This window comes from Pelobates fuscus, chromosome 6, assembly GCF_036172605.1.
Source record: "Pelobates fuscus isolate aPelFus1 chromosome 6, aPelFus1.pri, whole genome shotgun sequence".
Lineage (NCBI taxonomy): Eukaryota > Metazoa > Chordata > Amphibia > Anura > Pelobatidae > Pelobates > Pelobates fuscus.
In genome coordinates this window covers 272698311-272842489 of record NC_086322.1, presented here as the reverse complement: position 1 = coordinate 272842489, position 144179 = coordinate 272698311, and the positions used below count along the sequence as shown (strand labels likewise).

At 43.0% G+C, this 144179-nt stretch overlaps 2 protein-coding genes across 2 annotated transcripts; one reads left to right on the top strand and one right to left on the bottom strand.

Moving 5' to 3' along the window:
- The first annotated feature begins 56175 nt into the window (after nt 1-56175).
- Nucleotides 56176-114602, top strand: PLTP (phospholipid transfer protein). Its single transcript, XM_063459161.1, has 16 exons — nt 56176-56495; nt 92796-92915; nt 93268-93367; nt 93467-93595; nt 96371-96526; nt 98248-98311; nt 99137-99200; nt 104106-104197; nt 106938-107114; nt 108092-108151; nt 109354-109518; nt 111894-111961; nt 113624-113666; nt 113754-113817; nt 114037-114113; nt 114199-114602. Exons 2-16 carry the CDS (start codon nt 92804-92806, stop codon nt 114313-114315), a joined length of 1488 nt encoding a protein of 495 aa, XP_063315231.1. The 5' UTR covers nt 56176-56495; nt 92796-92803; the 3' UTR covers nt 114316-114602.
- Nucleotides 114603-114663: 61 nt separating this feature from the next.
- LOC134614905 (lysosomal protective protein-like) lies at nt 114664-136055 on the bottom strand. The gene is made up of 14 exons (XM_063459162.1): nt 135890-136055; nt 135700-135811; nt 135554-135604; nt 134264-134350; nt 131178-131333; nt 126654-126745; nt 124011-124095; nt 123838-123929; nt 122592-122664; nt 119962-120110; nt 119438-119510; nt 117942-118031; nt 116669-116770; nt 114664-114911 (listed from the first exon to the last, which is right to left on the bottom strand). Exons 1-14 carry the CDS (start codon nt 136051-136053, stop codon nt 114828-114830), a joined length of 1410 nt encoding a protein of 469 aa, XP_063315232.1. The 5' UTR covers nt 136054-136055; the 3' UTR covers nt 114664-114827.
- Nucleotides 136056-144179: the final 8124 nt, after the last annotated feature.

The window sequence follows — 144179 nt, the reverse complement described above, 5'->3', positions numbered from 1 at the left end:
CTACATTATCTATCTATCTACATTATCTACCTATCTAGCGATCCATCTATCTACATTATCTATCTATCTATCTATCTACATTGTCTATCTATCTATCTACATTATCTATCCATCTATCTACATTATCTATCTATCTACTTATCTATCTATCTATCTATCTTTCTATCTATCTATCTACATTATCTATCTATCTATCTATCTACATTATCTATCTATCTATCTACATTATCTATCTATCTATCTTTCTATCTACATTATCTATCTACATCATATATCTATCTATCTATCTACATTATCTATCTACATCATATATCTATCTATCTATCTACGTATCTATCTACATTATCTATGTATCGATCTATCTATCTACATTATCTATCTATCTATCTATCTATCTACATTATCTATCCATCGATCTACATTATCTATCTATCTATCTATCTATCTACATTATCTACATTATCTACCTATCTATTTATCTATCTATCTACATTATCTATCTATATTTCTACATTATCTATCTATCTATCTATCTATCTACATTATCTATCTACATCATATATCTATCTATCTATCTACGTATCTATCTACATTATCTATGTATCGATCTATCTATCTACATTATCTATCTATCTATCTATCTACATTATCTATCCATCTATCTACATTATCTATCTATCTACATTATCTATCTATCTATCATCTATCCATCTATCTATCTATCTACATTATCTATCTATCTATCTATCTATCTATCTATCTATCTACATTATCTATCTGTCTATCTATCTATATACGTATCTATCTATCTACATTATCTATCTATCTATCGATCTATCTAGCTATCTATCTACATTATCTATCTAGCGATCTATCTATCTACATTATCTATCTATCTATCTACATTCTCTATCTATCTATCTATCTATCTATCTACATTATCTATTTATCTACGCATATCTATTTATCATCTATCTATCTATCTATCTACATTATCTATCTATCTACATTATCTATCTAGCTATCGATCTATCTATCTACATTATCTATCTATCTATCGACATTATCTATATATCTATCTATCTATCTACATTGTCTATCTATCTATCTATCTATCTACATTATCTATCCATCTATCTACATTATCTATCTATCTATCTATCTATCTATCTATTTATCTAGCTATCTATCTATCTATCTATCTATCTACATTATCTATCTATCTATCTACATTATCTATCTTTCTATCTATCTATCTACATTATCTATGTATCTATCTATCTATCTATCTACCTACATTATCTATCTATCTATCTACATCATCTATCTATCTATCTATCTACATTATCTATCTATCTATCTATTGATCTATCTATCTACATTGTCTATCTGTCTATCTATCTATCTATCGATCGATCTATCTACATTATCTATCTACATTATCTATCCATCTATCTACATTATCTATCTATCTATCTATCTATCTTTCTATATATCTACATTATCTATCTATCTATCTATCTACATTATCTATCTATCTATCTACATTATCTATCTATCTATCTACATTATCTATCTATCTACTCATCTATCTATCTATCTATCTATCTATCTACATTATCTATCTATCTATCTATCTATCTACATTATCTATCTATCTATCTATCTATCTACATTATCTATCTACATTATCTATCTATCTATCTTTCTATCTATCTATCTACATTATCTATCTATCTATCTATCTACCTACCTACCTATCTATTTATCTATCTATCTACATTATCTATCTATATTTCTACATTATCTATCTATCTATCTATCTACATTATCTATCTACATCATATATCTATCTATCTACATTATCTATCTACATCATATATCTATCTATCTATCTACGTATCTATCTACATTATCTATGTATCGATCTATCTATCTACATTATCTATCTATCTATCTATCTACATTATCTATCCATCTATCTACATTATCTATCTATCTATCTACATTATCTATCTATCATCTATCCATCTATCTATCTATCTATCTATCTATCTACATTATCTATCTATCTATCTATCTACATTATCTATCTATCTATCTATCTACCTATCTATTTATCTATCTATCTACATTATCTATCTATATTTCTACATTATCTATCTATCTATCTATCTACATTATCTATCTACATCATATATCTATCTATCTATCTACGTATCTATCTACATTATCTATGTATCGATCTATCTATCTACATTATCTATCTATCTATCTATCTATCTACATTATCTATCCATCTATCTACATTATCTATCTATCTATCTACATTATCTATCTATCATCTATCCATCTATCTATCTATCTATCTACATTATCTATCTATCTATCTACATTATCTATCTGTCTATCTATCTATATACGTATCTATCTATCTACATTATCTATCTATCTATCGATCTATCTAGCTATCTATCTATCTACATTATCTATCTAGTGATCTATCTATCTACATTATCTATCTATCTATCTATCTATCTACATTCTCTATCTATCTATCTATCTATCTACATTATCTATTTATCTACGTATATCTATTTATCATCTATCTATCTATCTACATTATCTATCTATCTACATTATCTATCTATCTATCTATCTATCGATCTATCTATCTACATTATCTATCTATCTATCTATCTATCGACATTATCTATCTATCTATCTATCTATCTACATTGTCTATCTATCTATCTATCTACATTATCTATCCATCTATCTACATTATCTATCTATCTATCTATTTATCTATCTATCTATCTTTCCATCTATCTATCTACATTATCTATCTATCTATCTATCTACATTATCTATCTATCTATCTATCTACATTATCTATCTTTCTATCTATCTATCTACATTATCTATTTATCTATCTATCTATCTACATTATCTATCTATCTATCTACATTATCTATCTATCTATCTATTGATCTATCTATCTACATTGTCTATCTATCTATCGATCTATCTACATTATCTATCTACATTATCTATCCATCTATCTACATTATCTATCTATCTATCTATCTTTCTATATATCTACATTATCTATCTATCTATCTACATTATCTATCTATCTATCTACATTATCTATCTATCTATCTTTCTATCTATCTATCTACATTATCTATCTATCTATCTATCTATCTATCTACATTATCTATCTATCTATCTACATTATCTATCTATCTGTCTATCTTTCTTTCTATCTATCTATCTATCTTTCTATCTATCTATCTTTCTATCTATCTACATTATCTATCTATCTATCTATCTATCTACATTATCTATCTATCTATCTACATTATCTATCCATCTATCTACATTATCTATCTATCTATCTACATTATCTATCTATCATCTATCCATCTATCTATCTATCTATCTATCTACATTATCTATCTATCTGTCTATCTATCTATATACGTATCTATCTATCTACATTATCTATCTATCTATCGATCTATCTAGCTATCTATCTACATTATCTATCTAGCGATCTATCTATCTACATTATCTATCTATCTATCTATCTACATTATCTATCTATCTAGCGATCTATCTATCTACATTATCTATCTATCTATCTACATTATCTATCTATCTACGTATATCTATTTATCATCTATCTATCTATCTACATTATCTATCTATCTACATTATCTATCTATCTAGCGATCTATCTATCTACATTATCTATCTATCTATCTATCTACATTGTCTATCTATCTATCTATCTACATTATCTATCCATCTATCTACATTATCTATCTATCTATCTATTTATCTATCTATCTATCTTTCTATCTATCTATCTATCTACATTATCTATCTACATTATCTATCTATCTACATGATCTATCTATCTTTCTATCTATCTATCTACATTATCTATCTATCTATCTATCTATCTACATTATCTATCTATCTATCTACATTATCTATCTATCTTTCTATCTATCTATCTATCTATCTATCTATCTACATTATCTATCTATTGATCTATCTATGTACATTGTCTATCTATCTATCTATCTATCTATCGATCTATCTATCTATCTACATTATCTAGATATCTACATTATCTATCCATCTATCTACATTATCTATCTATCTATCTTTCTATATATCTACATTATCTATCTATCTATCTATCTATCTACATTATCTATCTATCTATCTACATTATCTATCTATCTAGCTTTCTATCTATCTATCTACATTATCTATCTATCTTTCTATCTATCTATCTATCTACATTATCTATCTATTGATCTATCTATCTACATTGTCTATCTATCTATCTATCTATCGATCTATCTATCTACATTATCTAGATATCTACATTATCTATCCATCTATCTACATTATCTATCTATCTATCTATCTACATTATCTATCTATCTATCTATCTATCTACATTATCTATCTATCTATCTACATTATCTATCTATCTAGCTTTCTATCTATCTATCTACATTATCTATCTATCTATCTACATTATCTATCTATCTGTCTATCTTTCTTTCTATCTATCTATCTATCTATCTTTCTATCTATCTACATTATCTATCTATCTATCTATCTATCTACATTATCTATCTATCTATCTATCTATCTACATTATCTATCTATCTATCTACATTATCTATCTATCTATCTAACCTAATTTGATAGTAATGTACATTTTTAGGACATTTGTATTTTGTATATACAGGAACCTGCACTAATAATACTGATAGCAATGTGCATTTTAAGACATTTGTATTTTGTATATACATAAGCCTGTTTCTTTAAATGGAATAATATTGATTTTCCTCTCTTTCTTCGTTTTTACCTAATTTAATTTTAAAGTATCTTTTAGGAAAAGGGAAGTTCCGATTTAACATGTATTCAAATAGTTAGATTACTATCTACTTGTGTTTTAATAATATTTATGTTAATATGTATCAAGTATGTGGCAGCAGGAAACTCCTTATTACAAATACTAAAGACTGATAAGTGAAGGGACCCTCCCTGTGTCATTTATGACGAACACGGAAGTAAACCGAAGGTTACTAAGGACGCTAGGATGCTTGATCTTCGCTACGTCAGAATGAAGGGGGGAGGAGCCTATCACCAGATGGAAGAAACGGCGCGAAAAAGCGCCTATTTAAACTGAGAACGGACTGAAATAGATTTACACTTTGAAAAAAGCTTTGGCTGAAACGCGTCAGTGTGGGGTGTGGAGAATAGGAAAGCTGAATTTTAATTTTAATTTTTGCTGCTGTTGTCTATATTTATGGAATAAATCTTTTACAAAGACCTTGCATCCTGTTTTTTTGCTAAAGAAAGAGGACAAGTGAGCAGTCAGCATCTGATTCCAGCTATCACCACATCATCTATTTCACGTTCTTAGTCTGAGCCAGCTTTAATTGTAGTGGCTCAGAAATATGTGAGTTTACACATTTATTTATAATTTAAAAATGTATTTATAATTTAAAATTGTTTGTACGTTATCACCCTATGTCTGTTTTTTCCTGATTTTATCTCTGCAGGATTTTAAATGAACATAGGGGTAACTATAATACGTATTGTACTTTGGGGGTGCTCTCACTACTTTTACCGTTTTATTTTATCTATCTATCTACATTATCTATCTATCTATCTATCTATCTATCTACATTATCTATCTGTCTGTCTGTCTGTCTGTCTATCTATCTATCTGTCTGTCTGTCTGTCTGTCTGTCTATCTATCTACATTATCTATCTATCTGTCTGTCTATCTATCTACATTATCTATCTATCTGTCTGTCTATCTATCTATCTACATTGTCTGTCTGTCTGTCTGTCTGTCTGTCTGCATTACATTGATATTCCAAACACAAGTGGTAAAACAATTTCATAAGACAAAGCAGGGGCTACTTTTTCTTATTTACGAGACAATTATTGTAAAAGCGGTGCTTCAAAGACTTTATGACTTGTCGCTTTCTATTACTTGTGATACATGATGGACAATGAGATGAGGAATCTTCATTTGAAGTTTTTTGAATATGAAGCAATATATTACCTTATCTTCCAAAACCCACATTCCCTTATAACTCGTCTGCCTTATAGCCCATCACATTCCTTCCTGCCCTTCCGTGCCCTTAACACCCTCTGCCCTCAGCCCCACAATCCCAGTCTAATTCCCCAAATCACATAATGCTCCATAATCCCCTCATCTTCCCAGCTCCACAATCAGTTAATCAAACCAATGACGTTACCACAGCCTCGTAGTCCACATCACATTCCCCCAAGCTCCATAATACTTTCATCATCCCAGCCCCATAATAACTTCATCACCCCAATCACACTACCACCAATCTAATAGTTCTCTGATTTCACCATGCCCATATTCCAAGGGGCAAATATGTTATTCCCAGCCTAAATTACATCAACCCCCGCCCATTACACCTCATCACCTCTAGCCTCAGTATCATTGTCCACCCCAAACTACATTATCCCCAGACTCATAATCCCCTCATCACCCCTACGCTTAATCACATTATGCAAGATCCCATAAACCCCTCATCAAGGAAGCGTAATTTACGTTACCTCTAGCTGCACTGCATCTCCCTCAGACTCACGTGATCCCAGCCCCATACTCTACTTATCACCCCAGCCTCAAAGACATTACACCACCTTAAAGGGACACTATAGTCACCCAGACCACTTCTGCTTAATGAAGTGGTCTGGGTGCCAGGTCCCTCAGGTTTTAACCCTTCAGATGCAAACACAGCAGTTTCAGAGAAACTGCTATGTTTACATTAGGGGTTAATCCAGCCTCTAGTGGCTATCTTCACCACGCAGAGCGTCCATAGGAAAGCATTGAGAAATGCTTTCCTATGGACACTTTGAATGCGCGCGTGGCACTTGCCACGCATGTGCATTCGGCTCCACTGACGTTGGACAGGGGAGCTGACGTCAGCGGGGAGGAGAGGTCATCAGCACCGAGGGAGCCCAGCGCTGGATTTAGGTAAGCTGCTGAAGGGGTTTTAACCCCTTCAGCGCCACGGTAGGGCGTTTTCCTGACACTATAGTGATCCTTTAATCTAACCCATACCTGGTTATCTGGTTATCAAGTGGCACTTTTGGAGTGAAGCACAGATCAGCTCACCTAGTTACCACCTGTGCTGTGTGCGCAGTTATGACTTAATATAACAGTGCACTCCTTATACAGTCCACCTATTTCATAAACATAGCACTGCAAGGAAGCAGTGACAGGCTGTGTGCCATAAAATAAACATACCTACACTCTGTCAGCTAGGATGGACACCTTGGAGGAGAAACATTGCCCCGAAGAATGCTGGAATAAGAGGTGTCTCTGAATTAAGGAACTTTCTAATTTTATCAGAAACCTTCTACGTTTTTATAACTTTTTAACGAGTAACAGAAAATAAAAGGAGAGGTACAGTCCACAGAAGACAACAGACGTTGTTACGATACATACTTACTATTATGATAGTACAGTTTATAATAGTATCAGATGCTTTATGATGAAAATTCTGTGTTTACATTTGTACTTAAAGGGACACTATAGTCACCTGAACAACTTTAGCTTAATCAAGCAGTTTTGGTGTATAGAACATGCCCCTGCAGCCTCACTGCTCAATCCTCTGCCATTTAGGAGTTAAATCCCTTTGTTTATGAACCCTAGTCACACCTCCTTGCATGTGACTTGCACAGCCTTCCATAAACACTTCCTGTAAAGAGAGCCCTATTTAGGCTTTCCTTATTGCAAGTTCTGTTTAATTAAGAGTTTCTTATCCCCTGCTATGTTAATAGCTTGCTAGACCCTGCAAGAGCCTCCTGTATGTGATTAAAGTTAAATTTAGAGATTGAGATACAATTATTTAAGGTAAATTACATCTGTTTGAAAGTGAAACCAGTTTGTTTTTTTCATGCAGGCTCTGTCAATCATAGCCAGGGAAGGTGTGGCTAGGGCTGCATAAACAGAAACAAAGTGATTTAACTCCTAAATGACAGTGAATTGAGCAGTGAAATTGCAGGGGAATGATCTATACACTAAAACTGCTTTATTGAGCTAAAGTAATTTAGGTGACTATAGTGTTCCTTTAAGGCCACCTCTAGTGCCTATCACTCAGATAGCCACTAGAGGCATTTCCTGTTGCAGTCCTGCAAACTTTCCAGAACCAACATTTCAACATCTTCACGCTCAGCATGTAAATGCTGAACACTCCCCATAGACATGCATTGATTTAATGCATCTCTATGAGGAGATGCTGATTGGTGCACTAGCCCCCAAATTCTATCCTATGGAGAAACATTGGGTTGGCTGAGATCATCGCCAATGATGATCGCAGCTGTGGCAGAGCAGTGGCCACACAAAGACTAGTATGCCAGGAGACTAAAGGTAGAGGGGGATCAATGGGGACCCAATAAGCTAAATATATAGATACTCTAACATCTGTATTCCTAATGTTAGAGTGTTCCTTTAACCCCTTAAGGACACATGACGTGTGTGACACGTCATGATTCCCTTTTATTCCAGAAGTTTGGTCCTTAAGGGGTTAAAGGGAAACTATATTGCCAGAAAAACAAAGTTTTTTTTTTCCTGGCACTATAACTGATTAAAAATTCCTTCTGTCACTTACCTGATTCCAGCGCCGATGTCCCCCAGTGCTGGTACGGGTTATTGGGTGGTTTTGGGTGACGCTGGATGTCCTCATACATAGCGTGAGGACATCCAGCATCAGTTAGGCAACCAAAAGTCACCTAATAACCTTGAAGCCCCTCTTGTGGCTGTCTGGTAGACAGCCACTAGAGATGGAGTTGACACTGAAATGTAATTATTGCAGTTTATAAGAAACTGCAATAATTAAGATTGCAGGGTTAAGGGGACAGGGACCTATTGCACTCTCCCAAGCTCACACGCATTGACAGTTGGTGGGGGCCCTAAGTAGTAAAGTGTGGGTGGGGTGGACCGATTGTACCACCAGCCCCCATATATTGGTGCAAATACAGTGGGATAGACCTATTTTCCTCCACCCAGCCCAAATGCATTGGTGGCTGCCCTAAATATTTAGAAGGGTAGACCTATTCCACCCCCCATAAAAATTACCCCACCTAGTGACTAGGGGTCCAAAGGCCCCTAATTACACCCGCCATACAAAAATACTCTACCTACCCTCTCGCCCTAATAATAGTGAGGGGGACCAATAAACTAAACACCTGTAAAATAAAAAAATGTATGCTTACCACTAGATGTTTTCTTTCTACGTCCATCTTCATTTCTTCAGCCCCCAAAAAGGCAAATAAGAATCTATAAACTCGCATCGCAACATAAAAAAAGGACCCAATTGCAAAAAATCCAAAACACCACACAGAAAAACATAAATCCAGATGGATAAATAAACCATCTTGCATACCATGCAATTTTACTCAGAGCAAGCTGATTGGGTGGCTTAAAGGGACACTCCACCGCCTAAATATAAAATAAATAAAAATCCTTGTCTAATGGGTATACCCTAAATGAAAACTTGCATGCATTTAATTACACATTTTTTTATTATGGGTATATATAAAAACAGCTTGCAAACCTGTAGTTCTCTTGTCTGCAGCCTTTGTAAGCCCTCCCTTTACATACATACCATACATGGTGGCACACAGAAACATACTAACATAGATACTGACACACACACATAAGGACATACAAACACTAGTGATGTCGCGAACATAACATTTTCGGTTCGCGAACGGCGAACGCGAACTTCCTCAAACGTTCGCGAACCGGCAAACCGGGCGAACCGCCATAGACTTCAATGGGCAGGCGAATTTTAAAACCCACAGGGACTCTTTCTGGCCACAATAGTGATGGAAAAGTTGTTTCAAGGGGACTAACACCTGGACTGTGGCATGCCGGAGGGGGATCCATGGCAAAACTCCCATGGAAAATTACACAGTTGATGCAGAGTCTGGTTTTAATCCATAAAGGGCATAAATCACCTAACATTCCTAAATCACAATGGATATGGATTGACACCTGACATATGACATATTGACACCTTGACATATGGATTGACACCTGTCCTCAGAGACCCTGATACACACTGACACAGAGCAGAATAGGGACTGTTCCCCCTACATAGGGTCACTTGGCAGATATGGATTGACACCTGTCCTCAGGGACCCTGATACACACTGACACAGAGCAGAATAGGGACTGTTCCCCCTACATAGGGTCACTTGGCAGATATGGATTGACACCTGTCCTCAGGGACCCTGATACACACTGACACAGAGCAGAATAGGGACTGTTCCTCCTACATTGGGTCACTTGGCAAATATGGATTGACACCTGTCCTCAGAGACCCTGATACACACTGACACAGAGCAGAATAGGGACTGTTCCTCCTACATAGGGTCACCATTTTTAGCCCAAGGCAGCTCATCTTATCAGGCCTTTTTAAGTTGAATGTATCGCCCACTGTCAGTCCCTTTGGAATCCATCCCTCATTCATCTTAATAAAGGTGAGGTAATCTAGACTTTTTTGACCAAGGCGACTTCTCTTCTCAGTGACAATACCTCCTGCTGCACTGAAGGTCCTTTCTGACAGGACACTTGAAGCGGGACAGGCCAGAAGTCCTATCGCAAATTGGGATAGCTCAGGCCACAGGTCAAGCCTGCACACCCAGTAGTCAAGGGGTTCATCGCTCCTCAGAGTGTCGATATCTGCAGTTAAGGCAAGGTAGTCTGCTACCTGTCGGTCGAGTCGTTCTCTGAGGGTGGATACCGAAGGGCTGTGGCGATGCGTAGGACTTAAGCCCTGCATGTCCTCCATCAACAATACGTCTTTAACCCCTTAAGGACCAAACTTCTGGAATAAAATGGAATCATGACGTGTCAGACATGTCATGTGTCCTTAAGGGGTTAAAGCGTCCTGTCCTTGCCGGCGTGGTCGTGGGAGGAGGAGGATTACTTTCACCTCTTCCCCTGTTAGATTCCCGTTGTGCTGTGACATCACCCTTATATGCTGTGTAAAGCATACTTTTTAATTTATTTTTCAAATGCTGCATCCTTTCCGACTTGTTGTAATTTGGTAACATTTCAGCCACTTTCTGCTTATACCGGGGGTCTAGTAGTGTGGACACCCAGTACAGGTCATTCTCCTTCAGCCTTTTTATACGAGGGTCCCTCAACAGGCACGACAGCATGAAAGACCCCATATGCACAAGGTTGGATGCCGAGCTACTCATTTCCCGTTCCCAGGGCCGGACTGGAACGAAAATTCAGCCCGGGCAGTTAATGAAAGAGCAGCCCACTGTGAGAGGCGGGGCCAAAAGGGTGTGTGTTAATTGTGTGTATATACGTATATAGAGTAGTGTGTGTGTGTGTGTATGAATGCAGGGCCGGACTGGCCCACTGGAATACCGGGAATTTTCCCGGTGGGCCGCGGCACCTGGGGGCTGCTCTGAGCAAGTATGTGCCACCGGGTGGCCAGTCCTGATGAAAGCTGTCCTGATGAAAGCTCCTGTGAGGAGCTGAAACGTTGATTCTTTTCTTCGAAATAAATGAAGATTTGATTTGCTGAAAATCCTTGAGTGCCGGTATTTTTCGTGTTTTATATATATATATATATATATATATATATATATATAATTATGCCTATTATATTTACACATATGTTAATGTACATTTATATATGCATAATACGAGAAATGTCATTAATATGTACCATATGTAATGAGCAGATATTGTCCGAGTCTTGTTGCTAGGTGCATACTCCAGCACAATAACATATTTAAAGTAAAGAGCGCACCCACAGGACTTCAAAATAAACAAGATAACGTCAATTTTTTACAGTTGTGCCCTACATACATTCACCATTTCAGTCCCATTACCAAGCTTTTCTTAATATGTCAAGGTAGTTGGACTGAAACATTGATTACATGCAAAGGCACGTCTGCTTAAAATAAATCAGCACTTTTGTTTATTTTGAAGCCTATGAGTGCTTTTTTTATGTTGGAGTAATCATTTTTAATTTTAAGTTCTCTTTTCTAACTCTGTACCTGCACACTATGCTGGCGCGACGCATTATGGGGCTGGTAAATATTTTTTTCCAGGGCTGCTTTTAATTCCCAGTCTGGCCCTGTATGAATGCATGGGGGTGTGGTGTGAATGAGGGATATAGAGGGTGTAGTGTGTATTTATAGAGGGTAAAGTGTGTGAGTGCAGGGGGTATAGTCAGTGGCGTACACACAACCCATGGGGCCCCGGTGCGAAAACTGATCCGTGGGCCCCCCCGCGCGCTTACTCTGTGCGGGCTGGGTCCGCAACACATGGCGGCGGGCACCGGGTCGCAGGGCTGCGACCTGTGTGACCGCGGTATGTACGCAAGTGCATGCATAAACACATACACTTAAAGGACCACTACAGACACCCAGATCACATCAGCTCAATGAAGTGGTCTGGGTGCCAGGTCTCTAGTTTTAAAACTGCAGCTGAAAACATAGCCGTTTCAGAGAAACGGCTATGTTTCACTGAGGGTTAATCCAGCCTCTAGCGGCTGTCTCATTGACAGCCGCTAGAGGATTTTCTGCGATTCTCACTGTGAGAATCACAGTGAGAAGACGCTGAACGTCCATAGGAAAGCATTGAATAATGCTTTCCTATGGGCGGTTTGAATGCGAGCGTGGCTCTTGCCACGCATGCGCATTCGGAGCTGAGAGGCGGATCGGGGCGGAGAGATTCCCAGCGCCAAGGGAGTCCGGCGCTGGAGAAAGGTAAGTGCTTAAGACACACACACTCTCATGAACAGACGCACACATTTACTGACAGACACACACTCAGTGACAGACATACATACACACTCACTAACAGATGCACACAAACATACTCAGTAACAGACACACACACTAACACACTCTAACACACACACACACTCTAAGACTAACACACTAACACACACACTAACACACACAATCTAACACTAACACACACTAACACTCACAAACACACTAACATACACTCACACACTAACATACACTCACACACTAACATACACTCACACACTAACATACACTCACACACTAACACACTCACACTATAACACACTCTAACACACTCACACACACTAACATACACTCACACACACTAACACTCACAAACACACACTAACATACAAACACACACTAACATACAAACACACACTAACATACACTCACACACACTCACACTCACAAACATACACTCACAAACACACACTCACACTCACAAACACACACTAACATACACTCACACACACTAACACACACACTCACACACACTAACACACACTCACACACACTAACATACACTCACACACACTAACATACACTCACACTCACAAACATACACTCACACTCACAAACATACACTCACACTCACAAACATACACTCACACTCACAAACACACACTCACACTCACAAACACACACTAACATACGCTCACTAACATACACTCACACACACTAACACACACTCACACACACTAACATACACTCACACTCACAAACATACACTCACACTCACAAACATACACTCACACTCACAAACACACACTCACACTCACAAACACACACACTCACTAACACTAACATACACTAACACTCACAAACACCTTTTTTTTAAATCCCCCCAGCCTCCTTACCTGTGGGAGAGCTGAGGGGATTCCCTGGGGTCCAGTGGTGCTGCTGGGCTCCTGGGGGCCGGTCACCCGGCGGGCAGTCAGGCTGGCCGGTCCTGCAGGCGCGCGAGGGAGCACTGTCTCCTGAGTGCTTCCTCTTCAGCTCCCTCGCGCGCCGCACTGATACCGGAGCCGGAAGATGACGTCATCTTCCGGCTCCGGTATCAGTGCGGTGCGCGAGGGAGCTGAAGAGGAAGCACCTAGGAGACAGTGCTCCCTCGCGCGCCTGCAGGACCGGCCAGCCGGCTCTTGGGCCCCCCAGGAGAAGAGGCTGGCCCAGTGACATACATACCGGGGTCGCAGGGCGGCCGGGCCCCCTGGTGGGCCGGGCCCGGTCGCAGCCGCGACCCCTGCGACCCCGGTATGTACGCCACTGGGTATAGTGTGTATTTATAGAGGGTATAGAGTGTGTGAGTGCGGATAGTGTATTGTATGTTTAGGGGGTATAGCGTTTGTGTACTGTGTGTATGTGAATGATGGGTGTGTGCATGTATAAGGGTTATAGAGTGTGTGTAATGTGTTTGTGTGTAAGTGCAGGAGATGTAATGTGTGTGTATTTAAAGGGGTATAGAATGTGCGTAGTGTGTGTGTGAGTGCAGGGGGTATATATAGTGTTTAAGTGCAGGGTGTGTAGTGTGTCAATAGGGGGCAGGATGGCAGAGTGTGTAGTGGATTAATATGGGATAAGATGGCAGGGGTTGTAGTGGGTTAATACAGGGTAAAATGACAGGGGGTTTAGTGGGTTAATAGTGTGTAAGATGGCAGGGGGTGTAGAGGGCTAATAGGGGTATGATGGCAGAGGGTGTAGTGGGTTAATAGGGGGTAAGATGGCAGGGGGTGTAGAGGGCTAATAGGGGTATGATGGCAGGGGGTGTAGTGGGTTAATAGGGGGTAAGATGGCAGGGGGTGTAGAGGGTTAATACGGGGTATGATGGCAGGGGGTGTAGTGGGTTAATAGTGTGTAAGATGGCAAGGGGTGTAGAGGGTTAATACGGGGTATGATGGCAGAGGGTGTAGTGGGTTAATAGTGGGTAAGATGGCAGGGGGTGTAGAGGGTTAATACGGGGTATGATGGCAGGGGGTGAAGTGGGTTAATAGGGGGTAAGATGGCAGGAGGTGTTGATACCGGAGAAACTGACGGAAGCCAAGCACAGAGAGATGGACACAGGTTTCTTCAGGAAGGAAGAGATTCTTTATTGGATCACCGATCGGGACTCAGAGGGACTAGCGTCACCAAAATACAGCAAAGTCTGAGTACTGAATACATAGAGTACATTCCTTATATAGCACTGTAGCTCCTCCCACAATTAACTACACCCACACATACCCTTAACCTATTTAATGAATAGAGTCTAAACTCATCCATCCGGTCTAACCACGTGGCTCATCTGATACAAAGGAGAGGGACGCGTAATTCCAGTTCTTACATTCCTGCACCTGGTCAGTACAGTGATGACAGTATCTTAGCTACGTGTTATTAACTAACTGATACTACAAACACATATACATACATATGCCTTGTGGCAATCTTAGCCTGCTAAACTTGTATTTTACTGGAATTACATCACATTCCCCCCTTTGATGCCTCTGATATTTCACAATTACTTGAGGCATCACTTAACCTTGGTTTGCATATACCTCAGGTTACCATGAACCAGACCAGACTTATCTTATGATGTGAATCTTCAACATTCATCTTCTTGCATTGGTTCTCCCTGATCTAGAGCCTTATACTTATATATCGCCATTATCTGTGCAGCAGCCTTCCTCTCTGCTATACTTCCTATCAGGCTTTGCACAGACCTAACTACTAAGGGTATAAGACACGGTAGGAGTAGACACAACAGTAAAATCAGTAGGACTCCACCTACCACTGCCTTAAGCCCTCCAAACCACTCATACCAGCTACCAAACCAACTACTTGGATTGTACCCTTTCCATACCTGAGTAGGCACATGCGCTAGTTTAACCATATGGCTAGTAAGCTCAGCTATTGCTTGCCCTTCGTCATCTATTTGAAGACAGCAATTACTTAGGTTAAACTTCCCACATACACCTCCCTCTACTGCCAAAAGGTAATCCAAGGCTAATCTATTTTGGTAGACTGCTGTCCTCATCCTGGTGTTATGCTTCGCTAGAAGATTGAGCGCTTGTGATGTCTCATTTGTGATAATCTCAACCACCGCCTGTAATCTTATAATACGGTTGAGCATATAAATAGGGGTTCTATAACCAAAGGTACCATCCTCAGCCCACGTGGCTGGCCCATAATAATCTATAATACGCTGGGGAGGCCATTCATTATCTTCCCAGGCGCCTATCTCTATGGGTCCCCTTTTCTTCCTATGATTCACATCATACACTTTAACACCTAAAGTCTCACCTGTTTCAATCGGTAACAAGAAGAAGGATGGTTTGAGCATACCCAACACACATGCCCCTTCCCAGTCCTGTGGCAACTCCGAATAGGCTTTCTTACCACAGATCCAGTACAAATTTGCTGGGGCTCTCCAGGTAGATGTGATGGATAGATCAAACCACACATCCTTTAAATTGGCATATCTAGCAAACGGGTTAGATGGTTCTGAGACATTTGAAGCCGACCACCAAGTTGTATTCTTTGTATCATCATCATAAGCTTTTTGGCCTAGACAAGTTAATTCTCCTACAGAAGTATTATACATCATTCCTTTCCTTGCTATGCAAACATAACCTATGATGGAGGTCTTTAATCTCCACTCAGATTTACCTCTAACACTCATATGATAATCGGCTTGTGTAGATATTAATTGGTCAACTGCCTCAGAACCGGACATTACCTCCTTTGCTTCCCAAGGCCATTGGTCTCCCATGTTAGTACCTCCACACACATAGCAGTTGGTAACATTAAGACTACTGGCAATACTTTCAGCTAAATCGATGAACAGGTTTTTAGCATTATGGGGGATCTTATTATCTATACTCATCTCTTCGTAAAAGGAATGGTATACTTGATGAGTCTGGGAGGATACCGTATCAGTCTCTATTCCTATAAACAATAATGTCCCAGGATCTAAACCCGTCCCGTATATTTGAAACCCAAATAAATTTCCATACTTATCTAAGAACTTGTCGGGGTTATTAATGAGTATATGGACTGGGTTGCATTCCATAGACTTACAATAAGGGCTAGTCGGCAACTTAGTCACTATCATGTCTTTGTCTACTGTCTGTCCCCAAGTTGCCCACCCCACACAAGACCAATATGGGCAAAAGTTATAATCTCTATTTGGGCATCTAGGACTTACATATTTATTTTTGCTACTGGGACAAATATATTTATCGTTAGACCCATACGTCCTCTCCCATCTAAGATCCCCACATACATTCCACGGCTTTCTACCACTCGATATCGCTTTACACGCATCAAATAGCAGAACACCCGAAGAATGTACGGATTCTAACACCGTTTTATTAATTAGGGTCCCCTGAGGATCTCCATTCCTGAGAGTCAACCAGATTGTACGAGGTTGATACTCCGGACTGAAGCACTTAGGTTCTCCTACTCCTAAATGGCACACACTATAATCTATATTTAAGTATCTACATCTCGATACATCTCCTTTACACTCGTATTGTGAATGCCAAATTAGGGTTTGGGAAATATGGTTACCTGTTCTCGTAGTCTTAATGCATACCTCACAGCTAGGAGTGTCGGTACCTCTACCTTCCTGAATATAAAAACACATGTAAATAAACACAATCAAAAGCACATCTTTCGCCGTCATCCTCAGTCTTCGTCCGTGCGATGGAACCTCAGCTTCCAGGATGTGAGGGCTGCAGGGAATGGAGTTCTGCTCGTCTTCACAGGTGTCCCTTCGAGACTTTCCTGGCTTATACACTATGTGATGGTAAGCGGACAGGCTTTATTATGGCCTTCTCACTCACACCTGTAACAATAAAATTTGTAATCCACAATAATTCCTCGTTACTCCGACTGAGTAGTGCGTTTTAACCGGATCTTGCAGGGATTCTCTGGATCTACTGTAACTTGCCAAGAATCGACTGCTGCTGGTTTAACCCTGGAGTGATGTATCCACGGAGTCACTTCTGCTACTTTTATTGCTGTAGGGGTAGACAAAAGAACAACATAAGGACCTCTCCACTTGGGCCCTAACGGTACATTATTCCACTCTTTAATCCACACTTGATCTCCTGGATGATAACTATGAACAGGGGGATAAATATTCACAGGTAATCTATCTTGTACCCATTTCTGTACCTCCTCCATAGTCTTACCCAACTCTACAACCTGCTGCCGGGTAATTCCTTCTCCCAACTGACTCAAGTCCCCCCTTAAGTTACCAAGTACGGGAGGTGGTCGCCCATACATGATTTCAAAAGGAGAGAGGCCCATCCTTCTGGTAGGGGTACTGCGGATTCGCAATAAAGCTATGGGTAAGAGAACGTTCCACTTAAGTTGGGTTTCCTGACACATTTTAGCCAACTGGTTCTTTATAGTTCTATTCATTCTCTCTACCTTACCAGAACTCTGGGGTCTATATGCAGTATGAAGCCTCCACTTTATACCAAGCATATGAGTCAGTTGTTGTAGGCACTGATGAACAAAAGCTGGACCATTGTCCGATCCTATAGAACAGGGTAGTCCATATCGGGGTATTATTTCTCGTAGCAGGAATCTCACAACTTCTCCTGCTTTCTCTGTACGAGTAGGACATGCTTCTACCCAGCCTGAATAGGTGCACACAATTACCAGCAGGTAACGATGTCCACCCGATTTAGGCATCACTGTAAAGTCTATTTGTAGATCGGACATGGGGAGTCCCCCCATAAACTGAACTCCTGGTGGCTTTACTGGTCCTTGTCTTGCATTATTCTTAGCACACGTTACACATCTGCGTACAATGGCCTGAGTCAAGTTGGACAATCTTGGTATGTAGAAATGTTTTCTAAGAGATTCTTCAGTACTGTCTCTCCCAGAATGTGTCCCGTTGTGATAATTTTGGACAATTTCTACCGCTAGCGATGCTGGTATAACTATTCTTCCATCTTCTAGCTGATACCACTTGTTCTCCAGATACTTTCCCGGTTCAGTCTTTAACCACTCCTCTTCTTGAGCTGTATAAACTGGAGTCCATTGGGACAGTGGAGTTGGTATAAGAGCAGCTATATGCCCCACATACTCCTGTCTTCCTGATTCAGCAGCACGCTTAGCTGCACTATCTGCCATCCGATTTCCCTTGGTTACATCACCATCACCTCTCAGATGTGCTCGACAATGAATAATACCGACTTCTTTCGGCTCCCACACTGCTTCCAATAGTTGTAGGATTTCAGCTGCGTACTTGATTTCTTTGCCCTCTGAATTCAGTAGTCCTCTTTCTTTATACAAAGCTCCGTGGGCATGAGTGGTTAAAAACGCATACTTAGAGTCCGTATAGATATTTACTCTTAAACCTTCAGCCAATTGTAACGCTCGTGTTAGTGCTATTAATTCTGCCTTTTGTGCTGATGTTCCTTTCGCCAGTGGCCGAGCTTCTATCACCTTGTCTATGGTTGTTACTGCATATCCTGCATAGCGGATCCCTTCTTTCACATAACTACTGCCGTCGGTGTAATATTGAACATCGGGGTTCTGGATGGGAAAATCACGAAGATCTGGTCTACTTGAGAATACTTCATCCATTACTTCTAAACAATCATGTTGACTTTCAGTAGGTTGTGGCAAAAGGGTAGCTGGATTTAAGGTGTTTACAGTCTCTAAATGCACTCTTGGGTTTTCACACAACATTGCTTGATACTTGGTCATACGGCTATTACTAAACCAATGATTTCCTTTGTAATCCAACAACGTCTGTACTGCATGTGGGACTCGTACATAAAGTTCTTGACCCAGAGTGAGTTTATCGGCTTCAGCTACTAGCAGGGCGGCTGCAGCTACGGCTCTTAGACAAGGTGGAAGTCCGCTGGCCACTGCATCCAGTTGCTTAGACATGTAGGCAACAGGTCTTTGCCATGATCCCAAGTACTGTGTCAATACTCCCACAGCCATTCTTCTTTGCTCGTGTACATATAAGTAGAATGGTCGTGTGTGATCAGGTAGACCTAATGCTGGGGCACTCATCAAAGCCTTCTTCACATCTTCAAATGCCGTTTGCTGTTCTTGGGTCCATAAGAAAGGGTCGTGCTCTGTACCTTTGATAGCTGCGTACAGAGGTTTTGCTAGTATCGCATAGCTGGGAATCCATATCCTACAGAAGCCTGCTGCCCCCAAGAATTCTCGCACTTGTCTTCTATTCTTGGGTATTGGTATTTGGCAGACAGCTTCTTTTCTCTCTGGCCCCATAATTCTTTGACCTTCAGAGATATGGAATCCTAGATACTTGACAGTTGGCAAACACAACTGAGCCTTCTTTCTAGACACCTTGTATCCTGCCTTCCAGAGAATGTGTAGTAGATCGTGCGTTGCTTGCTGACAGATTTCTTTTGTAACTGCTGCTATCAACAAGTCATCTACATATTGTAACAATACACACTCTCCTGGGATGGACTCGAAATCCAATAGATCTTGACTTAGGGCTGAACCAAATAGGGTAGGTGAATTTTTAAACCCTTGGGGCAGTCTTGTCCAAGTCATTTGGCGTTTTGAGCCCGTTACAGCGTTCTCCCACTGGAAAGCGAAAATACATTGACTTTCTGCGGCAATTCGGAGGCAAAAGAAGGCATCTTTGAGATCTAAGACTGTGAAGTAAGTAGCCCCGCCCGGAATTAAAGCAAGCAGGTTATATGGATTGGGTACAACTGGATGTATGCTAACAACCGCATCATTGACTGCTCTTAAGTCCTGCACAGGTCGATACTCATCTGTGCCGGGCTTTTGAACAGGCAGCAATGGGGTGTTCCAGGGGGAAGTACAGAATTTTAGGATACCATACCGTATGAACTTATCCAGATAGGATTGGATGTTCTTCTTAGCCTTCTGCGGAATGTGATATTGTCTTAGGCTCACTGGATAAACCCCATGTTTCAGTTCAATTTTTATTGGTGGAATATTGCGGGCCAGTCCTGGTGGGTTGTTCTCTGCCCAAACTCCTGGTATGTTAAACAATGTCTCATCACTCCTAGGGTTTTGGCTAGTCAACACTGTATAAAGTCGCCACTCTTCTTCCTTTGGTACGGATAAAGTCATAATACCTGAAGGTCCATTAAACTTTAAAGATGTTGTTCCATCTGGTAGGAACGTAATCTGCGCTTGTAATTTGGATAGCATATCACGTCCCAGCAATTGGACTGGACATTCAGGCATATAAAGGAATTGGTGTTTTACTACGTGGCCTCCCAATGTACAGAGTCGACTTTTAAGAACCGGTCTTTCAGCACTTCTTCCAGTTGCTCCTATCACAGTAATAGTCCTTCCAGATGGAGGAGCAACTAGATTAGTCACCACTGAATGTTCAGCACCAGTGTCGATCATGAACGCACTCCTTTTCCCCCCTATTGATACATCGACCATAGGCTCCGCTCGACCAAGGGGGATGGAGCCCGGTCGGTATCAATAGTCCTCCATGACCGTGTCAGCCAATCCTACGAAGTCCCTACCTTCTCTATCGCGGGACCTTTGCGCTGCTGGAATATATCTGTCTTCCCTAACACTTCCTCTGTTCCCATTACTCCCTCTATAACCATTACTCCCTCCGGGGCCTCCTCTACCTCTCGCTCTGCCTCTAAAGTTTCCGTAGCCTGCCCTGGGTAGGACCCTCTCGTACTGCTCTCTTTGCGGACATTCGTTCCTCCAATGCCCTTCTTCCTTGCAATACGCACACTGATCCCTACTCAAAGGCTCCCTACTCCATCTATTATTGCCTCTATCTGGGCCCCGTTTATCTACGCCTGCGATCGCTACCGCTAGCATATCAGCCTTTTTACGCATCTTGCGCTCCTCCTCTTTCTTGCTTTCTGTTTCCCTATTCATATACACCTTATTAGCTACCTCCATTAGTTGGGTGATTGACATACCTGCAAACCCTTCTAGCTTTTGTAGCTTGCGCTTAATATCTCCGTAAGCTTGGCTGACAAAGGCGGAGTTCACCATTCGGGAATTGTCTGCGTCTTCCGGATTAAAGGGGGTGTACAAGCGGTACGCCTCCAATAATCGGTCATAAAAGACACTGGGCGCTTCATCGCTTTTCTGGATCACCTCAACTGTCTTCGACATGTTAATGGCTTTCTTTCCTCCGGCTTTCATGCCAGCAATTATAGCGTCTCTATAGGCTCTGAGTTGAACCATATCAGCACCATTTACGTTCCAATCGGGATCAGTGTTGGGATAATGTGTTGCGGCCCATGCTGCTGGATTAGCTTGGTTCAAAGCACGGGCTCTATCTTCTAATGCTTTAATGGCTGCTTGATTTATTCTTGTCCTTTCCTCATTGTTAAATAAAGTCATTAGTAACTGCTGGCAATCAGCCCATGTCGGATTATGCGTCTGTACTATTGAGGTGAACAGATCAGTCATGGCTTGTGGTTTCTCAGTATACGAGGAATTATGGGTCTTCCAGTTTAAAAGGTCGGTAGTGGTGAAAGGGACATATACGAAGACAGGGTCAGCGTGTGCCATTTGACCTGCGGCATCGATATAAGCTGACCCGGGATTTAAGCGAAGAGGCATCTGATAGTGCTTTAATTGTTGGGCACCAGTCAACTGTCGGGTTTGGATGGGGCTACGTAGGGAAGCGTCAGTCATGGGTTCCGGTCGGGGAGAGATAGGGTATGGGGATGTGGGAGGTTGGTTTTGGGAAAAGGTAGTGAATAGAACACTTCGGGCCGAGCTAGATGAAGCTTGACCGGAAGTCTGAAGTGGCGCCAAATCAGGATATTCATTTTTAATGGAGGTTGGTCTATCTGGTTCCGGAAGGGGGGATTTAGTACGAGGGGGGGTGGATCCTGCACTGGAGGAGGAAGCGGAAGTGGATGGGGGTAGTGAGGGAAGGGTTACAGGACTTCCTGCGTTTGCGTCACTTCTTCTTAACGGAAAGTAAGGGGGCGGCAAAGGGATCTCGGACTCAGGGGGCGTGTCCAAAATGGGCCTAACACCAGCCCTAGTGGACGAACAAGTCCTAGCTACCATGAGGCGACACTGTTCCTCGTGGCATGTCCGGAGCCATTTTGGCGAGTCATTTACGGCCTGTCTCCAACAATCAATATAAGGAAACTGGCCGTAAAGTTCAGGCCTACCTGATACAGCCACGTGTAAGCGCTGTACCAGAGTTGGATCCAAACTGCCACGTGGCGGCCATGCCGCAACCAAAGTAGGCCACTCCCTAGTGCACAAAGTGACCAAACGTACAGGGGACATCTTAACCCCAAAATCACAAACTTTGAATCCCTTTTTAAAATTCTTAACCATACATCCTAAGGGATCCGGAATCGTTGACTGCGACGCACCCATATTTAACAGTGGAACGTTGTCGACAACGATTACTATACACGCGTACTATTCAACAGTCACACCCGTTTCCTCTGGCAACAGCACCACGTGGTACGGTTATCAAGTGAAACGTACACAATAACAATAAACACTCAGGGAATTCCCGTACACACACAGCTGCTACACCAGTCACTATATAATCAATATTATGCCCTTTGGCGTAACTACACAGTCACCCACGCTATAATTCTCTATATACGAATTACCCGTCTATAACACACCCCAGTAACATCGTCTTTTACAAATAGCGGTTACAGTACGGTTAGCATAGGTCAAAGCACAAGTTAAGGTCACAATACAATTATTAGTGGTTATGGTGTTAAACATGCAATGGACGACAATGATTAGTACTTATTATATAATGTCAGTAAATATACAGGGTTATGGTACCGTGCACTATAATACAGCAACACACTATTAACACTCTCGCTAGACGGCTGAGCTCGCGCTATCTAACAAGATATACACTTTACTAAACAATCGTTAACACATTTACAATTCCCAACTAAACTATTGGCCAGTACCTTGAATGGACTACCTAAAACTATATACACCCGTTTTGGTTAGCCACACTGCCCAATCACCACATATACATAGCGAGCTAGAGATCCGAATTTACACAGGCGCCTCTTAGTCGCACTATACAACGAGCTAGAGATCCGAATTTACACAGGCGCCTCTTAGTCGTACTATCAAAAGTCTAGTGGGTTCCAAATTTACACGCCTTCCCACTTAGCCCAGATAGGATGAGAACTAGCGAACCGAATTTACACAGGCGCCGCTTAGTCTCCCGGTCCCTCCGACCTAGCGAACGTAATATACACCCTAGAACGCTAGTCTAGACAAGACACCGGTGTCCGGCTAGGGCTATCTTACACCAGGACCCCGCCTGACTAACCAAATCAAACGGTCTGACTAAAGAGCGTTCGATCGAGCGGTGCGCCTTCGCTCCTTCCCTCCGACAGAGGGGGCAGATACAGATTCAAAAACCCCTTTGGGCCTACCGCACAATCGGTATACCCCTAGCGGGTCCTGCCGTCTAAAACAGCAGTTATCTTACCTCCTCGTTCCTGAACCTGAGTTCACACTCATCGACGGGGACACCCCAGCACTTCTCACGTAGAGGCCGATGATCTCCTGGACAACAGACCAGTGGCGCCGAGACGAAGGGAGGTCCACGCAGAAGTTCAGGGGTGCAGCCGTAGAGAACGTGGGCAAAGATAGACCGTCTCACGCCTCTGCCTCTCAGCTACCGTTGAACGATGAGCTTCCCGGCCAATGCACCAAATGATACCGGAGAAACTGACGGAAGCCAAGCACAGAGAGATGGACACAGGTTTCTTCAGGAAGGAAGAGATTCTTTATTGGATCACCGATCGGGACTCAGAGGGACTAGCGTCACCAAAATACAGCAAAGTCTGAGTACTGAATACATAGAGTACATTCCTTATATAGCACTGTAGCTCCTCCCACAATTAACTACACCCACACATACCCTTAACCTATTTAATGAATAGAGTCTAAACTCATCCATCCGGTCTAACCACGTGGCTCATCTGATACAAAGGAGAGGGACGCGTAATTCCAGTTCTTACATTCCTGCACCTGGTCAGTACAGTGATGACAGTATCTTAGCTACGTGTTATTAACTAACTGATACTACAAACACATATACATACATATGCCTTGTGGCAATCTTAGCCTGCTAAACTTGTATTTTACTGGAATTACATCACAGTGTAGTGGGTTAATAGGGGCTGTAGTGGGTTACTAGGAGGTGTAATGGCAGGGGGGTAGTGGATTAATACGGGGTAAGATGGCAGGGGGTGTAGAGGGCTAATAGGGGTATGATGGCAGGGAGTGTAATGGGTTAATACAGGGTAAAATGGCAGGGGCTGTAGTTGGTTAATAGGGGTTAAGATGGCAGGGGGTGTAGTGGGTTATCACAGGGTAAAATGGCAGGGGGTGTAGTGGGTTAATAGGAGCTAAGATACAATAACTAAATTACTTATAGCTAGTGTCCATAAATATATATGTCCCTTTAATTTTATATTTAGAATGCCATGCAGCTTGTCTCACGAGTGGTTGTCCTCAACACTCTAGACAACTATTTAGTAGACTATATATCTTAAACAGAAGCGTTATTAAATAAAAAAAAAAATAAAAAAAATAGGATAAAGGAGTCAAGACAAGGGTACTTACAAAGTGCCAATACCCCTACCTGTACTGTACTTGCAGATGCAGACAGTCATAGGGCAGTCTTGTCTGGGCTCAGCTCTGTCTTGCAGAGCGTTCTGCAGATCTGGCAAGATGCCACCGCTACGCGGCGCACTGTAGCCGGCCGCCACACATTTGCTACTCACATCCGGCTCATGTTGATGCTGCCACTCTTCGCAGGGCACGATCCAGGAAGAAAACAAATGGTATGATGTCGCTGATGGTGCCTTTGGTGCGACTGACTAGGTTTGTCACCTCCTCAAAAGGACGCATGAGCCTACAGGCATTGCGCATGAGCGTCCAGTAACGTGGCAAAAAAATTCCCAGCTCCCCAGAGGCTGTCCTAGCACCCCGGTCATACAAATATTCATTAACGGCTTTTTCTTGTTGAAACAGGCGGTCGAACATTAGGAGTTGAATTCCAACGTGTTGGGCTGTCGCAAATCAAGCGCCTCACTGGCATGTTGTTTTGCCGCTGGATATCTGCAAAGTGCGCCATGGCCTGCTTCAGGACGTCCTGTAAGCCTGTGTACTTATGCACAAAGCGTTGTACGATCAGATTACACACATGTGCCATGCACGGCACATGTGTCAACTTGCCCAACTTCAATGCCGCCAACAAATTTGTTCCGTTGTCACAAACCACTTTGCCGATATCCAGTTGCTGCGGAGTCAGCCACTTTTCCACCTGTGCGTTCAGGGCGGACAGGAGTGCTTGTCCGGTGTGACTCTCTGCTTTCAAGCAAGTCAAACCCAAGACGGCGTGACACTGCCGTATCCGGGATGTGGAATAGTACCTGGGGAGCTGGGGGGGTGCCGTTGATGTGGAGCAAGACGCAGCAGAAGAAGAGGACTCAGCCGAGGAGGTTATGGAAGAGGATGGAGTAGGAGGAGTAGAGGAGGTGGCAGCAGGCCTGCCTGCAAGTCGTGGCGGTGTCACCAACTCCTCTGCAGAGCCACGCATTCCATGCTTGGCAGCCGTCAGCAGCTTTACCCAATGTGCAGTGTGGGTGATATACCTGCCCTGACCATGCTTTGCAGACCAGATATCAGTGGTCAGATGGACCCTTGCCCCAACACTGTGTGCCAGACATGCCATTACTTCCTTTTGCACAATCGAGTACAGGTTGGGGATTGCCTTTTGTGCAAAGAAATTTCTTACCTTCCACTGCGGTATCCCAATAGCCACAAATTTTTTGAACGCCTCAGACTCCACCAGCTTGTATGGTAAAAGCTGGCAGGCTAATAGTTCAGACAAGCCAGCTGTCAGACGCTGGGCAAGGGGGTGACTTTCTGACACTGGCTTCTTACGCTCAAACATGTCCTTGACAGACACCTGACTGTGGGCAGATGAGCGGGAACTGCTCAAGGCGAGAGACGGAGTGGCGGATGGTTGAGAGGGGGCAAGGAAGACAGCAGTGGTTGACATGGCTGAAGATGCTGGACCAGGAGGAGGATGGCGGCTTTGAGTTTCTGTGCTGCTTGTACTCATGTGTTGATCCCATAGGTGTTTGTGATGTGCGATCATGTGCCTACGCAAAGCAGTTGTACCTAGGTGGGTGTTGGACTTCCAACGACTCAGTTTCTTTTGGCACAGGTTGCAAATGGCATCGCTGTTGTCAGAGGCAGACACACAAAAAAAATGCCACACTGCTGAGCTCTGCAATGATGGCATTCTGGTGGTGGACACAGCATGAGTTGATTGGCGTGCTATCGGGCTGACCCCGGGTGCCGATGCATGCTGTCTGACTGTGCCACTAGCTCCTTGCGACGAACTCCCCCTGCTTCCAACTCGTCTCCTCCTCCTCCTCTCTGTCTCCCCATCTGAACTTTCGCCCTGTTCTTCTTCTTGCCGAGCAGGCACCCACGTGACATCCATGGACGCATCATCATCATCAACGGGCTTCACTTGTATCTGACAACTCAGCAAAGGAAGCAGCAGCGGGTACAACATCATCATCATCATCACACCGTACGTCCATGTGTGTAATGCTGCCTGCCTGAGACATATCCCTGTTATCTACATCCTCTGGCAATAATGGTTGCGCATCACTCATTTCTTCAAACGGATGTGTAAATAACTCCTCTGACATACCAAGTAAAGCGGCTGTGGTGCTAGTGTTGGTGGTGGCGGCAGGCGGGTGAGTGGTATCTTGAGAGGTGCCCGAAGCTAAGCTGGAGGAGGATGGTGCGTCAAGGTTCCGAGAGGAAGCTGTAGAAGAATGGGTGTCCTGTGTACCAGTCAACTATGTCCTCAGAACTTTTCAAGTTCAGGGTACGTGGCCTCTGAAAACTGGGCATTATTCTAGGGCAAAAGGGAATCACAGCACCACGACCACGATGGCCCCTGCGGGGTGGCCTGCCTCTGCCTGTCATTTTTTTTTGGATTAGTGGTACTATGCGTGCAAGCTACTGTGAGACCAGATATGAGTGGCACTGTGCAGTGGCAGAGGTTGGCAGAGTACACACTGTAGGCCTGACACACCCGCTTGAAGACAAGTAACTGCTATTCAATCTATAACAGTGAAAAAAGTTTTTTGGTTTTAAATGCACGCTATTGTGACACCAGATATTAGTGGCAATGTGCACTGGCAGAGGTTGGCAGAGTACACGCTGTAGGCCTGACACACCCGCTTGAAGACAAGTAACTGCTATTCAATCTATAACAGTGAAAAAAGTTTTTTGGTTTTAAATGCACGCTATTGTGACAACAGATATGAGTGGCAATGTGCACTGGCAGAGGTTGGCAGAGTACACGCTGTTGGCCTGACACACAGACGCTTGCAGACAACTAACTGCTATTCAATCTATAACAGTGAAAAAAGTTTTTTGTTTTTAAATGCACACTATTGTGACACCAGATATGAGTGGCAATGTGCACTGGCAGAGGTTGTCAGAGTACACGCTGTTGGCCTGACACACCCGCTTGAAGACAAGTAACTGCTATTCAATCTGTAACAGTGAAAAAAGTTTTTTGTTTTTAAATGCACGCTATTGTGACACCAGATATGAGTGGTGGCACTGGGCAAGTGGGCACAGTATCCACTGTGAGCCTGACACACAGACGATTGCAGACAACTAACTGCTATTCAATCTATTACAGTGAAAAAAAAGTTTGTGGGTTTTTAAATGCACGCTATTGTGCCACCAGATATGAGTGGCACTGTGCACACTGGCAGAGTACACGCTGTTGGCCTGACACACAGACGCTTGCAAACAACTAACTGCTAATTAATCTATTACAGTGAAATTTGTTTTTGTTTTTAAATGCAAGCTATTGTGACACCAGATATGAGTGGTGGCACTGGGCAAGTGGGCACAGTATCCACTGTGAGCCTGACACAGAAGCTGGCAGGCAGGCAGGCAACTGCAATTAGATTACACACAAAAAAAAAGAAGATGGGGCGTGGCCTGGACACCGAGCGAAATGGCAGCATAGACGGTGAGCTCCCCACAGGCTTTGCTTTTACCCTCGCCGAGCTCAGTGTCGAGTGCAATAATGGGTAAATCTAACAGGGCATCACAGGCCGCCAAACCCGCCGACACCCCGAGGGGGTCCCCGGCCCCGTCTATCAGACACTACCTCACCACGCCGGCGGATCTCGCATCACAGGCCTCAAACGACTCTGAGGCCGCGGACCTCACCCAGACATCTACCGGGGGAGATGGTCCGGCCCCTTGGGGGACACCAACAATGCCTCCAGACTGGATGAAGATGATCAGCAACATCCCTACGAAGGCGGACTTGAAGGAGGCAAACCAGGCCCTGCAACGATCCATCACGGAGGAGCTGCACGCCATGAGGGAGGACCTGCAAGGCCTCAACCATAGAGTCTCGCAACTGGAGGCGGACTCCGACCACGTGCAGGCAGTGCAGGCGTCGACCTCGGACACCATTACCAAGCAAGCAAACCAGCTTAAGCAAATGGCACATCATATCGAAGACCTCGATAACAGAGGCAGAAGACAAAATATTAGAGTGCGGGGCGTCCCTGAGAGCGCCACAAACCCGGAACCAATACAAGAGATCCTGACTGGCCTCTTTAATAAAATCTTGGGGAGATCTGAGGCCTCTACAATAGAGTTCGTACGAGCACACAGGGCCCTACACCCTAAGGGGACGCCTGAAGACCCCCCCAGAGACATTGTTTGCTGTCTTGCTAACTACCCACTGAAGGAGGAGATTTTACAGCGAGCTAGGGAGATGGATCGAATACCGCTACACGGAGCCCTGATCCAGCTGTTCCCGGATCTCTCCCCGGCAACACTGGCCTATCGCAGGGCCATGCGCCCACTCACAAAGATCCTGCAGACCAACAAGCACCGCTACCGCTGGACCTTTTCCGACTGGCTTACAGGTCTTCACGCCGGCGGGCCCCTTCCTGGTACGAGAAGCAGGGGATCTGCCGGAGCTGACCCGGGAGCTACAGCTCCCACCGATCCAAATGTTATGGCCGGACCCGCTGGCTTTTTACCTGCCAGCCCCTGCGGCTCAACTACCCCAGCAGAGACCGCAGAGACAACGAAGGGGCCGCCAACAGGTGATGCGCCCGTCCGGGGCCTCCGCATGACTTTCAAGGTATGCCGCCCGACCCCTAGATGCCACGGCCCACTAGCACCCAACCACCAGGCCCCATGCTGCCCATAGTTCTTCAATGACTCTCCCGAAACCATCAGGGCACCAGACGAAGAGCCTGACCAGGCCGGGCCTACCTTCCCACACTGACACTATTGGCAGATCACCGGAGCCCCACTCTGCCATTTGGGGGCCACCCCGCAGGGGAGGGGTGGGACGCTGCACCAACATCCAAGCTTTTCCGGGGAACCGGGACTGAAGGGGCTGCGGAGCCACTTTTGGGGAGGGGTGCTCGGGGAACTGGGTGGGACCCGGGTGTTTTACAACAGGACGATGTACGGGGGTCTGTGCCCCCGGCCGGGCCTGGTCGGGGGGCCCCCCGCCCCGGCGCGTGATGACCCAGGCGGGCCTGGCCGGGGGGGGGCCCGGGCTCCCGGAGAGAGAAATACCGGTGAGCACAAAAAGCTGGCTCGGGCAGTGGGGGGGGGGGGCGGCGGGACCACGGGCACATGATGTCGGCCTGGAGTCGGGCCTGAGATGTGGCAAAGTTTACTTGCATGGTTTTTACAAGCAGCAAAAAGGTAGAATTGTTTGAAATGTGCACTGTAAAAGGCTCCATTTATCGAAATTAGGCGCCTCCATGTAGACTATATATGATTAGGTCTCTCTCCGACGTGCAATTGTAGTATAGCACCTCCCCAGTGACACAGTGTTACATTGAAATGGGGGGGCCGAGGCCGAGGTGATACGCAACATGGTGACAGACGGGGGTCCGTGCCTCTGGCCGGGGGGCGCGTAACGACCCGTGCAGGAGAGCACGCCTGGGGGGGGGGGGCGCCCGGCCTGGCTTGGGGGGGCTCGGGCCCCCGGGGAGGGAAATGTAAATGTTGATGTGAATTGTGCAATGTGAAATGCTCCATACATTGAAAATTGGCGCCTCCATTTAGATTGTGTATGACTGTATCGCCAACCGGTGTGCACTTGCGGTATTGCACCTCTTCAGTTGCATTATATTACATTAAACTGGGGGGGCCGGTGTGGTATGCAACCTGACGATGTACGGGGGTCTGTGCCTTTGGCCGGATTGGGCCGGGGGGTCCCCCATCCCTGGCGCGTGACGACCAGTGTAAGAGAGCGCGCCTGGGGGGGGGGCTGCCCGACCTGGCCTGGGGGGGGCCCGGGCCACCGGGGAGAGATATGTTGGTGGGCCCAAAAGGTTGATTTCGGCTATGGGGGGGAGGGATGGGGGGACATGGGCACATGGAGTCGGGCATGGGATATGGCAAAGTTTTCTTGTATATATACTTGTTTCATCTACTACGTTTTGTAGATTTAAAGGTTATCTGGTTACTGTGAAGGCACTTATACCAGCTACACATAGACCCATTAGAGACTCGACACGCAATAGAGCCACATGGTCTAGGGCCACGCTTTACGCAGCGAGGAACACACAGGTTACTACTACACACAACAAGCCGACCGGGGATGATATGGGAAGTGTACCCCAGGACCGAAGGGACTAGTCTCACGACAACCCACTCACCCGCAAGTGCTGTCACGTGACTCGTGACCTCCCTCGACCCCTATAAAGGAGGGGACTACCGAACCCGGGAAGGGGGCCACCTCACACCCCTGGTGGGTAGGCGCCTTGCCCTGCCCGGGCAACCCACATCCTAGACAGCGCTCAGACAGACGCTGTTTCACTTCTGACAGTTTACCCACCCTTTTCCCCACCCACCTTTTCTCCCTGGACGACCCTCACCAGACCGTCACCCTGGGGTCCCCTAACAGACCCACAGGGGCAATCCGCCAATCAGACCTCCGTATTGCCACTATAAACGCAAAGGGGCTTAACAAACCCGAGAAGCGCACAGGTGCACTAAGAGACTTCCACAGATCTAAGCTAGACGTGGTCTATATTCAGGAAACGCACTTTAAAGAGGGGCTACGGCCCAAACTGACTAACCATAGATATACCAAGGGATATTACAGCGACTATAAGGAAAACAAATCGAGAGGGGTAGCCACACTGATACATAAACGGATACCTTTCCGTGAAACCGAGACCATGACTGACCCGGACGGGATATACCAGTTCCTAAAGGGCACCATAGCTGAGACCACATATACATTCGCAAACATATATGCCCCTAATCAAAGGCACTACACGTTCCTCAAGCGCACGCTCCGCAAATTGCAATCCTTCACGGAGGGCATCCTGATCTTGGGCGGGGACTTTAACCTGACACTAGATCCCAAATGGGATTCGTCCTCCGGATCATCCAGGGTCCCAACGCAACACCTAGCACACATAAAAGCCTTATTAAAACGCTCGCAGCTGATCGATTGCTGGAGAGCACACCATCCGGACGAGAGGAACTATACTTTCCTATCTCAGCCTCATAACACATACTCGCGACTAGATTATTTTTTCACAACACACCATCACCTAGCCCTGGTGAAGACAACTGAGATAGGAACGGCGACATGGTCTGACCACGCACCGATTTACCTCACTCTTTCCTCTCCATTGTTTAGGCCAAAGGTGTCTAAATGGAGACTAAATGACTACTTACTCTCCCTGCCAGACGCCCGATCAGAGACTGAAGGGATCCTACAGGAGTACTTCGCGACTAACACCCCAGACCAAACGTCACCCACATACATATGGGAAGCGCACAAATGCGTGGTTAGGGGTCACTTTATGCACAAGGGGTCACAACTTAAGAAACAGAGAGAGGCTCGCCTCGCGTCCCTGATACAGGACATACAAGCAGCCGACGAGAGTAACAAAAGGGACAACCTCCCCACACACCGGGCTAAGCTACTTCAGCTGAGAAGGGAACTCTCCACAGTCCTGAATGCCAGCCACCATAGGGAAGCTGCCAGACAAAAAGCATTTTTCGAGGCACACAGTAACAAAAGTGGGACATTATTAGCAAGGATGCTGGCTAAGCGTAGGCAGCTGACGTATATAGACAGAATCAAAAACGGGAAGGGGATAACACACCGCCTGCCCGCTGACATACAGACATACACAGGATCATCCGCTCATACTACAAAGACCTCTACTCCCTACCGAGCCCACAAGACACACACTCTCGGGCCAACCTCATGACCCGGATAACTGAATTTCTACATGACAACACGCACACTAAATTAGAACAAGACATCGCGGACATTCTGGATGAACCCATTACTGTTGAGGAAATTGGGAGGGCAGTGCGGGCCTCCAAACTGGGCAAAAGCCCGGGTCCAGATGGCCTCCCACTGCGCTACTATAAAAGTTTCGCGGGGATCCTATATGCGCCAATGCTGTCCTCTTTTTTTGGTAAATTTTTGTTTATTCCATTATTCAAGTTATATATGCAATGTTAACTGTGGACACGCAGGTCCGCTGATAAAACTGTTCAGGGTATTTCCTGGAAATAAGGTACACATAAATGAAAGATAACAGTGGTGACGTGCAAGTCACCCAACATCTGTCTGCAAACATTTTAGGTAGGGCTCGCAGGTCCTGTAACATGGGTGAAGGCGGGCCTTGCCCCTTGACTAGTGGTCTCAAGAGCTATTCTGGGGACTCTACTGTAACGGGTGTTAGCCCTGACCTGTGACTTGGTACGTTAGTGGTATACGATACACTCCCCCAAGGCGTGTCAGTATGACGTCTCCGTCCTTCGGGTGCGGGCCTAAGGTCTACATTGTCGGTCGGTTTGGTCACTACCAGGCCAATCTGGGTGTTAGGTCTCAGGTCGTGCGGGGAACCCCTATTTCACGTCTCCCGTTATTTCGGGCACCCATCTGTCCAGGGTCTCTGCGTCTGCCTCCCCTTTCTGCTGTGTCGCCTCTCCGTTTTGGGTACCCCCGGGGAGAAAAAGAAGGGGGGGGGGCGGTGTGTGTTAAGAGGGAAAGGGGGAGGGGGCGTGGGCCAGTTTCCATATTGGGTTGGTTTGCTTTACCTGACCTGTTTGATAAAGCTTTCGTGTTCCGTGTTTGGTGGTGTGTCGTCAAGTCAGGCGTCTCAGTCCATCAGTAAGTCTCGGAAGTCTGCTCTAGTCGTTGTCAAGATCCAGTGTGTCCAGATTGTCATATACGCCTGTGTCCTCCCCTCTGCCAGCAGGGAGAGCTCCTCCAACGCCCTCAACTCCTCCATCCGTTGGAACCATGTGTCTAGAGGAGGTGCACATTGCTTTTTCCAGTAGAGAGGGATCAGGCTCTTGGCTACATTAAGTATCCGGATGGTCAGGGATTTTTTATAGGTGGACATTTTAGTTGTAGTGTGATTGATCAGGAATGTTGCGGGATCTAAGGGTAGCGTGGTATCTGAGAATCGTGTGATGATCTTGTGTATGGCCGTCCAGTATGGTCGGATGATCGGGCAGTCCCACCATATGTGGAGGTATGTACCCGTGTGTGTGGTGCAGCGCCAGCATGTGTCGTTTGTCGTGGGGTCATATAGGTGTGTTTGGAGTGGTGTGCGGTACCAGAGGGCTAGGATTTTGTATGCAGTTTCCTGCGTCCCGCTGGACGGTGCGCAGTGAAGTGAGAGGGTGCAGATTTTGTCCCACTGGTCAGGTGTGAATGTGGTACCTAACATTGTTTCCCATTTCCCCATGAAGCTTGGGGGTGGCAGCCGCCTCATCCTTATGATCATTTCATAGAGCGTTGACAGGCCCCTGGCCAAGGGAATGCTGTCCTCTTTTAACGCAATCCGGGAGGGACACCACCTACCCCCGCAATCTCTACGCGCACACGTCACACTCATTCCAAAAGAAGGGAAGGACAGCGATTACTGTAACAACTATAGGCCCATTTCCCTCATTAATAGCGACACAAAGCTCTTAGCGAAGATCCTGGCATCCCGCCTGCAGCCGCACGTGCCTGCCCTGGTGCACTCGGACCAGGCGGGGTTAATGCTGGGAAGGGAGGCCAGGGATAACACTATTCGGGCTCTGTCAATAGCCCACGGGAGGGCGGGGGGTGACGGGGGCCTTCTCCTGCTATCCACGGACGCGGAGAAGGCCTTCGACAGGATCGGGTGGACCTACCTGTTTCAGGTCCTCACGCACCTTGGCTTGGGAACACACATGAGAGGATGGATTGAGGCACTCTATAGGCAACCCACAGCCCAGATACTAGTAAACGGGATCCCCACAGATGACTTCACTATCCAAAACGGCACAAGGCAGGGCTGTCCCCTGTCACCAATCCTTTTCGCCCTAGCACTCGAACCTTTCCTACAAGCAGTTAGATCAAACCAGGACATCACAGGGATAAATAGGGGCACCACACAGCATAAGGTCGCGGCTTACGCCGACGACCTTCTCTTCTTTGTCACTAGGCCTGAAATCTCCCTCCCGAATATTGTTAAAGCCTTCCGGGATTACGGAGAGATTTCGAACATGAAAATCAATTTTACCAAATCATACATCCTTAACATATCCATACCTCACCGACGGGAAACACACCTCCGCCAGAGCTTCTCATTCCAATGGGCAGATTCTAAAATTAGATATCTGGGTATCTGGCTCACAAGACACAGCGCGGACCTTTTCTCAGCAAACTTTTCCCAGATGCTGGCCACACTTAAGAGAGACGCAGGGGAATGGTCATACCCCCACATCTCCTGGTTCGGCCGGGTCCAGGTTATCAAAATGAACTTCTTACCTAGGCTACTATACTTGATGCAGACAATACCCTTACGCATCCCTAGGACATACTTCACGACCCTACACAGGACCATGAGAGAATACGTATGGAATGGGAAGAAACCTAGGTTAAAATTCTCACAACTCACACAACCCAGGGACAAGGGAGGCATGGCACTACCAGATTTTCACTTATACTACATAGCTTGCCATCTCCTTAGAATAGTAGAATGGTCAAAACATAACGTCCACAAACAATGGAAATCAGTAGAGGAAGCAGACCTCCAGATCCCCATAGCATTGGCTCCATGGCTACCCAGAGGGAGACGAGGCCAGACACCCGCGTACATAGGGAACACCCTGCAAGTATGGCACAGCATAGCGGACAAAGCGAGCCTGACCCCATACCCATCGCCTCTACTCCCCCTGACACATAACACAGATTTTCCACCGGGACTAGACCCGCTGACCCTTAGGTGCATCCTCCCGGACCAACTACCCCGGCTCCACCACATCCATACGACGGCAGGCCGGAAGACCCTCACAGATCTCACGGGAGACCGGCCCCCGTCTTTCATTCAATCATTCACATACGCGCAACTGACAAGCTATCTCCAGACCCTACCCCAAGGTAGAGCCCTAAGGCGCACCCCCACGGAGTTCGAGCAGATATGCCTCGACCCAGAACCACTCACACACGGGATATCCAAACTATACTGCTTGCTACAAAGACAGATCCCGATAGAAACGCCTAGGTTTAAGGGAAAATGGGAAACGCCCCTGAACCAAACATTTAGCGAGGGGGAATGGGACAAAATCTGCACACTGACACACCACTGCGCGGTGTTCAGCAGGTACCAAGAGAGCGCATATAAATTGCTCACGCAGTGGTACCGCACCCCGGACGCCTTACACGACATATACCCAGACCATGACGCACAATGCTGGCGATGCGGGACAGGTACGGGGACACACATGCACATATGGTGGTCCTGCGAAAAGATACAACCCTTCTGGAGAGGGATACACAAGCTAACTCAGAGATTCACAGACCACCCTCCACCCTTTGAACCGCCAGCTATGCTCCTACACCACACTATGGTACCTAGCAACACCTACAAACGTTCAATGACCATAAGGATTTTAAATATTGCCAAGCAACTCATCCCCATGCACTGGAGGGATACCGAGCCCCCTACCCTCAGGGAATGGTTTGCGAAAATGGAGGACCTCAGGGTGAAGGAAGACTTACACCTGACGGCCACGGATAGGGCACAGCGATACCTAGACACCTGGACACACTGGATCCTGACGACGTCAGGAGCTAAATTCCTGGAAACACTAGACTAATAGCCCCAACGAAGTTCACATTAGGAAGCTAAACCTGACGACCGAACCCCGACAACTGACCCCCGGGGGATATCCCCCCCCTCCCTTCCTCTGACTCCCCCCCACCCACCCACCCCACCCTCCACCGACGGACACTTGACAGACGAATAAGTGGAGTCACACATGAACCTCCGCCCACCCTAGTGCCAAAAACACTGGAAGCTGTCAAATAATGGCTAGGGTACCAAGACATGGTTCTCCAACTACACAAAGCCTAAGGCACTGTACACGGCAAAAATATGTAACGCTACACTCACCTTTTGAACTGCCTCAGACTATGTCAATCTAGCGTAGCATATTTCTGGTTATCGTACATAACTGTTCACTTGTCATGCATAATTAGCCTCTGCGTAGGCAACTATGTGCTTTTCCACTGCAATGTTCTATGCTACATGTTACTATGTCAACAAAATAAATAAATCGAATTTAAAAAAAAAAAAAAAAAAGAAGCAGACTGATGTTCGAGTCCTAAAAAGGGCTTTTTGGGGTGCTGTCCTTACAGCAGAGATCAGATGAGTCCTTCAGGACTGTAGTGGACACTGAATACACTAGCCTAGCTATACATTCCCCTATCAAATGAGCAGCAGCTACACTTTCCCTCCTCTATCTAAGAATGCAGCTTCAGAATGAATCTAAAATGGATGCAGTACAGGAGGTGGGAGGGTCTGGAAGGGAGGGTCTGCTGCTGATTGGCTGGAATGTGTCTGGTGACTGTGAGGCACAGGGTCAAAGTTTAGTCAATGATGACGAATAGGGGCGGATCAAACCGCGCATGTGTTCGCCCGCCGTGGCGAACGCGAACACGCTATGTTCGCCAGGAACTATTCGCCAGCGAACAGTTCGGTGCATCACTAACAAACACATGTACATACTGACATACATACAGACATACTGACAGACAGACATATACATACACATACTGGCATACATACATACATACTAAAATACATACATACACATACATACAGATACATACATACTGACATACACATACATACAAACATACATACATACATACAATCACATACATACAGATAGATAAATTTATACAGATACATACATATATACACACAGACAGACATACATACACATAATGAGATACATACATACTGACATACATACAAATAGATATAGATATACATACATACTGACACACAGACAGACATACACACACACACACACACACACACACATGCACAAAGACAGATAGACATACATACACACAGACAGACAGATATACATACACATACACATACACATACACATACCTTTTCTTTGCAGGAGGGTGGCTAGGGCTGATGGGAGTTGGCGTTACTCTCCTGTCCTTGCGGTCTGTCTCTCACCCCTCACCCATGGAGGGAGCTGGGAGGAAGTGACCAGCTGTCACCTTCTCCTAGCACTACTTGTGCTGCCATATATAAAATGCCCGGTCGCGCTATTAAACGGCCGCAGCGCTGACTGAGCCCCTGAAGATATAGAGTCCACCGGGTGGCCCGATATGCCTGGGCCACCTGGTGGGCCCTATCAATGTGTGGGCACCGGTGCAGCTGCACCAGTGGCAGTTCCGCTGCTACACGTGAGGCCCGTGCCGCCGGCCCGTGACAACCGTCATGGTTGTCACCCCCTGATGGTGGCCCTGCTTTCTGTGGCTGTCCGATCACAAAGCCTTTTCATTTGCAAAATGAAAAGAAAAAGAGGACACAACCTTCATACATAAAGCTTTTCAGCAAGCTAAAGTGCTTTAGGGGTTTGGAGTGACCCTTTATGCCAGCCAATCAGAGTGCTTTCACAGGTATATCTTGATTCTAACCTGTCTCAAGATTTACCTATCAGGGCATTCTGATTAGTTGACTTAAGCTTAATATTCAGGGACCCCACCCACAGCCAGCAGAAGGGGACTATGGTTCGAACAATAAAACCGCCCGACTTTATTACTTAGGGCAACCTGCTGCCAATGGGTGGGGGCCAGGGGGCGACAATAGGTCCACTGCCACCATTTATTATTGGTAAAAACCTGCCGCCACTGAGGGGCCCTAAATAATAAAGGATCTGTGTCACCCCTGCCGAGAAACAGCTGTCTGCTGTTCCAAACCAGCCCATGATGCTGAGGGAAAAGAGGGAGAACTTGGCCTGTGCTTCCAGGTCAAATTCTCAACTCCTACTGTATTAGAGCGCTGCCACAGCTTATTGCAACAACGCTCTGGCACATTTCCCAGTGCCGTCTGGGGGTGCAGACATGCTGCCTTTTACCTCCGGACCACCAGCAATCAGGATTCTCCCCTCCCTTTCAACCAACTCCATATCTACCCCATTAAAGTTCCAAACCTCCCACTACATCCCCTAACCCCTCCCTACTTGCCCTTACCTCCACATCTGGTCCTAACCCACCAACTGCTCCCAACCCCTACTACTGGCCCTAACCCCTCCCTACAGGTCCTAACCCCACACTACTGCCCAGAACTCTCCTCTACTGCCCCTAAACCTTACTACAGTTCCTAACCCCTTATCTCAGACTCTATTTCCCCCTTAACTGTTCCTAACCTCACTACATCTACCCCCTACTACTGCCCTTATCCCCCTTCCCCCCAAAAATAATGACTGAATTCCACCTGAAAATGAACGAACAAATGGCCTCACCAGCCATCAACCTGCAGCTAATCCTTTTTCTCCAAAGGGGATAGAGACTGACCTAGTATGTTAGGAACAGAGACACTATAGTGTTAGGAATACAGGTTTGTATTCCTAAAGGTTTAGTGTTTCTTTAAGAACCCACCACTTTTAAAAAATTATCACAGAGTATACCTTAAACATGGTATGGCCTTATGGTGTGACTAAATCCCCATAAATGTATTATTATATGTGTTTTTAAAATAGCCTTAAATGATCATTTGTGTGTGTGTGTGCAGAGCCATATTGTTGTATAATGTATAAACCTTGGTCAATATAGGCTCTAGAACATGGGTGTCCAACCTTTTAGCTTCCCTAAGCCGCATATTGAGCGCAGAGGAATTGCCTTGAGCCGCACATAAAATCTACCACATAAATAATTTATATAATAAAATGTCAAAAGCCCTTTTCTTAAATTTGTTTATTAGATAACTCCCTTATCTGTTATCCTTATGTGGAATTGCCATATTTAAGGATACCAACTTAGGGAGCTATCTATTAAACAAATATATACATAATCACACACACACACACACACATTATCATAGACACACACACACATGTAATCACAGACCTATACACACAATCATAAATATACACACACACAATCGCAGACCTATACACACAGTCACATACATACACACACTGAGTATGTAGCTAGACTGTGATATTACTCAGTGGAGATGCGATATGTTAATATTCTTATATTCCACAACATACTCGTTACCTGTGAGTATAAGCTGAGCACGATACGGACTAAGTTAATAACAGTCACTCTACATGTCCCATAGCCCATGCTCTCTACAGTGAGGATGTCATTACATTCACCACTCAGCTAGTTGTCCTTGGCAAGGTCTCACCCATCTCAGGTCCAGATGAAGGTGTCATCTTCCCAGCAAACAGAACACTAAGAGATTTAATAAACCCTGAATTATTAAGACTGGAGCTAAGGCTGGTGATGGAGATGTTATCTGGGGAGATAGATAAGAGATGGAAATCAGAGGCAGTTAATGTGCATGTCTGATGGGTAGGTTATACTAAATCCAGTAACTTTTTGAACAGCCATTGTGACTTCTCCATTAACACTCGATAGAAAAAACAGTATTCGAAACCAAGGAATGGGGTAAGTTGCAGTATACAGATAGATGGGAATCGGATTTGGGAGAGGAACTGGAAGGGATTGAGTGGGAGGAAATATGGGAGGCGACCAAGAGCGCTTCCATATGCGTCACACAACAGGAACAGGCATGGAAAACCTTACTCAGGTGGTATACTACTCCAGTAACCTTATATCACATGCGTAAGATAGATTCGGACGATTGCTGGAGAGGCTGCGGATCGCGAGGCACTTACCTCCATATGTGGTGGGACTGCCCAAAAATCCGAGGATTTTGGAAATCTGTCGAAGGTCTTCTGACGCAGACGTTCGGGAGATCCCTGGCATTAGACCCATGGATCTACCTGTTAAACAGAACTATTGAAGGATGGACGAGGAGGGAGCAGAAACTAGTGCGGGTGATCACCTTAAGCGCGTGCAGGACGGTAGCAGCAGCGTGGCTCTCTCCTGAGGGCCCGGAGTTCAGGGGAGTGCTCTCTAGAGTGAGGGAGGGAAGAATTATGGAAGACCTGACAGCAAGAATAAGGGGAACGATAGCTAATTTCCAGAGGGTCTGGGAACCATGGGATATGAGCGTAGTGGGTTCCGGTAGAGGCTGAGGAGCCGGGTATATGGTCTGGTCGGCGTATTGGCACTGAGCAGGGTGGTCCCGAGTGGTATTAAGTTCGCCTCGTCCGCCCCTTCCCCCTCCCCCCCTACCTTCACCTTCCCCCCTGCTTATCTTGCCTATCTTCTTGCACCCAGTCTGTCTTTCCCCCTCTCCCTCTTTCCCTGCATTGTCTATCTTCTTTTCAGTCATACTTGCTATGACCCCGGTTTCCGGGGAGCTAATGCACTGACATTCAGGTGAATTGGAGGTCTCCGGTTCTTCTTTCTTATATTTTCCTTGGTTTTCTCTATTCTCTCTCTAATTATTCCCTTACTTCATCAGGCCTGATCATATTGGAGAAAATTGGGGGAGCCTTAATTTAAAGCTTGTGGTGTAAGAGTTTGGGCCCCCTCTTAGGTCATACGGCCTGGTCATAAAAAACAAAATCCTCGATAGGAGGCATATGTTCCAGATTCTAGGAAGTGGCTTGTTATAGGGGCCGATGGCATGTAGTATGAATGCACAACTGTTTCTCGGTAGGTGGACTCATGCGCAAGCCTCATGGTTGTGTTTTTCTTGCCTTACTTATCATGGGCAACTATATAGTATAAAATTCCTAGGTGGGAGGCAAGTGATGCAGAATTTCTAGCGAGGCTTGGCAAGTAGGCCGATGTTAAATGTTGGGCTTACGAAACTGGACTCTTGCAATTTGGCTTCTGCGTAAGCCTCACAGCTGTCTTGCTCTCGCTATGCATATCGTGTGTTTAAGCTTAGAATTTTAAAGGAACATATAATCCACGATGGGAGGCGAGTTCAGTAGAATTCAAGCTGAAGCATGTGATGATGGCTAATGTCTATTATTGTATCTACCTGACAGATTATTTGTATACCGGCTTCTGCGCAAGCCTACAAGTTGTACGGTTAATGCCTTACCTATCGTGTGCAAAAATAAAGAATTTAAAAAAACAAAAAACAAAAAAAAAAAACAGTATTCCGCATCTCTTTTCCATTATACAGGATAAGAAGCAAATAATGACACTGTGATAGAAGCTACCATGTCAGTGCCTTTTGGAGAGACTTAAAGGCCAGCCTTTTACCCACAGACTATGGACCTGGTCCAAGGAGTCCCTGAAAGAGGTGTGTGACAACAGCAATTAATGTACAAAATATTTATTACTTGAGAACTCTGGAGCACCCTCTGCTGGTTGAATGGAAGTGTGTGCATTTATATAAAGCAGGTATGCAAATGAGGGCAACCAAATATGTGGTTAAATGCATATATTGTTGCTTTTTGTTGTATTTGAAAATGTTATGTATATACTATAGTTAATGTATTAATTTGAATTGCTTGTTTGCTAATGTTCTATAATTTGTATTTTCAATGTTTGTCACCACATGCTTAAGGACTAGTCCTTGTCCAAAAATAATGAATGTTATCTCTTCTGTGTGGATTTTAGGAATCTCAGCAACAGAGTCTTCTAACTTGTTGGCTGGCTGCACGATACCTCTAGCCCTGGGGCAAATCGAAAAGCGAGCTAGGCCTGAGAGCCCCAGGTGTCTTTGTAAAGACAAGAGCAATCACTATAAGTAGAGCTGTTGATACCTGCTTGGGAAGGAAAGCTGCAGTTGAATAGGCAGTGGGGATGATACATGCCTGGAAGAAAAGAGCTGCAGTCAGATCAGGTAGAAGCGTTCCGGAGAGACCCCAGTCAAGCTTCGGCGAGGTACGCGGTCGGAGTACAGGAGGTTAGTCACAGACACTGTATCTGTTACACTTCTTTTTCCTATGGTAAAATAGTTCATAAATATGGTACAATCTTTCAAATATTAATACAAATGGGGTGATTGATATAGATTTTTGGAAAAAAGATAGGCTGGTATGAAATTACTTCCAGGGCTGTTTTTTATGCCCAGTCCGGCCCTGATCATTCCTTGCAGTGGCACAGGGACCCATCATGCATTCGATGTTTTTCCCCAGTGGAAAGTATATGAGTTAGCGATGTCATTATCAGGAAACCAAAAAAAAGTCTGAGTCTCATATCTGGACAGGTATGGCTCGAAAGAAGCATTAAACCAGTTTCCGATGAGGCTGTGTCACAGCGTGCATTACACAAACAGCTGCTAATATTTTCTATTTTTCCCCAAGGCAAGATAGGAATTATCTAATTCTAGGAAAATGTCCCTCAAAATATTTTTGAAATGTGCTAAATTGACCTAAATGTATCATATATGCTTGGCCTAAATACAAATCAGTTCTCTGTAACTAAACACATATCTTGAGTTGTTATAGTGTCTTTTCTTCTCTATTACATTCATTAACAGTGATAAAGTGTATAAATGATATCAAAATATCAGCAACCTTATAAAGAGTACCTTCATAAGGTACTGGAGGTGCTATAGTTGCACTGGGGCTTTTGAAATAGAAGAAAACAAAGACAGAGATATCCAATACAGAAGCAGGCTATAATTGTAGTCAGATGGTCCAGATATCACCAGGCAGCTAGAGAGTGAGATCAAGAGGGAAGTCAAGGTCAGAAGCCAGGAAGTCACAATACTGAAGGAAGTCAGGAACTAGGAGAGACAAAGTACAGTAACCATCAGGAGACTAGCTAAGCATATGAACAACCAAGCACTGATTGGGGAAAGTGCCTGGATTATATAGGCATGTTCAGCACACTCCTCAGTAGGCAGAGCCTCCAGAGATTATCCAATGCACTCTGCAACTTCATCTTGGCTACCTCACAGTCCTTGCACCACTTCTTGACCCACAGCTCCTCCAACTCCTCCCTGTATACAGGGCCGTTGTCCACATGGCAGACGCCATCTTGCTGTGGCAGCGCTACCATCACAGATCTCAGCGCCAGCAGAAAAGGTCGGTCCTGGGAGTTATGGAGTGCTGCAACCCCTGTAGATCTGCCACCTGGGCAACCTGGGACGGGCGAGTTCTGCTGGACAGTGTGACAGAGCCCCCTCTGCAGGCGCAAACTCAGGGCCCCAAACTGGGTTGGTCAACCTGGAATGCCTTTCGGTTGACCAGCTTGCAGGATCATTCCTCTGGGCCATACCCTTTCATATGTCCCCTACATTGTCTGGAGTCGAGAATTTTCTGTACTTATAACTCTTCAGAAACATTGATGACACCTGGCTCAGGAAAGATGTCCTGTGGTGGGAGAATGAATTTAGTTCCCATAGCCTCATGAGGGACAAATGAAACACAGGGTGGACCTGATAAGAGGGTTGATGATCTTGGTCTCTTCAAAGGGCTCTAAGTAGCATGCTCCTTGTTTCTTTGATGTACAGGACAAATGCATGTTCTTTGTGGACAGTCAAGCCTTGTATCCAGGTGCATAGGAGGGTGCCGGAGAGCTTTTGGTGTCTGCAAGTTCTTTGTGCCGTTGTTGCGCGATTACCAGAGTTTACCAAAGTACCCTATTTCACCACATAATGGTCGCAGATTTTATGCCCATTTCTTCCCCTTAAAAATGGGGGTGCGCTTCTTTTATTTTTTCCTTTTCTTTCATCTCTTAGTTCCTTAATCTTATTGTCCGACCGTACATAGTGGAAATACACGTGTGTGACAATAGAGACATGGGAGCAAACGTACGCTCGTATACTATTCCTAGTCGTTTTTTTTTTCTCTGCAAACACGTGTGCGGTTGTCATATATCATATGTTATCTGTTACATGTTTTATCTACTATTAAAACCCAGGCGGGATGTCTAAACATACATAGAGAACTACCTTGAAAATTAGAGACGTAAATACAACTAGTGGTCTCTAGTTATGGGATCTATGCGACATTAATTGTTCACCCATCTTGCTAATGTAAAAAGCCTTGATTACAGTGTACAGGCTTGTTTATGCATAATCCTATGTTGCTGTATATGTACTGCTTGTGATGTCTCGTCTTGAAATAAATAATATATAAAGATGAATGCTTGAAACAAAGCACAAAAAAAGAACATAGTGTATAGCTGTATAGTATTAAAAAATAGCTTTATTGTATGCACTTACAAAATGACAGTGGTAAAAGGGCTCTTCAAATCAAACTCAATGTCTTCCCACCAGGAACAGATATAACCATCATGATATGGAGATTTAGAAAGTCCACAATTAAAAATTAAATAGTAGAATAAAGCTTGCCACCCTACATGTTTCGTCTGAATGACTTTGTCAGGGGCTTGTGGCAACAATACAAATATAATACACACACATACACTTTAAATACCCCGCCAGAGAAAACTTCAATAAACATGTAACCAATCCTATACACACACACATATATATATATATATATATATATATATATATATATATATATATATATACACACACACACACACACACACATATACACACACACACACACATACAAAATATATACAGTAAATCAAAATAAGCACGAATTGTGCAGGCAACAAATACTGTAACAGTCCTTTGGTATAAGGGCAGGATTGTGCAGCTGCTACCAGTATCAGGTAGAGCACAGATCCAGAGTCACAAGACTTATATAGTGACATCAAGATCAAAAGTAGAATAAATGAACAAGTCTGCAGAGACTGAAGCCCATGGAACAGTGAAACAGGGGAGTGGGCCTTGACAAGGCCAGGAAGTAGGCAGGTGGAAAGTTATGGGATGTTTAGGGCGGGGCTAAGTAGGGGAGGAGGCAGGCAGTGTAAATAGGCGGCCATCTTAAGTGAGGAGCCAGTTAATCTGAATTGCACTGACCTGTCACTTGTGGCTGGTCGGCGGAGTTCTTTTTCTTTTCTCCCTCTGCAGGTAATGGCGTCCCTAGAGGAGATTCTGGACGGAGTTCGGGCGGCGGTTCGTGATAGAGGGCTGGCGTGGCTGCATGAACAGATCGGGGCTGCTGCCACCCACGCGGAGGGACCGGAGAGGAGGTCGGCGCGGAGGACCAGGCCGCCACAGAGGTTGAGCCCGGGGGAGGCCCCTGCGGCCCGGCGGCGGAGGAGCCCTTCAGCGGTCGGCGGGTCGGAGGCCGGACCGAGTACAGCGGCGGAGGAGGGAATGCGGCAGGCGCCTTCGGGCGGACCCGCCGGGCAGGCGACTGCGGGCGCAAAACGGAGGCCACGAGGTCAGAAGGCGCCCCGCGTAATGGCGGCCGGCGGGACGGCAGGAAACGGGACTGCTGCGACACCAGCGGACCATGCGGCTGCGGATGGCTTCACCCACGCGGCCAGTGGGCAACGGACTGAGCGTCCCGGTGAGTCAACCTCCAGCGGTATCATTGAGGGGCAAAGTGGGAATGCTAGTCGGGTTACTACAGCACCAGCGGTCCGCCAGGCAGTGCGGGGAGACCAGGCCAGCAAGGGATCTGAAGGGGCGGCCGGAGGGAGGGCCAGGACTGAAATCAGTGGACTAGGAGTAGAGGACAGCGGAGCAGGTCGGGCGGCTCAGAGGGTTTCTGGAGCTAGGAAGGCGACAGGCGGCTTATCCTTAGGGGCTAGGGCAGAGTCAGACGGGGCGGCCGGTGGGGGGCCAGGCGCAGCGGCTGTGGGAGAGCCTGTGGTTTCAGCACGATACCGGGGAGCAAGGGGCGGCAGTATAGAGCGGGGGGGCCCATCCGGCCGCCCTCAGGTACGGCCTAGTGACAAGGATGCGGCAGTAAAGGGCCAGGGCGGCCAGCGGCGCAGCAGCAGCGCCAGGTGCAGCAGTGACAGGAGCTGGTCGGGAGGACGGGACAGCAGGGACAGGAGCCATTCACGGCTAGGCCGCAGCGAGTCCAGGTTCAGCGTCAGGGAGAGGAGAAGGAGGTCCAGGTCAGAGGAAGGGAGGCGGAGCAGAAGGCACAGTGCATCGAGATCTTCAGAGAGGAGCTTCAGGGAGCAGCGACGGGGAGCGCTCAGCAAGGGAGGTCGGAAGGAGCAGTGGAGAGGATCCAGGGCAGTCGGAGAAGAGCGTAGGGAGGAAGGGCGGGTAGGGAGCTACTCGGGCAGACTACCCAGGATGTCTTCTCCTTACAGGTCGCGGAGTAACTCACCAGCGGTTCCGAGGCGGGACCAGGCGGACAGGAGTCGGCGTCTATTGGGAGCTCCAGTGTCAGAAATGGCGGATGGAGGGACAGCAACCCCGCGGCCTGCGGCGGCCAGGGGCATCAGCGGTGAGTCTTCCTCTACACCACACCCGGGGACATTCATACATTGTTTGAAGTCATTTATAGATTCATGGTCAGAGGATAGGGAGCCGCTTAGGTTCGATAGGGTTTGGTCAGCAGGTGAAGGCAGTGGATCGGGGTTGGTGGGGGTAACCTCAGGAGTGTCAGGTGGTACTAGGGAGGAAACGCGGCCCACTGATAAGCACGGATCATCGGAGGGGGACGGGGTACTCGATGTGACGGGGGGGGACATTACGGAAGCAGCACGTCAGAATGTACATGTGTCCTTCGCGGGGCCGTTAGGTTGCCATTTGAAAGGGGAGGTGAAGGAGAAGATTGCGAAAGGGGAATTCGTGGAAATATTTTCCCTTCTTCCCCTGGAGGAATTCTTAGATTTAAAAGAGGAGGACAAGAAGGACGCCAAGAAGGAAGAGGAGGAGAAAAGGCGGAGGTATCGCAAGATACCGAAGACCTTCGGCAACTGGCTGCGAGCTTTTTGCATTTTGGCCAGTGTTATTGGGGAGAAGCGGCCGGAGTGCTGCTCTCAGTTGTTTTGTTACTTGGACGGAATCGGGGACGCATACCGCACCTATGGAGGGTTGGCATGGTGGAGGTATGATGAGCAGTTCCGTCAGCGACTGGCGGCCAACCCTTCCATGCGCTGGGACCAAATGGACCTGCCGCTTTGGATGCGGTTAATGATGGCGCAAAAGAACGCGCCCTTTCCAGGGACTGCCGGCACCGCTCCCGGGGGGGCGGTGGCGGCAGGTCAAAAGAAAGGTACCTGCTGGGCCTTCAACGAAGGACAGTGTAAGTGGGGATCCGCTTGTAGATTCCGGCATGAATGCTCGGGGTGCGGCGGGAACCACGGGGTCAACAGGTGCTTCAAGAAAGGTAAGTCGGCAGCAGGGGGAGGAGCAACGGGAGCGGCCGCTCCCACAGCTCCCGCTGGGGGTGTCACCAGTGAAGGTAGGCGCGATGTTGCCTTGGCTAAGGCAATACGCTGATCAAGCCGTGGCAGAATTCCTTCGGGCGGGCTTTGCCGAGGGTTTCAAAATTCCCTTCAAAGCCACGGGGCCGGGGGCACCTTGTGAGAACCTCAGGTCGGTCAGGGAACACCCGGGGGTAGTGCGGGAGAAATTGGCCAAGGAGGTGCAAGCTGGGAGGATGGCGGGGCCATTTCCGGCCCCGCCCTTGGCGAATCTGAGGTTGTCACCATTGGGGGTGGTCCCCAAGAAGGAAGAGGGAAAGCTCCGTCTGATTCATCATTTATCGCACCCGAAAGGGTCTTCGGTGAATGATGACATCGACGCCGACCTATGCTCGGTCTCCTACACGTCATTCGACAAAGCCGTCGAGCTGGTTAGGAGAGCGGGGCGTGGGGCGCTGATGGCCAAGGTGGACGTGGAGGCGGCTTTTCGGCTGCTGCCCATACACCCGGACTGTCACCACCTGTTGGGGTGCCACTTTGAGGGTGCAATCTTCGTGGACTTGTGTCTGCCTATGGGTTGTTCCATCTCTTGTGCTTACTTCGAGAGGTTTAGTGCCTTCTTGGAATGGGTGGTGCGCAAGGAATCGGCCGGGGGTGCTGTGGTGCACTACTTGGATGATTTTCTGTGTGTCGGCCCACGGGACTCTGAGCGGTGTGCTCAGGTACTGAGGGTTTTTCAGCGGGTGGCGCATACCTTTGGGGTGCCGTTGGCGGGGGACAAGACGGTGGGCCCCACCACGTGCCTTAGCTTCTTGGGTCTCGAAATTGATTCGGAGCTCGGGGAATGCAGGCTGCCTAGGGATAAGCTGCGGCATCTGCGACAGCTAGTGGACGTGGTCAAGGGGGCAAAGAAGGTGACATTGCGGGGGCTCCAGTCCCTCGTGGGGAGCCTTAATTTTGCGTGCAGGGTGATCCCCATGGGGAGGATATTTTGCCGGAGGTTGGCGCAAGCAACAAGTGGGGTGCGGCGGCCGTCGCACTACATTCGGGTGTCGGCCGAGATGAAGGATGATTTGGGGGTTTGGGAACAGTTTTTGGGCAACTTTAACGGGACAGTGTTCTTTCGGGAACCGACGGTGTCGTCGACCGCGATGAAGTTGTTTATGGACGCTTCCGGCAGTATTGGTTTTGGGGCCTACTTGGCAGGTAAGTGGTGCGCGGAGGCGTGGCCGGAACCGTGGAAGGTGAGTCCTCTGATTAAGAACTTGGCGTTCTTGGAGTTGTTTCCCATCGTTGTAGCGGTGGTACTCTGGGGTACGGAGTTGGCTGACAAAAAGGTGGTATTCTACTCCGATAACATGGCGGTAGTGCAAGCGATTAATAGCTTGACCGCCTCGTCGCCCCCGGTAGTACGCCTGCTTCGACAATTAGTGCTTAGTTGTATGTCATTCAACATAGTGTTCAGGGCTAGGCACATCCCGGGGCTCCAGAACGTGGTGGCTGACTCACTGTCTCGTTTTCAGTGGGAACGCTTTCGGGAGGCTGCGCCGGACGCGCTGGCCCAGGGTCAGGAGTGCCCGGGTGTGATGTGGCAACTCGGGACGGCCTGCTTGGAGACTGTGTGAGGAGGTCACTGGCGCCGAGCACGTGGGCGTCCTACGTAAAGGTTTGGAAACTGTGGGACGAGACGGTGGCCCAGGTGAGTAGCGCCCCTACAGAGGGGCAACGCTTGGATGCACTTTTGTGGTTGCTCTGTCGATTGTTCGCGGCTCAGGCGTCGCCTGCCATGGTGGATAGACATCTCTCTGCCTTGGCTTTCCTGTTTAAGTTCAATGGCTGGGTTGATGATACCAAACACTTCATGGTCCGGCAGGCAGTGAAGGGATTCAAGAGGGGGAAGAAAACGGTAGACACGCGTAGACCAGTGTCCTTTGACTTGTTGCGGGAGCTGGTGGGGGTTCTACCGGGCCTTTGCAGCTCCACATTCGAGGTGTCGTTGTTCACGGTGGCATTTGTGTGGGCCTTTTTCGGGGCTTTTCGGATCGGGGAGTTGGTAAGCGCAAACAAGAGGGGCCTTGGGGGTCTTCAGCTCACGGATGTGGAGGTTCGCGAGGACAGGGTGCAAATTCAGTTGCGCCGTTCGAAGACGGACATTTTTGGTAAAGGTTGCACAGTCGTGCTGTTCGGGCTCCCCGGGTCAGGGGTGTGCCCAGTTGAAAAAGGATCGGAGTACCGGGCACTGCGCCCGGGGGGTGAGGGTTGCTTCTTGGTGCATCAGGACGGCTCGGCCCTGTCGCGCTTCCAGTTCGCGAGGGTGTTTCGGATGGGGGTAAGTAAGCTGGGCCTAGAGCCGGGGCAATTTGGGACTCACTCCTTTAGAATTGGGGCGGCAACCGAGGCCGCACGGCTGGGGCTGGGGGATGAGAGGATTAAACGCATAGGGAGGTGGGAATCCTTGCGTTTTCGATCATATGTTAGACCAGATAGGCTGGTGTGAGTAGGGCAGTGTTATGCTGTGATGGAAGTGTAATCCATCGGTTTGGTGTTAACGTGTTTTTCTTTGCAGGATGGAGAGTATGGATCTGGGGCCACTCGTATGTCTATTGGGCTCAGAAGAGGGCTGCTGTTCGGAGAAGTGGAGCACAGCTGGGTTTTACTCAAGGAGAAGTGTCGATTTCTTGGTTTGGCTTTAGGGGGTTTAGCTGGCAAAGCATCAGTAGTACGTTGTTTAGCAGGTTGGCCGGAGGGTCTGCACCAGACATAGTTTTATTACACGGGGGTGGGAATGATTTGGGTCTGATTCCGCAAAGGGAGTTGGTTAGACGGATGAAGAGAGACGTTGATCGGCTGTTGGACCTGGTCCCTGGCGTGGTGGTGGTGTGGTCGGAAATGGTACCCCGTTTCACGTGGCGGCACGCCAGGGATCCAGCTGCAGTGGCTCGATGCAGGGGTAAGGTTAACAGGGCAATGGCGAGTTTTGTGCGGCGAGTGGGGGGCATTGTAGTTCGGCATAGGGAACTGGAGGACATGCTGCCGGGCTATTTTAGGAGAGACGGGGTACACTTGTCAGACGTGGGTTGTGACTTGCTCAATCTAGGCTTCCAGGAAGGGATTAGCTTGGCCCTGCTTCAGGGTGGTGGGGGGCGCACATGTCCTTAAGGGATCAAGTCATGTGCTATGGCGGAGCAGGGCGTGTTAAAGCCAGGAGCTAGCTGGAATTGAGAATGGACAGGCCAAGGCCTAGGCTGGAGTAGGCCAGATGGATTAGAGTGTTGGTAGGTTCAAGCTCTTCGGTGGCTACGAACCTAGGGGGTAGGGGTGTCTGGGTACACCCCTACAGTTAACAGATGGTTTTGGGGCCTCTCTGGTAGGCCGTGTGTTACTGGTTATATGTTAAGTGAATGTTAATTATTGTTCAAAAGATAGGGTCATTGTCAGGGGTATTGTGCGGGGGGATAGTAATATAATGTTAGCTGGACAATGACCCTAAATTGTTAATTTATTTATTTATATATTTAATAATTAATAAAGCTGTGGACGTTATAATCCAACAGATAAATTCGGTGTCAGTGTTTTATTTAAGGTAAACTAAAATAGCACCTGCCGAATAACGACGGTGCATATGTCATGAAGCCCATGGAACAGTGAAACAGGGGAGTGGGCCTTGACAAGGCCAGGAAGTAGGCAGGTGGAAAGTTATGGGATGTTTAGGGTGGGGCTAAGTAGGGGAGGAGGCAGGCAGTGTAAATAGGCGGCCATCTTAAGTGAGGAGCCAGTTAATCTGAATTGCACTGACCTGTCACTTGTCCCACCCACCCTCCCTATAGTTGAGTTTTTGTTCCCGTTTGGTCACAGCGGCGGGAGCAGGGCGTGTTAAAGCCAGGAGTTAGCTGGAATTGAGAATGGACAGGCCAAGGCCTAGGCTGGAGTAGGCCAGATGGATTAGAGTGTTGGTAGGTTCAAGCTCTTCGGTGGCTACGAACCTAGGGGGTAGGGGTGTCTGGGTACACCCCTACAGTTAACAGATGGTTTTGGGGCCTCTCTGGTAGGCCGTGTGTTACTGGTTATATGTTAAGTGAATGTTAATTATTGTTCAAAAGATAGGGTCATTGTCAGGGGTATTGTGCGGGGGGATAGTAATATAATGTTAGCTGGACAATGACCCTAAATTGTTAATTTATTTATTTATATATTTAATAATTAATAAAGCTGTGGACGTTATAATCCAACAGATAAATTCGGTGTCAGTGTTTTATTTAAGGTAAACTAAAATAGCACCTGCCGAATAACGACGGTGCATATGTCAAGGATCACTGGTAGTAAAGCAGGGACCACAGAACCAGAACACAGGATCGGAGGACACAGCAACGAAGGACCAGGAGGACACAATAACGCAGGATCAGGAGGACACAGGATGAAGACCAGGAGACACAGGACACAGGACCAAGTCACAGTATGCAGGAGCCAGGAACACAGGAAACCAGGGAAACAGGAAACAAAAGGCAATGATCTGGCAAGTAGTGAGGTGAGAACCCAAACTAAATAGGTGCTAAACATGGACCAGGTGAAGTGCTTAACCCCTTAAGGACCAAACTTCTGGAATAAAAGGGAATCATGACATGTCAGACATGTCATGTGTCCTTAAGGGGTTAATGTAAAGAAATCAGGAACAGTGCCAAACAAAGATAGTGGTGACTGTGGGTACTGCACGAGGGCAATTCAACTAAGGAGTGTCGTGACACTACAAAATGTAGCAAGAAAGTTTTAAACATGGCGGTCATTTTTGCCGTTACTAGCTCCAGACTGCTGCTCCGCTGTATGGATGCCTTCCTTCTCTGTGTGACAGAGGGCTGGGGTATAACATGCATCCTGTCTCCGCTCCGTCCACACACGTTCAATCATACAGGAGAGACCAGCTCATTACAAAGTAGTGTTGGGAGGAGAAAAGTCTCTTAATAAAAATGAAACAAAAATGTACAATGATAATTCACATTACATGATGCAAAGCGTAAAAGTTTTGCAACAAAAATATTTGTATCTACAAAAAATCGGAAGACCTATTAGTGTGATCGCTCTGGTTTTGTCCATAAAGGAAGTATATAGAGATTGTCAAAAAATATGCACTTCTTCAATGATCTGTTTTTAAAGTACTTTGCCTATTGTTTGTGTAGATTTATTCTGCGCACCATAGTTGTGTTGTGGTATGTTTGATGTGTACTGGCTTCAAAAACTATAAAGTTTTTCACAGTTTTTTGTTTCTAATATATGAGTGATTATTTGGGGCGTATAAAATTTATTTACTAAATTAAGAATTGTGGAATATTTTAGAGACCAGAGAAAGTATGGTCATAATAAATCAAAATGGCAATTTAAAATGCAGCTATTTTTGTGTGAAATGTGCAAGTATCTTTATATTTTTTCGACAACTTCCAGTTTAAAGAATAACTCCCTATTAGTGATGTCCCGAACAGTTCGCCAGGAACCATTCGCCATGGAGGTGGGAGGGTCTGGGAGGGAGGGTCTGCTGCTGATTGGCTGGAATGTGTCTGCTGACTGTGAGGTACAGGGTCAAAGTTTACTCAATGATGACGAATAGGGGGCGGACCGAACATTGCGCGTGTTCGCGACTGCCACCACGCTATGTTCACCGGCGAACGGTTCCCGGCGAACTATTCGGGACATCACTACTACCTATATGTAGCATTGTAACAAATGGTAAACTACAAACAAAATAGATAAACCAGTGATATAAACTATTCTTCTCAATATGTAAATCTATAATATATGCAATATATCTCAGAACCTTGCAGAGAGTCTTGTGGGTTAGCCTGTTACCCAGAGGCTAAGGGCCCTCTGGGACACAAGCAGACTCAGTGGACATATAAGGGGTTAATACTGCTCGAAATCAAATGTTCTAAAATCTGTTTGTGATTTAGGTTGCAAATTTGTTTCGTTTGTATTTAATCTAATCAGTGTCGTCTTCCTCTTTGATTGAGTTAGTATTGCTGAGGCAGTCTGGCACCAGGGGTGGGTATAATTTAATTTGTTATTGGTTGTTATGTTTTATTCTATGTTTTTCCTATATGAACTGATTTCAATGAAACATTCATCATTCTTCCCTTTGCTAAAATCTTGTCTGTAGCTTGTGGGAGAGATGCAAAAGAGCTATTCAACACTCCCTGGTGGAAGAAGAAAGAAGTGTCAGAGGAACGCTAGAACGCTAGAGTCCTTGTAGACAGGTAGCAGGTTACTCTGAGCATAACTACTTAAAGGGATTCTCCAGTGCCAGGAAAGTTTTCCTGGCATTGCAGGACCCTGGAGTGCCCCTCTCCCTCCCACACCCCATCCCAAGTTGCTGAAGGGGTTAAAATCCCTTCAGTGACTTACCAGATGTCCCTCGGGGCTGGGTCGGGCTCCGCCTACTCTCCTCCAATGGCCTTGCACGCGCATTTGACCTCCCCATAGGAAAGCATTATTCCTATGGGGATTCCTATGGGGATTTCGGCAACGCTGGAGGTCCTCACACAGCGTGAGGACGTCCAGCATCACTGAAAACACTTTTTGTGTTCTATGAACACAGAAGTCTCTCTAGTGGCTGTCTAGTAGACAGCCACTAGAGGAGGACTTAACCCTGCAAGGTAATTATTGCAGTTTATGAAAACTGCAATAATTACACTTGCAGGGTTAAGGGTAGTGGGAGTTGGCACCCAGACCACTCCAATGGGCAGAAGTGGTCTTTAAGTGTTTTGCAGTGATTATGGTGCTTGGAGTCTGTATGTGCATATTTCTTTGCACACCAATTCATTCAGCCAAAAATGAGCGTCAGAATCGGCATTCCGGCTCTGCAGAAGCCAGATGCTGGTAGGTCACCATGCCAGTAGGCTCGCTGCCCGGAGGGACCCATGTAAGTGGCAAACCACTGCTAAACGGATTTGCTGCCTTGCCGGGAAACACCACCAGGATACTCCTAGCATCATAACCACTTTGACTTTAATAATCCAGAATGAATCTGTTAGATTATATTTTAAATTTTTTTTTTTTAAACAAAGCAGATTAAACACAAAACCGAAAAAATAAATCACTCTTTGTAGTGTAATGAGTGGTACGCAGTGTCCACACTTGAAGCAGTAACTCTAGTTTAAAACGGCGCAGACCAGATGCGAAGTACAAGCAGGTGACCGGGGAACTAAATGCAGGACACCAGAAACCGGCGTCAAGATGACGGGACACAGCCCACGAAATTGGGACTGTCCCGTTGAAAGCGAGACTGTTAGGAGCCCTGTTATGTTGCTAAAAGTGCCCCTTCAGTTGATTCCCCTCTATTTGCATTTTGATTCTACATAACCAGGCACAGACCTTACACCTGTCAACCTCTCATTCCGCTGATAACTTGTCTCTTTATCTGCCTCCTCCTAGATTGTAAAATCATACGAGCAGGGTTCTCCGCACCTCTGTTGACATTATGCCTGTTGCTTACTATTATATAACCCCACCATATTATTAAAATGCGCTGCAGAATATGTTGGCGCTATAAATATACTAATAAATAACAATATGTTTTTTCTACAAGAGCAAGGTTGATCGGCCAATTCTAATTTTCAGTGACTGCCACCATAAAGTGATGTCACCCATACGAGTGCGTGTGTGTGTGTTTCCCTTGCATGTTTGATCACTGTGTCTCTCCTCTGTGTGTTTGTGGCTCTCCAATTGCCTGTAATCATTGCTTTCCCTGTATATCTTAGTTCTCAGTAACATGCCATTGCCAAGCTTCAGCCTGAGGGTCTAATATAATCTGTGTCCAGCTGTGTGGTCCGAGGGGAGCAGGAGGAGGGGCCGTCTTGTGTGTGTATGTGTGTGGAGTATAAAGGAGCCTGCAGGCTGATTTCTCATATTGCTGTCAGTAGCTGCTTCTGCTATGAGTTGGATCTGAGCAGCATCTGAAGACTACTAGCCAACGCTTCTGTGTGTAATTGTGATTCAGCAAGGGTGAGTGAGCGCGCATGGAATACAATGTTAACCCCTTAAGGACCACATTCATAACCCCTTAAGGGTCATAATCTGGTCTATATTTTAGTATATATGATTACTTAGCATTTGCAGCTCTATACAGACCTACATACATTAACTGAGTTGGACTCTCCATTTGTATGTAGGATCTTTAAAGACTTGTTTGCTTTGATGCATGTTTACATCATTGACCCTTTAAGGGGGTAACAGGGCTAAAAGTGGGGAAGCCACATATGACGTGCTTACATAATGAATACGGGGGCATTGCTTTAGGAAGTGGGGGAGGCGTGACGTCATCACCTGGTGTTTTAGACACCGTTTTTGGAATATTATCTCCAGCCCCAGCAACCCACCCAAAATCTGTCACACAAACTAGGGTGAAGTTGATTACCAATTAAAGACGGACCCTCTCTCAAATTAAATTCAATTGATTAAATACTGACACCAATATTTAATGCTGACTCTTTCTGAATGGCTACTTACCTATTCTGCCTCTCATGCTCTAGGCCAGTGGCACTGACACCCAACCTGAGATCCTGTTTGTATTTACACCTCCTGTTATAAAACTTACTAAGAGACTCGGGCTCCAGATTCTTCCTAAGACTGACATCCAAAGCAGCTGTGTTCTTACGATGCAGGTTTCTAATGGACCATTAGATAGATGCAGGGGTAGGTAACCTTCGGCACTCCAGATGTTGTGGACTACATCTCCACTGATGCTTTGCCAGCTGTATTATGGCTGTAAGAGCATTATGGGAGATGTAGTCCACAACACCTGGGGTGCCGAACGTTGCCTACGTCTAAAAAAGAGCATGCATGAATCTCTTGGAATCAATGGAGGCATTTCCAAAGCATGCTGATAGCACTGACTGTGGAGGAATATTGACATTAAATCATTGGGAATAATTATATGTAATAATGACGTGGAGAGGCACTTACATTTAATAGAGCTGCAAATCAGCTCTAGAGTATTGAGATTGGGCAGAACAATCTCTGCCCTTTTGATATATAAGTATCTTCTTATGATCAATATAGATCCTCAATAAGACATGTAATAAAAAGCAGAACACAAGAGCAGTATATAGTGTACTGTATTGTGCACACTTGGATAATGATATATGTATATATAATATGCACTCACATGGTTCAGAGCCTCATGTGGCTCCAATAGAATTAGAAATAGAGTTAATATATAAGAAAAAAGAAAAGGGGATCCCAGACTCAGCAAGCGTGAGGGATTCCAAGCTGGTAGATAAATAGCCAATACTTAATAAACAGAGCTAACCAATATAGCTACAATAACTTGGTAGGATAACCCACCAAAAACATCCAGGGAACCTATTAAGCACAATGTATCCAAATGAGAAAATAAATGTATTGCTTTGCATAAAAATGAAAAAAAACTATACAATTGTTCTAAGATTCCCAGCTGCAAATGCATTTTGTCTACTCACATTATTAGCACTATGCACTCTATATCACTTTAATTTTCTAGTTTGAGGGTTTTGATGTTTAAGTCTTGGTAGGATTTGCAGAGAAGGACGGGTTGTTAATGTGGGTCAGCTTCCTAGCTTAGATCACCCCTGAAGGTGTTGTTTAGGAGCTGTAGCCCTATTTGGAATTGCAAGGTGGTTAGATAGCAGGATGTCTACACAAACTTTAGCATTGAACACCCATGAAGGTGTTTTCCTAGGGGCTGCAGACCATTGTACTATCTGATAGTGAAACTGTTGTGACATACCATTTTAGTTTCCAAACCCAGGTAGCTATATCCTAGGAGCTGCTTTGACTTACAAGCAACTAAGAGTTTTACATCTATTTGCACAGTAGTTGTGGACGCCAACAATCTGCTCCCTTTGGAGATTTCACTTTGCATGATCTCCAGACTTCTTCCACCTCTTAATCTAACCGCCCTCCACCTCCACTTTGTGCAGGTTGTTCTCTCTCATTGGATACTAGCCAGCGCACTGTTTAGCGAATAGCCCCCTGTGACAATTTTGTACCTGTTTAGGCAGAAATATCTTGATGCATTTAAGAGTATCCAGAAGATATACACTGTTCATGATAACAGTCAAGGGTTTATTATCCACATATTTTTAGAGGTAATTGCTCACCACTCCCCAGCTGGGAATCTTAGAACAATTGTATTGTTTTTTCATTTTTTATGCACAGCAATAAATTTATTTTCTCATTTGGATACATTGTGCTTAATAAGTTCCCTGGAGGATTTATGGTGGCTTACCAAGCTATTGTAGATATATTGGTTAGCTCTGATTATTAAGTATTGGCTATTTATCTACCAGTTTGGAATCCCTCACTCTTGCTGAGTCTGGGATCCCCTTCTCTTTTTTCTTATATATTGTTTCATTTCATTCCCAGGGTGGATCTGGTACCACCCACACTGACCTTACTGTCATAAGTCCAAGTTTATCCTGGACTCAGTGACAGTTCTCTTCTATCTGAATAATTAAAAATATAGTTAGTTTTAAAGTTATTAGTGGCAATATAATACAATTATGATCTTTTGTTTTCTATTTTGAAAATTCCTAAATCTAGAGTATTCAGTGTTTGGACAACAGTGTTCACTTTGGTGTATACAATCCAGATACCAAAAATATTGGTGATCTATAAAGGGAGAAAGAAAAAGTATACACGCAGTGTGATAAAACCATACTTATAGTGTAATTGTTGCACTTTAATTTTGGAGCATAGATTACTGAGCTTATCTGTACATGGTCATAGTTCATACTAGACTTAGGCATTCGTATTCAAACGAATGAGTTTTACGACGAAAATCAGCATTTTCGTCCATTCATACGAATACCGAATAAAGAATGGCTAGACAAACAAATGGGTATCCAGCGAAATTCTTCCTTAAGCCATTTGCTTGTTCGTTCATTTGGCCTTTTGTATTACCCTGTCTGTGTAATTAAAAAAGTTCAACTAGTAACCGAATGAACGAATGGCATATCCAATCGGAATTATACTTTCAAAATATCCTATGGTACCTTTGACAAACTCAGAAGGTGCTTCACCACCTGTTTAAATTAAGATGTTTAATATAACATTTTCACATATACCATTTTGCCATTAATTGGCCATGATGAATAAAAGATGAGATTATGGATTCTTGACCACAAAAGTGGCACACGTGCCATAGGTCAGTTACACCTCCCATCCAGCTATTTTGGCCATAAATTTAAAATTCACTTTGAATTCCTCACATTTCCCACTTTAGTGAATAACCCTATACATATTTTGATTGTGTAGCTTCAGTTTCACAAAAAAGGGAGTGTTTTTGACCACCAGAAACATTAGCGGTCCTTCACAGTAGAGGACTTGTGCATCACTTTGGTTTACCCTGGGACATTCCAGTTTATTGGCCATCAACAGGAGAATGGATTAAGTCTATTTATTGTGTGATATGTAACATTGCTCCAGATCTATTTAGGACATTCTGTTATACTAAATAGTGTGTGGTATTGCCTAAAGTCTTTATAATATATGGTATTGTCTGTACTTCAAAGAAGTTAGTTTTGGTCAACATAATTTGAAACCTCATAGTATCATATTGTTTGTATTTAAATACAGCCTTGCAGAATATAATGTTATGTTTTAGAAAGGTACCAATTTGCATGCACTTTTATGGGTTTTTTTTTGGCCAATGCCTTCTTGTAAGCAATTTTTCTTTGAGTATGCTTTAGTTTGCATTTTTATTTCATCAGCCATCCAAAGTTAATTCCATATTACAGGGCCGCAAAAAATACAACAGAATGAGAGTTTTTTTCATTTCTCTGTTTATTAAAACTCTTTGAAATTTAGTGAAATTTTAGGACTAGGGATGGCGATATAACATGATTGAATTGTTACTGTGGTTTTGAACCGTTGCTTATTTTTACCGTCATTCTCCTGTTCTGTAATGGATGGAATCCATTTATATTCTGTCCGGTGCTTTCAACATTAATAAAAAAAAAAACTAAAGTTAGAAAAAGAAAATTTCTGTGAAACTTAGAAGTAGGGAATGGAAAATTATAGAATAACTCTTCACCTTAGGTTGGTGCTTTCGTGAGCAGAGAAGACGAATGTCAGGGTTAAAACATGTCTCGTCATGCGTGAATTCCAGATCAATAAATACTTTAGAAAGCATACACATGAAAGTTTCGTAAATCTTTTTTCCACTTAACTCAGACCAGAGGTTGACCTTTTCGTTGGTTACATCAATTTCAACAACGCAAGGGAGATCGTGAAATTCTATTACATTGGAAGGTTGGGATCTGGACTGTTCCGTGTATAGATTCTTCGTACAATGCTGTCACATTACAAGTATTGAAAACAAAGAAAAGATACCACTAAGACACAGTGTAAACAAAAACACAAAAACCTCCTAAATAAAGTGTTTCGTTCCCTCAACATTACAAGTATTGGCTTAATAATATAACTCTGGGGAGAATATATGGGAACTTTTCCAAAAAACTGTACAATTCTAATTCACAATTATTTAAACCAACATATACAAATGAAAAAAAAAAAACAGAATATGCACTAACCATGATCTCATAACAAAATAGTGTTTAAAACTTATTCCCACATTTCGAATCTCCAGAAACAATTTATTTTTTAAATATACGTAAAAGATAATGATGCATTAATATGTTCTGCGTTTAACATGAATTGCCATAGTACTACCAATGATTATTTTTTTTATGTGCCTGCTATAAGTGAGCCCGTCTTTTGGCTAATTCAGATGCGTTTGTTTGTTTGTTTGTTTGTTTGTTTGTTTTTATAAAGAAGGAAGGGTAGGGAGATTTCTGCTCATCCAATAGCCTAAAATGCAAATGGAATATCCAGTATAAGAGAATTAGAACGTGCCATATGTTAGATAGTATAATAAATATCATATTTCTAGATCTATATTTATTTCTAATTGTACAGACATAGATATTTTATTAGGGGTCATTTCGATGGCTGTAAATCTCATGTAGTAGTATATAACTATATAAACCTTTTGTTATCTGACGGAACATTTTCTAGATCAGGCATAGGCAACCTTTGGCACTTCAGATGTTTTGGACTACACCTCCCATGGTGCTTTGCCAGCATTATGGGTGTCAGAGCATTATGGGGGATGTAGTCAGGGGCGGGCTGGGCTGGGGGGCAGGGAGGCAATTGCCCCCCAGGCCGCCCTAAATTCTTTTAAGACCGGCCGGTCCTAATGCTGCAGCTGTCTGAGCGCTCTGTAAAGAGCCTCAGGCGGCTGCAGTTGCTTCTCCCCTCCCCTTCCCTGTAGCGTGGCCGAGCTCCTCTCCGGTCCGCGGTGCCCGGCCGGAGTGATAGGAAGGTGCACACTTCCTGTCAGTCCGGCCGGTTACAGGAAACAGAAACTCCTGTTCCGCTCGGAGTTTCTGTTTCCTGTAACCGTCCGAACTGACAGGAAGTGCACACTCAGTGCGCACCTTCCTATCACTCCGGCCGGGCACCGCGGACGAGAGAGGAGCTCGGCCACGCTACAGGGGAGGGGGTAAGAAGAAGGAGGGGGGAGTAAGAAGAGGGGGGGAGTAAGAAGAGGGGGAGGGGGAGAATAGGGAGAGGGGGGGAGTAAGAAAAGGGGAGGGGGGAGTAAGAGGGGAGGGGGGTGTAAGAAGAGGGGAGGGGGGAGTAAGAGGGGAGGGGGTGTAAGAAGAGGGGAGGGGGGAGTAAGGGGAGGGGGGAGTAAGGGGAGGGGAGGAGGGAGTAAGGGGAGGGAGGGGGGAGTAAGGGGAGAGAGGGGGCGTAAGGGGATGGGGGAGTAAGAAGAGGGGAGGGGGGTAAGAAGAAGAAGAGTGGGGAGTAAGAAGAAGAAGAGGGGGGAGTAAGAAAAAGAAGGGGTAAGAAGAAGAAGAAGGGGGAGTAAGATGAAGAAGGGGGAGTAAGATGAAGAAGGGGGGAGTAAGAAGAAGAGGGGGTAAGAAGAAGGGGGAAGCAATAAGAAGGGGGGAGTAATAAGAAGAAGGGGGAAGCAATAAGAAGGGGGGAGTAATAAGAAGAAGGGGTAAGAAGAAGAAGGGGGAGTAAGATGAAGAAAGGGGGAGTAAGAAGAAGAGGGGGGTAAGAAGAAGGGGGAAGCAATAAGATGGGGGAGTAATAAGAAGAAGGGGGAGTAATAAGAAGAAGGCGGGGTAAGAAGAAGGGGGAGTAAGAAGAAGAAAGGGGGGAGTAAGAAGAACACAGGGAGGAGGGGGTAAGAAGAACACAGGCGGGGTGAGGAGAACACAGGGAGGGTGGGGGGGGTGAGAAGAGCACAGGGAGGGTGGGTGAGTGTGAGAAGAGACCGCTAGGGGAGGGTGGGGGAGAGGAGAGACCACTAAGGGGCAGGGGAGAGCTCTAAGGGACAGAAGGGACAGCTCTATAGGACAGGGGGCAAGACAGGGAGCTCTTTCACACTACGCGCGCACACACACACACAATGCATCCCTATACATTCACAGAAACACACAATGCATCCCTACACACAGAAACACAACATGCTTCCCTTACACACAGAGAAACACACAATGCATCCATTACACACACACACACACACACACACACACACACACACACAATGCAACCCTTACACACAAAGACAATGCATCCTTTGCACACATACACAGAAACAGACCATGCAAACCCTTACACACACATGCAAACACACCCACTGATTTTCTTACATACACACAGAAACACAATGCATCTCTTACACTCAATGCACACACATACAGACACACACCTTGCATCCCTTATGCATACAAACACAAATTCACACAATGCATCCCTTACACACAATACATCCCTTATACACAAATACACACTGCTTCCACTACACACAAACACACTGCATCACCTACACAAACTGGTATCCCTATACACTACATACTATAAGCACACATATTAGATCCTCTACAATAACACATAACACATCCCCTACACACACATCCCCTACACACTCCACTCCCTGTGAGCGAACTCATGAGTGGGTGGAACATATAAGTGGACTTATGAGTGGGCCTTATGGGCATACTCACCATCAGGCCCTGAGGCCCAGACCTTGAGCTGTGTAAGGGGCCCCAAAAAAATGGAACTGCTTCCAATTCTCCCAGAACATTGAATTTTGTGACCACAGTTACAAGCAGCCTCCAGAGATCCTGTTCTACACCAGACCAGTGGAGCCAAACTGCAGCCCATCATCATCCTCATCTGGTTGTAAGTAGGCAATCTAGTATATTATTAGTGACACTAATCTATAATTTACCTCACATTAAAGGGACACTATAGCTTAATGAAGTGGTTCTGGTGTCTATCGCTGGTCCCTGCAGGCTTTTTAATGTAAACACACACTGTGTGCAGTACTGGCGTTAGTTCATATGGCAGATCATATGGGTGGGGCATTGTGATGTCACATGGGGGGGCGGCAAGTTTTTATTTTGTCTAGGGTGGCAAAAATCCTTGCACCGGCTCTGATCCTGGGCAGGTGCACCAGTCTACTGGTGACCCACAGGAGGGGAGTGCACTGATTGCACTGCACTCTCCTCCTGCCTAGACCCGTCTTTACCGCAGTGCAAGTGCCCTCTGCCCCTAATTTACAGTGGCTCACACTCACAACAAGCAGTGCCTGGATCCCTTTGCAGAGACGGGAACAAAGAGGTTCTGCGGCAGCTGGCCGTCCTGCAAGCATTACATTAAACAGCTGTTCCCCATGCAGCCACAGGTGGTGCTGTGCTGGGAGAATGTGATTACTCTTCACTTCCTCCCAGCCTACAGAGCAGCGCATGGGGGAGAGAGGGGAGGAGGCATGATTTAATCTTACAATAAATCCTCTAAGCAAACCTTTATAAATTTGGGGGGATCAGCTCTGTTTCCACAGTTTATTGGTGTTTACTCTGATGCCTGTATTAATATTGAGGGATGTCTAAGTAGTAACATCAGTGTGTGTCAGCAGGGCCAGCCGTTGGGGTGTGCAAGCTGTGCAGTCACGCAGGGTGCCATGACAACAGAGGCACCCGGCAGCCAACACACCTCACAAGTTGGGTACACCAGCATATTCAATTTAAACGATTCGCTGGTGGTCCACTGGTGCGCACCAGCAGTAGGTGCAGTCAGATCATATGCTCTCCCTCGTGGTTCCGGCGCTCAGTTAGTGAGTCAGAGCACAGGTTCAGAGATTCTCAGCCTGCGCTCTGACAACATTGAAAGTCAGAGCCGTGAAGGAGCGGGTATGGCAAAGAGCTACTGATTAGCATAACATCAATATCCGTTATAAAACCAGTAAAAGGTGGGCATGGATGGTGAACTGATTTGGTAGTGCAATGGGCCACTTGACTGGTTTTGCCCCCCCAGGCCTAAGGCTGCCAGCCCTCCCTTGGATGTAGTTCACAACATCTGGAGTGCTGAAGGTTGCCTACCCCTGTTCTAGATTATTACTAACTGGAGAATACATAGTGAAACATCTGATTATTCTGTTTTCACGACTCAGCTGCACTTTAGTACCCTAATTTTTCCTATTTTGGGAATATGCTGTGTCAATATTTCCTGTTTAACGTAAAATCATTTTGTGACTGTTCTTTCAACTTGTAATTCCTTTCAGTTGCTTTGTATTGTATCAGAACCTTAATATATCGTTTATCCACGTTCACCTTTGTCCTTAGGAATACTATTGTTTATCTCTACGTGAATATTGAATACTGAAGCAGATTTCTCTTGCTGTAAATGGTTTCCTGTACAACGTGGTGATTCCTACAAAGTGCTGTATTAAATAGTTCTTAAGTAACCCCACATATTCATTAATTGTATTAGTGTCTGCTCCTTGCCAGTAGTAAATGATATGACCTATAAATCTAGATTGGTGGGTTTTTAAACATTCCACCATTTACAAGCAAAATTAGGATAATGATAAAAACACACAAGTATTAATATGGCGCTGAAATATTAAACAACAATAATTACTAATAAGCAGCACTATATACAGTGAAAAAGCTCTAACACCTATACTAAGACGATACAGAAATAAAGTGCACTGTGCCTTTAAGACCAAAATAATTTTTAAGCAGTGAAGACAATTAGTGCAATATTGTACAAATAAAGTGATTAAGTGCATCAGATGTGCAACACACTTACAAATATAAGTATACAAAATGTGCAAAAATCTTTTAGTGCAACAATGTTGTGCAATAAAAAAACAATACTTAACTTTAAAACTGGAATTTGCTTTAAAACGTCTGTCAGCAATCCAATATGTGTCTCAAAAAGAGTAAGGAAAATGCACAATCATAGGATAATATGTTAAAATATAAATATTTAAACCAAAACACTCACAAGGGTAGAGCAATCAAGTCTGCTCTAAACTTTGATGGCTTCTCATGCAATGATGCAGACTGGAAACTGTGGTGAAGTTGAAATCCTTTATTGACTCTTTTAAAAATCACTATATCTGCCAGATATAGCGATTTTTAAAAGAGTGTGACACTGTAACTGCATAATATAAAAAATAAATAAATAAATAATTTTTTAAAAAAAGGGTATTGGAGGGGTCCATGCCATCTCTAAACTGGCCCTTTAAATAAATACTAACATTTATTAAAGGATCACTATAGTGTCAGGAAAACAAAGCGTTTTTTCTTACATTATAGTGCCCTCAGGGTCCCCCTCCCGTGGCGCTGAAGGGGTTAGAACCCCTTCAGCGGCTTACCTTTATTAAGCACTGGTGACCTCTCCTCCCCGCCGATGTCAGCTCTCGAGTGGAGTGGCAAGTGCCGCGCACGCATTCAAACAGTCCATAGGAAAGCATTTTCTCAATGCTTTCCTATAGACGTTCTGCACGTTGGATGCGAATTTCGCATCCAGCGTCGCAGATGCGCCTCTAGCGGCTGTCAGGAAGACAGCCACTAGAGGCTGGATTAACCCCTAATGTAAACATAGCAGTTTCACTGAAACTGCTATGTTTACATCTGAAGGGTTAAAACCTGAGGGACCTGGCACCCAGACCACTTCATTGAGCTGAAGTGGTCTGGGTGACTATAGTGTCCCTTTAAAGTAAGCCATCAATGTGTTATAAAGCATAAAAAACATACACATACCCAATGTGGCAACACACACAGCATTGTGGGAAATAAGAAAAGAAAATAAGTCAACAAGCTTTGTTGCTTTTTTTAGATTTACTATGCATATTTAAATAATTCTCTTTTGTTACAAATTACTATTTTGAACAAACTTTTTTTTACATGAGAAATCAGTAGGGAATAGTTTTCACCACAAAGTATGAATATTTAGCTTTTTAGCTTGATGGTATCAGAAAGAATTATACGTTTCCAGCGCCATATTATATAGCCCCATAAAGGCAAATCTCAGTGGTTATTTGTTCACTGAAATGTGCTCCTGGATTAAAAATAGCAGGCTGTAAATTAGGGAAACAACAGAAATTGGAGGAGAAATAGAATTCGCATTCATTTACATATTATGCAAGGAATTCTGGGTGTGTCGTGATAACACATGCATAGTTCTTCACTAAAGAGAGAATTAAAAGTGAATTTCAAATTTTAAGGCCAGAGTTGATGAATTGAAAACATAGCTGATTTAGAGAATTTTTCTATTTTGACCTTAAACTTGAAATTCAAAATTCATTAAACTCTGATTATTTAAAGCTGTAGTATACTGGGCCGATACTTTTATGATTTGCATTTCAGGATATTAAAATATTGATGTAAACACCCACTAAGGTTCAAATGTGGTTCCAAATGTCAAAATTTGACTTTTAAAGTCAAGTTTAAAGATTAGTTCCCAAATTATAATTTAGAGCAATTTGTTGATTCCTAAAATGTAAAGAATTTGCAAATATAGAGTCAAATTCAGAGATATCGTCAGATCTTATTTTTGCAAGTGAAATAGCAGAATTACGCAACACAACTCAAACATTTGCATAAAATGACAGATGTAGTTAATGACTGCATTGCTTACTTGCCCAGGAGCTAGTCCTCGTGCATTTTTCCCCTCTCAAACTTCTGACTGAAGTATTGACCCTGAAGGATCTTAGATTCCCTGCTAGAGCGGGAGTTTCCTACCTCTACTCTAAGAATGTGATGGGTGTCCGTGTCAAAAAAACACTGGACTTTCAATGAGAGTACACATTTTAACTTTACTAAATTATGCTCCCGTCTCATGGTCTAGGTCAGTGTTTCCCAACCCAGTCCTCAAGGCACACCTACCAGTCCAGGATTTAAGGACTACCCAGTTTTGTCTAAGGTGTTTTTTCTTTTTTTTTCTAAAAACACCTTAGACAAAACTGGGTAATCATTAAATCCTGGACTGGTAGGTGTGCCTTGAGGACTGGGTTGGGAAACACTGGTCTAGGTCATTGGTTCCCAATCCAGTCCTCAAGAACCCTCTTACTGTCCAGGATTTAGGGATTACTCAGTTGTGTGTAATGTGTTTTTAGAAAGAAAGAAAGAAAAACACTTTAGACACAACAGTGTAATCCCTAAATCCTGGACTGTTAAGGGGTACTTGAGGACTGGGAAGGGAACCCCTGTTCTAAGTGCATCGTGACACAAAGGAATTCTGTTATTAATGCCGCCGAGTACAAAACAACCACATTCTGCCGCCATTTGTAAGATCAGCCAAAATGTATTCTAGCATTAATTAATTTTGGTCATATTTGAATAGTTGTAAAAAAAATATTATGTAATATGTTTCTTTGATTTTGTGAGTAAATAAAAAAAAATAAAAAAAAAATTTGCAGTTTAGGTAAATAAATGTATATGCTTTTGCAGAATTTAACTTTGATGGGATTATTCACTAAACCAAGAATTAAAAGTGAATTTAAAAAGGAATCTCAAATTTAAGGCCAAAGTATTTGAACTGTGATTATAACTGACTCAAATAATTTTTTCAAGTTGGCTGTTTGAACTTTAAATTTGAAATACATTTTAAATTCCCGCATTAGCGAATAACCTAACCATGTCAAAGTCAAATTCTACAAAAGCATTTACATTTTTACATAAATATTTACATAAACTACGCCGAAATTGTTAGTTTCTTAATCGTTACTCACAAAATCAAGGTTGTTTAAATAATAAAAACCAAAGAAAAACAAGTTACCTGCGCTCTCTCCTTAATCCCTATGTATTTTTAAACATATGGAGGTTTTTTAGTTACCTCCAATGGCCATGAGAGGATGAGCCCACCTGCCAACGTCAAGGCAGACGGTCCTAACTCTAACCATTCACCTTGCTTCCTTGAGCCTCTGGCAAAAATCTCTAATGAGACAGAAAGGGGTATTTTTTATATACACCCCTATACATTATTAACCCTTAATAGGGAACACATGGGATGGGCGGCTTTTTTTTTTTTTTGGTTTTTACTATATATTGGGGCTGATGTGTACTGTAGTCATTGCAGCCGCCCAGTGATGGGAGTAAGCGCAGGACTTATCTGTCTGTATTTGTATCCATTTTTTGTATCACTCAGCCTTGTTACAATGCAGCCACTCATCCCATGTGTTCCCTATTAAGGGTTAATAATGTATAGGGGTGTATATAAAAAATACCCCTTTCTGTCTCATTAGAGATTTTTGCCAGAGGCTCAAGGAAGCAAGGTGAATGGTTAGAGTTAGGACCCACCTAGGGGGGTCTGCCTTGATGTTGGCAGGTGGGCTCATCCTCTCATGGCCATTGGAGGTAACTAAAAAACCTCCATTTGTTTAAAAATACATAGGGATAAAGGAGAGAGCGCAAGTAACTTGTTTTTCTTTGGTTTTTTACTATATATTGGGGCTGATGTATACTGTAGTCATTGCAGCCGCCCAGTAGTGATGGGAGTGAGCGCAGGACTTTTCTTTCTGCATTTGTATCCATTTATTGTATTACTCAGCCTTGTTACAATGCAGCCGCCCATCCCATGTGTTCCCTATTAAGGGCTAATAATGTATAGGGGTGTATATAAAAAATACCCCTTTCTGTCTCAGTAGAGATTTTTGCCAGAGGCTCAAAGAAGCAAGGTGAATGGTTAGAGTTAGGACCCACCTAGGGGGGGTCTGCCTTGACGTTGTTTAAATAATGCTTTATAAAAAATAAATGAGTAAAATGTAATTGTATCCCTGTATCCTAATTGCATCCTTCCCAGGTACAATTAAATGTATGGATTAGTATTGATCCATGTGAGATAAAATATGTGTGCATCAGAAGAAGCCATATGCTTTTACTACCAGGGAGCAGGGATTATGAGTTGTATGCCAGCCAGCGATGAGAATGCCTTTACATTTTATCAGGAATCAAATAAAAGCCAAGTGTCTAAAGCCAAAAACACAGAACAACTAAGCAATGAAGGCTCAGCTGTTCTTGGTTTAAAACGGGTGCCTAAGGGTAGCCATGTCCAGTTGTCATTCCCCCTGAATGATATCAGTCCCCTTTGTATTGCCTTTGTTTCATAGAATTGCCATGGGGACCTTTATTAGGTGTAGTTGTGCCCACTGGGTAGCTTGTTCAGAGCGCGCATGTCTCCATAGTGCTTGTGGTTGCCCAGGAGATGTGATGGGGCTCTCGTTGATGGCCATGGCTCATCTCAGGCAGTCATGGAGACACACGCCTGGGAAGCCATAGACCTGGGGCCGAGAAGACACTGCCAAGGGAACGAGGATAGCCAGTGGCGAGTTGTGGCCCACAAAAAGCCTCATTCGCACACACTTAACCCCACAAGAAGCCTCACATGGGGTACCACTAGCATCCTCCACACAAACACAACCCTAAAAGCTGCATCTCTACAAACATGCTATACACTGTGCGAATACACAGTAATACAAGAAATAAACAAATACAAGGAGGATACGCACTAATTAATAGTGCAATAGATTACCTGTTGCAATCACTGAAAAAGGAAACTCCCTCAGTTACCATTTAGATAGATAACAGAAAACAATAAAAAATAATTAGGCGCATCCTGTTATTTACACAATAATACAAGTAGTCACACAAAATAACAAGCAGTGCCCCCATATACATGCACCCCCATAAACGGCGTCACTATGGAAATATAATACCACAAGTAATGTCACCACCCAGCACTACTCCCGTATATGCAACATCACAAGTAGTTTCCCTCAGTTCATACAACCTCAAACAGGATCCAAACACATACAACACCACATACAGCCACCACACACAACACCCACTTCCAGTTCTGTCTCTCTTTTGTCCTCTGGTATCCACAGAAATACTCTCCAACATTCATACACAGATGCACCACAGAAATACGTCCCAACATTCCCACACTGATTCTCAACTGAAAGTCTCTCCACATTTATAGTCCGCAGAAATACACCCTCACATTCATTCACCAACATGTCACAGAAATACACTCCCTCCCACATTCATACACCGACTTTCCACAGACTCTCCTCTTTGGCATCAATTCAACTCGCCGTGTTTGGAGGAGGAGAAATGCTGCCTATGACCCCAAGAACACCATTCCCACTGTCAAATATGGAAGTGGAAACATGCTTTGGGGGTGCTTTTCTGCTAAGGGGACAGGACAACTGCACTGCATCAAAGGGACGATGGATGGGGCCATGTACTGTCAAATCTTTTTGAGAACCTCCTTCCCTCAGCCAGGGCAATTGAAAATGGGTTGTGGATGGGTATTCCAGCATGACAATGACCCACAAGACAGAGCCAAGGGAAGGAGTGGCTCAAGAAGGAGCACATTAAGGTCCTGGAGTGGCCTAGCCAGTCTCCAGACCTTAATCCCATAGAACATTTGTGGAGGGAGCTGAAGGTTCAAGTTGCCAAATGTCAGCTTTGAAACTTTAATGACTTGGAGAGGATCTGCAAAGAGTAATGGGACAAAATCCCTCCTGAGATGTGTGCAAACTTGGTGGCCAACGTCTGACCTCTGTGATTGTCAACAAGGGCCACCAAGTACTAAGTCGAGGGGTCAAATACTCTTTTCCCTCATTGACATGCAAATAAATTTATAACTTTTTTGACATGCGTTTTTCTGGATTTTCTAAATCAGCAGGGGATCAAATACTTTTCCCCCTCACTGAATGGAATGTGTATGGAATTATAGGGATAATGTGATTGGGGTTGGAGATGATTATGGGGCTATGGATGAGATTGAAGTGCTTATGGGGCCAACAGACATCACATACAGATGATATTCACACCACACACATCCAAAATGTATATCATGCACATTACACACAGCCAACTTGCACATAATTATTATAGAGCTTCTAGTTTAAGCTTTGCATAAAGCTTCAAAAAGTTTAGAGCGGCCTCTGAATGCAACGATTCAAAAACTGGTTGATGACATATAAGCATAGGCAGAACTTTAATTCATCTTACCTTATGAATGCAGGGTATGGGTTAATAAGATATGTTCAGCCCTTGCATTGAAAACAATTGTTGGCTGACATGTATAAGCTATTTTATTGTTTAGGCTGAGATCACAGTAGGAATTTGCAAACAACGGGACATGGAGCAAATTCAAGAACTTCAAAGAAGGATTCATGGAACATATTCATGCCTCCCACTGAATGCAACGGGGCGCTATGACTGGCTGCAAGCACTGCAATATGTAGTAAATGAAAGAACTTCAAAGGTTTGTATTTTGTGTTTAAAGTGACACTATAGTCACCTGAACAACTGCATCTTAATGTAAGGGTTTTGGTGTCTATATCCTGTCTCTGCAGGCTTTTCAATATAAACACTGCCTTTTCAGGGAAAAGACAGTGTTTACCTTGCTGCCTAGTAACACTTCTAATGGCAGTCACTCTGCAGCGCTAGAGGTGCTTCCTGGGTCAGTGCTGCACAGTGTGCGGAACCTACATTCAGAAGCTCCCCACTCTGCATGGGCATGTTGAGCGTTCCTCATAGAGATACATTAATGAGTACCATTAAATTGGGCGAAAGTAAAATCCCCAGGACGTACTTAAAAACCTTAGAATATCTGAATGTATCTTTCCTGGTTAACTACATTGTTAATGTTATCTCTATGAGGAGATGATGCGAGGCGCAGCGTGGTGTTTTGCCATACATGCGCAATAGCCTCCCAATGCTTTCCTACGGGATAGCATTGGATTGGCTGAAATTATCAAGATTAACTATCTAAGCCATGGAGGTGGGGCAGTTGCATTAAGACCAGCGCGGCAAGGGAATTTTTATTTTTATTTTAAAACAATCTAAAATAGCCATTCCAGCTCTATAGCGCTAGGGATACATGTTAATATTCCCAACACTATAGTGTTCCTTTAAAGCTAGATTATCCATTTAGTTCAGCCAAGGACATTCCTTTTGTATTGTGTTTAACTGTAGAATGTTGACTACTTATTCCAAAAATCTCTTTGTTATAATACAACTAGAAACTATAAAAAAAACCCAAAAAAAAAACCAAACACCTCCTTTCAAATAATAGGCTTGCAGGAATCCTTCTTATAATAAGAACACAAATTCAATTAAACTAACATTTATTGTTGGTGCCCAGTAAATAAAGAATCTTTGTGTGTGATTTCCTGTAGAATTTAATGACAGATAACTAGTTAATACAATTTTAAAAAACATCAAATGTAAACTCGCAGGTTTTGGAGAAGTGGGGTTCCCGGTAATGGGGAAAAGTATAACTGCTTAGAAAAGTACCAATATATCAAAGTACTTTATCAATATATTTCGCAGCCCTTTACAACTACAACCTCGGATCAAGGTAGGTATGAATTTATGTGTATAATGGATGATGAGTCTATAGAGAGAAAAACAGGGGAAGCTGGAGAGGTCACAGGCCAAGACTGGAAACAAAGGATACGGCAGAAAATAGCTGTTACCCCCTAGGCAGAGACATACCTACGTTACTTGGCACCCATGGCAGAAATGTATTTTGAAACCCTCTTCTCCCCCCAAATTGTGGATTTTGTTTTGTGTGTGTGTGTGTGTGTGTGTGTGTCGTACTATGCACCCCAACCCCCTTTTTGTTAGTGAAATTACATCCACATAGTTAGATTCATAGACACACATACATTCATATACACGCACAGACACATACACACATTGATATATATACAGAGACTCATATGCTTACAGACAGACACATAGACACCCATAGACTCACACACAAGCACATATTCACAAAGACATACAGCCTCACACACTCATATACACACACTGATTGTTGCTGGAATCTATCTCCACTGATCGCACTGTTCCCTCCAGTGCAGTATTAAAGTCGGGGCTTGGGTAATGTCACATCCTGGTTCCCAGCATCAGTGCATGGTGTGCGAGGGAGCTGGACACTTATTACCTACCGCGCAACACACCCACCAGCATTTCACCAGTTGGGAGGTGCCTGTACTAGCCTTTGGGTGTTCTTCCCCTTCCTCCTCTCACACAGAGCAGACTGGCTTACTGTAAAAAATTCAAATAAAGTTGCATTCTCAACATATTCATCACCCCTCGCGGCCCCCCCTTTAGTGATGTAAAGGGTTTAAAACCCCTTATATTCACTATCCTTAGCGCTGGGTCATGCTTAATGTGCATGCGTGGTAAGTGCCACACGAACATTAGGTCTTCCTTATAGGAAAGGAATGCTTCAATGATTTCCTATGGAGTTTTTCTTGATGCTGAATGTCCTCGTGCAGAGTGTGAAACTCCAGGAAGCGCCTCTTGTGACTGTCTGGTCGTAAACATTGCAGTTGCAATAAAGGACTAAGGGGAACAGGGACACTGCACCCACACCACTTCAATGAGATGAAGTGGTCTGGGTGCCTATAGTGTCTCTTTGATGAGTGAACAAATCCAAGTGGGGGATCAAGCTGGAGTTAGGTTGTACACAAATGGGATGGGTGGGAAACTGCTAATAATTAGCCCTATTTGAGACCATACCATCAAACTATATTCCCTTTCTGATTTTTTTAATTTTTTTATAGATTTATGTTGATGCTGCTAGAACTAGAATAGAATAATAATAAAATAATACAGGTATATTAAAGCGGCACATCTTAGAAAACATTCACACGAACAACTGATGACACTATTAAGGGACCTACGAGATAAAACGAATACCTACTATCAACCTCCCTCATGACGGACATACAAACCATAACAAAGCGAATTAACGAGCTAAAATTACAAAAAACAACCTACTTTATGCACATATTTAAAATGAGAAACTATTCCGAAGGCAATAAAGCCGGTAAATTATTAGCAAACATGCTTCGCCACAAACAAGCACAGTCCAAAATACCGCACATTCTTAAAAATGACAATAAAAAACTCTTAAAACCACAGGACATAAATAATGAACTCGCATCATTTTATAGCAACCTGTATAATGAAAAAAAAAGACACCTCTACACACCAACCCACTAGATCGGACACATTCCTACATCTGATCTCACTGTCCAGTCTCACTACAGACCAAAGAAACACCTTCTGTCAAAAAATCACTGCTGATGAAATACATTCGGCAATTGCAAATCTTCCACCAGACAAATCACCAGGTCCCGACGAACTCACTAACAGGTATTATAAAGTGTTCTCCAATACACTAATTCCCCACTTACAAAAAGCATTTGCACACATCACCAAATCAGGAACTATGCCACCAGAAATGCTCTTAGCCCATGTGGCTACCCTCCCCAAGCCAGGGAAAACCCCAAACAAGGGACAAAACTTAAGTCTCATATCACTCCTCAATACTGACATAAAATTGTTAGCAAAAATAAATATACTCAAACAAACTTGCCTCAACTCTACCAACGATAATACATGAGGACCAGGTGGGTTTCATCAATTATACTGATGGTATAAGAAAGGTCCTTAACTTGATCTATAGCCTGCAAAAACAAAATAAAGGAAGTCTCTTCCTGTCTTTAGACGTGGAGAAGGCTTTTGATCGCCTAAACTTGAGTTTCCTTGAAGCGGTTCTGCGCAAGTTCCAGTTCCCTGACGAATTTTTAAACACTTTAAAAGCCCTATACAGCACGCCAACGGCCATGGTTATCAACGCTGGTTTCCTTTCAGACCCCTTCTCCATTACAAATGGCATGCGCCAAGGATGCCCCCTCTCCCCTTCCCTATATGTTATAGTGCTAGAACCTCTCACATCATGGATTAGACACAGCCCACACATCTCAAGTAAATTAACGCAGAATTATGTTCTGCTTACATTAAGCAACCCAGAAAAATCTCTACTGCATTTTCACTCTATCTTAGAGTCATACTGCAAGTCTTCCTACTATAGATTGAATGTATCCAAGACCCAGGCATTGTGTAGGGGAATCCCTAGACATGTGCAATTCGTTTCGGGACGAATATGAATTCAGACGAATTTCTGGCAATTCGGACATTCGGGTACTTCCGAATGTCCGAATAGCCGAAGTGCCGAATTACCGAGGTCCCAAAGTTCAGAAATTACTGAATTTCCGAAGTTCCGAATTGCTGAAGTGCCGAAGTTGCCGAAGTGCCGAATTGCCGAAGTTGCCGAAGTGCCGAATTGCCGAAGTTACGAAGCACAGTATTGCCTAAGTACTAATATACTTACCCAGTGAAAGAAGAAGAATGTTACACTGTATACTATTTTAAATAAAAAGTATACAAACATAGCCAGGATTCAACTGAAGGCGTTTGCAACACTTACAACAATCAAGTAACTCACATTCATATAAAATGTAAGTTACTTGGCCAGTCAATGTAATGACAGGAAGGAATAAGTAGATAACTCCCCAATTCCCACGGTATTAGGGAGCTATCTACTAAAAGACTGAAAGACCTAAATGATAAAACTGCCATACTTGTTCCGATCATTACCAATAAAGGTTCCTCCCACGTACTTTAACACATTGCGACACTATCTAAATTTGTATGGAATGGGAAAAGACCCCGCATAGCTCTAAAATGTATGCATTGTCCCACCCGAGAAGGAGGTATAAGCCTCCCAAATTTTAAATGTTATTACCACGCAGCTATTTTAAGTAGCATCCTCCAAGACAAAACTACCACACAAGAACCGCAATGGAAACAGAGTCCGGCTGGGTACACAACATTGCACTAGATGTTATGGCATGGCTTCCCCCCTAATAGACAACACACAGGAAATTGCTTACAAACAACCTCCCTAACACTATCTATATGGGATATTTATTCTAAACAGTTGACAATACAACAACCCATATCCCTAGCTATACCTCTCAGGGCAATAACACTCCTAATCCGGACTTCAACCATAGAATGTGGGAGAGGCACGGTTTTCACTTCCTCCACCAACTTTACACTAATCGCACTTTCATGACCTTTGCTGAGCTCCAACAAAACCATAAACTACCCCTATATAGCGGACTACTCGTATCTGCAAATAGGCTCATAGATCAAAAAATCTATCTTACAGTTGCAAGAAAAAGTATGTGAACCCTTTGGAATGATATGGATTTCTGCACAAATTGGTCATAAAATGTGATCTGATCATCATCTAAGTCACAACAATAGACAATCACAGTCTGCTTAAACTAATAACACACAAAGAATGAAATGTTGCCATGTTTTCATTGAACACACCATGTAAACATTCACAGTACAAGTGGAAAAAGTATGTGAACCCTTGGATTTAATAACTGGTTGAACCTCCTTTGGCAGCAATAACTTCAACCAAACGTTTCCTGTAGTTGCAGATCAGACGTGCAAAACGGTCAGGAGCAATTCTTGACCATTCCTCTTTACAGAACTGTTTCAGTTCAGCAATATTCTTGGGATGTCTGGTGTGAATCGCTTTCTTGAGGTCATGCCACAGCATCTCAATCGGGTTGAGGTCAGGACTCTGATTGGGCCACTTCAGAAGGCATATTTTCTTCTCGCCACCAGGCACTGGAGAAGCCTGGTTGCTCGCCTGCTCCCTTTGGACTATGGCCCTACAGGTTAAAGCTTTTATTTTCCCTGCAGAAAGGCTTGTTCGTGCCTTTCTGCCGGGGGTTCGGTAGATTCCAGCTACGGAACAAACTACCGTACGAGGGACCACCTGGGAGCTGGAGTGTGCCGTCAATTGACCGCCCAGAAGCTGCGGTTAACCGCAGCTTAATTGATGAACACTGGGCGGCCTTTGTTCGTTTGCCGAACACGTGGCAGCGGCCATTTTAACTCCCGAACGGCCAGCGGTGTTCAGCGCTCAAACTATGGAACTGAAAAGGGACACTTTATTGCGCGAACACCGCTGAGCCGCCAGCCTCCTTACCTCTGCATTCAGTAATGGAACCGACTGGCTGTTCATTCGGTAGTTTGACCGTATGAACAGCCTCACCCCAGGTAGCCATGACATGGAGCCTATTCGTGTAACGAAAGACTATGGGAAAGACTTTGGCTCCAGGGCGATTGAACTGTATGTATGTGATCTGAGCGCCATTCGGTAATAATGTGCGCTCAGATCTAAGCTATCTGGGGATATGTAGCATGTATATGTTTTATGTACTAAATGTATCAGTATGTAATTTTAAGTACCGTATATACTCGAGTATAAGACGAGTTTTTCAGCACATTTTTTGTGCTGAAAACCCCCCACTCGTCTTATACTCGAGTCAATTGTCTGTATTATGGCAATTTACATTGCCATAATACAGACAAGGACCGGGGGCTGGCAGGAAGCTGTTACTTACCTTCACAGCAGCTCCTGTCAGCTCCCTTCTCTCTCCTCTGGTCCATGCAGCTCCCAGGTCAGCTCCCTCTGCAAGTCTCGCGAGAGCCGCGAGGTCAGAGCGTTGCCACGGATTACCGTGGCAACGCTCCGCGCGGCCGCAAGACTTGCAGAGGGAGCTGACCTGGGAGCTGCATGGACCAGAGGAGAGAGAAGGGAGCTGACAGGAGCTGCTGTGAAGGTAAGTAAGAGCTCATAGAAAATTTGTTTTTTGTTTATTATCATAATTGGAACACCATCTGTCATTCCATTTCTATCAAAAACATCAGCTCAAAATGTTGACAATTTTCATTTTCTTTTGTCACTAATGGATAGTATTGCTTTCTGTGTGTTCCATTTCCAGACAAACTAATATAGAGAACATTTACAAGCCTGTTTCAGAGCACCAGATAGAATTTTGGTAGTTCTAGCTGTTACAGTGATGGATAGGCTGCATTTATTGTACACGTCCAGCATGCTGAGCACAGTAGGCCAATACGTATGTTGTGCCGACCAACCATGTCCTGTAAATGAATACATTCCTCTGGCCTCACCTTACACCTGTTTGTTAACCCAAACAGTTAAACAGAGAGCTTTGTAGCAGCTGCAGCTTAATATGTAAAATATATGTGAGGTTGTGAGGTTTAGGTGTTGTTTAGCTAAATGTTAAATAGACCATAGTATACATGTTGGTGGCATGGATGATGGTTATAGTATCTATGAAACAGCTGCTGACCTTTTTAAATTTGAAACCAATCAATGGATTGGCAGCAACAGAAGATTTAAAAAATGCAAACTTTATAAGGGCTTACTGACACAATTAATACACACACACTGCACTCATACACACACACACACACACACACACACACACACACACACTGCACTCATACACACACACACACACTGCACTCATTATATACACATACTGTAAATAAATATTAAATTAATATAATTTTTTGGGGATCTAATTTTATTTAGAAATTTACCAGTAGCTGCTGCATTTCCCACCCTAGTCTTATACTCGAGTCAATAAGTTTTCCCAGTTTTTTGGGGTAAAATTAGGGGCCTCGGCTTATATTCGGGTCGGCTTATACTCGAGTATATACGGTATTTTATTGTCCTTTTGTCTGCCATGTGTGTAATGGAGTTTTGCCTCTGTCCTTGGAGATAATTGGATTACTTCTCCAATTATCTCCAAGGCAGACAGGAGGGATTGTAATGCATTGTGGGATTGTTTAAATGTGTATGTCTGTGATTGGTCAGTGTCCTATATGTTTCCCAGTTTCCCATCTGGTCCCCTAGGGGAGTGTCCACCAGGTGGGAGACCTGCATAAAAGCCGGGCAGTTAGCCCCAGTAAACCAGTGTTTACTGGTGTCGTCGTCTCGTATTTGGGGGAATTAGATTGTATGCTGATTTCCAGGAGTGTAAGCGGATTGTATGCTTTTCCTGTTCAGCTATTCCAGTGTTCGTGTGTTTCCAGTTCGGGAGATTGGGGAATTCAAGTGTGCGCAGTTCGGGAGTTGGAAGATTCGTGTAGTTTGCAGTTCGGGAGATTGGTGCTTGCAGTAGCTGCTTGTCTATCTGGAAGGCGAATATCGCCTAAACGGTTTTTAACCTCTGGTGAGCGAAACAGTCCGTTACACTATACTTGGACTACCTGCCCATGTTCAATTGTTGATGAACCATGCTTGAGTCTAAATAAAAACTACAAATTAAAAAAAAAAGAATACAGGTATATTATATAGTTTAGTATTGTGCTGTGATCCTTTCTATACTAGTTGCTTGATGGGGGGGCAGGGAGGGAATAGCTCCACATGAGCTACAGAACAGGACCAACCACAGATAGCTAGATTCCGATAGCTACACAAAGATACTTAATGACAGGATGTAAACAAGATCTTGGAACATGGAATCAGACAACTGCCTGTAATCTGTGGCCAAGATAAACTCGGTGATGAATAGCAGAATCTGTGTGAAGCCTCTGGTCATAGAATTCTCTCGTAGGTCATAAAACAATGTCACGGGAGTAGCAAAGATCTTACAAACTAAACTCCAGAATGCTAACCTATAGTACTGCTAATAGTAGAATGTATGGTATAAAGATCTCATTGCAAGGCACGGACAGGTTGGCCATCTACTGGGTCCCCGGGCAAAATTAAGTCCTGGGCCATTTGAAAGACATTATGTTAATAGTAAAGGGTAACTTTATTTGTTATGTGATGTTCCATTTTTTAAATTGAGGTTAAAAGATTTAGTAAATTACATCAACATCCAGTTTAGTCAATTGCACAACTATGGCACATTGTAATGTTTCTACTCCTCTCTCGATGCTTACACTATGTTGGTTAACTTACCAGGGTCAACGTACAGAGCTTTTATCAATGACTGACAAAGGGCCATGATGGAGGCACCCAGTTGTAGGATAAAGAGATGTGTATTTCCACACTATGTTTTTTTTTTTTTAGTTAGAGTTTTTTAGGTGTAGTGATGTTAAGTGTGAAAAGCATATTTGTGTGCGGCGAAATTAGTTTGTAAGACAAGAGGTTATTTGCATATAGTATAAGTGTTTGAATGCATTGTACTATTAGTGAGAATAGAAATGTGTGTGAATGTAAACTGAATATGTAGGATGTACTTGTTAATCTCAAAATTGTACTAAATTAATATTCAAATGGGAAAACTGAGGGTAAAATGAGCTATGAGAGTAGCTGAATTGAAGAGCCTTTTTTTAATCAGTTACTTCAGCCTAAATTTTGCATTTTAGATTTTACATTTGCAACAATTCAGAGTTTAGGAAATACACCTATTTGTGTTAAACATTGGTGCAAATACAGCATTGTATTTGAGATGAATATTAGGGAATACAGGATTGTATCTGTTAGGTGTGTTAGCATTGTGTGAATACATGGATATATTAGTGTGAGTGTTGGTGTGTGTGTATAAATACAGGGGTGGGTTTGTATGGAGGGCCTATATTTGTGTTTAAATGCTGTTGTGAATAGTAGCTAGATGTCTGTGGTGTATCGGTGATTGTGTGTGTGTGAGCGTATGAGTATATTTATGTGAATGTAGTGTAGTGTGTATTCACAAGGAATGTCAATATGTGTGTGAATTCAGGGCTGTATTTGTGTCAATGTATGTTAAAGGTACACTGTATGCACTCACTACAGCTTGGTTTATGCATGTCTGCTTGTCATTTTCTTTACACAAAGGTTATTGATTTCACTGAGGGGGAAAAAAAGACAAATGTTTGACACATTTTCCCATAAAAAGTGTTAAAAATGGACTTCAAGAACCATAACCACTGCAGCTAGATCCTGTTGTTATGGTTCAAGGATTCTGTGGAAGTCTCCACCCAATTTGTATAAAATAATTTCAGTAAAAAAAAATAACAAATACTCCCGTTATCTACAGCCTGGCCCATATAGCTAATATAATATTGAATGTCTGCATCAGACCGTCCAAGTTTGGATGACAATAAGAGGCCAGTGCAGATTGGGCTGTAGTGTTGATGATTAGAGTGTGCCTTTAATTGTAAGATCAATTGCCAACCTATGGAATTTTCATCACGTGTATTGATTGCAAGCACGGGGAAGTTGAAATCCCCTGTCCATGGTACTGGAATAGAAAATGGACCCGTGTTTGTGGTAGCTTTGTTACTGTAGCTACATTTATCAGTATTTTTTTTTTTATCAGTTTTTCGTTTCATTATTGCTATTAGTAGTAGTAGGAGTATATGTATTAGTAAGATATTCTAGTATTATATTATACATTATTATTATTAATACTTGTGTTAGTATATCATTCTTCATATAACACATATAATATCTTCAACCAAACTAGCCAATCTTATTTCCAAATTATATAGTAGCTGGCATACACTGGGAAGGATCTGAGTAGGCCAGCCTGCTACATTCGCCAGGTGTGAAATCGGGAGAGGGAGGTATAGGGCTGTGGGGATATTTATGGGATGATAATAGTAAACAGTTGAGAATTGCCCACTATTTCAATTCGCTAGATTCCAAAGATAGTTATCATGTAAGTGAAATGTATTCCATATAAATAAAATCACAATTTGTTATAAAAATAGATACAATTTATTGTGACAATTGAAATAATAATAATATGTAACATGCGCGATAATAATCAATGAATATTTAGTATAACATGGTATGCAACACAATGGCAATACACATTCCAATGGCTGACACAGTAAAATCTACAGCATCAGCTGATTGAGACAAGATTTATGACGGTGCTTCACAGAGAAAGAAAGTGAAAGTTTCACACAGAGAAAGCTTCCAGCGAACAGCCATAAAACTTTAGCTAGCAGTTAGAATAACCCTTTCAATGCTGGTTAGGTCCTTCTAGGCATATATTATCCTATTTCATGTAATTTTAATTAACACAACATCTAAACCAGCTCATTTGTCATTTCCTGGAACCATCCAATAAGAGTAATCTACCATGTTCTATAAGCAGAATTTTAATTTGCCTAAACAGATATTTTATCTTATTTTAGAGCAAATCAATACACCTGGATAAATAACATGATATGCTAACATGTGATTGTAACCACATTAATATATAATTATTATTTTCCCACCTGCAGAATGGGATGCTATAACTATATATTCTTTAGTAACTAAGATTTCTAAATATCGAAATCTGATCGTGATTTATCCAGTCATATATCATGCTATTAGAATTTTTTTATTAATTTAGATTAATTAAATGAAACCAGTATAATTACCAGTTAGGTAGATATTCTCATCATATGAGTAGGTAGTCTCAGGAACTTGTTTGGGTTTCTCGCTCTGACTCTGCTTTTCTTTCTTAGCCTGCGATCCTGACTTCTTACGATCGCCTCCACTGCTCACTTCCCCCGACTCTTTGACTTAGCCCCTCTCTTCCCTTTGTCTTAACTTTTTTAAAGGGAAAAAATTCTCTGTTCGTCACTAGGTGATATACCAATAGAAAACTGGAGGTGTGGTTACTTTCCAGATAGCAATTTAAGTATTTGGTCTATAGAGGGCAGTCTCGTCCCACTAAACATTCCTATCCAGGAAAGAGTTAACTTTTCCTGGTGACGATTTTGACGTAATTTGGCTTATCTATATGGCTGCCATAATTTTAAGGTTACTTGTCAGTTCAAAGAGTTTCTTCAGTCTTTATGTCTGCAATTTCTGTCGTAATTTCTAGAACTGACAGTTTAAACTTAATTTCAACTTTTACTTACAATGAGAACTTGTGAAATTTAGAAAGTAAAATGAATTACTGAGTCTTATCTGGTCACTGGTGTCTGGCTTTCTTGTGTGAAGCTAACATTAAGAAGAGTATTCCGTCTCCCTTCCCTGTTAGACTCATTGTATCACTTGGTTTGTTTATACAAAGCATTCCTTAGTTCAGGCTAGTGTTTAGTTACAAAGAGGATAGAAATTTGTGTCTTTGTTAGCTTGAAATCCAAAATGGAGTCTGCTCTGTTCTGAGTGATTCAGGCAATATACACTTTTAATTTCTATCATAGCACAAAATGTCTGCTGATATAAATACCCTGACAGGGCAGAATGGGTGAGTGTGAGTATCTAGATGCCATCAGCGTCATGGTGACATTAAGGGTTAATCTTTGTTTCGACGGTTAAAAAAATACCACTACCATTAGAGATTTTACCTTATAGTCGAAAACAGCAAGGTGAATTGTTAGTGTAGGACTCACCTAAGATATTTTGCCTTGACGTGGAAGGTGAGCATACACTTTGTGGCCATTGGAGTGATACTAAAAAAACCTCCAGTTATTTAAATATGCATAGGGATTTGGGTTTCTGTTGTATGTATTGGGGCTGATGTGTACTATAGTCATTGCTGCTGCCCAGGAGTAATGGGAGTTTGAGCGCAGGGGTTAATGTATGTTTGTCATGGTTGGCATGCTGCCCAAAGAAGGGGTGTCTCATCTCGGCATGCATGTGTGCCGGAATGGTAGGTTGTCCCTCTGACAAATACCTGGAAAAGGATAATACTATGTCAGACACGTGTTAAGTCTATTAGACCTGGCTTTAAAATAATTAATTTACCTTTGTGGAACATTTTTATTTTTAAAAATTCTTTACTTAATATTTTTTTGTTTGTTTTTTTTGCAATAAAAAATTAGCGTTGTATATAAACATTGTGTACATTTGTTTGATACAGCTAATGTATATCGGTACAAAAGAATGATGTAACATGACAAAGAACAGAGATGTCACAGTGATAGGTATAAAGTCATAAAAAGAACATTGTATAACCATACGTGTTGGTGTCACGTATAACAGATACGGTTGTGAGAGAGATGGTATTTTGTCTGTTGTCACACCCAGAAGGTATTTGTAGTGATAACCATATCAGTTAAGTGGTGTGAGGCTTGTTGGAATCTCGTTTATGATGGCAGTAAAGATTTTTGTGTCACGTATGGTGAAGCCCATCTATATCGTGCAGAAAGTAGTGTTTTGTGTAATATTGGGTCTTATGATATCGTGTTACAGTGGTTAAGTGTGATCAAAGTGGTTAAGTGTGGTGGTGGTATTTGCTTGGTGAGATAAAATCAAGGTTCGCTAGGTTTGCGTAAGATGACGCTGGATATTGTCCTTAAATCTTTGGTTCCCAATGTCTTTATCCGGTGAGTATATAAGTGAGATCTATAATGGGTATGGTAGAGAGTACCTCTGTGATTGCAAACCTTGGGTTTGTGGAATCTTTAATAAATACATTTATGGAATTCTCCATTCTTTGCTCATACCAATTGTTTTAAATTGTCAAGCTTTGCACTATTAGAACACTCAAGTTTCTCCATCCCCCCAAAAAAATTATATTAAAAAAATGACCATTTCCTTGGTACCTTGTATTGTCACTCAAGTTCCCTAAAACACTTTGTCCTCTTTTTTTTTATTTTACAAAAAGCACAGATTTTAAGAGAAATTGGCCCTTTTATAAATTAAAGGGACAGTATAGCTACCAAAACCACTACAGCTTAATGTAGTGGTTCTGGTGACTATAGCATGTCCCTGCAGTCTTATCACTGTAAACACTACCTGCTCAGAGAAAGGCAGTGTTTACTGTTTACTCTAAAGGCAGTCACTCAGACGGGCACTAGAGGGACTTCCTAGATATGTGTTGCACAGTGTGCAGCCCCTACGTTCAGCATCTCCATGCTCTGCATGGAGGTGTTGAACATTTCCAATAGAGATGCATTGATTCAATTTATTTTTTTGAGGAGATGCTGATTGGAGCAATGTGCCGTTCTCATGCACAGTAGCCTCCAATGCTTTAGCTGAGATCATCAAGCTGAGATCATCAAGATTGATGAGCTCTGCCATTGAGGTGGGGACAGCTGCGTTGAGACCGGCGCAGTGAGAGAAAAAACGTGAGTAAAATACTGTTTCATTGCGATCTAATGGGGGCTGGTAACCTAAACAGCCTCACCAGCACCATAGTGTTGTATTCCTAACACTAGAGTGTTCCTTTAACCTTGTTACACCCCATCCTCCTCCCAGCTGTCAATCAGACAACCAGTCCTGTTGCTTCCTGGTAGTCTAGCTCAGTGGAGCTAAACTGAAGAGCCAGCAATTGCCCAGAACACAGAAAGTCTGGGTTCGAGACGAAGGGGAGGGCTTTCCAAGGCTGCAGACAAAATATCTACATATTTTGCAAATTGCTTTTAGATATACCCTCAACAAAAATGCATGCATGTTTTCATTGGGGTATATCTACTAAAGAGGGATTTTTATTTTTTTGTATTTGGGCAAAGGAGCCCAAAAGCACTCCCTCTGCTTTGATGCTCAGTGACTGTGACCCATAGAGAGCACTTAAAATGATATGCTCCCATCTGAGATGCAGACCACATGCTCCATCGCTATAGTGAAGCATTGCTGGGTTGCTTAGAGAGATCTTTTTGTGTCTCTACTGGCCTGTTGGGCTGCTGGGTGCCTCTTCTGTGTATAGAAATACAAAAAATAAAGAATGTGGTAAACCGCGCCAAAATAGTGCTCAGAAGTGTAGAATAAATAAATATGTTATACATACATCTCAATCTTGATTAGTACAATTCAGTATGAAGACCTCAAGAGAAACACAAAGAATACAAACAATAGTGCAATATGCTATAATGAGTGGATACACATATGTGCAAAATATCCGATAAAAGGCAAACTCACACTTTACAGAGCTGCTAAGAGCTCTGCTGTATATCGCCTGGACGGTATAATCCCCGTCTTAGGATATGTAGATGTAGGTAGTATGGAATATCCAACCTCAGCCACCGTATGTGGGGAGAAAAAACAGAATACAAACTCCAATGGTACAGTATAAAATCCAAACAGGAAATAATAAAATTAAATATCCTACTTACAGTTTCCAGAGCAATACCTTGCTCTGGTAATAGTGGCTTATGGTGGTATAATCCCCACCAGAGGATATGTAGAAATAGCAGGAATCCATCAGCACCAGAAAGGATGATGAAATCAAAAGGATGGAGAAAAACTAAACTCACTAAAGTGAAGGATTGGAAGCTGCATTCTTATATTTTATATTATTTTTAAATAAAAGTTTAGTTTTTCTGTTTGGATTTTATACTGTACCATTGGAGTTTGTATTCTGTTTTTTCTCCCCACATACGGTGGCTGAGGTTGGATATTCCATACTACCTACATCTACATATCCTAGGACAGGGATTATACCGTCCAGGCGATATACAGCAGAGCTCTTAGCAGCTCTGTAAAGTGTGAGTTTGCCTTTTATCGGATATTTTGCACATATGTGTATCCACTCATTATAGCATATTGCACTATTGTTTGTATTCTTTGTGTTTTTCTTGAGGTCTTCCTACTGAATTGTACTAATCAAGATTGAGATGTATGTATAACATATTTATTTATTCTACACTTCTGAGCACTATTTTGGCGCGGTTTACCACATTCTTTATTTTTTGTATTTCTGTTCACAAATAGCAGGTATTGGGAAATCCTGCTGGTTCACTGCTGACACATTTTTTCTGGTTATATAGCGAGCGCCTAAACTTCTCCTCTATTACCTCTTCTCTGTATACCTGTCCGTGGCACACTTACCCCATGGGGCATGGATACCATGACGTTAGAATCAGGGCCCTTTAGTGTCCTGGTATTGTTCCTCTGGTTTAATGTCATGACGTTTAAGAATGGTTTGACTTAAACTGGTGTTCTTCCCAGCGAGCTCTCGTGGTTTATGTTGCTTAAGAAGCTATTTGGACAGAGTTCACTGTAAATCCAGACAACAAAGGGAGCTTCCTTATTTTGCATACACTGGCTAAAGACAGCTTGCTAGAAATCACGAGGTTACAACATCTGTTATTTGTATATCAAGAATCACACAATTACAACTTATGCCAAGAAAGAAAAATGACCCATAGCTACAGGGCTTTGATGTGTCAGCAACAAAACTGTGCAGGATACACAGATATTCTTTCTCTCTCCCACCAATATGTGCACGTGTCTACAAAATAGCATCAGGTTAGTAACATTCCGCAAATCTGTAGGCATTGATGATAAATACCTCTGACCAATGTAATGTGTATACATATTGCTTTAAAGCCCAGATCTCACTTCATGTATCGCTCCAAGTTTTTAGTCTGAAAAAAGCTGCTGTTAAGCTATCAATGTGTGTTTGCCATAGTACTAAATGAACATTTCTTTTTCGTGCAACCAAGAAAAGTTGGCTGCGATGGTTTTCGTACTTGGAGTGCTCCATTAAGAAATGGTGTGTAAGCAGAAGTAGATTTAAAAAAAAGTACATATATCAATTAAACAAACAATGGACCTCTGTCAACGAGGTGAGACCTGGCAATGTAGAAACACCTATTCCTTCACACCATAGATTGCAGTGTGAAGATAAAAATAGGTCAGGTGTGTACCCATGACTCTGGAACAGGGGTAGGCACTCCAGATGTTGTGGATTACATCTCCCCAGATGCTTTGCCAGCTTTGTCTGTGGGAGCGTTATAGGAGATGTAGACCACAACATCTGTAGTGCCAAAGGTTGCCTACCCCTACTCTACAAGGTGGTTGAAATGAAATGAATTGAGGCTTCAGACTACTCTTTCACACCCAAAAGGAGGGTTCTAATGGTCCTTCTCTACCCCTCAACCAGTATGCTACAAGCGTGAAGTTACAAAAATTGAGTAGGTAAGCACTCCCATATGTGGTGGTATGGAGGAGGTGGTATCAATGAATTTGAGGGTCAAGGGACATATGCCAGACGTATGAGGGGTACTGTTCAGGATCAAACCAAGTGTTTGTTCATTTGAGTATCTGCCCCTGTCCAAATTGTGTAAAATACGGTGCGTGCACGCGAAAGTAAATCACACTGAGACACAAGTTTCAGGTTAATGAAAAACTTCGGAATGTTTACTTAGAGGGGCGGCAGACCCCTTATAAAGCAGAAAATACATCATATGCAAAACATGAGATAACAGAAAGAATACATCTTTAATTGGTCAAGTGTTAAGTGTCTTATCTAATGCACTTCCTCCAAAGTGTGATGTCACCATCATCTCAGGATTTTACTCCAGGAGGAGACGCCATCTTGTTACACAAGGTGTTTGGTCGATGGGAGGGGGTGCTCTAGCAGCCATTTTGCATAAATATTGAATACAGGTATACATAGTAAATAGACATTTTACCTACATTAATTTCTATCCATAACAGTCCCCCTTTAAAATGACTATTTACGAAAAGTCATATCTAGCAGCGATATCTATCCCTATAAGCTGTCCCTAGTAGCCTACAGCACATCTGTCCAACAGGCCTTGGAACTTTTTGATGCTGCGCATATAGACGAGCAGTGGCTTGTCCACCACCCCCCTCGCTACAGACTTTGCCCGTAAAGACAGATGCTAACCCTATGGTCCCTAAAATAATGTAGCTTTGGTATTGGTGGGGAGGGACTGCAACGGGGCATAGGGCTTATCGTAATCCTCCTCATCTATCTCCTGATGAATGTAGTCGGTGTGGCCTGATCTGCTGTCTTCTCTAAATGCAGGGAAGAACACAACAAACAATGAGAGCAAGGATGATCAACATTATCAGGACTACCACACCTATTTGAGCCAGAACTTTCTGCCAACCAGTCATCCATCCAAACCATCTTTCCCATGGATCAGTGACCCCAGAGTTCCTCTTTAACTCTTCTGAGAGACTCTCCAACTTCTCTATTGCCAGGGTTACCTTGCCATTAGGGCCTGTGTTATCAGGAATGTAGGTGTCAGGGAGTATTTTACATACCCCCCCTTTCTCTGCTAGGATCATGTCTAGGGCCATTCTATTCTGGAAAGTCATCTGAGATGTGGCCTGAAGTTGCTCAGCCAATCCCTGGAGGGCATCTCTTGTGTAATTGACAAACCGTTGTTGGTTATAATATATATATATAGTTGATCCAATTCAAATTCTTATTGGCTGTGATGATAGGGAGGATGGATTCAAATCCCGCTGCAACTTCATCTCTAGCCTTGAATTCATTAGGCACCCCCCTTGGCACTCCAACGGCATCTATATACACATGAGGGTTGAAACTGCCCTTTACAGGAGTGCCTCTTCTGGTTCTGATGTGCGAGTGTGACTTGACATGTGCAACTTGGTGGCTGTCAGAAATATAGTGTATATTGCATAATAACTTTGGCCTGGGTGCATTCCCCCCACCATAAATCTTCCAACCTTGACCTAAGTTGCATATCCCCACACAACCAATATATGTCCCGCAGGGATTTAACATGTTTTTGTAGCAGGGCGAGTGGAACTGTGCTATAGGTGGCACAATATTTACCAGTGAAATTACCCAAAAACTGGCCTTTTCCACCATATATACAGTAGCAGGTGTAGTTCCCTGGGTATATAGTGATACCCTCGTCTGGTTTGATGTTCTTAGTCACAAGTAGGTATTCCTTTTTCCATGATTCACATACTGACTGATTAGTCTTGAGGTTAGTGTAGAGGCTTAGAAAACACAATTCTATGTTGGTGGGTAGGACCAGGGATACAGTACCTAGGTGGGGTCTGGCTCCTCCACAGACGTTTAGCTCTAAATTACAACTAGAGGGAATTGTTACTTGAGGTAATAAAATACAGTTAGATGTTTTGACTTGGACTCAATATATACACTTTAATAAAAGAGGCAACATTTCAAACTCAATATTGTGATAAGCACCAAAAATTGGTTACTCATTTTTAATATTCCCAGCATTCACTACACAAGGCATTATGGGGAATTGCCAATGGATCTACAAATTTTAGGACAAAGTACTAGAGCTCAAAAAACATGACAAGGAACTGAATTTGATATCTTTCTTTATGCTTTGGCTAGTTAAGCCTGACATTGACAGTTTCCTTGTCAATTGTCCACAATTCTTTGTTGACTAAATAAGCCCCAATGTTACACAGCCTTATATAAGTGTGTGTTTAGATATAGTTACCTATAGTTGGAGTAATTGCTTTACTTTCTCCATGCCTGCCATGTGGTTTGGTAATTCATACACCCTATAAATAGAGAAATGTTGGACGGGCATTCTAATTAAAGTTTTATACATAAATCATAAATAATTTGTTCTTGATACTTTAAATCAGAGGTGCCCAAAAGATCTTCAGATGTTTTAAAACTACACCTTCCATGTTGCTTTGTCATTCTAAAACATCTGGGGATCTACCTTTTTGTGCACCCCTGCTTTCAGTATATCAATACAAGACTATCTAGTTCTACTAGCCCACCAAAATGTTTCGTGGTGTATATTGCTTTGAATTTGGTTTCTGTTAGATTGAAAACAAACATGAAATAGCAGAAAAGCAAAGTTACTTCACGTACAAGAGTTCCGAAAAGTCTACCTCCGTTTCTGCTACAGGAATATTCCACCAACATATGTTTTTTTTTTTATCACCGCAGGCCTGTGATGATAACCACATTAAAAACACACACACAATGGCTGCCATATTGGGTGGATTGTGGTTTCGGTTCCATTCCAATGAACGTCGAAATGGTAGATAATTTAGAGCAGAATTGTGGTGAATTTGTAATAAACGTTTTGAGCTTAAAGTAAGCTCAGGGTGGTGTACGATGCTGAGAGGATTACATCTTGCACAATACAGTGCCCTCTTGTTTTCCATTGAGTAAGCTATTTTTTTTTATTTCTTTTCAAAAAAGAGTTACTTTAGGTCATTAAATCCGATTAACTCAGGTCAAACAACAGAACAGTTTTGTTCTACTTAAAATGCAAGAAAAAAAATCAGCAAACTTGTGAAAAGCTTTATTCATCATACAGCTAGAAAATGTCGGCATATTAAAGATAATTTATGTCTCTCTCTCTGTATATAAAAGGTATAGTGTACACTTAAAGTAGGAACATTGCCTAAAACCAAAAGCGCTTGTAATTTCCAGGCCTCCCAACTGTCCTAAATCTGGTGGGACTACTAATTTTGGGGTTCTGTCCTGCTGTCCTAGGTTTGTTTCCTAGTGTCCCACTTGATGGAACTTTGTTGAACTATCCCTAGAAAGCTTCCACCCTTAATGAGGCTAGCAAACACGATTGTCTGGCAGCCCAGCATGCTTTCACCCTAGGTTTACATGCCTGTTCTTCTGGGGAGTCCTTTGTTGGGCACCAGTGCTAATGTCCATTTTACAGGTCCATACCCTTTATGGAAAGCCAATGTTGGCAGGGTGGAGGGAGTATGATTTGCTCACTTAAACTCTATGGTCACATTTGCGTACAGTTATCTTATATTTTGTATAACCTCTTTTTTCCCTCAGAATGGCCTGAAATCTTTCATAGATTTATTGGCAACATATTAATTCTGAAAACTTCTCTTTCCATCTCACCAAAGTTCCACTACTATAGTGAGAACTGGGGACTAGTCTGCTAATTTGAGAAGAATTAAGATACTGTAATGCTGAAGATATCATTTGAGGATTACATCACTCGCAATATTAGTTACTCTACTATTCAAAGGTTGCTCACCTAAAAAAAAAAGGAGAATTATTAACATTATGTAGGAGAACAATATATTTTCTTCTACTAAAAACTTAATCCTGGTGATCCCATATTATTTATTCTTTCTTAAACTGCTGGCTTTATTATGTCTAACCCTTGACTTAATTTGGACTTTAAAGAAATTCATGTAAAAAACCCAAAGTGTACCAAGAAACGTCATGGATAATTAACACAGTTTCGTACACATTCTGACCTTGCTATCTGTAGGACATGTTGAAATTTAAAAAAAAATTATATGTTTCATCTACCTGTTGTTCTTATATCCAAGATTAATTTCTTCACATCTCTGTTGTGAGGACTGGTAGCTTGAGTGTTTGATCTTTATATTATGTTAACCAAGACTGGCTATTGTATTATGACCTCTCTAATTAGTAAGGCACTTTTACATGCAAATTCTGTTTTGTTTGTTTTCTGTTTTCAAAAATGTTATGCCAACATTAAACGTAGAGTTTGTACAGTATAAATTAAACATTTAAAAACTCTTTTTTGACATTTTTCTAGGCTGACCTAAAGAGTATCGGTGAATATTTCATGTTTAGGCTGTGCATTCTTATTGCCGTATACTAAGTAATTTGACTTTGTCACCTTCAGGTTAGGAAGCACAATGGCCCAAGTGATGTACCTTCTGCTTATAACCCTACCTCTTGTGATATCAGTTTCCCACCCTGTTAATCCGGGGTGCAGAATAAGGATAACTTCAAAGGGGCTACAATTTGGTAAGAAGGCCGATTCCACAAAACATGTGTGATGTGTTGAGGTTTCAGAACTTTGATGCCGTGCGAGAGTTGGACATTATCAAATCATGAGTGAGGAAAGAGATGAAATACAATTATTTGCAATATATTGATAGTATTGTAAGGGTATGATGAAATTGTAATGATGATATGATTGGGAGTTGATTATCTGAGCATAGGTGGACCTGTGTTTAGCTAGATAAGAGCTTCAAAGCTGAATAATGAGGGCTGAGCTGCAGACATTTTGCTTTATTCTAATACGTATACTCTGAAACCATAATGGTCTATATATTCAGTCCATAGGGACTCAGTTAACCAAGTATTTTCTGTCCAGTTAAACACGAGGGCCTGAAATTTGTGGAAGAAGAGCTTGAGAACATCACAATTCCAGACTTGACCGGCAACGAAGGAAGATTCTCATACAGCATCAACAAGTGAGTGTCTACCAGTTAGTTTTTATGTGTGCATAAATTGTTTATACAAGTTTTGCCTTGTGTAGCATTTGTTACCGATGTTCCAATGTTCTCTTCCAGTGTGCGTGTGACACATTTGCAGCTCCATTTTTCCGAGTTATGGTTTCAACCACACAAGCAACTAGTTTTGGACATAAATAACGCCTCCATCAGCCTCACCTTTCAGCGAAAACTGCTGTACTGGCTTTTGTAAGTACCATTTACATATGATTATGAGGTTCAGTGGGTTCTGATGTAGACAGAGTAGATGCACACATTTTCAGTATAGAGAATATAGAGTATTAGAAGAGCTCAAAGAGTGGTTTTCACTTAAGTGATAATGGAACAGTAGACAAACCTCTGTCATCACCTGTTTACTGGGTGCCATCTTAACAGCATTATGGGCCCCGAGGCAAAGCAGTGGACTGGGGCCCTGCCTTCACAACAACTAACAGTAATACAAATGTAAATTATTGCTAAAATTAAGCTTATATTTATTGGTACCTCCAGCAAATGCAATACATACAAACTCACAGACTGCTGAACACATTTACACACAGACTGCTGAGTACACACACAGACTGCTGAGTACACACACAGACTGCTGAGTACACACACAGACTGCTGAGTACACACACAGACTGCTGAGTACACACACAGACTGCTGAGTACACACACAGACTGCTGAGTACACAAAGACAGACTGCTGAGTACACACACAGACTGCTGAGTACACAAAGACAGACTGCTAAATACATACACAGACTGCTAAATACATACACAGACTGCTAAATACATACACAGTCCGCTAAATACATACACAGTCCGCTGAATACACACACACACATAGACTGCTGAATACACACACAGACACACAGGCTGCTGAATACACACAGGCTGCTGAATACACACAGGCTGCTGAATACACACAGGCTGCTGAATACACACAGGCTGCTGAATACACACAGGCTGCTGAATACACACAGACTACAGTGAGAGTTGCAGTGTATGTGTTTGTGTGTAGGGGTGCTGTGTGTGGGTGGGTGTGGGTGGGTGCTGTGTGTGTGTGTAGGGGTGCTGTGTGTTAGAGGTGCTGTGTGTGTCTGTGTGAGGGGTGCTGTGTGTATAAGAGAGGTGTTGTGTGTGTGAGAGTGGTGCTGTATGTGTGTATTGGTGCTATGTGTGAGGGGTGCTGTGTGTGAGGGGTGCTGTGTGTGAGGGGTGCTGTGTGTGAGGGGTGCTGTGTGTGAGGGGTGCTGTGTGTGTGTGTGAGGGGTGATGTGTGTGTGAGAGGGGTGATGTGTGTGTGTGTGAGAGGGGTGATGTGTGTGTGTGAGAGGGGTGATGTGTGTGTGTGAGAGGGGTGATGTGTGTGTGTGAGAGGGGTGCTGTGTGTGTGTGAGAGGGGTGCTGTGTGTGTGTGAGAGGGGTGCTGTGTGTGTGTGAGAGGGGTGCTGTGTGTGTGTGAGAGGGGTGCTGTGTGTGTGTGAGAGGGGTGCTGTGTGTGTGTGAGAGGGGTGCTGTGTGTGTGTGAGAGGGGTGCTGTGTGTGTGTGGGTGCTGTGTGTGTGAGGGGAGCTGTGTGTGTGTGTGTGTGTGTGTTGCAGAGTGTGAGGGGTGCATGGAGCAAGTGTTTTCTTGTTTTTTAAAATAATAAATGTACAGTACATTAATTAAATCTTTATGTCCCCCCCCAACCCTTCTTCTTACCTTTTGTGAAGGAGGGGGGACACTGCCCTGGCGGTCCAGTGGTGGTGATCTATAGCCTGCAGCTCCTCTGGCAGCAGGCTATCTTCACTCCTCCCGAGCTGAGCGCTGTGTGGAACGATACCATGGTAACGCGCGGCGATGCTCCACACAGCATGCTTGTGGGAAGGACGATCTCCTCCCATGTCCTTCTCTTCCTCCTTATCAGCCAGTCTTTGGGCCCTCCTTACATCTCTACCCTCTAACCAAGGGCCTTTGATCTCCCCACCGACCCCAGAGGGCCCACTGCAAGAAAGTAGTGCCGGCTCTCCAGTAGTGCCGGCATGGAAGATCAAAGGATCTCTCTCCTTTCCGCTGGGCATCGCGCTGGGGGGCTTGAGGGGCCCATGTGGAAAGACGACTCTGTGTTTACTGTATACATTGGTTTATTTTAGAATACACAAACTCGCACTTCAAAGAAGAGATGTGGCTGAGACTTTCTTAAGGCACCTTTTATTCTTTGTTGTTAAAATGTAACAAAGAGCCATAGATGTAAGAACATAGAAAAACAATCTGAGGTCTTTACCCGACTACACTGAACATATTTCATTCAAGCTCTGGACTTATAGTCTTATAAGTACCGCAAATTAAAACAGGTTTTATGCCTGATTTCCTTCCTGGAGAAGTGTTGGTGGATTTTCTGTGGTATTGCTACCTTTGGACTACAGTTAGAATGGTGTGTGGCGCCATCTATCGGTAGCTGGGTGAAAGATAATGTTCTGATTGCACCTGAATAAGCTCTACCATTAGTTCTGAGCTTAAAAACGCAAGTTTTTTTCATTGTTTGACCTATGTAGGCCCTGTAGACATAGAAAAACTATATATTTTTTTACTTTGCTTGGAGTGTACTCTATGTCTGTATTATGTAGCAGGGCTCAAAATTTCAATTCGACACTAGCCAAAGGCAAGTGAATAGTAAGCACTAGCAAATAGAAATTCACCCGTGAAGTGTATACTACGCTTGCTGTGGCAAGTAACTTTTAAGGCCTGGCTAGTAACGTAGGAATTCAGATTTTTAGCACTGATGTAGGAATCATATATTTATTTACGTATTAACCCTATTCACTAAGTGCTAAGCATTGCTAGAAGTAAATATCTAACAGAGTAATACAGGGAGTATAAGTTTTCAATGCTTAAATTATTATGGAAAGGAACTTTAACAGAGATACAGTTAAATGAAGAAGTATGGAATGACAATCATTTGTTCCATTTCATAATTTGTTTTTGTTTTTTTACCCAGTTACGATGTGGGGATGATTAATGCCTCTGCAGAGGGTGTACATATTAAAACACAGCTGGATCTGGCACGGGACCCAGGTGGACGTCTGAAGATTGCCAACTTGTCGTGTGAAGCATCCATCAACAAGATGCAGGCTGGCTTCAGTGGCACTCTCAAGTGAGCGAACCCTGAGATTTACATCTTGTTAATGAACATATCTCCACTCGATCACTATGATGCTGTGAAACTGTTGGTTTGATATTAAGATTTTATATTCATTTTGTAACTAGATAGATCTCACTTTAAATAGGGCTCAAAATTTCCACTTGCCTACTGGCCATTGGGGAGTGAAAACTCAGCCCCGGCAAGTAGAAATGCGACCTGCTGAGTGTGCCCTGCAGGCATGAAGTGTCAAATACTTTAGGTGCCCTCCTCTAATTCCTCCTCGTTATTTGTTCAATCTTTCTACTTATTCTGTGTTCATATTTACTCCTTCCTACTCAGCCAGTTGTCTTGACCTAGCCATTCTACAATTTTAATTTTCACTTCTTTCTCTACCCTTACCTCTTCTGCAAGGCTTGCCCTTTTGCTGGGGTATCGCCATGGCTCTTCATCTTCTCTGAAGGAAGATTGATGACATCTGGCTTCAGCAGAGCTGTCAATCATGGCGTGCATTTGGCTACGCACTCTCAGCCAAAGATTGCAATTTGGCACATGGAAAGCTGCAAAATTATATTAGCTAGCCCAGAACACTAGTTTCGAGATAGCTACCCCAGTGATGCTGTTAGCAGTGGAGTTACATCTCTGGCAGGTTGATCTCCGTATGTGCAAAACCCAGGTACCATAACCACATTAAATCACTGAAGTGGTCATGGTGCTTTAATTAAGCCTTTAATGATGAATATAGAAAGTCTCTGTGTGTGTATCAGAATATATTTGGAGTACCAATGACCTGGGCAATATCTGCTTAGAATATGGCTGACAAATTTCAGCCCAGGGTGATGAAATCATTAAATCCAATTCAGAAAACCGCATCATATATGTTCTTGCCAGTCTGTGCAACATAGCACACAAAATGCACAGAAGCTCTTCTTCCATATGAGGATCATAGCCTCAAGCTTTGGCAGTGTTTGTGTCCCATGTTGCAACATTTTATGCCTCATTTATTTTAATTCAATTATAGCAGCCATGGGGCATTTGCAATCACTCCCTTTCTAGCCAGACCACCTGATGCTCTTATAACCACACTTTTACTTTCATATATTATTATATTTTTATATATATATAAAAAAATAATACTAATATAATAATAATATTAAATATTATATAAAAAAAATAAAAAATTAAATATATATATAAAAAATAATAATTCCGTAAAAGAAAAAAGAGTGTTTGTCCTGATGAAAGTTCCTATTCGGAACTGAAACGCTGATGATTCTTTTTTTTTTTTTTTGTAAATCTGTTTATTAAGGCATAGTAAATAGTACAAAGTTGGCTCGCAGGCCAGATAAACGAGCAATATTTTCAAGACATGAGCAAGACATGTATACAAAGTTTTAGTATCTAGTGAGTTGTAATATAGACAGGAGCAATACTATTAACCAATATCAGATCAGGAGATCCGAGCTTCATCTTGTGGGTCAGTAGCAGTTCCCCAACTGTCAGGTTCAGATACGCTGATGATTCTTTGACACTCTTTTCAGTAAAGAAGTTTGTGGGAAAATACCTGGGAGTGCTGATTTTTTTAGTTCTATCTATATATATATATATAAAAACCAAGAGATATATTTTGAATATATCTCTTGGTTCCTCAGTTCCGTCATCTTAACTCTATCACTCTATCTGTGCTCCAGCGTCTCACCAGCCTCACCTTTATTAACTGCATTGTCTCATTGTAGGAAAGTGTACGATTTTCTTGGCAGTTTTATAACAACGGGAATGAGATTTCTGTTAAACCAGCAGGTAGGTAGTACAAGTTACTGCTTTTTACTTCTGTTTTTTTCAAGTGTTTTTGTTTTTTTTACTCCACCAAAAAATACATGATCACTTACCTTCAAGTAGATATTGCATGTAATGCTCTACCCAGCTTGTTGTAGTGGTTATGGTACCATGAGTCTCCAGGCACCACCTCCCAAGTAAAAGTTAAACCACTTTCAAATGGTTTTTACACTGACCTAAGTCTCAAGGGTCGTGCGCAGTCTGCGGCTCTCTTTAGATATCACCGAAACAGGATTCTGCTTTCCATACATCAGTTCTGCCTGTGTTTGGACAAATTTAAGTGGCTGAGATAATCATCTGACTCTATCAGACAACTAATTCTGTTCAAATAGGGAAAAGAGACTGAAAAATCTCTTTCAGAAGTAAAATTTTCACTTTAGCCATATCAGATAAGAGGCCTGACTGTGGGTGTTTGGGGGACCCAAAAACGGTTTGACTCGTACCCTGGGTATGGCCCTAGGAGACTCCTGGCACAATAATCATTACAGCTGTAGAGGATATTCTGCCTAGACTGTGGTCTTTAAGGGATGTGTAGTTCTGTAACATAATTGAGATATATCTTCATCTGGCCTGATCTAAATCATTTACATTTACCATTAATATTTATTTTATAGTCCCTTGATTCCCAGTGATTTGTCCAACAATTTGGCATTGTGCAACGTGTGGATCCCTGTATTCTCCCTAGTTGTAATTTCAGTAGTAGGGCCCTAGAAGTCCTATAGACATTTTAGGGGTTTTCACTTGCTTATTTATAACCCTTAATGGATCCGCTTGGTGTGTTTGTTGTAGATTTGTCCCGCTCTCCGACATGCCGGATTGGTGCTGCTAAACTCTCTTCTGAACACAGTACCCGGTAAGTGAGCTTCTGGGGGGTTCAGACTTTGAAGGAAAGGAGAGGGGTTAGCATCTAAAATAGAATTGGGCAAAAGGTAGATGCCCAGATGTTGCAGAACTACAGCTACCATGATGCTTTGCCAGACTTTAGAATGTTACAGCATTATGGAAGTTGCAGATTGGGGGTGTACAGATGCAGATGTCCAGCCCTGATCTAAAACCTTCTAAAAGTTCCAATTTCCTATTTAAAATCATAGATAGTTTTCTGCTTCGGCAACCAACCTGTCGGCCTTGATTTAATATTTTTGGGTGAGCTCTTTGTAACGGATCGCCTGGCACCCCGACTGAGTACCTCCGTTAATGGATGCTCCTAGTGCTTCCTGAGGACTCTGGCAGACACCACAATCACCGAATCCGAGAAACCTTTAAATTCTCCCAAGCATATGAATGCTGTAGACCATTGAATAGGAACCATACGAATAGGCTTGTACTCCTAGCAGTCAACTGGAACAGCATGCAATAAATCCTTCCCCCAATAATGAGACGATACATCACTTTGAGGGTAAAACAGGAACTCTGGACTGGCTCATCCAGCCTGGCTTTTATTTCCAACTCACACATACAGGCCACACCCAGGGGGAGGCATAAAAGAACCAATGACATAGATGTTACCTCCCACACATCCCCTCCCCTTAGTGTGACACATAATCCCATTATTCATACAGTTTAAAATATACTTTTCACACAATATTTATAACTTCAAAACCATACATCACATTCACACAAAATTACATATCCACAATCAATCCATTCAGGGGAACAACATATTAAAAAATGGCATGGATCAGACCAGGGGTTCAAAAGTTACTAAAAGTATCTTTTAAAACCCCTAGCTTTCCAGGGCCTTCTCTGTGCTGGAGAAGTAATCCAATTATCTCCCAACACAGAGACAGACTCCATTAAGCACATGGGGACACAAAGACAGTAAAACACTTTAAAATACATAAATTCACCTTTTGCACATAACACACAGACATTTCACCTATCCCCAGATAGTTGGGATCTGCGCGCACAAAACTACCGAATAGCGCGCAGATCCTACTCACACAGTACAATTGCCATGGAGCTAAAGTCTTTCCCATAGTCTTTCATTATGAATAGGCTCCATGGTATAGCTATCTGGGGTATCACATTCCCATAAAGTCTGGTCCATAGTCCAAAGGCAAGAGGCGGGCAATCGGCCCCCTCCAAGGACACGTGGCGAGGTCGGTTTCGCCACAATCCCAAAAAGTCCCAATATGTCCATCGATGATTTTAAAAGGGCCAGTTGCAGCAATATAAAGTACAATATGCCCCAAATAACCCAGGGGCCATAGTCAGCAGGTAGGATGCTAGCAAACAGGCTTCACCAGGGCCCAGTGGCGAGGTTGGTTTCGCCACATTTCTCCCCTTTTCCAAACAGACTAACAGGGTACCTGACCTCTTGCCGGTCAGTGCCCTTGTTAGTCCAGCAGCCCACCCACAAGACAGAAACAGCAGTACAGCCCACCCGCAATAAATGGTTACTACACCTGGGTAAGGGAGAATCTTGTCCATGTCCATGTGCCTTACCACGGCTGTGTGGGGGACTGGTAGGCTGCCTTGGTGGGTTGCTGAGGGGGCAGAGACCAGCGGTACTCTGTCCTGGTGCCAGCACTACCACGGGAGTAGTCTGGTTGGAGCCTGGTTGCTGGAGACCGACTGTCTCCTCTTTAGCTGCACAGCTCTGCTGCTGGAGACCGACTGTCTCCCCTTTGGATACATAGCTCCGCTGTTGGAGGGGGAGACCGACTGTCTCCCCTTTGGCTAAGCAGCCTTGTTGCTGGGGGACAGGACTGACTGTCCTTACCCCCTGTGCTGTAGGTGCAGAGACCACAGTCCCATCTGCACAGTTGTGGGGCTTACAGTCTCCCCCTGGTACATTAAGCTGCCGCTGGGGAGAGGTGGTAACCAGCTCCTCTCCCATTAGAACACTCTGCCGCTGGGGAGAGGTGGTAACAATCTCCTCTCCCATGCATACTTTCAGTCTTTGTGGAGGGAGACCGACTGTCTCTCCTCCCAATGCAGTGTCCTGCTGCTGGGGAAAGGAGACTGGGCTCTCTATTCCCTGCTGGACACTCTGCCGCTGGGGAAAGGAGACTGGGCTCCCAATTCCCAACAAATCACACTGCCGCTGGGGAGGGAGGACGGCCCCTTCAGCTCCCTGTAACTTGGGCACAGAGACCACGGTCCCATCTGCGCTGGTGTGGGGCTTACTGTCTCCCCTTGGTGCGCTAAGCTGCCGCTGGGGAGAGGGGGTAACAAACTCCTCTCCCTTACACACTTTCAGCTGCTGGGGAGCAGGGCTGACCCTCTGTACTCCCTGTAGGCAGGGCGCAGAGACCACGGTCCCATCTGCGCTGGTGAGGGGCTTACTGTCTCCCCTTGGTGAGCTGCGCTGCCGCTGGGGAGAGGGAATAACAAACTCCTCTCCCTTACACACCTTCAGCTGCTGGGGAGAGGGGATAACAGGCTCCTCTCCCTGCACCGTAGACTGCCGCTGGGGAGCAAGAACGGCACCTTCAGCTCCCTGTAACGCACACTGCCGCTGGGGATCTGGGCCGACTGCCCAGCATCCCTGTAGGGCCGGTAGAGAGACCGCAGTCCCATCTCCACCTGCCATCTGTGGGTCTTCCCAGGACCAATCCGTGAGGCCCCTCAACATTTGTGAGTAAGGGCCACCTGCTTCCCCACCTGGCAACTCTGGCTGCTGCTGGGGATCTGGGCCGGCTGCCCAGCATCCCGGTGGGCCCGGTGGAGAGACCTTGGTCCCATCTCTACCTGCCTGTTGTGGTTCCTCACAGGACCAGTCTATGAGGACCCCCACTTCGGGTTCCTCCCGCCGCCTCAGGGAAAGACGGCTAACCTCCTCGGATGCAGCCTCTACTCGGCTGCTGTAACGCTCCTGCTGCTGAGCATACTTCCTCTCTTTTGCCAACCGGAATTCTCGGTCCAGCCTTGTGTTTCGCTCAGCCATGACCTGGTTCCAGATCACCCGGCGTGTCTCCATGGGTATATCATCCCCATACTCGGCCACTCGCTGCCTCACCTCGGCCAGCCAATCATCTCCAGAGCCAGAACCTTCCATACTTGTCTGCTCCCAGGGGCGCTGCACGACTGCTAGCGTTGCCCTCAATTTGTAATCCAAACGAACTGTGTCTCCGAGCTGCTTTACCTCGCACTAGGACGCCATCCCACCGCTTGCCACCAATGTAACGGATCGCCTGGCACCCCGACTGAGTACCTCCGTTAATGGATGCTCCTAGTGCTTCCTGAGGACTCCAAGCACTCTGGCAGACACCACAATCACCGAATCCGAGAAACCTTTAAATTCTCCCAAGCATATGAATGCTGTAGACCATTGAATAGGAACCATACGAATAGGCTTGTACTCCTAGCAGTCAACTGGAACAGCATGCAATAAATCCTTCCCCCAATAATGAGACGACACATCACTTTGAGGGTAAAACAGGAACTCTGGACTGGCTCATCCAGCCTGGCTTTTATTTCCAACTCACACATACAGGCCACACCCAGGGGGAGGCATAAAAGAACCAATGACATAGATGTTACCTCCCACACATCCCCTCCCCTTAGTGTGACACATAATCCCATTATTCATACAGTTTAAAATATACTTTTCACACAATATTTATAACTTCAAAACCATACATCACATTCACACAAAATTACATATCCACAATCAATCCATTCAGGGGAACAACATATTAAAAAATGGCATGGATCAGACCAGGGGTTCAAAAGTTACTAAAAGTATCTTTTAAAACCCCTAGCTTTCCAGGGCCTTCTCTGTGCTGGAGAAGTAATCCAATTATCTCCCAGCACAGAGACAGACTCCATTAAGCACATGGGGACACAAAGACAGTAAAACACTTTAAAATACATAAATTCACCTTTTACACATAACACACAGACATTTCACCTATCCCCAGATAGCTGGGATCTGCGCGCACAAAACTACCGAATAGCGCGCAGATCCTACTCACACAGTACAATTGCCATGGAGCTAAAGTCTTTCCCATAGTCTTTCATTATGAATAGGCTCCATGGTATAGCTATCTGGGGTATCACATTCCCATAAAGTCTGGTCCATAGTCCAAAGGCAAGAGGCGGGCAATCGGCCCCCTCCAAGGACACGTGGCGAGGTCGGTTTCGCCACAATCCCAAAAAGTCCCAATATGTCCATCGATGATTTTAAAAGGGCCAGTTGCAGCAATATAAAGTACAATATGCCCCAAATAACCCAGGGGCCATAGTCAGCAGGTAGGAGGCTAGCAAACGGGCTTCTCCAGGGCCCAGTGGCGAGGTTGGTTTCGCCACACTCTTCAAATGGCTAAAATCTATTAGAAAATGTTAGCTTTTCAAATCATGTGTCTACAGAAGTCACTATTAAAATCTATGGGAATTTTTGAAGATAAACAATGTTTCTAACAGATGATGTGATCATTTGAAAAGCTTATCCAGAAATATTAAATCGAGGCCTATGTTTCGTGAACTCTGCCACTTTGTTTCTCTTTCTGCTATCTTTATTGCATGGCTGCCCCACGCATTTTAAACAATTCATTAAGTTCAAAGGAAAGAAAACCAATATTTTCAAATTTCCCTCCAAACATTTCAGGTGATGAAGAAATTATTTTTTTTTAAAAATCCCTTTAGATATTTATAAGTTTCAATGGTTTTTAAGTATGTTAATTCTTTTAAGGCATGCAGTCTTTTTATATCTATTTTGTAAATTTACACCATTATTTAACTTTAACTAAAAACCTCTCATTCCATTGCATAAACAGTACATGATATAATAACATTTTGTCCATTTTCTATACAGTGCGGAACGCGGTGGACGATTACATAGGAATTGATTATTCTCTCTTGCGTGACCCGGATGTATCAGAGGACAGTTTGGATATGGACTTTAAGGCAAGATAGCTGGCTGATTGGTGTGATGTTACAATGACGGCAGACAACAATAGAACAGATCTGTAATTGTTATTCTTCTAGCATAAATACTTGATTCAAATATTACCACATTGCTTTTTTTTTATTCTAAATCAACTTTGTATTATAATCTAATTGTATAAATGCAGGAACTATTTATTAAGGGCTTGGCTATCGTTTGCACTATACAAATTTTAATTAGTTGCTACTGGCCAACAATCAAGGAATATAGATACAACTGTAATCTTTGTTTTTATACATTTTTTTCAATGTACCGGTATGATGTTTTTTGAACGTTTTCAAAAAATAAATGTTGAGAACATTGCAAACAAATCTACAAGAATACAAGTAAATGTTGTGCATATTGTCAACAAAAAAAAGCAGAAGATAATTAAAGCATTGAGTTGGGAACAGGTATGGATTGGGGATGGGAGAAATAGCACAGAAGAGAGTGAATGGCTATAAAAAGGGTTTAAGTATTAGCTTGAGGATGTTTGGGAAGTTAGGGCTGATTGAGTTTTGCAGAACTCGTTCCATGTGGACCAGATTTTTGCAATTTTGGAAGTGAGCTCAGATTGTGGTGAGACAATTTTTCATGGAGACGTGTAGTCTGGAGAGCTACACAGGTTGCCGTGATGGAAGCATGGGGGACTTCCAATTTTTATCTACAGAATTCTTTGTGGCTTTGAGAACGTGGAGGATTAGTGTTAGTTGGGATCTTGGTATGTGGAGGAAACAGTGAGGTTTCAAGAAGGAAACAGTGAGGTTCTCACGGCAACCTGATTGTTGCGATTTCCTTGGTGAAGGAATTAATCTCTGTCCAGAATGTCTTGAGTAAGGAGCATTAATATTCTCTTCTCGGACTGCATCTCCAGCATCGATCATCTAAGGTCAGGAAGATGTGAGCTTGAGCCCTAACTTGCGATTAGTCTCCCAGTGCGTTATGAATTGTATATGATCTTCATAGCTAATAGTGCTCTTCTCTATTCTGACATTAGGCATGTTTTTTGGAGGAAAATATGTTTGTTTGTTTTTTTTTGTGCGTCCTGACAAATCAGAGCTTGATAGCAAATTGATAAAGCTTTAAATGAAAACTTTAGTGTTAGAAATACAAAGATGAATTCCTAACACTAAAGGGTTCTCCTACGGTAACTTCAGCAAGATTCGGGAACCTAATGTGCTTTTCCTACGCACATTAGACCTTCCCCATAGCAAAGCTTTGACTCAATGCTTTCCTATAGGGCTTTAGAAGATGATGCTGGACATCTTCATGTAAAGCGGGCAATTAAATCCAGGCTTTGGCCTTCTGGTCATCTGAAGTGCTCAGAACATGTGGCTGCATGCCTCGCGGTGAGGACATGCCCCCCTGTGATCCTTGTTGTATGGAAAATAACATCAATGGGTTATGAAGACATCTTAATAAATCACAAGACAAAATGTTGAGTGGTTTATAATTGTCTGCAGAACACCATGTTGGCAATTTTTTGTCCTAATACATGCTTTGCTGTTATGTATATTTTATATTAGATTATATTTATAGGTTAGTGTTAGTAAAATGGTTATTCTAAGCTCCTTGACCCCTTCAGTGTGTAGAAGTGGTCATGGTGCAAGGAGCCCTGCATGTTCAGCATTTCACTATGAACTCCACCTCCAGCAGCATCATTAACAAGTCCAGAATGAGAGTTCTGTTTTGGCTATGTCAATTCTGTGCATATTCTGCATAGAGACGCTCACTGATTGCAGAATGCTTAGCTGATGTTCTTGGCCAATCAATGATTGACAGGATCAGCATCTAGCTTCTGCAGCTCTGCAGAAGGCGATGTCATTCAGCCTTCTTGAGAGGAGACTCCGCTCCCGGGTGGACATAGTTAAGAAGCCCATTTTACAGTGCTGTGGAATTTGCTGGGACTTATAAATAATAATAAGAGGCAAGCCGTTACAAAATGTTTTGTCCCCATTGCTGGGGAATGGGCCAGGGTCCTCCTAGTATAATCACCATAGATGGTAGCTTTTTAGTTGTTGTCATTTAAATGACAGCAGTTGTCGACCACTCTGGATTTATAATTTGTCCATAATACAATACGGCACTCAGAATTTCAAGTTCTACACTGCTGTGTAGGTCCAAAATATACTCTCTACTGTAAGCCTGGAAGGTTCAAGACATTCTCATCAGGGGTGAATTTCTACTCTCTGGGGCGGAATATTCACTGTCCAATACCTATATTGTGATTGGAAATGTTTGAGCCCTGATATACAATCATATCAAACTAGGAATTGAGCAGACTGTTACAGATTTTAGGGCAATGTAACTGAATTGGTAAAATTATCCCCTTCAACACTATTTCCTGATCAGTAATTAGGGCCTGAATTCACAGGTCAGTTCTCCAGTAAATAAATACTTGAAAACAAGAGAATTCTCACTGTATCTTTCCTGGGAAAATATTTTGTAAATGAAAAATTCCCAGTTCAACGAATAACCTTATCAATATATTTCCTTACCACTTTACAGAGAATTCTGCTAGTTTGTATATATGTGCATGTTTTCGGTGTTTTATACGTTTATTATAATGTACTGTGAATATTATTCCCAGCTTTGTATCCTTTTAACTGTATGTGATGAGTTCCAGAGATACATATTGCTATTGCATTGCTATATGTTCTATATGTTTTTTTGCATTGCTGTATTTATGCCAAGTTAATAATTGTGCCTTGTCCAATGCAGGGCATGTTTTTCTCGCTTTCGGAGCAGAATCAGACTCTTCCCAACCTGTCACCAGCACTGCACATAAAGCAGCAGGAACGCATGGTGTACATTGCGCTCTCTGAATATTTTTTCGACTCTGCTTTGTATGCGTATTACCAGTCGGGTGTACTTAACCTGGATATTGCTGGTGAACAGGTAAGTGGCAGTGAACTTAATTGTTTAACTAGGCTTCTGGTAGATGTGATAATAGAGATTTAAGAGATTTGTAGGGTTTGCTTTAAAGGACTACGCCAAGCAGTACAACCACTACAGAACAATGAGGCGGTTGTGTTGATAAGAGTGCCCTGGCACCATCTCACAGTAAGTAGTCAAACTTTTTTAGTACGGGTTGACAGCTTGCTTGGGCACCACCAGGCAACTGCAGCCACAGCCTATAAGTTCTGGTCTTCTCGAGCAGGAGAGTCAAGTTAGCTGTGCAGAGTCTGGACTTATTGGTTGAGCCTACAAGCTAAGCACCCTCAGCCATTGAGCGCAATCCTAGATCTGCCATGCCTTCTTCAATGGAGACATCCAGCTTCTCCTTCAATGGAAGACCTTAAGCAGCATGGGCACCAGTGTACCCATTAAAGTTGTCAAACCATACTAAAACAATTTGGCTATTTACCAAGCCACTCATGGCACCATAATATGGCAGGCTGTAGTGGTTATGGTGTTTTGAGTTTTCTTTTAATTATTCTGAGACATTTTCTGGAATACACTGAACATAATCTTCATGAATTGCTGGCCACTTTCTCTGTTTTCACTGTCTCCATCTATTCCCTTCCTGTCTATGACACAGCCCCCATCCATTCCCTCCTTGCCCATGGCACTGTCTCAATCTATGCTGTAAGTTTCAATTGTAATGTGTCCTAGCCACAATCCATACTTGACATTGTTCTGAGGCATCAGCTTAAACCGTAGCGGTAACATGACTAGTAAATAAGTGTGGTGGCCCACAATGCTGATCAGATGACTCACAGTGACCTGGCAAAAAGCTACGTTTCATCGGTTGGCTTGCGGCAAAGTGTTACTACAAAACCAAACCACTCATTAGTTCTAGTGCTCCCCATTTTGTATACTTTCAAAAAAATCTTAGTGATGAGAATGAATAAATTTGGTTAATATGTCCACAGATGCCAAAAGACCTGGAAGTCCTGTTACGCACATCGTACTTCGGAACCCTTATGCTGATGGTAAGCTCCTCATAAACTTTTTCCGAGGATCCTCCTGTGGTGGTTGGCAATAATGTGCCATGGTGATATGTATATACTACAACTGAGTCCGGTCAGTCACTGCACCATGTTGTGAATATGCATTTAGTGCTGGTTAAGGAAGTACAGCCTTGGATTACCGTAGGTAACTCAGTATAGCTCTTCATTACTAGTGAACTCAATATATTTCTTTAATAGACAGGTTTCTCAACTGCCAGTTTATAACACTGGTTAACCGGGTTCAGCCAGGTATTATAGTGGGGAGCTTTGTGTTTAATATTGGTTGAAGAGACCCTCCACTGCCCAAATACAAAAGATAGAAACATAAAATAAAATTGAATGGTAGATATAAGTATATATAACAAATGAAAACATAAATGAATTTATTAATGAATCTAAAGAAAGCTGCAGATATCTTGTCTGCAGCCTTTGCAGCCCCTCCCCTTTCCCCCCACTCAGACTTTGTGTTGCTGTCTAATCATAGTAAGTAACAGGAACGGTTGTCTGTTTGACAGGCGGGGGGTGTAACAAGAAAAAGTAAAACTTAGTCACGTGATACCTAAATATATATATTTATTTTAAAAAACTGCTTCCAGAAGCTGCAGACCTGTTGCCTGTAGCCTTTATAAGCCCTCCCACTTTCAGTCTGTGCCGGGGAATACACCAATCACAGCTTTTCTATGAGCTGTAGTACAGGGGGGATGGTAGGTGCACACTTGCCACTTCTGTTAGCTCTGTGGAGTGAGGAGAAGCAGAAGAAAACCTCCCCTGACTTTTTGACAGCTGAAGCGGCATTTCTGCAATTTTTTAATAACATCAATCAGATGTTTACTTACATTAGACGTTTTTATCTACTGCTCTGTAAACTGAACTTTAATGACACACAGGAGGCTTTTGCAGGGTCTTGAAGACAGTTAACAGAGAAGGAAATAAGATTCTAAATTAAACAGAATTTGCAGTAAGGGAAGCTTAAACATTATATCTCACTATACAGGAAGTGTTTAGGAAGGTGTGATTAGGGCTGTATAAACAAATTTGTTATAATTCTCTGTTAGTTCTGTTTAGTGTTGTACTTTACATTGTTAATCTCTAGCCTGCACTCTGCTCGGCTAAGTCTATTTTGGGTTATGTGTGATTTATAACTGTATATCTCCCCTGACTGTATATCCTGCCCTGTATGTTAGGATCCTTCTGTGTCTGAATCGCCCATGAAGCTGGAGTTGCGTGTCTCTACACCTCCACGTTTTACTATCAAGCCCACAGGCACCTCTGTGACGGTTAACGCAATCCTAAATATATACCTGGACCCACCAGACCAACCCCTCATTCAGCTAAGCAGCATGACTATGGTATGAGACACAGCACCATCTGAAACTGAAATAATCATAAGTATTGTACAGTAATCATAAGTATTGTGATGAGTAGCAAAACCATTATATGACGTAGTGGGTGGAGTCAGAGTAGCATTACAATGCTTTAAATATCTGAATAAGTTAATGAGATACAGAATCTGTAATTACGTGAAATTATTCCATTATTCCACAGCATGGGGAACTACGTAGAGTAAATATAGGAAGCAGTTAGTAACTAAAGACAGTAAACTGAACTAGGAAGGAGTAATTATTTGAAGAAGGAGGAGAGTAATACAATACGTGCAGGAAGTAATTATTTGAAGTATGAGGAGGTACTTCATATGGGGAGTAATTATAAAAGCATTAGTAGTAAAACTGACCTCAGTATTTATACAAAGTGCACCAGGAGTCACAGGAGTTAATCACTATGCAGAGCAGTAATACAGAGTAAAAGAGGAGGAGTTACCTGAAGCACAATGAGTAGAAACTAATTAGAACGAGTTGTACGAGTAGCATTACGGAGTTAGAATTATTAGTATCACTGAGTTAGAATTGTCAGTAATAGTATCGCTGAGTTAGAATTGTCAGTAATAGTATCACTGAGTTAGCATTATCAGTACTATATTGGTATCACTGAGTTAGCATTATCAGTACTATTGGTATCACTGAGTTAGCATTATCAGTACTATTGGTATCACTGAGTTAGCATTATCAGTACTATTGGTATCACTGAGTTAACATTATCAGTACTAGTAGTATCACTGAGTTAGAAATGTCAGTACTAGTAGTATCACTGAGTTAGAATTGTCAGTACTAGTAGTATCACTGAGTTAGCATTATCAGTACTATTGCTATCACCGAGTTAGCATTATCAGTACTATTGGTATCACTGAGTTAGCATTATCAGTACTAGTAGTATCACTGAGTTAGAATTATCAGTACTAGTAGTATCACTGAGTTAGGATTCTCAGTACTAGTAGCATCACTGCGTTAGAATTGTCAGTACTAGTAGTATCACTGAGTTAGAATTGTTAGTACTATTAGTATCACTGAGTTAGAATTCTCAGTAAGAGTAGTATCACTGAGTTAGAATTGTCAGTACTAGTAGTATTACTGAGTTAGAATTATCAGTACTAGTAGTATCACTGAGTTAGAAATGTCAGTACTATTAGTATCACTGAGTTAGAATTGTCAGTACTAGTAGTATTACTGAGTTAGAATTATCAGTACTAGTAGTATCACTGAGTTAGAATTGTCAGTACTATTAGTATCACTGAGTTAGAATTCTCAGTAAGAGTAGTATCACTGAGTTAGAATTGTCAGTACTAGTAGTATCACTGAGTTAGAATTATCAGTACTAGTAGTATCACTGAGTTAGAATTGTCAGTACTAGTAGTATCACTGAGTTAGAAATGTCAGTACTAGTAGTATTACTGAGTTAGAATTATCAGTACTAGCAGTATCACTGAGTTAGAATTGTCAGTACTAGTAGTATGACTGAGTTAGAATTGTCAGTAAGAGTAGTATCACTGAGTTAGAATTGTCAGTACTAGTAGTATCACTGAGTTAGAATTATCAGTAAGAGTAGTAGTAGTATCACTGAGTTAGAATTATCACTAAGAGTAGTATCACTGAGTTAGAATTCTCAGTACTAGTAGTATCACTGAGTTAGGATTCTCAGTACTAGTAGTATCGCTGAGTTAGGATTCTCAGTACTAGTAGTGTCACTGAGTTAGGATTATCAGTACTAGTAGTGTCACTGAGTTAGAATTGTCAGTACTAGTAGTATTACTGAGTTAGAATTGTCAGTACTAGTAGTATGACTGAGTTAGAAATGTCAGTACTAGTAGTATTACTGAGTTACAATTATCAGTACTAGTAGTATCACTGAGTTAGAATTGTCAGTACTAGTAGTATCACTGAGTTAGGATTCTCAGTACTAGTAGCATCACTGCGTTAGAATTGTCAGTACTAGCAGTATCAGTGAGTTAGAAGTATCATTACTGTTAGTATCACTGAGTTCGAATTATCAGTAGTATTAGTATCACTGAGTTAGAATTATCAGTAAGAGTAGTGTTACTGAGTTAGGATTCTCAGCACTAGTAGTATTACTGAGTTAGGATTCTCAGTACTAGTAGTATCACTGAGTTAGAATTATTGGCAGCAGGGAGAGTTAAGAATCTGTAGGAAGAGTAATCAAGGGCAGAACGCCTGGCTATAGTATTGGTTAGATTAAAAGAAAATCACTTGGGAACATTGTTTTAAACTGATTTAAATTGGAAGTGGAACTAAAATGTTCGTTACCAACACCACACCAGTTAGTAGTATCTGTGCAATACAGATAGTTGACTTTATATTGTTTCTGTGCTCAGGAATCTCGCCTCAGTGCCAAGGTTACCCTTAAGAAGACTACATTGCAGGTTCAACTGGACCTCAAAAGGTGATGTAACCAATCTTTAGGCAACAAAAATATGTTTTTCGTCATAATTCAGTTATGTAGTTTGTCACGGCATGGGTTTCAAACTATTGAGGCCCACTAACTGCCATCTTGTGACCAGACTGTTAGGTCAGACATCAGACACAAGGTAACTGTTGCCACTTGTGCTCGTTACCACAGTCTGGTATTTGAGAGGCTGGTTGCTTTCCACTGAAGTAGCATGGCTGAGCGGCATCTTGTGGGCGAGGAATCTACTGAGTGGAGTCCGATCTGGTGCACATTACTGTGCGTTGTGTGAAACGGGGGCAGAAACATGACCGTGTTCCAGACAAACGATTGGTTCTTACGAAACATTGCTCCCTGTCCTGCCTTGACCCATACAGCATTGTTCCTAAATACAATTCATTTTATCAGGGTGAGCATTGAGAGGAAGGTTGATGACGAGTTATAGGGATTATAGTTAGGTTTATTTACTCTGCATTTTTATTTTTTTGTTCTCTGGGTATTTACATATACACAAGAGAGCAATAAGACGATGAAAATAAACCAATTGGATCTGCTATTAGCAAAGATCTCTTGTGATGATCCCCTGATTTTCCGTCACTGCTCTGTGCTGTACGCTAACAGATCTAAACATCAGACAAATACTTCCATGGTTCTCCATCCATGGCATTTTGTTGAGCTTCTTGGCAGTCAGTATGTTTGGTTTTTTTTTTTTAAATAAGAATGAGTGAGCCATGCTGCCAGACACTTTTAAAGAAGCTCTGTCATCTTCGAAGGTCTTTGCATATTCTGCAAAAATTCCCAATGATGACGTCACCACTTGGGTTTCAGCAGAGGTAAGTTATACTTACCTGAAGTTGTCCTCCATGGGCACCAACATCGTCTTTCTTCAGCCGCTTCATCTTTCAGAAGTCCACATCAGTGCTGTAATCTTGCGCATGCTCAAACATTCTAAGTACAAAAGAGATCTCCATAGTTATTGTATCAAAATTAGCAAGACAATGCCTGATTCCACCAGCGACGGCTTTGGGAACTGACAAAACTTGACGGTGGAAGCTCTGCCTTTTGTCAAGTTTTGTTAAGTCAGGATGTTTACCATATTACAAAATAGTCCCTTCTTTGTTTTATGTTATATGTTGATTGTTAGAATTTCATTGAAATTCCAACACAGTCTTTTTATCTTTTGGTAACAGAGCCAATTAAAATGTGATTGCCTGGATCCACTTAATAATTAAATCTTTTACCTGCCAATGGCAAAAATTTCAGTTTGTTTTATTTTTTTGCATAAAGCAAGCAGATATCTCCATTCTAATACAATGTATTGTTTAATAAGTGTCTGGATTACAAACCTGTTATGGAATTTAAACATTTTCAGGGACGTTTTCTCCTTAACACCAAATTGCAAATCATTAACAAATATTGAATTTAACTCTGATTTGCCAGTAAAAGCATTGCAAATGAAAGAGAGAAGCAGAAACATTGTTTAATGTCTTCTCTTCTCCATATGCTCTCTCTATGACAGGGAACTAAAATGAGGCACCCGGTTGTGGGACAAAACATTGTGGATTTATAAAATTTTAATTTTTCACAAATGTGTTTGTAAATTATATGGATACGTCAAATATCCCTAATTCTCTTCATTGGATTCTTCCTGTACTTTAGGTTCCGAATTTATTCGAATAAATCTGCTTTGGAGTCCCTGGCGGTGAGTGAGCTTAGAATTTTAGCTAATGGCGCCTTTTTTCCCCATATAGGGAACTAATAATTGCTCCATCTTCACATCTCCCCACAGCTGATCCCCTTGCAAAATCCTCTAAAGACACTTCTACAGCTGACTGTGATGCCTGTGCTCAATGGTAATATTTCCAAACTTCATTCACTCATTTCACTTTCATTGAATGTGTAGGGACGAAATCATTCAAAAGACAAACTTAGAAGGCAAGGCTCAATATTGTCTAATCAGTGTTGTACTTGTTGGCATTAGCATATAATTTTACAAACTGAAATCTTCTGTTAGTAGTAGCTGTTGTTACGAGTATGTGTAGCCATTACGGTGTTCCATTTCTTTACCACAGAGAGGACTAAACGAGGTGTTAGAATTCCATTACCTGAAGGCCTAGATTTCGTACGCGAGACCACATCGCACCATGCGGTAAGCAACTAACATGCCCGGTGTCATGTATGCAGTTGTAAGGTTCAGTCAAGTCCTAACATTTTGGTACATTTCATGCACCCAGGGATTTGTTCTGATTGGCGGTGATCTGCACTTCTCCAAAAGCCTGCGTGAAGTTATTAATGAATATCGTCCAGCACCCACAACCCCACCAAGCCCAGGACCCAATGAATCCATCTGAGGACATCTAAGCTGCGGTCTTGCTAAATAGAAAAAGAAATATAGCCAGTCTCTCATCAAGGATTGGTACAGATAAGTAGCATTGTAGGGGGTTAGCCCTTAAATCCAACATATACTTTTTATATGCCTTCTACACCCATTGACTCAAGAAACCAAAACCATAATTTAAACCAGAGGAATTTGATCATCAATATCAGGGGATCATCCCTATAGAGATTCTTTATATGTTGTTTTACAAAAGATAAGCCCAAATTTTGTATGTATAGAATTAAACACTTGTCACTTTTACGGCTTCTTAACAGGCATTTAATAACCTTTCATCGTAGAGCAATAACGCAAAGGATTCATCTGCTGAGCAATAATACAAACTTTATTTTTTAACATTCACATTGTAACAATTAATACTTGACTCGAGTAACAAGCCGAATACAGCAAAGCATTAAATCGCCGTCATTCTTTAGACCTGGTTTAAAAGTTTTAGAACCTCTGTGGCAGGAGGCGAGGCAGGCAGGACTAGAATGGCTCATTCCGGATGTAGTGGCTAAACATGACAAATGCCACATTTGGTTTGTCTGTTGGGACCATGTGCCCGGCTCCCTGTAAATCAAGCAAAAATTTTAAAAGTGTGTGTGTTGGGATCCTGGGAAATGTACAGAATGTCAACAATTTGCATGCTGTAGAGCTAAAATAATGTACAGAGTGGATATGCTTGGGATGTTAAAGATGAAACTCCGCTTACAGAACAGAGGGAATAATGTTGTCAAAGGAATAAGCGATTGCAATGATTAACGTGGCAAGGTGTTAAAGGATAGGACAGTGTATTGAATGTCAGTAGGTAGTCAGGTGGTTTATAAATTCTTTATCAACTTGATATTAGCTTAGTAACTTAGTGTTCTTCGGGTCTGTATAGCACCATGGGAGATAATTCTGTTACAAAAGTTTTTTTTAACTGGTAATTTCCTAAGGGCTGATGACCAGGGATGTTGCTAGGTGGAAAAAAGACCAAGGGCTTCAGCCCAAAGGTAAATTTTGGCACCTCCTGCATATATTGACTTAAGCCCCTTCTAAACCAGCCCTATACTACACACTGAATACAATCCTAAACCCGTGGTCTATAAATCTTTGATTGGATACAGAGTATTTATTTCATGAAACTATATTTATAAACTCCCCACCTGCTGCAATAAAATTGTGTACCCACTTCAACACCCCCACTGTGTTGTATAATTAACTCTAAATATTGTGCATTATAAATATAGTGCACAGAATAATTTGTCGCACTTTATTAATTGGACGTATTAGCTTTCAGTATTGCAAAGATACATGGCTAACAATGAAATTGTGGAAAAATGACACCTAGGGGTTTTCAGGGCCCCAATTTGGTTTCCAGACTCTGCCCCCCATCCCCTTCCCTCAGCAACACCGCAGGTGATCACATGTTGAGCTTGTTGCACACCATTGAGGACTCAACAAAATAGCATAGTTCTAAACCCAGAGGTTAAGGATCACTGATAAAATATAACAAATTGTTGGCTGAGATATTCAAAAGTATTGGAATAAGAGAGAATTATGTATGCAGGGGAATTGGGAACTGCACAGGAGAAGAAAAAAAGACAGCGTGGTATTAACCGAATGCTAAGAAGTTAAAATAATGTTTGCCTTTTTGTCATCTGAATCATTTTAGGCAAATTTATAACTATACTTGTTTACAGATCACCATGTTTAACACCTTCACTACCAACATGTATACATAAACTTGTTTTTGTTTTTGCCTTGCAATGCAGAACGAATTTAATAAAGTCCATCTATTTTCCTGTCTGATATTGATCTGATTGTCACCTCTTCTGGAAATTAAGTCTCACCTGGCCTTATCCTCTAGAGATGGAGTTGTTTAGGCTCCTACACTTTTGTGCTGATGTTGTCCAGTGTGATACAGTTGGCTGGCCTTAGCCAGACAACTGTATTTACTGTACAATGCCTACACACACTCACCGTGGCTTTTTTTCACTCAACTCTGAATTATAGCAGACGGAAATCCAAATGGGAAAATGTAGACTAAAATAGCTGATTAGGAGCATTTGTGCCAATTCGTCTATAATTATAGCTTATTTATTGGAGTCTTAAGATTCATATTGAAATTCCTAACAATTCAGGTTGTATAATGGAATTAAGTGATGTTGGATTTTGAACAGTAAGACAGGTAAAAGAATTGACGGAAGAGAGAGTTTACTGTAGAACAGTGGAGGGTAACCTTCTGCACTAAATCTCCCATGATCCTTTGCCAGAGCATTATGGGAGATGTAGTCCATAACATCTGTAGTGCAGAAAGGAATACATACTGCTTACATTCTTACCTTGACAGTAACGAAGGTCAAGTTAGAGAATTCTTTCACAAACCCAGCAATTTGCTTTATCCCTTCCTCAGTATATAGCCACGGACGGTAGTTTGCCTTAAACTAAACAACATTTAAATGTCACATACTAGGCAAAATCAGGACATTGAAAAATGCATCCTCTGTTCCTTGAATGGTAATCATTTGGAAAAATAAAAACCTAAAGGGACACTATAAGCAAAAAAACAACAACTTTAGGTTAATTAAGCAGTTTTGGTGTATAGATCATGCACCTGCAGTCTCACTGTTCAATTCTCTGCTATTCAGGAGTTAGATCACTTTGTTTATACAGTCCGAGTCACACCTCCCTGGCACCATAACAACTTCATATAGATGAAGTTGTTTTTTGGTGCCCCAGGTGCCACTTTAACCCCTTAAGGACACATGACATGTGTGACATGTCATAATTCCCTTTTATTCCAGAAGTTTGGTCCTTAAGGGGTTAAGTTGTTATAGAGGTAGGAGTGTTCCTTTCATTCCTAAAAATAGCTTAACTGAAATGTTTAAATGGGAGTTATAGCAAAGGCAAGTGTAAAGGTTGAATCACAAATCACTGGAAGCCGAGTCAAGAGATGGGCAAGTCGACTCTAACATCGCTTTCGAGACCCAAAGCCATCCGTCAGCATAATTCAAACCTCTTCAGTAATATAACTCACCCTAGTGTGTACTACAATACAGTGAACATGTTGAGAATTTACATTTTTGGGTAAATGATTTATAAGTTTAAATGGCTAACCATTTCTGGAATGTCTATTTCATCGTTTGAAGTGTTGCGGGTCATGTCATCCACTGGACTAGACTACAAGACTCAATAACGTAAACTAAGAAGTAGAAGTCGAAGCACTATGGGATATGGAGCAGCATGGATCTCAAAGTGTTTTTTGAGATCACAGTGGTACTCCTTCTGTGTTACTTTGGTAGCAAAGCCTCATCCACACATTACACACAAAGGACGTAATGTTCTGAAGCAAGCAGATCGCTCCTAACTTCTCAGAAAAACTAGAGATACTCTTTAAGATTGATCAAATTTGAATGTGTGAATGTCATAACACAATTAGACGGGTGAGAACGTTTTAAAGTGCTCTGTACATGCACAAGAGATTTTGCAGCCCTCTAAAAATGTGCAGAGTCTGCGTGGCAGAAATGACATGACCCGTTTCAAAGCCGTGACCCTTAATCTCCCCAATCCTGATTCCAGCAGCTCTGCTGTTGGTAAATGTAACGGTATACTTACCGTGATGTTAAGAGAGTCCAGAAACCACTCATTACCCAGGAAATTACACGCCATATCGACATCCCCATTATACACCAGGATGCGGTATTCCTGAGGAAAACAAATCAGCACTGCTTAGTACGTCTTCAATCAAACAAAATAACCACATAAAGATCTGATAGAAAAGACATACAGGCGAGTTCATACTAAACCTGAATCAGTAAACATGGGGACAAAGAGTTTGATTATAGTATTACTCTGTGATATAAAAAGTGATTTGTGAATGGTACATAACGCAGATGTGCAATAAAGATACACTCTTGCCCTAAATATATTTGACTGAACGAAATGGCGCCTTTATTGACTCAATCCATTATTTCTTGTCCACACCACGAGTCTCCACTTTTTTTCTATTTCATAAAAAAAAGAACCGTGCATGGGAGATGAATAATTAAACTCAGAACTGGGTCGAGTGGATCCAAGAGGTGACGTGAGAGTGCTTCTAGTTTTCTAAAAGAAAATAAATGGATACATTTGGAGGGAATTAGGGATTTCTTAAATTATCACGAGAGCGTGGTTTCTACAGAGTTCACGTGGGCACAATGCATCCAGTAGATCATGATGCAAAGAAATATTGGTTATTTTATGCACAATGTCAGATATAACAAAGTGACCTGCTGGGGAGACAAGAGTGGGAGACAGCAGAATAAATTGTTTAGTGGGCAAAAAAAAAAAAAACAGGGAAAATAATATGGGATATACAGAATGGAAGAAACAGAAAAGGCAAATTAGGTTGTTTTTTTTTAAAAAAAAAGGGAAGGTGCGAGAATAGCTGTGAGGGGGAACAAGCTAGAAGAAGGAAAGGGGAACAGGTAAACAGTGAAATAACGGGAGACAAGAGACAGCTGAACAGACAAACAAAAGGTGAGATAAGGGTAATGGACTGGGTCAACCAGACGCTTGAAAGCTACAGGAAGAAAAGAAGGAATAAATATATTGCGAGGAAGAAGTAGATCTGTGAGGATATACATATATATAGTAGGGGTGCCCAAAAGGTAGATCCGAAAAAATGTTTTCGAACTACATCTGCCATGATGCTATGCTATTTTAAAGGCTGGCAAAGGATCATGGGAGTTGTAGTTTTTGCCCTTGGGCATTTCTGTTTTATAAAAATAACTGTGTGTAGGGCGTGGATGCAAGAGTATTCATTTATAGGGTCCCTCACGTTCTTGTTCAACCATAATATAGACTTTTTGGACTATGCTAAGTTATTTTCCTTATACTCCTGTCTTGCCTAACTATGGACTAGCACACCTTCTTAAGTGCGACAAGTGTTCATTCAAGGAATAGAAACATAAATATATTTTTAATTTACGTCCTGCCTCTAGTGGTAGCTTGAGATATAACCACCTGCCAGCATAGCCTTACGTATTAAAAAATAATGACCCCCTTCATCCCAGCTCACACAGATTCATATTAATACAAGGAAAACTGCAGTTTATCATTTAACATCTTACCTTTTTCAGAAGTTCCTTAAACTGGCTGTATACACTTTTGACCTCTCTTTCATATTGGCTAAACACCGTCTCACTAATAGAATACAGATAGAAGAAATAGACAAGTAAACTATAGATTTACAAATTACAAAATGGTGTTTGTGTGTGGCTTGGTTTATTTAAGCGTTAAGTATATTCCTACCCCCAAACATAGGGAATTTAATATCGGGACAGGAGGGTGGGCTTATACGGGGTGAACTAGGTTCTGTGGCTCCCGTCAAACCCCTGGGCTCTAAGTGACAGATTAAGGTGCCTTATGGTTAATCTTCCTCTGGAGAGCCTGATAGGTGTCCACGAAAAGAGTAATTACTATTAATTAACAATTAAAAAAAAAAGTGTAAATGTCCAATTTGAAAAAGAGAAACTCTCAATACACTACATAAGAGTGTGTCATTGTTGTTATACTGTAAATGTTTGCATAGTGTGGCTGATAATTTCGCTATTAAACAATTTAAGGAATATATTTGGAAAAGGTGAATCCTCACCTGCAAATCCCCCATTCTTGCACTTCATCTGGGATATGCAACACAGCGCGCACCTCAACCTTATTCAGGAACGTTATGATAGCCGTGTTGTTTATACACGGAACGCCCATTTTCACTGGCTTTTGTGAACGAGTCACATTAGCTAGTTTCTAAGGATTAAAAAACAAAAAGTGCATGTAAAAAAAAAAAACAAAAAAAAACAGGACACCAAAACGTCAGCTGCCATGTTTTGCTTTCACAAAATGGGAGCAGTGATAGTACACAAAGGGTTACCCCATTTCACCAAATATAGCAGCGAAGAATACATCAAAAAAATTAAATTTCCATATGACAAAAAGCTCAAACCTATTAATACATGCTGAACATTTCTTATTCTAAAAAAAAAAAAAAAAATTAAAAAAATACTGTTCTATAACTTTGATATTTTATTCTGCAATTTATATGAATTCTGTTGATATCACAGCAACGGGAAGTTCCACGTAAATCTTGGATTTCATTACTGAACATACATACACACAAATTAAGCAAATATTACAATACAAATGGCTTAGCTGTAGTGGGACAGGTATGTAGCAACACAACCCGGCCAGGTGTCTCTCTTCTTTGCCTGATAAATGTAGCCTTGAGGGGAGTTGGGAGTGGCGCCTTAGATGTATGCTTTGAAATGAAAAAAAATGGAAAAACATAAAACTGATAGTGTAGTATTTTCTCCTATGTAGGAGGAAATGAATGAAGAAATGCCCTTACACTTACAGGAGCTAAAGGTTAACTCCAACAGCTACACTTGAGCAATACAATCCCCGCTTATGGATAAAGATGTACTATTTACTTCATATGAGATACTTCATAGAATATGCAATAAATTAGAAAAATGAACCAATATGTGCAGTATATCTTAAAATGGATTTGTACTTTCATGTATGTGAGCCTAAGAGTGGCTCCTGAAAGTGAGTGTGGAGTGGTACAAGTCCTACTCTAGCATATATTACCTTATGCTCTCCTCAGCGTGGAAATGGAAGATAAAACAAACATATATAGTGTATAATTGAATAATATATAAGTACAAATCTATAAAAACCTTACAAGATAAAGAGCAAACTAAGTTTTTCAGACCATAAGGCATAGGTGGTATCTCCCCCAAAAAGCAAATATCCAGGAAGTAGTTGATTGTAAAAGAAGGTAAATGAGAAAAAAGTTGACAAAAATAGATGTTTATTGTAATCTACTAAAAACAAAAAGTGTCCTGGTTACCTTCTCTTTATATGGCAGAGTAAAATTTAAAATTCACGGTAAAGTGACATCACCGGAGTTGTACCGCTCAAGAACAACTGTTGGAGCCAGCCTTTCGCTCATGAAACGGTTAGTGGATTTCTACATTAATTTCCCCTTACATAAGTGAAAATTCTACACTATCAGTTTTCTTATTGTCCAATATGTGTCATTTCATAAGCATATATCTAAGGACATACAAGGCCCTACTTCCACCTTCTCCTCAACTCTAACTAAGCACATGTGTCTGGCAGCTTATTAAACACAAACATAGCTGTTCACTAAATTGAGAATTGTCAGGAATTTATAGTGAATTCAAAGTTAATTTGAAATTTAAGGTTAAAGTAACTGATCTGGAGGCACAGCTGACTAGCAGAATTTTTCTAGTTTTCCCATTAAAGGGAAACTATAGTGCCAGGAAAACAAACTCGTTTTCCTGGCACTACAACTTCCCCCTCTGTCAAGCACCCTCCCCCCCCCCCATTCTTCCTCTCTTCCCTATGATGCAGAATGGGTTGAAAAACTCCTTCTGTCACTTACCTGAGTCCAGCATAGATGTCTCTCGGTGCTGGCTCTGGTCCACCTCCACTCCTCCTCTGTCAACATCAGCTAGCGGGGGAGGCCTAATGCGCCTGCAGCAATGGCCGCGCTTACATTAGGATTTCCCCATAGGAAAGCATTATTCAGTGTTTTCCTATAGGGATTCTGGTGACGCTGGAAGTCCTCATGCATAGCGTGAGGACATCCAGCATCATTTAGATGACCAAAAGTCTGGTAGACAGCAACTAGAGGAGGAGTTAACCCTAGCAGGAAATCATTGCACTTTATTAAAAACTGCAATAATTACACGCTCAGGGTTAAGGGTGATGGGGCACTGCACCCAGACCATTTCAATGAGCTAAAGTGGTCTGGGGGCCTACAGTGTCCCTTTAAATTTGAAATACATTATAAATTTACTTTGTATTTCCCTGCTGCTTCTCTAGTTTTAAATCCAGCTCCTGCACTTGTGATAGACCCAACTCTAAAAGTGTAATGCACAAAGCACTCACCAAAAGACTAAACACACACATTGGTGGGAAACGTGAAAAGTGGTACAGTTCCTAGCTGCCTGTCAGTCTGCCTTTAATATTGCTGAAAATACTACAGCACTACTTTGAAAACTCATATTTTGTTTTTTTTGTTGTAAACCCTATTAGTCATGCACTTTAAGAGATCAAATGATCACATTAATGTACAGGACACCAAGAAACAAAGCCACGTACTGAAAGTAAAATTTGTTTTATTTTACTACACCCGTTTTTGTGTTTTTCCCAGTATAACTTTTTCTCACAAGTATTTATCTTATGCAGTGGGACAATTACTTCTTTGAAGTGGGATCCAAGTGTTGGAGAGAAAAAACCAGGATGATATACAGTGACGTGATCTCCGTTGTCCCTATAAAAATTAGACAAACGTCAGGTAGACAGTGATACTGATGACCATGTAATTTAAAGTGGAACTGTCACTTTGCAGGTTTTATAATATTCTAATTATGTGTCTTCTATAATTAACAAATATGTGTTTGTTATTATTGTTATTATTGTTACATATTTCTATAATGTAACTGGGTGCCTACATCTTGCTCCCCTGTCAATCATCTTTGCATTCATCATTCTCTGGCAGGCTTTTCTCGACCTTTCCCTATGCCGCCAAGCTTGTCAAGGTGTACCTGATTAGCACTGCTTGTCCTTTAAAAGCCACCCATGCCACGTAATCTCAATGACGCATTGCGCCTGCCATTTTAACCCTGTAATGTAAAACGTTGCTGTTGGAACTGCAATGTTTTCTTTGCAGGTTTACACACACCTATGTGGCTATCTTCCTAGCAGCCACTAGAGGCTCTTCCACTGTGAGAACTGAGTCAGACTCATACCGAACATTAGACTGCACAGTGCGGTGCTTTGCCGTGCATGCACACTTGCCAATTTTGATGATGTCAGCCAAGGAGGCAGGGCAGCAGGGCGGCAGTGCGGGGACAGGTATATCAAGAGCTGAAAGGTAAGTAGTTCATTTTACATTGCACACGGGAAGGTGGTCACCAGAATAGTTACTTGGACACTATAGCACCAGGAATACAAACACGAATTCCAAACGCTATAGTGTTCCTTTAACTTTGCCGGATTAGTACCACTTGTTGTCATACACCATCCACACTTCCTAAAACAAGTCTAAACCTCTTAGGGAATTTGAAATGTTTCGGAATGCTCTTTGAAAGATTATCTTCAATAGAATTTCAATTTCTTATTTTTATTAATGTTTCTGAAACTGATATTAATACCTCCAAATTGTGGCCTCCACTAAACTGGGATGTGTCTGCGGCATTCGGGTACATTACTCACTTTAAAGTTGTGTTAACATGCCTATCAAGGTTACACAGGCATGTTTCTAGAGCACCACGAGAGCATTTGCTCGTACTGAGGGCGGTCTTCCAATTGCCATGCACTTATGGAATAACCTGGCACAGCAAGACAGACGTCCCAAATCAGGACTGACCCGCTAAAATCGTGACTCTTGGAATGTCTGTGTAGCAATTATGAATATGACAATCCCAGTTGCACTGAGATGTACCTGATTTGGCCGGGGGCTCCATCTGCACATGGTTGATATAGGTTATATATATTCATTCCGCCACCCATGGTTGTATAATATGCTTTTCGAGCCTGAAATGAGAGTTCACGGAGTTAGATTGAGAGGCAATAGGTTCTCCATACACTCTTCACCACGAATACAGGTATACGCACCAAAATCAGACACACCAGGCGTTTCTTATCAGTGAAGGAGCATTTTCCATCTTCGCAACAATGTAATTGAAGCAATGACCAAAGCCTATAAACGCATCAGTAACAGGTAAATTATTTCCAAGGTCAGAGTTACTGCTGTATTAACAATATGCTGGGAACAATTAGCTACCCCAAGCACCAAAACTACTTTATTGATTTGAAGTGGTCATGGTGCCTAGAGTGTATGTTTAGCGTTTTGCTGTGAAACACTGGACACACAGATATACAGAAATAAGGTATACAAATTATACCAAACAAGTGGAGCGCTCTAAACAGTAGAGGGGGTTTACTCACCCCTTTGGTACAGTGACAGTCTTGAAAAACTTGAATGTACATATAAAAGGAAAAAAAAAAGGCAGCTACTGAGGAAGCTCATAGAGTGAAACGCGTTTAGCTGATTATTCTGGACTTTTTATTGGGCTTTTATTGGATCTTTTTACTTTCTAAGTACCCATTTATTTTGTTTTTAATGCATTGTTAATAAATGTATATTTACTATTTTATATTTAGTCCAAAGTCCTTTCTAGCCATCAGGAACTCCATTGGGGTGAGTGCTATTCCCCCTCTAAAGTAGCACATTGTTTATCAACCTCAGAGCCGGGATTTCAGGGCTCTGCAGAAGGTGAGCACAACAATTTATATCTCATAATACCATTATAGTATGTGCAATTCTACACAGTTGTTTTTCTGCTTTTCTTCTCGTTGTATACTCCTGGAGGGATACTACCTGGGATAAAGGGTTGTGTTGCTGCCCTAAGAGCATAAAGGATCCTTTTACGGAGCCAATACCATATAGGCTCCTGTCCATGTGAGTGGTTTCAGTCATTACTTACTACCAATTATCCATTTTTGGAACATCGGCACTATATTTTTTTGTTTCTTGTTTTTTTTTTCCTTTTATATGTACATTCAAGTTTTTCAAGACTGTCACTGTACCAAAGGGGTGAGTAAACCCCTCTACTGTTTAGAGCGCTCCACTTGTTTGGTATAATTTGTATACCTTATTTCTGTATATTTGTTTTTTATTGTGGGTAAGGGGTATTCCACTTTTAGTGTTGAGCAGCTTTTACATTTTGGGCACTGTAAAGAAACACTTTCTATCTCTTTTATTGAGGTAGTTTTCTCTATTGATTAACTGGACATACAGAGTTTAACCCCTCTGCTGCCATAGGTGTGACTCCACCTCAGGCAGCATTATTAGGCCGTCATTAGACCAATTGTCATAGAAACATAGAATGTGACGGGAGATAAGAACCATTCGGCCCATCTAGTCTGCCCAATTTTCTAAATATTTTCATTAGTCTCTGGCCTTATCTTATAGTTAGGACAGCCTTATGCCTATCCCACGCATGCTTAAACTCCTTTACTGTGTTAACCTCTACCACTTCAGCTGGAAGGCTATTCCATGCATCCACTACCCTCTCAGTAAAGTAGTACTCCCTGATATTATTAATTTAAGACTATGTCCTTTTGTTGTGGTAGTTTTTATTCTTGTAAATATAGTCTCCTCCTTTACTGTGTTGATTCCCTTTATGTATTTAAATGTTTCTATCATATCCTCCCTGTCTCGTCTTTCTCCAAGTTAAGTTCCTTTAACCTTTCCTTGTAAGTGTTACCCTGTAATCCATGAACCAGTTTAGTAGCCTTTCTCTGAACTGTCTCCAAAGTATCAATATCCTTCTGAAGATACGGTCTCCAGTACTGCATACAATACTCCAAGTGAGGTCTCACCAGTGTTCTGTACAATGGCATGAGCACATCCCTCTTTCTACTGCCTATACATCTCCCTATCTAACCAAGCATTCTGCTAGCATTTCCTGCTGCTCTATTACATTGTCTGCCTACCTTTAAGTCATCTGGATTTATTACCCCTAAATCCCTTTACTCAGATGTTGAGGTTAGGACTCTATCAAATATTGTGTACTCTGCTCTTGGGTTTTTACGTCCAAGATGCATTATCTTGCACTTATCCACATTAAATGTCAGTTGCCACAACTCTGACCATTTTTCTAGTTTACCTAAATCATTTGCCATTTGGCTTATCCCTTTTGGAACCCTGTTACATATCTTAGTATCATCCGCAAAAAGACATACCTTACCATCAAGACCTTCTGCAATATCACTAATAAAAATATTAAAGAGAATGGGTCCAAGTACAGATCCCTGAGGTACCCCACTGGTGACAAGCCCAAGCTTCGAATATACTCCATTTACTACAACCCTCTGTTGCCTGTCACTCAGCCACTGCCTAACCCATTCAGCAATATTGGACTCCAAACTTAAAGATGGCAGTTTATTGATAAGACTTCTATGTGCAACAGTGTCAAAAGCCTTACTGAAATCTAGGTAAGCAATGTCTACTGCACCACCCTGATCTATTATTTTAGTTACCCAATCAAAAAAATCAATAAAATGAGATTGGCATGATCTCCCTGATCTTGAAATCCATGTGTTTTTAGATGTTCAACAATCCTATCCTTTAACATAGTTTCTATTACTACTACTGAAGTAAGGCTTACTAGCCTATAAAAAGATAGAAGAGCATATTGTAGACCTAATACAATATAGTTATTTGTTTTCACGAGAGGAAATATATAGACTCACTGTGAATCAATAAGCCCATGGTAGTAAGAGAAATACAGGAGGGAGTTAGCATCTATCTCAGTGCTTAAGAGTCCGTTTCCCACAGCAATACCCTAGAAAAAGAAATGGCACAAAAATGACATAATTAACACTAGAGTCTCAACGTACCAACAATGAAAAGAACACTGCAAGCACAATAAGAACTGCATCTCGATGTACTAGTTATGGTGCCAAGAGTGCCTCAGCCAATGAGTATTGCCTTGCACAGCCAGGCTTTGGCTACTGTATAACTTACTCCAGCAGGGCGCCAGGGCGCTTACGACACCATAACCACTACAAGGGCTGTAGTGATTATGGTGCACAGAGCTTTCCTTTTATGGTACCAGACAAGCTCAAAGAGACCAATAAAGCAGCATCTTGATTTTTACATTAAAGAGACACTATAATCACCTAAACAACTTTTGCTTAATATGACTGGCAATATCTTTCTGGCCTTAGCAAATGCTACCCATTTTTGCACATTGGTGCCTAGTCTATATATCAGTATTCTCTTGCGACCCATTTTTTTTACTATCCACAAGTTTCAAGGGATAATCCAGACGTGGACCCCTTGCTCTAGGTGCCTAGGGAGCTATCAGCTATGCCTCACTGATGATGCCTAACAAGGCTGAAACGATCGTCTGGCGTTGCTGTGTCTCTTGTGCAGAGGGAACTTTCTGGCATTTCAGATCTGGACTGCCCGGATGGGTGGGACCAGTCTGATATGTTTCAGAGATGTTCTCTCTGTAATGGCACAAGATGAGCAAAAATCAGCTTGAGAACTGAGCGGGGACCTACCGAAGGGCAGCCTATTTCAGCTGCTGCCCGTTCTCAGTATTCTCTTGCGACCCATTTTTTTTACTCTCCACAAGTTTAACCCCTTAAGGACACATGACATGTGTGACATGTCATGATTCCCTTTTTTACCAGAAGTTTGGTCCTTAAGGGGTTAAAGGGATAATACAGACGTGGACCCCTTGCTCACGGTGCCTAGGGAGATATCAGCTATGCCTCACTGATGATGCCTAACAAGGCTAAAACGATCGTCTGGGGTTGCTGTGTCTCTCGTGCAGAGGGAACTTGCTGGCATTTCGGATCTGGACTGCCCGTATGGGTGGGGCCAGTCTGATATGTTTCAAAGATGTTCTCTCTGTAATGGCACAAGATGAGCAAAAACCAGCTTGAGAACTGAGCGGGGACCGACCGAAGGGTGCTGCTGCTCGTTCTCAGTATTCTCTTGCGACCCATTTTTTACTCTCCACATATATATATCCCAAAGTCCATCTCATTTATAGTTTTTTTTGACCGTTTAGGTTTAGGGTATATGTTGCCTGTGAATTCCTCATCCCAAAATTCATACCTTTGGAACTGTCTACATTAGATCTCATCTTCCACTTGACTACCCAGTCCCCTAATATATGCAAATTCCACAGCAGCACAGTAATAACCGATTCCCAAGGAATTACCTTATGTCGTTTCCTGTTATCTGCAAACGTACATAGCATTTTCAATGCCTACTATAAGATCATTAATAAGCACCTTGAAGAGAAGTGGATCAGAACAGACAACTGACGGACTCTACTTACCACATTTGTCCCACGTGAACATTTTTTTATTTTGTATGCAAAATGATAGCAGACAATGAACCGGTTTGCAAAAGAAATAGGTGCATGCATGCATGGTTGCCTACGCAGAGGCATGGTGCGTCAAACAAGGGTAATGCAGATAACATCTTTCATATCAAAAAACATAAGTAATAATGGGCAATTCGTAGCATCCTAATATCCGGTCTGCGTACCTTGGTGGCCAGAGGTTGGGCTAAGTCTATCAGAAGTATGTGTACTATTGCCTACGCAGAGGCATGATGTGTGCACATGGCAATTAGATCATTTCTCGTCTAAGTGGCGCTGGGCGGTTTGCCTCCTCTTAACACCAAGTCTGTGTGGTGTCAGTGAGACGTTGGATTGAGGCTTATCAGGAGAGCATATCATAGAGCAATATTGGCAATCAATAATCAGTGAGCCAGGTTGGCAGCATTATAGTCTAGGTGTAACACAGTGTATAATATAGGATATACAGTACATAGTGCATACCTGAGTTGGTAGTAGGTTGTATCTTGTGGGGGGAGGAGAGGTGGTCCCTATCATTTTAGCGGCCTGTAGGTTGCCGCTGGGTTGGTTGCTCATTGGCAGGCGGAGAGTCGGGAAAGGAAAGGTAAGTAATAGTTGTAGTAGTGGTGATCAGAGGGGGGGGAGTACCTACAGGGCCGGCCTTAGGGGTGTGCAAGCAGGGGGCGCCCTGACAGCCGACACAGCTCACACATGGCCAGCCGGGTTAAAAAAAAATTGCGGTGGGGCGGCGCTTACCGTGCAACAGATAACTGCTGCAGGGGAAGCAGGAAGGAGCCCCTGCTTCCCCCAACAACCAGAATCCAGGAGCTGCACTGCCTGTCTGCCTCCACAAGGAACAGAGGTAACTTTGTGTGATTGTCTGCCTGTGTGTGTGACTGTCTGCCTGTGTGTGTGTGATTGTCTGCCTGTGTGGTGTGACTGTCTGCACATTCATTTTGAGGACATTCACCCATCCCAGCCAGGTGATATGAGGCACCGTCCATGTTTTGATGTTTTCAAACACCGTTTCCAGTAGAGGTGGGAAGTTGAGTCGGAAAAGGTGTGAAATGTCTGAGGTTATCCAGACTCCTAGGTATTTAATTGCTTCCAGGCGCCAGCGGAACGGGAAACGCGTTTTAAGTCACACCCGATGTGGAGGATTTACGATTTCGTATAGTTAATTTGGAGTGTTGTACTGTTCGAATTCCTGCATGATGGCCGGGAGTGACGTTAGTGGGTTCTGCACTGTAAATAGCAGGTCATCTGCATATGCTGATATTTTGCTTTCCCCCCATCTGCCGCTTATGCCTTTAATGTCGGGTCATTCCCTTCCATTGAGAAACGGTTCCAAGCTCAGTACGAACAGCAGGGACGAGAGGGGACACCCCTGCCGGGTGCCGTTCCTGATCGTGAACGGGTTGGATAGTGTGCTATTTACATAGACCTGTGCGGTTGGGTTGCTGTACAAGGCTACGATCCATGCCCGCATATTTGGGCCCATTGCCACTTGTTTCAGTGTGTCAAACAGGAAAGGCCAATCTACCCTGTTGAAAGCTTTCAATAGCGAGGGAGCCAGGGTCTTTCGGGCTGTGTGTATCAGGTTGATCACTTTGGTGGTGTTATCTCCTGCTTCCCTATTCCTAATAAATCCCACCTGATCAGGGTGTATCAATTGTGGTGGGGTCGGTTGTGAGCGGAGTGCTAGAATTTTTTGCAAGTAGTTTTAGATCAGCATTCAACGGGGAGATCGGCCTGTAGCTGGGGCATGCAGTTGGTTCATTCCTTTCCTTTCCTTTGGTAATACGACAATGTGCGCTAGTAGTGTGTTCTGGTCCAGGGTGCCTCCATCTACCACGTCAACATTTTAAACCAATTTATTTTCATTTGCACATTAACATGCTAGGTGGAATTGTACAAATGACTTATTATATCTACCATAACACCCTCATCTATGTTTCTATGAATGTCTTCACAGAATGCAATTAAAGGGACATACTAAGCATTAAAACCACTCCATCGTAATGTAATGTTGATGCTGTTCCTTTACTTAGACAATCAAACAATCAAACTGACAGCCACTGGACACTTCATTCTTAAGATCTTCAATTTTCTAAGGTCTTCGCATCTGGTGTGATCACTGGTGTGAGAATGCCAAACTCAATGAGGTGCATTGCATTGAATGACATCAGCAGTTGCCACGTATGGTCTGCAATATTGCTCTAATAGAAGCATTGGATTGGACCATCAATCCATAAATCCTGATCACACAGGAAGGAATAGCTGTGTTCCAGAACTAAAATAAAGGAATTTTTAAATTTTACTCCAATGACTAATTCAGTGATTTGAAGTTCTCATGGTGCTTGGATTCTGTATGTGCAGCAATTCTGATGCCAGAGGTGAAACTGCAACTCCAGCAGGATGATTGAATTAATCCTTTAAGGGCTTTTTATTTTTTTTTATTTACATTATTCATTTTAACAACAAAAAAAATTAAAAAGGAAAAACTAATGTTACCAATCCTTTGGTAACATTCCTGAAAGAAAAGAATCCTGGAAAATTTCTATACTAAGCTCCATAAGTACCTGTGGGTGAATACCATCTAGCCATTAGGCTTTACTTTCACGAACTTTGCACATGTTTGGATGAATTTTACATTGTTAACACGGAAGTGTTCCACATTATTAATGAAATCTAGGTCATGGTGGTCTGTGTGCTCCAGAAAGACCCTTGGTTTTAAGAAAAGCATTAAAGCAACTTGTGATTAAGTTATTAAGAGTGCCTCTTTAAGTGGATATTATGCAACTCCTTCCCAACATAACCACTATAGAATGACATACAGTCCGAAAAATTATATCTATTAATGATTCCAATATATATGTTAGAAATGTTACCTTACCTTTAGGTTTATACTGGGATCCCGGGAAACTCTTACAGCTAGAGTTGGAACATATACACCCCCATAACTTTCGCCAGTGATATAGAAATCATTTTCTTGGAACTCCGGGAACAGACGGAAAAAGTCTTTCAATGCTTGATAATTATTTTCCGCAACCTATGAGAAAGAGTTAAAGTCTAGAAAATGTAAAACAAATAGCAATGGTGATAAATCATCATGACAAAGAAAATGAAAGAGAGCAGCATTCAAGTACAGATTCAAAATATTTCCAGAAAATGCTTTTTAATATTTGTGTTAAATTTACAGTTTTGAAAATGTTCCTTGGTGTCCCCAAGACATGTAGGAATTATTACCTAAACCAGGAATTATTGGCATCACATGATTTGGGAAATCATTTTTGGCCTTAATTTAGTAATTTCCTGGTCAATTCTCAGTTCCAGTAAATTAAAAGGATTCTCAGCACAAAAAACGCTACATCTTAAGATAGTGGTTTTGGTGCATATACGTGCATCTTTTCCTCTGAAAAATGTAAATGACTTCTTAAAGGGCAACTGTGAACTCACAGGTTTTTTTTTAATATAATGTTTACGTATCGCTATATTTAACAAATATATATTTGTGAAATCTAAAAAATTAAATTAAATGTAGAAATTCACACCACTCTAGTCTGTAAATGAGTGCTTCCATCGTGGCTCTCTGTCAGTCATTGTTATAATCTCTGCTTTTTGTGTTTTGTAGACAGGATAAAGAAAACAGAGAGAAATTAAAACACTCTTTGTTTTTTTGTTTGTTTTTTTTAGTCTGGTTCTTTGGCACCAAAGCAATAATATGGCACGTTTGAATTAGCGGTAGATGAGCAGGGAGCCACAGTTCCCTCTGGGGTGTTCAGTTTTGTCCAAACCAATGGAAATTAGTTTGAAAAGATGTGGGGACATAACCACAGCCTATTATCAACATAATCAATATACTGACATTTGAAATGCACAATGCACTTACGAACAAATTGGTGAGCAGGGAAAAGAGGTAAAAGAATATAGATGATATAAAAGGTAAAAACAAATTTGAAGTGTGTGGAAAAGTGTCAATGTAAAGGGATACTATAGACACCCAGGCTACATAATCTCAATGGAGTGGTCGTTTTATACCTGCAACTGAAAACGTTGCTGTTTTGTAGGAATGGCAATATTTATATTGCAGAGTTAGGATGCCTCTAGTGGCTGTCACACTGACAGATAATAGAGGCACTTCCATGAATGGAGCAGAGTAAAACTTTGCTATTTCAATCAGATGGTCATAGAGCATTTGCCGCATATCCACAGTAGTCTTCCAATGGGAATGATGATAACCTTGGCTCTATGACCAGAGCTCGGCAGGAGGTAAGGTAAGTAAACTGAGCATTTAAATTCTCACAGCCGTGGGGTGGAGGGCATAGGTAGAGCAGGGGTTCCCAATAAATTTAATAAATCTCACGGAACCCTTTAACATAGTGTATCAACGTCGTGGAACCCCCCTTCTCCCACGCGAAAATTTTATTTGCGCCGTTTTTTGTGTGTGTATCGGTGTGTATATCTGTGTGTGTGTGTGTGTGTATGTATCTGACACACAGATACACACACAAACTGGCACATAGTGGCACACAGACACACAAACACATTCTGACATACACACACACTCAGATACACACACACAAACCTCGACACACAGATACACACACTGATACACTCAGACACACATTCTCTTTGACAGACACACATATGCTCTCACTGACAAAAACACATACTCTTTGACAGTCACACATACACTCTCACTGACAAACACACATACTCTTTTACAAACACACATACAAACACATATACACTCTCACTTACAAACACACATATACTCTTTGACAGACACACAAACACATACAAACTCCCTAACAGACACACATACAATTTATTAATATTTTTAAATTTTACTTCACCCAGCATCCCTACCAAACACAGACACATACACAGACAGACATACTGACATAAATTTACACTTTTAAAACAAGTTTCCTACCTTGGAAGGTGGTTCCCCAGTGTCCAGACTGAAGGCCGAGGCTGTTGGGATCTGCCTCTCCCGGCCCAGGCTCCCTCCTTCGTCTCCCTCGCAGCTTCTCTCCTTAGTGGGAGGAAGTGACTCACAGCCGTCACTTCCTCCCAGTGCTGCCGAAAAGCAAAACGCCCAGTCATGCTGTTAAAGGGCTACAGCGTGTGACCGGGCCCCTGCTTACAAATACCCACCCGGTGGCCTCCATAATGTGCGGGCCGGCGGCCCCATGGGGGAAAAAAATGTCGAGGGCAGCGGGGCCCACGGAGAAGCTGCCTTGGGCCCCCCAAGAGTAACTGGGCCCGGGGCAGCTGCCCCGTTTGCCTCATGTTAAAGACGGCCCTGGCAGCGAGGGGCAGTAAACTCCCTGATCAGCTCCCTCGCGTGCCTCTTAGTGATGCCGTCATATTCCGGTTCCGGCATCATTGCTGTGCACGCAAGGGAGCTGAGCAGGGAGATTACTGCCTACTGCTCCCTCGCCGCACGCGACCATTTTGTTTTTAGAAATTCTGGCGGAGGTTCCGCGGAACACCAGTTGGGAAACACTGAGGTAGAGGAACACTATGGTGTGAGGAATGCTAAAGTGTTACTTTAAAGGGACACTATAGACACCCAGAGCACTGCATTACAGTGAAGTGGTCTGGGTGCCATGTTCCCTTTGTTTTAACCCTGGTGTATAAAACATTTCCTGTCAGCAATCATACTGACAGCCACATGTGGCACTTTAGAAAAATAGAAGAGTAAAAATAGGCTATTTCAATCAAATGGTCTCAAAGAGACCGTCTGAATGGCGCAGTGCTGTGTTTTGCCAACCATGCGCTTTTGCCCCCACACAGGAAAGCATTGGATTGAGATCATCGAGAGTGGCGGTCTCGGCCAAGGTGGTGGGGCCAGCCAGGGAGAGTACAGCGTGACATGGGAGAGAAGGTAATTTAACTTATATTTTTAGTCCTTGCAGGGTGGGCCAGTCACGTAAGGTGGGATACTGTCAGCTGCTGTCATAAAGATCTTACCTCTGTGTCATTTGTCACATAGTTTTTGTCATCAGAGTACGAAAAGCCTACACCAGCTGGACTCTCGAGATAAAGAATATTTGCAATCTAGATCATAAAAACAAAGAACGAAACTAAATCGGAAAACAAATATGTACAGAGCACACAAGTAACAAAACACAATACAGTTCATGATAAATTATTGTCCTAGCTCATAGTCGGCCATAGCACAGCTAAATTCATAAAGCTGTGCACAAAAGGATTTTTTATGGAAAAAGCACACTATTTAGAAAAAAAAAACACTTTTCTAAATTACTAGCTAATTTTTACTTAAAAAATAAAGCACAAGATATTGTCCGTTTGCTCAGTGTTATATAAAGAGATACAGAAAATGTTTCATGATCATCATCTTTAATCAGATAACGAATAACTGAAATCAATTCAAATGGACTGATCAAAACCTGAATGTGTGATGGGGGCCAGGAAGGTCAAATGAGCCCTGTGTCCGGTTATTTTTTAACCCGTAAAAAGACCATTAACTGCCTGTGTTATGATAAAGATGCAGGACATTCCATGCAAGAATTAAAATGATTCTCAGCACCAAATATCTACATTTATGTGCACCTTTTCCTCTGACAAATGTATATAAATAGTCAAACCATTTTCAAACAGTTGAACTACTCAGTTGCACCAAATGGACAAAATGGACAACAAGGCCATATAGAGCTACCAAAAACAAAGAACAGAACATGTTGGATTTTTTTCAACGCTGCCCTAAAATTCTAAATTTAATTTAAATTTAACCCCTTAAGGACCAAACTTCTGGAATAAAAGGGAATCATGACATGTCATGTGTCCTTAAGGGGTTAAAGAAGATAATTCCTTAATAGAACAAAATCAGTGTGTTTGCCATTTCGCTTAAATACATTTCTGGCAAGTAAAAGCTTATGCACTTGCTAGCAATTTCTGAGATACATTTTAATACTTCGCTGACGTACGCCTGTCATCTTCACATTTATAGAAAAGGTTCCACTTTAAGTCATGTTTTGAAGGAATCCAAATGACCAATTTTCCATTTAGTAAATCTACTGATTGAAAATAAATAAATACATAGATAAAGGTTTGTCAGCTTTATTCTGTTCTTCAAAAGAAAGCTGTAATGGGATCTAATGGAGACTACGGGAATGCAAATAACAGTAAGAGATGAGGAAAAAAAATCCTATGAACTGGGTTGAAAAGGCAGCATATGAATAGGTACCGGGATGTGAAAAAAAAACAGATTTAAAACTAGACTGCAGATCTTTTAGTCACCTTGTTCCATGAGTAAGGGTTGTACTCCAAAGTTTCACCATCTGATTGTACCTAATATTAAAAATAAAGACACTTTAAATTCAGCAACTTAAAAGCAGTCCACAAATGCTTTCAAGTCCTAGTGAATGTACTTAATTGAAACACACCAGGAAGGGTCCATGTTCTGTTAGAAGCCCCGCCAACGAGCTACAGCCAGGACCACCATTCAGCCACAGAACCACTGGTCTAGAACCGTGTTCCTCTTCAGATTCCACAAACCTGCAGATATGTTTTTTTTGATAAATTATATTTTTTATGGAGGCACAGCATGTGAAAGGGACAGAAAGAAACACTCACCAATAATGGAAACGCTTGTCATCTGAAGCAGCAAGATACCCAGAGTAATGTCGAAAGGATGGTTGTGTAGAAAGGCCTGGCATGTAGTCAATCACATCTGTTAGGGGAGCACATTCGGTGGGAAGAATCCCAAGTACCAGTGTACAGAAGAAGCCTAAATACATATTGGGAGTAGAACGGTAAAGAATAAAATGATGTTAACATTGAGCCAATATATAAGATGTGTAGTAAAAAAATCTGCAGATTCGATGCAGATAAGAGATCAAGAGATAATGAAACGGGTCTCCCGTACTAGAGATTACTCTGCAAGCTACTCCCCAATACCCTTCCATCAGTGTCTCTCCTTCTAAGCCACCCCCATATGTCTATTCTAGGAATAATATATACGGGGAGCCACATAAGATACCAGAGACAATACCGGGGGCACTAATAACTTCCACCACTAAATCATACAACAAAAAACTAAACGAAGACATACAAATGTACACACAAACGTATTCAGAGGAGGAAAATAGTGACATATCTATAGTTTACAACTCAGAGTAAAAACAGTATTAAGGAGGTTATTTAAAGAGCACTGGTGTTTGCTTTAGCTGCAAACAGTGGAGTCATTCTGCGCTATTGTAGCAGCGATAAACTTTGGCGTTTCAAAAAGAGGAATTCAAATGATGGCAGGAGAAGCTTCATCAGGGAAGGGTCGTCTTCCGCTGTTTGGAATACATTTTTGTGGAACGCCAAATTCCGTAGCTGTTGCACCAGTATAACCAAATTGTATCAAGTTTGATTTTGCTGTGAACTAAATACACATCTTCCTGCATCTCCATGCTAACGCTGGGCTGACATCACATCCCACCTCCTGGCATCAGTACATGGTGTGTGAGAAACCTGTTAGAGAAGTCCAGAGTGATCCCTCATATTGGCTGAGCAGACACTTGCCACAAGGTGCTGCTGGTACACAATTGTCCCCCTCTGTCATCCTCTTCTCCTTGACTCTGCATACACACACAAACTGCCTAATATAAACATAAGCGCATACACTGCGTAACACATACATACCTAGATACTACTTGATATATACAAACGCACATGTACAAAAACTTCCTAATACATACATTCACTGCCTAATACATACATACACACACACACACACACACACAAACTACCTAGATACATACACACTGCCTAATAATACACACAAACTGACTAGCACATGCACCAATTCACAAACACACTGCTAAATACACACATATACACACTGATAAATACATACACATGCTGATAAATACAAAAATACGCAGCTAAACAAACATACACACTGAAAATATTCACAGAATAGGCTTTTAACCTTGTATCATTTCAAGGTAAAAAGCCCACAGTGCAACAATGTACCTACAGATGCTGTGACATAGCTGCAAGACTAATCTTAACCCTGTTAAAGATCATCACCCAAGATTTATTGGACCCTATAGCAAGACTTTTTATGATTATTTGAGTACTACACTTATGCTGGTCTGTTTTATTGTATTTTATTTTATTGCACTTGGAAGTATTTGCATGAATCCGCATTTATAAGTGTTTTACTTCAGATTGAGAGTGATCACCTAAATTAGGTTTTCAAGTATAGAGCTGACACTTTAGTTTTGTTGATATATTATGTGTAAAGTTTTTAAGGATCTTTATATGTGTATAGCTGCTGAATTTACTCACGTTCTTATTGATATTTAGTTTTATTTACTTTTAAGATCTGCGCTCTCCTATTTTGTCTATATCTAATATGTATAATATATTTTCTCTGTGTCTAACGTAATTCTGCGTGTTGGGCAACCGTATCATCCTGATATACACACAGATTGCTGAATACAAACATGCACACCCAGACTGCTAAACACACACCCAGACTGCTAAACACACACACACACACACACACACACACACAAACTGCTAAATACACACCCAGACTGCTAAATACACACACACAAATTGCTAAATACACACACAAACTGCTGAATGCGTACACACAGACTGCTGAATGCATACATGCACACCCAGAATGCTAAATACAGACACAGACTGCTAAATACACACACAAACTGCTGAATGCATACACACAGACTGCTGAATGCATGCATGCACACACAGACTGCTAAATGCATTCACACCCAGACTGCTAAATACACACACAGACTGCTAAATGCATACACACACGGACTGCTAAATACACACACAGACTGCTAAATGCATACACACAGACTGCTAAATACACACACAAACTGCTGAATGCATACACTCAGATTGCCAAATACACGGACAGATTTTATTAAAGACACGGAGGCTCATATTATGCATAACTCTTTCTTTATTTCCTCAGCAGCAAAGATAGAGGAATATAAATATTGTCAAAATGAAAGAAAAAACTGTATAGGCATAACGGGTAGCCGATCACATGGTAGAGGAAGTAGCTATATAAGTCCTGTGTCTCCCACAATCCTCCTCTTTCTTTGCTGCTTCCTCAGACAGATAAGTGTTACTTGTTTGCTCTTGATTCTGATTTTTCATTTTGGTGTTTTACATGTATTTGTATTCGTCTTGTATTTATTTATTCTGTTTGCCTTATTGTGCACTCTATTCTGTCTTGACCTGTACCGTCAGTGCCTCGGACTCCTTGGGGGTTCTACCCTTCTAGCCGGAGGTTTTCCACCCTTCCCCTCCCTCCCCTGTTCTCCCGCTTTCCCGCGCGGGACCCGGCTCTGCCTCGCTGCCGCGACCGTCTCCTGCCCGCGGCCGAGTGCTCTCCTCTCCCTTCTCACCGGCTGCCCGCGCGGCTCGGGTGCACGCGCCCCTTCCCCCGCCGGGCACCAGGTCGCGAGCGCCTCCCTCACGTGCGGCGGCCATTTTGGGCAGACTCCGTTCTGCTTGCAGTGCTGCCGTGCGGTCGGTCGCCTCGTTTTGTCCTCTGGGTCCCCTGGCACTCTGACGGTCTGGTCCTTCTTTGTTTCTCCCTGCTATTTCTGTGGGTTACTCAACCCTTTTTCTCCCCTAGTGTAATTTGTCAGTTTTTTCTTATCTTAAGCTCGCTGTGGTTTTGCAAACATGCAGGATAGGGAGGATGGCCCTGTAGGCCCCCCTGGGGACTTTCACTCAGATAATCCTGAGGGTACTATGGCCTCTCAGGAGTTTCAGGCCATGCTGGAGGCCACTATGGCTTCTTCAATCCAGAAGGCTATTGCCTCAGCCATGGGGGCTGTTTCCTCCTCATTCTCACAGTCCCTGCATTCTGTGGTTTTACCTACTATGGTCCCTACTACCCCCCTAGGTGTGGGTTCCCCTTCCCCTGCTCAGACTGTGCCTGGTGCCCGTAAGGCAAGGACTAAGTCTAAACATGTCGGCTCCCACTCCTCTATGCAGGTGCTACCTGCCATGACTGACACGCTGGAGGCGGTCACAGATAGCGCGCACCCCACGCGCAAAAGAGCCCCTGGCCGGGCTAAAAAGGCTAGATTATGGAAACGGGCTAGAGCCCTTGATGATGGGTCGGATACCGACCGGAGTGTGGAGGATGACTCCGACCTTATGGAGTACGACTCCTTTGATGATAATGACTCTGGCGAGGATTTGCCCCCTACGGGCGTCACCCCCTCGGGGTCCTCCGCCAAGGACCGGGGCCAGTTATTAGGCCCCTCTGGGGACACCAAGGCGATCCTTGACCCACAGGGTAACCCCCTGTTCGACCCTGACGATTTGCGCCACCCCCGGTCCGCTGAATGGGTCCCCCCGGATCATATTGCCCAGTATGTGGCTAAACGCATCCGCACGCCCCTTTCTAGGGAAGGCCGCAATAAGCTGCGCGCCGAATGCCCACGACCCTCCCTCCCGGGCTCTGCATGCAAGACCCCTGACATTGATCCGCAGATTGCCCAGTTTTTGAATAAGTCGGGGTGGAAATCTAAGAAGGGCCTTGACCATTCCCTAAAGGGTTGCCAGGACAAGATCCTGGATACGCTGGGACCCCTGTCGAAGCTCTATGAGCTCCTCGACTCTGCTAGAGCGGGAGACTCTGTTGTTGATGTGGATGTGGCCATAGGTTGGGTCCAACGGGCGATATGCCTACTGGGGAACGCCAATACGGCGATGTCCACCGAGAGGCGTAAAGCGATCCTCTTGAAGATAGACCCTAAACTGGCCACTATGACTGTGGCGGAGCCTGACCCGACCGATGAGGGTTTGCTGTTCGGCACCTCTTTTGTTAAAGACATGGGGTCTTTTGTCAAGACCTTCACTGCCATTGACAAGGCACAGGCGAATATGAAGCGCGTGTTCGCGACCTAAGGTTTTCGGAGGGGCCGGGCGTAGCAGGAACCGTCCACCCGGCCGTGGTTTCCGAGGCGCATTCCGCGCAACCAGAGGTTCCTTTTTTCCCTCCCGGGTATTTCAGGACCAGAGAACCCCTCCCTTCTTCCCAGCCAGAGGTCGGGCTTGGGGCTCCAGGTATTCCCGCGGTGGTAACCCCGGCAGACGTCCTTATGGTAAGTACCCTTTCTTCCCCTGCCATTCAAGTAGCGGGGAGGTTGGCCCTATTTTACCGAGAGTGGGAAAATATCACCTCGGATGCTTGGGTTCTGCAGTGCGTAAGGGGGTATCGCCTAGAGTTTGTTTCCATGCCTGTCCAGTTTTATTCCCCCAGAGAACTGTCTCTTCCACCAGATCAGGACGAGATGATCTCCGCAGAGGTCACAGAAATGTTGTCCAAGGGCGCTATAGAGGAACTGCCGTTCACCGCCAAGGGCTTTACGAGCAATCTGTTCCTGGTGCCCAAGAAAGGGGGCGGAGTTCGCCCTGTGATAAATCTTCGTCCCCTCAACGCCTTCCTGCGTTACCAACACTTCCAGATGGAAGGTATACACTGCCTCAGAGACCTTCTACGCCAGTCGGACTGGCTGGCCAAGCTGGACCTAAAGGACGCTTACTTCACGGTCCCTATCGCTCAGGAGTTCAGAGACTATCTCCATTTCACATGGCATGGGCGTCGCTGGCGCTTCACCTGCCTGCCTTTCGGTCTCTCCTCGGCTCCCTGGTGTTTCACCAAGCTCTTGAAGCCGGTAGTGGCGTTCCTTCGAACCCGCGGGGTTCGTCTCATTATCTACCTGGACGACATTCTGATTTTGTCCCAATCAAAGGAGGATCTCCTTCTTCACCTAGAGTGGACTACCAACCTGTTACAGAGGTTAGGTTTTCTGATCAACTGGGACAAGTCGGTCCTGGATCCCGCCCAGTCCATAGAATTTCTGGGCTTCAGAGTGGACTCCGTCCGCCAGTTTCTGTTTCTACCGGGCCCCAAGGTGAAAGCCATCCAGAAGGAAATTCGAAGGGCTCTTCGCGTCCCAGATTTGTCCGTCAGGCAACTGGCGAGGATAATTGGCCTTCTCGCGGCCTCTATTCAAGCGATCTTCCCAGGTCCACTACATTACCGAGCCCTCCAGCGGCTCAAAGGGGCACACCTTCGGTCAGGTCACTCCTACGAATCTCAGATACGCCTGGACACGGAGTCCAGAGATGAATTGGTGTGGTGGCTGGCACACATGGAGGCGTGGAACGGGAGGGCCATTTTCGGCTCCATCCCGGACGTAGTGATCGAGTCCGATGCCAGCTTACACGGCTGGGGTGCTCGTTGTGGAGACGTTTCCACAGGAGGCAGATGGTCAGACATGGAGAAGTCGTTGCACATCAACTGCTTGGAGCTCCTGGCAGGGGCGTTCGCGATCCGCAGCCTTACCCCAGGGCGGGCGAATTGCTGCGTTCTCCTCAAGATGGACAACGTGTCGGCAGTCCGTTGCATAAATCACCTGGGAGGTACGAAGTCCAAAATGTTAGCGATGCTTGCAAAAGATTTCTGGCAGTTCTGCCTATACAACAACGTCTCGGTGACGGCGGAACACATTCCGGGTCTGGACAATTCGGGAGCGGATTGGAATTCCAGACACTTAAGAGACTCTGGCGATTGGCGTTTGCACACTTCGGTGTTCCAGAGCCTGGACATGTTGTGGGGAAAATTCCAGATGGATCTGTTCGCATCACGGCTGAACACACAACTGCCGAAGTTCTACAGTTGGAGGCCGGACCCGGCAGCGGTGGCGACGGATGCCTTCCTCCAAGACTGGCCACAGGGTCACCTGTACGCTTTTCCCCCGTTCAACATGATCGCACGCACGATCTCGAAACTGGTTCGCCACGACTGTCGTGTGGCGCTGGTCACTCCTCTCTGGAGATCTCGGCCATGGTTCCCTCGCTTGATGGAGTTGTCCATAGATTTCCCTCGGTTGATCCCAGTCTTCCAGGACCTCCTTCTGGATCCGGATGGGAACTCGCACGAACTGGTGTTGCAACACCAGCTGCCCCTGATAGCATGGTTCCTTTCAGGGGACCTTGGGTTGTCTCAGACGTTCCGCAGACAACTCTCCTACTCCTCGATAACGCCTGGGCCCCAGGCACACGAACAGCTTATCGAGCTTCATGGAGATCGTGGTCTGGTTGGTGCATGGAACGGGCAGTGGATCCCGTATCTGCCCCTCTACATTTGATCCTGGAGTTCCTCATGTTCCTGTTTGACTCGGGTAAGGCTTACCGCACGATCAACCTATCCCGCTCGGCTATTTCGGCCGGATACAAGGGTTTGGATGGTTCCCCTGTCAGCAGACATCCTTTTGTATGTCGCCTTCTCAAGGGTATTCGACTCGCCCGTCCTCCTCGGCCTCGTTTCTCTGCCTTTTGGGACGTCAACGTGATGTTGCAGTTCCTCTCATCATGGTAACCTAACCAAGACTTTAAAGCGATTGTCATCCAAACTGGTGATGTTACTCTGTTTGGTCTCTTGCAAGAGGGTCTCTGATGTCAGGGCCCTGGATTGGGACGCCGTTGCATTCACCCCGGAAGGCGTTACTTTTGACATATCCAGGAGGACGAAATCTGCATCCAAGTCCTTTACATACCCTAGGTTTTCTGGTTGTCCGGCACTTTGCCCAGTGGATTGCGTCAAAGTTTATCTGGATGCTACACATTCCCTCCGCTCCGCTGATCTACATGATTTGTTCTTATCTTTTAAGTCACCTCACCGGCCAGTTTCGACACCTACTCTAGCACGTTGGGTGCGTTGGTTACTATCTTCTGCAGGTATAGACACCTCTGTTTTTACGCCTCATTCTGTGCGAGGCGCGATGGCTTCAAAAGCCTCCTCAGTCGGATGTCGTCTGGAGGATATTATGCGGGCGGCAGATTGGTCCAGAGAATCGACCTTTAGGGACTTCTATTTCAGACCTATTGAACACATCGCATCTCGAGTGGTTGCACAGCTTTGAACTTGCATAATATGAGCCTCCGTGTCTTTAATAAAATTCCCAGATTTTACTAGTAACATGACGTAAAGTCATGATTTTATTAAAGACACGGAGGCGAGTATTATTCCCTCCTACCCTCCCGGTGTGGATTTGGGATACGAGATGCTTGAGACTCTACGGGTTTTTGCTGTTCAATTAGGTATGTATTTATTTATATGTATTTATTTATATGTATTTATTTATATGATTGGATGACTTTGTACGTCTCATTATGTTTACTAATTATTTATATTTTGTATTTCAGAATCCAGTTTGTTGTTTGTGACTCCTCACAGTGATGTTTGGTAAGTCTACAGTTTTGAGTCTGGAAATTACCATATTTCTCTGTCTTTTTTAGCTTGAAGTTATCGTATTGTTCCTGTCTCCTGTGTTGATCAAGTGGGACATCGTTCTTCTTACCTGGTCTTCGGTTTTCGCAAGAAAGAGGAGGATTGTGGGAGACACAGGACTTATATAGCTACTTCCTCTACCATGTGATCGGCTACCCGTTATGCCTATACAGTTTTTTCTTTCATTTTGACAATATTTATATTCCTCTATCTTTGCTGCTGAGGAAATAAAGAAAGAGTTATGCATAATACTCGCCTCCGTGTCTTTAATAAAATCATGACTTTACGTCATGTTACTAGTAAAATCTGGGAATTTCTAAATACACACACATACACAGACTGCTGAGTGCATACACTCACTGCTAAATACATAAACACAAAAACACACAGCAAGCAGGCCTTCCTTGTTCATCACATACTTGGGGCATTGAAAGCAGGCCATTTCAATCAGCGTAGTACCTGCTTTCAGGACTCAGGTCCTGACGCCCCGTTTACATCTGCAGGTGTGTGAAAGCTGCGCCATTGCGCTGCCTTGCTCTCCTGAAGGCTCGCTGGCCTGGCCTGTAGCTGTAC

What these genes read in the sequence shown, in the direction of transcription:
- PLTP (XM_063459161.1), top strand. Translation starts at nt 92,804, where the DNA reads ATGGCCCAAGTGATGTACCTTCTGCTTATAACCCTACCTCTTGTGATA. An exon ending in GATTTCTGTTAAACCAGCAG is followed by an intron (nt 98,312 to 99,136) that starts GTAGGTAGTACA and finishes TGTTTGTTGTAG; the next exon opens with ATTTGTCCCGCTCTCCGACA. An exon ending in TGGATATTGCTGGTGAACAG is followed by an intron (nt 107,115 to 108,091) that starts GTAAGTGGCAGT and finishes ATATGTCCACAG; the next exon opens with ATGCCAAAAGACCTGGAAGT.
- LOC134614905 (XM_063459162.1), bottom strand. Translation starts at nt 136,053, where the DNA reads ATGTATTTAGGCTTCTTCTGTACACTGGTACTTGGGATTCTTCCCACC. An exon ending in CAGAACATGGACCCTTCCTG is followed by an intron (nt 135,605 to 135,699) that starts GTGTGTTTCAAT and finishes TTTTAATATTAG; the next exon opens with GTACAATCAGATGGTGAAAC. An exon ending in TTAAGGAACTTCTGAAAAAG is followed by an intron (nt 118,032 to 119,437) that starts GTAAGATGTTAA and finishes TGTTTTCCTCAG; the next exon opens with GAATACCGCATCCTGGTGTA.